We start from the raw sequence: 144179 nt of genomic DNA, 5'->3' as shown, positions 1-144179 counted from the left end.
AGGTGAGTATTATTCACCACTAGTCAAGACTGGCTGGGAGTGGAGTGAGAGGAGAAGAGGGAACAAGAGCTGAGTGGTGTATGTCATGACAAGGTCATTAGAGAGAATGGTGAACCACCTTGTGTGGCCCATGAGAGCCAAGGGAGAGTCCATGAAGACAGTTTATTAGTTTCTCAGAATCATGAGGACCATGAATAATGTGTAGAGAATTTGGAGATTCTTGGTCATGTGGTAGCTTTAAAGGGCGTTAAGTGAAGGAAATGGCTCATTCTGATCTGTTTTCAGTACCTTTATTTTTTAAAATATTTATTTATTTATTTGGTTGCACTGGGTCTTACTTGCAGCAGGTGGGCTCCTTAGTTGTGGCATGCAAACTCTTGGTTGCGGCATGCATGTGAGATCTAGTTCCCCGACCAGGGGAACCAGTTCAACCAGGGATCGAACCCGGGCCCCCTGCATTGGGAGCACAAAGTCCCATCCACTGCGCCACCAGGGAAGTCCCTTCAGTAACTTTATAAAGGGCCTTTAACTATTGCTCATCAGGGGAAAGTTAGATGATTTGAAGATGTAAAATAATCTCAAGAAAGACTCTAGCAACCCAATACAAGGCACTGCCCAGGAGGTTATGTGTTCAGAAGCTCAGGATAGAACCAGATTTCACTTAGAGACTCTGACAGAAAGGGTGACTTTACCAGTGAAAGTAAATTGTAAAGATCTGACTGTAGCACATATATGAAACTCTTCTAGTTGTTTTAGATTTTGTCTATTTTGACTCATTAATAAAGAAATCTTGAGTGACGTAGATTTTTTTTTGCTGTGATTAAATCCTTTAAATAAAAATTTAGAATTAAAGTGCCAGTTTCTATGTGCCTGTTTATGTGTACAAGCCTGTGCTTATGAAAATATTAATTTTTATCCAATAACTTTGGACCAAAACAGTGAACGAAAAATAGAATTTGTCTATATATTTTTCTGAAGAAAATGAAAACCCTTCCCATTTATACTAGCCACTTTATTCCTAACATAGATGAACAAAGAAATTGTAGTCTCCTTTTTATGTGACTACTGTGTTGTGGGTTTCTTGAATTGTAGAAGACTGAAGGCAAAAGATCCCAGTTTGGGCCTCTAACAACCTCTGTGACCTTAAGTAACTCACTTAGCTTGTCTAGATCCCAGTTTCCTTAGGTGCAAAATGGGGTTGATGACATATGTTTGATATAATCACTTACTTTCTAGTAGTTACTCCATCCGTAGTAAGGGAAGTAGTATTAGTAGGGGTCAACAGCATAATGGATTCATATTCTGGGTCTAAGACTACTTGTTATGTGACCTTGGCAAACTCTGAGAAGAGACTTTTTTTTTTAATTTATTTAATGTATTTATTTTTGGCTGTGTTGGGTCTCTATTGCTGCGCGTGGGCTTTCTCTAGTTGCAGTGAGCGGGGCCTACTCTTGGATGTGGTGCGCAGGCTTCTCATTGCAGTGGCTTCTCTTGTTGCCGAGCGTGGGCTCTAAGTGTGTGGGCTTCAGTAGTTGTGGCTCACAGGCTCTAGAGCGCAGGCTTAGTAGCTGTGGTGCACGGGCTTAGTTGCTCCACGGCATGTGGGATCTTCCCGGACCAGGGCTTGAACCCATGTCCCCTGCATTGGCAGGCGGATTCTTAACCATTGAGGCACCAGTTAAGTCCCGAGACTTTACTTTTATTTACATTAGTTTCTCCGTTTACAAAATGGAGATATGGATGTCTACCTTTATAAGGCTGTTGTGAGAATTAAATCAGGTATACCTATAAAGAGCTTAGGACAGTGCCTGCTACATGCACTTGTGTGTATATGAGATATATATATTTATGACATGTATATATGACATATATATGGACATACATACATGAGGGGTTATAAAATATGAGACTGGGAAAAAAGAACCTAAAATATGAGTTATAACATGTATGGATTCGACAGATTGTTTCAGGTTCCACATTGAAACCATTCTTCAAGATGAGTCAAGTTTTGATGTAGTAGCAAAGAATAATACCATCAATTGTCTGAAAAGGCTATTAAATACCTCTTTCTATGTCAATTACTCCTCTGTGTATGACTGGACTTTCTACATTTATTTCAGCCAAAACAGTATAGAGAAGCAGATTGAATGCAAGTACAGATATGAGAATCCAGTTGTCTATTAAGCTAAACATTAAAGAGATTTGCAAAACTGTAAAACAGTTCACTCTTTGAACTGTCTTATTTTTTGTTTGTTTTGGAAAGGATAGTTATTTTTCAAAATTGTACATTATGATAACAGGTAATGGGCTTATTTTTGTTGTTCTAATCGAATTAATAACTAAATATATGTAAATATTTTAAATTTTTCTCAGTTTTCTAATATGATGGATATTAGAAATATAGTATATATCAGTCTTGATTTCAATTAGAGTGGCTAATTGGGAAATTTTCATATTCTTTAGAAAAGCCCACTTTTTGAAAGTGACTTTGGGAAAATTATTTAAACTCTGGGGGAAGGGAAAAATTAGGAGTTTAGGATTAGCAGATACAAACTACTATATATATAAAATAGATAAACAATAAGGTCCTATTTTATAGCACAGGGAACTATATTCAATATCTTGTAATGAACTATAATGGAAAAGAATCTGAAAAATTGTGTGTGTGTGTGTATTTATAAAACTGAATCACTTTTCTGTATACCAGAAACTAACACAACATTGTAAATCAACTATGTATACTCCAATAATAAATAAATAAATAAATAAACTCTAAGTGCTCCATCAATAGATAAACACATAAAAAAGTAAAACAAGAATGATGCCACATTATGCACAAGAGTCAGGGAATTAGAAAGATGGTATTATGAGCTTTCCTACAGCTTGAAGTTTTCATGATTCTAAAATTCTTTTCTATTGATAACTCTGGTTGAACCTATTGCAGGCTTAGCTATCAGTAAAAAGCCCAAATTAAGCCCAATATATTGTTTCATGTCTTTCTCATAGAGGACTGAAACCCATACCCCATCCACCTTACCCTCCGCAAAGCTTCCAAAGAAAGCAGGATTGTGACAGCCAGTGTGAACTGGCTTGCGGTGAGCAGGGGCTACTCTTCGTTGCGGTGCGTGGGCTTCTCATTGCGGTGGCTTCTCTTGTTGCGGAGCACGGGTTCTAGGCGTGTGAGCTTCAGTAGCTGTGGCTCACCGGCTCTGGAGCGCAGGCTCAGCAGCTGTGGCGCAGGGGCTTAGTTGCATCGTGGCATGTGGGATCTTCCCGGACCAGGGATCGAACCCATGTCCCCTGCATTAGCAGGCAGATTCTTAACCACTGCACCCCCAGGGAAGCCTTGTAATTGTTAATGAAACTTGCCTTACCTTTCCCAGAGGAAAATAATGCTTTTAATTTGATTAAATCCAATTCAATAAGTTGTTTGTGTTTGTTAAACTCCTGAATGGGTTGAGTATGTTTGTGTTCATTTTAACATTTATTATAGAAATCATTCTGTCATCTCCATAGCCATAATTTTCCCTCAGAATCCCATATTGAAAATGTTCTGGAAATATATTATCCCTTTGGGGTTTGTATTACTTTTCTATTGCTGTTGTAACAAATAATCACCAACTACATGATTTAAACACAAATTTATTATCTTACAGTTCTGGGGGTCAGAAATCTGAAATGAATCTCACTGAGGTACATTTAAAATGTCATCAGTGCTGCACTGCTTCTGGAGGTCTGTGTGCAAGAATCTGTTTCCTTGTTTTTTCCAGCTTCTAGAGGCCATGTACGTTCCTTGATTCCTGGCCCTTTTCTCCATCTTTTTTTTTTTTTTGCGGTAAGCGGGCCTCTCACTGTTGTGGCCTCTCCGGTTTCGGAGCACAGGCTCCGGACGCGCAGGCTCAGCGGCCATGGCTCACGGGCCCAGCCGCTCCGCGGCATGTGGGATCTTCCCGGACCGGGGCACGAACCCGTGTCCCCTGAATCGGCAGGCAGACTCTCAACCACTGCGCCACCAGGGAAGCGCCCTTTTCTCTATCTTTGAAGTCAGCAGCATAGCATCTTCAAATCTCTTTATGACTTCGGCCTTCTGTCTCCCTCTTCCACATTTAAAAGGCCCTTATGATTACACTGGATAATCCAGGATAATCTATCTTCAAGTCAGCGGATTAGCAACTTTAATTCCCTCTGCAACCGTAGTTCCCCTTTGCCGTGTAACAGCATGCTCACAGGTATAGGAGATTATGGCATGGACACATTTGGAGGGCCATTATTTGCCCCACAGGGCCTCAGCAATGTACGGGGTGATCTAACTAGACTCCCAGTCTTGGAGGTCCCTGAGCTTTATCATTTATCACCAGAATTGGCCAGACATGAAAACCGAAACTCAAAGCCACCAGGGTTTCTGGAGACGCCTTCAGACAAATGCTGGTTTTGGTTCTTGCTTTCCTCTTAGGTTTCCCACTTTTACTTTGATGTTGGTGTTTATGGATACTTTAGTTTCCTTGCCATCTCAGAGAAACATGAAATATATCTTATACTTTTTTTCATAAAGCTTAAATTTTTTGTTTTAATTGAAGTATAGTTGATTTACAATATTGTGTTAGTTTTGGGTGTACAGCAAAGTGATTCAGTTATATGCATGTAGTTTTTTTCAGATTATTTTCCATTATAGGTTATTATAAGATATTGAATATAGTTCCTTGTGCTATACAGTAGATCCTTGTTGCTTATCTATATTATGTATAGTAGTTTGTACCTGTTAATCACACACTCCTAATTTATCCCTCCCCCATCCTTTTCCCCTCTGGTAACCATAAGTTGGTTTTCTATGTCTGTGAGTCTGTTTCTGTTTTGTAAATAGTTTCATTTGTATTATTTTTTAGATTCTACATATAAGTAATATAATATCATATCTTTGTCTGTCTGATTTACTTCACTTAGTATGATAATCTCTAGGTCCATCCATGTTGCAGCAAATGGCAATATTTCATTCCTTTTCATGTCTAAGTAATAATCCATTGTGTGTGTGTGTGTGTGTGTGTGTGTGTGTGTGTGTGTATATACATATATATATACCACATCTCCTTAAACCAGTTGTCTGTTTATGGGCTCTTCGGTTGTCTCCATGTCTCGGGTTTATTGTAAATAGTGCTCTTATGAACATCAGGGTGCATGTATCTTTTCAAATTAGTTTTATCTTTTCCGAATACATGCCTAGGAGTGGTATTGCTGGATCATATGGCAACTCTATTGTTTAGTTTTTTAAGGAATCTCAATACTGTTTTCCATAGCAGCTGCACCAATTTACATTCCTGCCAACAGTGTAGGAAGGTTCCCTTTTCTCCACACCCTCTCCAGCATTTATTATTCATAGACTTTTTGATGATGGCATTCTGACAGGTGTGAGGTGATACTTCATTGTAGTTCTGATTTGCATTTCTCTAAGTAATTAGCGATGTTGAGCATATTTTCATGTGCCTGTTGGCTATCTGACTGTCTTCTTTGTTAGCTTAAATTGTTTTCATTGATTGGGACATTTAGGATAGCAAATGTCCTGTTGTGCCAGGGATCCTACAGCTGCTCTTAGAAAATAAAAGTTTCATCTGGTCTTATAATAATTTGCCTTCTTTCCCTGCAAGTGTAATATCAAAACTACGTACTCTTATCTAAGTAGTTACTCCTTGCCTCCACTCAGTCTGTTTCAGACTTACAAACTTGTAATGAAAGAAGGGGGCATTTTTGGCTTTATTTCTCTTTCTTCCCTCTCTTTCCTCTTGTATTTGCAGATCTTGTTTTGGACTCATCCATTGTCAGTCATAAGGGGTAGAAAGAGAGCTATTTTCTTTAGATTATTTCCTAAATAGAAAATATTCAAATGCCCACAAATTATTACAATTAATGAGTCATTTTCACTTTGATAGTCAGTTGGAAAAACTTTTTTTAATCTAACTTATATTAATAATAAAAATACAGAGTACTTATGAATAAATCTTAAAAAGATGTACAAAATATTTATGTGGGAAATTACATAAAAATTTATTAGAAGAGACCAAAGAACACTTCAATAATAGAGAGATGTTTGTAGATAGGAAAAATCAATATCAAAAATAAGTCAGTTCCTTTAATATTGTTAAAATGGTCATACTACCCAAAGCAATATACAGATTTAATGCAATCTCTATCAAATTACCCATGACATTTTTCACAGAACTAGAACAAATAATCCTAAAATTTATATGGAACCATGAAGACCCAGAATTGCCAAAGCAATCCTGAGGAAAAAGAACAAAGCAGGAGGCATAACCCTCCCAGATTTCAGACAATAACACAAAGCTACAGTAGTCAAAACAGTGTGGTATTGGCACAGTAACAGATATGTGGATCAATGGCACAGAATAGAGAGCCCAGAAATAAACCCATACATCTACGGTCAATTAATCTTTGACAAAGGAGGCAAGAATATACAATGGGAAAGACTGTCTCTTCAGCAAATGGTGCTGGGAAAGTTGGACAGCTGCATGTAAATCAATGAAGTTAGAACACACCCTCACACCATGGACAAAAATAAACTCACAAGTAAAGTCAAATATAAGACAAGACACCATAAAACTCCTAGAAGAGAACAAAGGCAAAACATTCTCTGACATAAATCATACCAATGTTTTCTTAGGTCAGTCTCCCAAGGCAATAGAAATAAAAACAAAAATAAACAAATGGGACCTAATCAGACTTACAAGCTTTTGTACAGTGAAGGAAACCATAAACAAAACGAAGAGACAACCTACAGAATAGGAGAAAATATTTGCAAGTGATGTGACTGACAAGGGCTTAACTTCCAAAATATACAAACAACACATACAACTCAACAACAAAAAAACAAATAACCCAATCAAAAAATGGGCAGAAGTCCAAAATAGACATTTCTCCAAAGAAAACATACTGATGGCCAATAGGCACGTTAAAAGATGCTCATCATCGCTAATTATTAGAGAAGTGCAAATCAAAGGTACAATGAGGTACCACCTCACACCAGTCAAAATGACCATCATTAAAGTCTACAAATAACAAATGCTAGAGAGGGTGTGTAGAAAAGGGGACCCTCCTACACTGCTGGTGGGAATGAAGTTGGTGCAGCCACTATGGAAAACAGTATGCGGTTCCTCGGAAAACTTAAAATAGAATTACCATATGATCCAGCAATCCCACTCCTGGGCATATATCCAGACAAAGCTATAATTCAAAAAGATACATGCACCCCTATGTGCATAGCAGCACTATTCACAATAGCCAAGACATGGAAACAACCTAAATGTCCATCGATGGATGAATGGATAAAGAAGATGTGGTACCATGGAATACTACTCAGCCATAAAAAAGAACAAAATAAGGACATTTGCAACAACATGGATGCAACTAGAGATTATCATACTAAGTGAAGTAAGTCAGAAAGAGAAAGACAAATACCATAAGATATCTCTTATATGTGGAATCTAAAATATGACACAAATGAACCTATCTACAAAGCAGAAAGAGACTCACAGACGTAGAGAACAGACTTGTGGTTGCCAAGGGGGTGGGTGGTGGGGGAGGAATGGACTTCAAGTTTGGGGTCAGTAGATGCAAACTACTACTTAGGGCATGGATGGACAAGGTCCTACTGTATAGCACAGGGAACTATATTCAATGTCCTGGGATAAGCCATAATGGAAAAGAATATAAAAAAGAATGTATATATGTGTATAACTGATTGCTTTGCTGTACAGCAGAAATTAATACAACATTGTTAATCAACTGTACTTCAATTTTTAAAAAATGCCAATTCTTCCAAGTTTATTCCTGGATTTAATAAGATTTCAATAAAAAAAATCCCAGCAGAGTGTTTTTTTCCTATTGTACTCGATAAACTCATCCAAAATTTACAGAATTGAACAGAAGGTTAAGAATAGCCAAGGCTCTCCTGAAGAAGAAAAGGAAGAAGAAAAAGGTGTGTTGTGGGAGACTTGCCTCATCAGATATCAAGCTACATTGAATAACATAGTGTCGAACTGGTGTAGACACAGATAAATAGACTACTGGAACAGACTGCAATGCCCAAAACAGACCCACCGATTTATGCACAATTGATCTATGGCAGAGAGAGAATTGAAGACCAGAGGAGAAAGGACAGGACATCGATAAATGGCTCTGTGACATTTAGGTGTCTGTGTCACTTACCTACTGCTGCGTGACAACCTCCCCTACCTCCAATTGATGTCCTTAAAATAACAACCATCTGTTTATTTCACAATTCTTAGGTCAGCAATTTGGGCTGGGATCAATTGGGTGCTCTTCTCAACTAGCTCATTTAACTTCCTCGAGTGTCTCTGAGCAGCTAAAAAACTGCTTCTGTGTTGGTCAGCTGTTGGCTGGAGCGACAATGGTGACTGGGCCACATACCTGTCATCATGCAGCAGGTAGCCCATGTATGTTCACATGGTTGACATGATCAGAGAGAGTGAAGGTGCTCTAGCCCTTGAATTGGTACAACATCAATTCTGTTGCACACTAATGGTGATATAAGTCACAAGACCAGTCTAGATTCAAAGGGTGGAGAAATAAACATCTCTTGGTGGAAGAAGCTACAATGTATTATAGCCATTTTTGCAATCTAGCAGTCTGTCCTTTGAACAAAATAATTTTATCATTCCTTCCATACGTAAGACCCTCAAGATCTCCTTTAACTATGGCATCAGGCTAGTGTGGAATCTTGTGATCTAAATCAGATCAGATGAGGATCCTCAGAGGGGCTCCTCTTGTCTGGCAACCTATGAACCAAAAAAGACTGATTATCTGCCCTCAACACACCCAGTAATATACATGACTGGGCAGGGACAGGATCATTACAGGAGACCCTGCCATCAGAAAGGGGAAGGATCTGAAACACATAGCAGCTGCTGGTCTATAACAATTCTGAAATCCAGGACATGGGTTGCTAGTCTCCCCATCCTGGGGGCAGGAAATATTTTTTGATTAGGTCTAGTTTCATCTCCCTGCTTTATTGTTCTCCAGGGCTCTTAGCTCTACCTTCTGAGCTCTTGGCTGTCTTGTGAGACTTTTCTGTAAGGAAGGACTCATATTTTGTAATTTGAGCAATCTAATTTCTTCAGTCCTTTATGTGGTGCTTTCATCAGTACAACTCTTAAAACTGTGAGGATGGGAGGGAGACGCAAGAGGGAGGAGATATGAGGATATAGGTATACATATAGCTGATTCACTTTGTTATACAGCAGAAACTAACACACCATTGTAAAGCAATTATACTCCAATAAAGATGTTAACAAAAAAAAAAACCTTTTTGGTTTTCCTTTGAATCTGACTGGAGTCTACTTGGTCCAAGGAAAGCCACACCCACATTCTTTAGAAAGAGAATTATGTGGGTGTGTCAGTCTGTTGTGGGATAACAGCCTTAATATTCTTAGACAACCCCACCTTTTTACAGTTAAGAGGATCAACTAGATGCCACCTTAATTCTTTCAAATATCTTAATAAAGCTTTAATAGCCACACCTTGATATGATCTTTCACCTCAGGCTTCTTTCACTTGGAGGATTTTCTGGGTAAAGAGATCAGGGATGAGAAACTGCTATTTCCTGTATATTTCCTCTAAATTCTTTCTTCTTAGGCAGCTAAATGAAACCAATTGACACTTTCAGCATTTTGCCAGGAAATCATTTTGCAAGGTCCATAAGTTCATTAGCAATATGTATTTTTAAAAATCTGCAAAGTTCTGCAGGCAACCATTGTGCCAATTGTTTTTAAGTACATGATACATGTTGCCATTTTTCTGGCCTGTTATAGTAATTTCCTCACTGTTTTTCCAGCTACCACTAATAGTTTGCTCACCCTCTTTCTTGTTTTTGCTTCTGGGTTCTTAAAGTTCTTTCAGTGTCTGCCCAATTCAGAGACCCAAGGCCAAGGTTTTTGCAACCCATTTTACTATAGCAACTCATTTCTAGGTGCTAATTTCTCTATCAGTTAGTTTTTACTGTGTAGCCCACCATCCAAAACTAACTTGCCTGAAACAGCAATCATTTATTTACCAGCTCCTGATACTGTGGGTTAGCATTTTGGATTGGACTCAGCTGCAAAGGTCTGCTGCTAGTCTCAGGTGGTCTTGCTTATGCTTTCCTGGTCAGAGGGCCGTCAGTGGCTTCACTCACATATCTGGTAGTTAGCTGGCTCTCATATGGGTACTGGGCCACATGTCATCATCCAGGAGGCTAATTTAGGCTTATTTACATGCAGTGGTTCCAGGGTTCCCAAGAGCAGCAAGGGAGCAATCAAGTTGTACTTGAAAATGTACAACTACTTTTCAAGTCTCCGCTTGTGTAATTATTTCTACCATCCCATTGTCCACATGGTCAAGTGCAGATTCGAGGTTTAGAAGAATAGACTTTACCTCTTCATGGGAATCACTGCAAAGTGACCTTTGCAAAGGGACACGTGTGCAGGATGGATACCATTTGTGACCACTTTTTCAATCTATTGATACAATGAAATAAAAATGAAAGAGTTTAAAAATAGTAGTCTTGGGCTTCCCTGGTGGCGCAGTGGTTAAGAATCTGCCTGCCAATGCAGGGGACACAGGTTCGAGCCCTGGTCCAGGAAGATTCCACATGCCGTGGAGCAACTAAGCCCACGCGCCACAACTACTGAAGCCCATGCACCTAGAGCCCGTGCTCCACAACAAGAGAAGCCACCACAATGAGAAGCCCGCACACCACAACGAAGAGTAGCCCCTGCTCGCCACAACTAGAGAAAAGCCCGTGTGCAGCAATAAAGACCCAACACAGCCAAAAATAAAATAAAATAAATAAATTTATTTTAAAAATATATATAGTAGTCTTTGGGACTTACCTGGTAGTCCAGTGGTTAAGACTCCCTGCTTCCACCACAGTGGGCACGGGTTCCATCACTGGTGGCAGAACTAAGATCCCACATGCTGCATGGTGTGGCCAAAAAAAAAAAAAAAAAAAAAAGAGAAAAAAGAAAGGTAGTCTTTTTTTTAATTCTTTTGAATTTTATTTTATTTATTTTTTTATACAACAGGTTCTTATTGGTTATCTATTTTATACGTATTAGTGTATGTATGTTAGTCCCAATCTCGCAGTTCATCCCACCACCACCACCTCCCCTGCACTTTCCCCCATTGGTGTCCATACGTTTGTTCTCTACATCTGTGTCTCTATTTCGGCCCTGCAAACCAGTTCATCTGTACCATTTTTCTAGGTTCCACATATATGCATTAATATACGATATTTGTTTTCTCTCTCTGACTTACTTGACCCTGTATGACAGTCTCTAGATCCATCCACGTCTCTACAAGTGACCCAATTTCGTTCCTTTTTATGGCTGAGTAATATTCCATTGTATATATGTACTACAACTTCTTTATCCATTCATCTGTCAATGGGCATTTAGGTTGCTTCCATGATCTGGCTGTTGTAAATAGTGCTGCAATGAACATTGGGTTGCATGTGTCATTTTGAATTGTGGTTTTCTCTGGGTATATGCCTAGTAGTGGGATTGCTAGATCATATGGTAATTCTATTTTTAGTTTCTTAAGGAACCTCCATACTATTCTCCATAGTGGCTATATCAGTTTACATTCCCACCAACAGTGCAAGAGGGTTCCCTTTTTTCCACACCCGCTCTAGCATTTGTTGTTAGCAGATTTTCTGATGATGCCCATTCTAACTGGTTTGAGGATATACTTCATTGTAGTTTTGATTTGCATTTCTCTAATAATTAGTGATGTTGAGCAACTTTTCATGTGCCTCTTGGCTATCTGTAATAGAAATGTCTATTTAGGTCTTCTGCCCATTTTTTGATTGGGTTGTTTTTTAAATATTGAGCTGCATGAGCTGTTTATATATTTTGGAGATTAATCCTTTGTCCGTTGATTTGTTTGCAAATATTTTCTCCCATTCTGAGGGTTATCTTTTTGTCTTGTTTGTAGCTTCCTTTGCTTTGCAAAAGCTTTTAAGTTTCATTAGTTCCCATTTGTTTATTTTTGTTTTTATTTCCATTACTCTAGGAGGTGGATCAAAAAAGATCTTGCTGTGATTTATGTCAAACAGTGTTCTTTCTATGTTTTCCTCTAAGAGTTTTATAGTGTCCAGTCTTACATTTAGGTCTTAATCCATTTTGAGTTTATTTTTGTGTATGGTGCTAAGGAGTGTTCTAATTTCATTCTTTTATATATAGCTGTCCAGTTTTCCCAGCACCACTTATTGAAGAGACTGTCTTTTCTCCATTGTATATCCTTGCCTCCTTTGTCATAGATTAGCTGACCATAGGTGTGTGGGTTTATCTCTTGGCTATCTATCCTGTTCCATTGATCTATATTCCTGTTTTTGTGCCAATACCATATTGTCTTGATTACTGTAGTTTTGTAGTATAGTCTGAAGTCAGGGAGTCTGATTTACCCAGCTCCATTTTTTTCCCTCAAGACAGCTTTGGCTATTTGGGGTCTTTTGTGTCTCCATACAAATTTTAAGATTTTTTTGTTCTAGCTCCGTAAAAAATGTGACTGGTAATTTGATAGGGATTGCATTGAATCTCTAGATTGTTTTGGGTAGTATAGACATTTTCACAATATTGATTCTTCTAATCCAGGAACATGTTATATCTCTCCATCTGTTTGTGTCATCTTTGATTTCTTTCATGAGTGTCTTATAGTTTTCTGAGTACAGGTCTTTTACCCCCTTAGGTAGGTTTATTCCTAGGTATTTTATACTTTTTGTTGTGATGGTGAAAATGGGATTGTTTCTTAATTTTTCTATCTGATCTTTCGTTGTTAGTGTATAGGAATGCAAGAGATTTCTGTGCATTAATTTTGTATCCTGCAAATTTACCATCATTGATTAGCTCTAGTAGTCTTCTGGTGGCATCTTTAAGATTCTCTATGTATAGTATCATGTCATCTGTAAACAGTGACAGTTTTTACTTCTTCTTTTCCAATTTTTATTCCTTGTATTTCTTTTTCTTTGATTGCCATGGCTAGGACTTCCAAAACTATGTTGAATAATTGTGCTGAGAGTGGACATCCTTGTCTTGTTCCTGATCTTAGAGGAAATGCTTTCAATTTTTCACCCTTGAGAAGGATGTTTGCTGTGGGTTTGTCATATATGACCTTTATTATGTTGAGATAGGTTCCCTCTATGCCCACCTTCTGGAGAGTTTTTATCATAAATGGGTGTTGAATTTTGTCAAAAGCTTTTTCTGCATCTATTGAAATGATCATGTGGTTTTTATTCTTCAGTTTATGAATGTGGTGTATCACACTGATTGATTTGGGGATACCAAAGCATACTTGCATCCCTAGGGTAAATCCCACTTGATCATGGTGTATGATCCTTTTAAAATGTTGTTGGATTCTGTTTGCTAGTATTTTGTTGAGGATTTTTGCATCTATGTTCATTAGTGCTATTGGCCTGTAATTCTCTTTTTTTTTTTTTTAACACGATTTTAAAATACTTATTTATTTATTTGGCTGCATCAGGTCTTAGTTGCAGCATGTGGGAATCTTTCGTTGCAGTGCACGGGCTTCTCTTTAGCTGTGGCATGCAGGCTCCAGAGCACGTGAGCTTAGTTGCCCTGTGGCATGTGGGAACTTAGTTCCCCAACCAGGGGTCAAACCAGTGTCCCCTACATTGAAATGCAGATTCTTAACCACTGGACCACTAGGAAGTCCCTGAAATCCTCTTTCTTTGTGATATCTTTGTCTGGTTTTGGTATCAGGGTGATGCTGACCTTATAGAATGAGTCAAAAACATTCCTTACTCTGCAATTTTTTGGAATAGTTTGAGAAGGAAATGTATTGACTCTGCATGTTTGGTGAATCACCTGTGAAGCCATCTGGTCCTGGACTTTTTATCACTGGGAGTTTTTTTCTTTTTTTTAAATTACTGATTCAATTTCATTACTGGTAATTAGTTCATATTTCCTATTTCTTCCCAGTTCAGATTGGAAAATAGTACATTTCTAGGAATTTGTCCATTTTTTCTAGGTTGTTCATTTTATTGTCATATAGTTGTTCACAGTAATGTCTTAAGATCTTTTGTATTTCTGTGGTATTGTTTTTAAGTTTTCCCTTTTCACTTCTGATTTTATATATTTGGGCCCTCCTTTTTTCTTGACGAGTCTGGCTAAAGGTTCATCAATTTTGTTTATCTTTTCAAAAAAACAGCTTTTAGCTTCATTGATCTTTTCTCTTTTTTTTTTCTTTTCTTTCTTTTTTTGGTCTTGATTTCATTTGTTTCTGCTCTGATCATTATGATTTCTTTCCATCTACTAATTTTGTGTTTTGTTTGCTCTTCGTTTTCTAGTTCCTTTAGGTTAGGTTGCTTATTTGAGATTTTTCTTTTTTCCTGAGGTAGTCTTGAATTGCTATAAACTTTTCTTTTAGAATTGCTTTTGCTGTGTCCCATAGATTTTGGGTCATGTTTTCATTTTCATTTGTCTCTAGGTATTTTTTAATTTCTTCTTCGATTTCTTCAGTGATCGATTAGCTGTTTAGTTTACTTTTATGTTTGTATTTTTATTCTTATTTATGTTTATTGTTTAGCCTTCCTGTGAGATTTTGTTTGCACCCTTTAAGAGTGGCGTCTCTATTTCCTACACCCTCTGGCTCTCCTGAAAGTAAGCCCTTCTGGCCTTCCAAGCCAAATGTTCTGGGTGCACACCTTCCTGGTGCAGGAACCCTGGGCTGGGGAGCCCAATGTGGGGCTTGGACTCCTCATTCCTCGTGGAGAACCTCTCCAGTTTTAATTATCCTCCTGCTTCTCAGTTGCTCACCTGGGGGTAAGTGTCTTGTCTATACCATGTCTTTGCCTTTCCTACCTGTCTCATTGTGGTTGCTTCTTTATATCTGTAGGTGCAGAAAATCTTTTCTGTGGGTTTTCAAGTCTTTTTCATCAATAGTTGCTCTGTAAATAGTTGTAATTTTGGTTTGCCTGTGGAAGGAGGTAAGCTCAGTGTCTTCCTACTCCACCGTCTTGGCTACTCCTATCTCCTATCATTTATGGCACCAAGTAAAAGTCAACAATAATGATTAAACATGTGGAAAAAAATTTTAACAAAGTATTAGAGACATTAAAATATTAGTTTTAGAGTTCTTTATGATCTAGTTCTTATCACAGGAGAGCTCCTGCCTTGTTTTGTTTTGTTTATTTATTTATTTTTTGTGTGTGGTACGCGGGCCTCTCACCGCTGTGGCCTCTCCCGCTACGGAGCACAGGCTCCGGACGTGCAGGCCCAGTGGCCACGGCTCACGGGCCCAGCCGCTCCGTGGCATGCAGGATCCTCCCAGGCCGGAGCACGAACCCGCGTCCCCCGCATCGGCAGGCGGACTCCCAACCACTGCGCCACCAGGGAAGCCCTTGTTTTGTTTATTAATTTATTTATTTTATAAATTTTTATTGGAGTATAGTTGCTTTACAATGTTGTGTTAGTTTCTAGTGTACAGCAAAGTGAATCAGCTATACGTATACATATATCCCTTCTTTTTTGGATTTCCTTCCCATTTAGGTCACCACATAGCACTGAGTAGAGTTCCCTGTGCTATACAGTAGGGTCTCATTAGTTATCAATTTTATACATACTATCAATAGTGTATATATGTCAATCCCAAATCTCCCAATTCATCCCACTCCCCCCTTTCCCCCTTGGTATCCATATGTTTGTTCTCTACATCTGTGTCTGTATTTCTGCTTTGTAAATAAGATTGTCTATACCAGTTTTTTCAGATTCCACATATATGAGTTAATATACAATATTTGTTTTTCTCTTTCTGACTTACTTCACTCTGTATGACAGTCTTTCTCTAGGTCCATCCACGTCTCTACAAATGACCCAATTTCGTTCCTTTTTATGGCTGAGTAATATTCCATTGTATATATGTACCATATCTTCTTTATCCATTCATCTGTCGATGGGCATTTAGGTTGCTTCCATGTCCTGGCTATTGTAAATAGTGCTGCAATGAACATTGGGTTGCGTGTGTCTTTTTGAATTATGTTTTTCTCTGGGTATATGCCCAGCAGTGGGATCACTGGGTCATATGGTAGTTCTATTTTTCGTTTTTTAAGGAAGCTCCATACTGTTCTCCATAGTGGCAGTATCAATTTACAATCCCACCAGCAGTACAAGAGGGTTCCCTTTTCTCCACACCCTCTCCAGCATTTATTGTTTGTAGATTTTATGATGATGATCATTCTGACCGGTGTGAGGTGATATCTCATTGTAGTTTTGATGTGCATTTCTCTAAGAATTAGTGATGTTGAGCATCCTTTCATGTGTTTGTTGGCCATCTGTATGTCTTCTTTGGAGAAATGTCTAATTAGGTTTTCTGCCCATTTTTTGATTGGGTTACATGAGCTGTTTGTTTATTTTGGAGAGTAATCCTTTGTCAGTTGCTTCATTTGCAAATATTTTCTCCCATTCTGAAGATTGTCTTTTTGTCATGTTTATGGTTTCCTTTGCTGTGCAAAAGTTTTAAGTTTAATTAGGTTCCATTTGTTTATTTTATTCTCATTATTCTAGGAGGTGGGTCAAAAAAGATCTTGCTGCGATTTATGTCAAACAGTGTTCTTCCTATGTTTTCTGCTAAGAGTTTTAGTGTCTGGCCTTACATTTAGTTCTTTAATCCATTTTGAGTTTATTTTTGTGTATGGTGTTAGGAAATGTTCTTATTTCATTCTTTTACATGTAGCTGTCCAGTTTTCCCATCACCACTTATTGAAGAGACTGTCTTTTCTCCATTGTATATTCTGACCTCCTTTGTCATAGATTAGGTGACCATAGGTGTGTGGGTTTATCTCTTGGCTGTCTATCCTGTTCCATTGATCTATATTTCTATTTTTGTGCCAGTACCGTACTGTCTTGATTACTGTAGCTTTGCAGTATAGTCTGAAGTCAGGGAGCCTGATTCCTCCAACTCCATGTTTTTTTTTTCCTCAAGATTGCTTTTGCTATTCGAGGTCTTTTGTGTTTCCATACAAATTGTAAAATTTTTTGTTCTAATTCTGTGAAAAATGCCATTGGTAATTTCCTGCCTTGTTTTTTTATAAGCTATATAGTCATAGGATTTTTCCAAACATATTTCTCAAAACTTTATTATACAGATCAGAAAACTAAGACCCAGTGAAGTTAGGGGCTGGGGCAAAGACTGCACAACTGACAGAGCAGGAGCTAAAACCTGGGCCCAGACTCTGACTGTCAATCCAGAACTCTTTTATCCAAATATTGGGAAAAGTATAAAACTTCACAGCAGACACTTTTCCCATTTAGTTTTTTTTTTGGGGAAAATATTCCTTATTAAGTGAGTGGTGATACAGATGTCAAGCATTTATGGTGACAACAGTAAAATTTTGGTGCCAAACACATTTTGTTTAATTTGATGCTTTTCAAAAAAGTATTATGTGATTTTCTCTTTATACTTTAGTAAAATTTTATATGTAATAAATTTGCAAGTATAATGTCATAGAATTAATGATTTAAGTTTTAGTTTGGAAAATATGAATATGGTATTAGAGTTAGGTCTTTGCATTTGTCTTCACATTAAGTTATTTTGAGCCCTATTAAGCCTGCTTAATTCACAGGATTATAGAAAATAGTGACAATATAGAGGACATCAAACAAGGGACAGATATTCTGTTCATTTATTTTATAATATGTGAAGATGGGACACCACACCCCAAGAAGACAAATCAGGCCAAAGTGAAGCTCAAAAGGACAGGACATACCTCATTAAAGAGGTCTAATACATGATCTGGGGGAAAAATCACTTAAACCCTGAAAATCTTAGTTTTCTCCTCTGTTAAATAGGGACAATTTAATACCAATTTCTATATTTAGTTTTCAATTTTAAAAACTAAATGAGATACTTCTTACAAAACACTTAGCAGAAGGCCTGACATGTGTAACATTAATTGGTCTATGTAGATGCCACTCTTCCAATTGTTATTCATTTTTAAAATAAATTTATTTATTTATTTATGTATCTATCTATTTATTTATTTATTTTTGTCCATGTTGGGTCTTCGTTGCTGCGCGCGGGCTTTTCTCTAGTTGCGGCAAGTGGGGGCTACTCTTTGTTGCAGTGCACGGGCTTCTCATTGCAGTGACTTCTCTTGTTGTGGATCAGGGGCTCTAGGTGCGTGCGCTTCAGTAGTTGTGGCTTGCGGACTCTAGAGTGCAGGCTCAGTAGTTGTTGTACAGGGGCTTAGTTGCTCGGCAGCATGTGGGATCTTCCCAGACCAGGGCTCGAACCCATGTCCCCTACATTGGCAGGCAGATTCTTAACACTGTGCCACCAGGGAAGTCCCCTCCAATTGTTATTCATTTTATTGTTTTCTTTTCTCCTATTAATCATTATAATTAGCTCTAACTTTTTTCTCTCCTTTCCGTTCCTGTCCTCTTTTCCCTCTTCTAGTCTTCTTTTGCTCATCATTTTTCTCTCCAAATATTTTTTCATTATTTTTTACCCAGATTATAACCTTAGCCAGTGAGGGGCAGCACTCACAGCTAAAGAGTTGTTGACTTCAAATCTCTTATAGTCCTCTGCCTAATAGTCATTATAAGTCTTTTTTTCCTGTTTCAGTTATACCTCATTTTAAAAAAGGAAGCAAGTGGAAATTCCCTGGTGGTCCAGTGGTTAGGACTCTGGGCTTCCACTCCAGGGGAACTGGGTTCAGTCCCTGGTGGGGAAAGTAAGATCCCGTGAGCAGCACAATGTGGCAAAATAAAATAAAATTAAATTAAATTAAAAAAATTAAAAAGGAGGCAAGCACTTTTAGTAGATTACTTGGTTCCTTTGTAGATCTGTACACTCTTTTAAGACCCATGCCTTTAAATATAGATATTTTAAAGTTGCATTTCATGAAAAAGTTAAATTTAATTTCCTGTGCTGTATCCATAATAGTTAACATTTATTGAGAGCAAGCTATTTGCTTGTTCTATGCATTTCATGTTTATTTACTGACTTACGTACCTAGAAGAGCACAACATCTGACAAAACAGTTTTTTTTTTAAGTTTTTTGAAAAAAATATTACATGTCCAATAAATAAAATGATGACAACACAAATAAGTGCATAGAAATTAGCTTGTACCCATAATTCCATGATCCATAATTGGTTAACACTTTACTATATATCCTCATACATGCATACATGTTTTATAGACACACATATTGTATAACTGAGATCATACTGCACACATAGTTTTTTAACTGCATACACAATTTTGTGATACAGTATTTCTTGATGTTGAATGGGGCCTATACGTTAAGCTCTAGCAGGAGACCAGAGCCGTGTATGTTCCCTTTCCTGAAGAAAGGTCCTCTTCCCTTTGGAAAAGTCATCATTTCCCATTGGCCACACGTATTCAGATTGCTGTGGCAAGGATGACCCATGGTGGTGACAATGACAGATTGGGAGGAAGTAGAGAAAGGTTGTTATCCTAAAACCTTTGTAGTAAACTTGTTATTTTGGAGGAAGCTAATGAAACATTTCTCAATTTCCATGAACTGTATGATTAAGCATGCATCTCTTACCATTCTCCAAAGGGTGACATTTTTCTAAATAGAGGCATCTAAGTGCCCTGAGAAGGTAGCAAATATAAGAGAAGACCTTTATTTAATGGTCCTAATGAGCTCCTTACACTGATTCTTCCTGTTTTTTATATTACATAAAAATATAGAAAAGATACAATGGTAAATTTCTATAAGGAGGTTTCATTAAGAGCTAAAATCTTTGGCCTAATTTGGAAGAGGCTAAAAATTACAGGGTTCATATAGGTCAGTAATGTTTTGGAACAGCAGCAGATGAGGAGATTCTGAAATTCTTAGAGTATGTCACAAGAAGTTGAATTACAGACTGTAGGTTAGACCAGAGATAGACTTTAGCTGGGAAAAGGAAGAAGAGATAATGATTAGTGTGAGTTGAGTTTTTGCAGCAGTCAGAATTAAACACATAGTGATCTTTGAAAGGAAAAATTAATGAAAAGTAGTGTTTATATAACATTTTAAAGATGTAAACAGTTCTTAGAATGTTGGCCTTAAGCTGACAGAATATTTCCTTTAGCTAGATATTCTCTTATTTTAGACTATATATAAAAGAGAACAAACAAATTGCCAAGTGGCCTCCTGTCAGATCAACAATTATTTTACTCCACTCACATTCCATGCAAGTTTAAATGAATGCTATAAAATCTTAAATCTATAGACTGGGTGTACTTTCACCCAAGTTCTCCTACTGAGAACTCTTAATTAACAACTTATTGGCAGTTTAACCTTAATCTGCTTGTTAAATTATGTGTTGGTGTGAGACACCAAGAATGTCTCATGATGATCACATTTACCATTTATGCCATTTGCAACCATATGCTATTAACAAAATGGTCATTTTGCATATAGTTCACTCCTACCTAGTTTAGGCCATGATATTATACTTGTGAGAGCATATCCAGATGCTGTGTTCTCTATTTAAAACAGTATTTTCCAATCAGAAATGTGTGGCCCTTGAGTTATGGATATTGAGTATATGTACTGCAGTGCTAACCCAATATTTTCAATAAAGGAATTTATGCATTCAGAAAAAAAATAAAGGCACTTGTGAACCCTCTGCTTCAGAGATGATATAATTGGTATATTGTGTGCCCTTCTCTTATGGCCCCACCCGTGATTAGTGGTTTCCTGAGGATGGGACTTTCCAATGGGTGAGTAATACTAACAGTGACTAATCTGAGGAAATCAAGGGCAAGTTGACTTTGAAAATATCAACTGAACTTATCTGAGGAGTCAACATAGAGGTGAGGGGTGATTTATATCTAACAAGTGAGAACCTGGCTTCTTGGTGTCCCACTAGTTTTACTCTGCAGCTGATGTCAACTAGTTTTTTAGCTATATTTGGGTGTCAGTTGTGCCTGTGGTTAACATTATATGTTACTATTATAAGATCTTTAAAAGATAGCAGTGCCTTTTTTTTTTTTTTTCTTTTCTAGTAATGTGGAGTGGTTGGTTGCAGACTAAACCTTCCCCTGAGAATCAGAAATGCTGGACAATACATAAAACCACTGCTTAAAGACATTTGGAAACTATGAAGCTACTAAGGGCTTTGATAGGTCAAGATTCCCAGGAGAAGGTGCATTGGACACATTGAGGAACCTCCTTAAATCTTCTAGGCCCTATCTGTTCTCCAGGTCCTCAAACTTACTGTGGACACAAGGTCACAACCATTTCTTCAACAAGCTTTGCAGGCTGCTTCAGCCTCCCCCAAGGTGAGTGCTAGTCTCCACATAGACTCCATTGCTCCTGATGTGGTATGAGTTGCTGCAGCTATGGCACCAGGCCCCGCCATACCCATCAAGGATCTGATTACTCTCACTAGTTCTGGAGTTAGAAGAATCAACATGTTGTAGGGTATGGGATTCAGTTTCCTTGGTGGGTCTGAAGAGACCAGTTGAAACATCAGGAATGCATAGAAGTTAATGTCTTGTGGGTAAATTTTGACCAATGAAAGTTAAGCCAATCAATAGAGGGAGCCATTGAATAAATTCCTCTCTCTTTCTCCCTCTATCAGACTACTCCAAGACAAAGTGGTTCTATACAGTGAGCCTCTCTTCATGAAGCTGTGGTCATCTGCAGTAATACACTAGCTTATATTTCCTTTTCCTCCTTTTCTACCCACTTTATTTTCCCTTTACTTTTACTATCTCAGAGTTATACCTCCCTGTTAAAAATTAGCACTTAACCTTTACCTCAGGATCTATTTTCTAGGGAACCTAGGCTAAGACAGAATGCAAGAATAGAGAAGTGAGCCCAATTTGGCCCTAAGTTCTCCTTTTAGATGTTTGTCTGTTTGTAAGTAGAAGCCAGGAGGCTGAGAAGCTGAGCAAAATTTCTAGCAGTCTTACAGTGCTGGTGGTCAAAAATTGGACTTCAGGCCAACCAAGGAGAGGCTCAGGCAAACTCCAATTTTAACTTACAACTCTATAAGGGCTAGACATTAAATCAACTTAATCCTTGATTTAATTAAAATTAATCTTCCTTTTATCTAACTACCAAACAAAAATGAATGCTCTCTAGAAGATATTATCTAGAGTCTTAAAATATCACTACGATTTATCAAATGTATTTTCTAGCTGCTAATGAAAAATTACTAGGAGGCAAAACCACATGACTGAAAAATAAAAGAAAAACAGATTATAGAAATATACTTACTGGAGATCCAAATATTGGAATTATTATATGTGATCTTTAAAATAACATATTAATATGTTCCAGAAATAAGATCACAAAATGGAAAATCTCAGCATAAAACTCAAAAATATAAAAATTCTTCAAATGAAATTATAGACCTGAAAAAATATAATAACTAAAATTAAAAAGTTAAGAGCAGTAGATTAGAAGCAATTTAGGAGAGCATTAGTAAATTGGAACATACATTGGGAGAAAATCTTCTGTACAAAGCACAGAGAGAAAAACAGAATGGAAAATACAAAAAAAAAAAAAGAGGAAGCATAAGAGATATATGGGAAATAGTGAAAATATTTAACATATATGTAATTTAAATCCTACCAAAAACAAACCAAAACAAATTCAGAAGAGACAGATGAAGAAGAGATAAAATTTGAAGATCAAAATGATGTTCATAATAAACATGAAGCCACAAATTCAGGAAACCATAAACATCATTTAAATTAAATACAGAGAAAGCATACATATAGGTGTATCATAGTAACATTTTTCAAAACCAAAGACAAAGAGAAAATATTAATACAAGCTAGAGGAAAAAGATGTATGATTTTTAAAATAGCAGCAATAAAACTGATGCTTGAATTCTCAACAAAAGAAAGTAGGCCACAAACATCAAAGTGACAACTAATGTCAGAGCTAGAAGAAAATAACTGTACTAGAATTTTGCACCCACTGAAAAATAACTTTCTAAAATGAAAGTGAAATAGAGATGTTTTCACATGAAAAAAACTGAAAAAATTATTCACTAGTAGACTTACACTAAAGAAATACTAATGGGAATTCTTTAGTCAGAAGGTAAATGGTTCCAGATAGAAAGCAAAATGAAATAGGAAGACATAATGAACAACAGAAAGGATAAATACATGGGTAAATCTAAATGAATATGAAATGTCTTAATAATAATACTGGAAGGGAACCCTCTTGCACTGTTGCTGGGAATGTATATTGATACAGCCACTATGGAGAACAGTATGGCGGTTCCTTAAAAAATGAAAAATAGAATTACCATATGATCCAGCAATCCCACTACTGGACATATACTCAGAGAAAACCATAATTCAAAAAGACACACGCAACCCAATGTTCATTGCAGCACTATTTACAATAGCCAGGTCATGGAAGCAACCTAAATGCCCATCGACAGACAAATGGATAAAGAAGTTGTGGTACATATATACAATGGAATATTACTCAGCCATAAAAAGAAACGAAATTGGATCATTTGCTGAGACGTGGATGGATCTAGAGACTGTCATAAAGAGTGAAGTAAGTCAGAAAGAGAAAAACAAGTATCGTATATTAACGCATGTATGTGGAACCTAGAAAAATGGTACAGATGAACTGGTTTGCAGGGCAGAAATTGAGACACAGATGTAGAGGACAAATGTATGGACACCAAGGTGGGAAAGCGGAGGTGTGGGTGGTTGTGTGATGAATTAGGATATTGGGATTGACATGTATACACTGATGTATATAAAATTGATGATAATAAAAACCTGCGGTATAAAAAAATAAATAAAATTCAAAACTTCAAAAAAAAAGGATAAATAGAAGTTGTCTGAATAGTTATTGAATTTTTTTTGGTTTTTTTTCGGTTTGTTTGTTTTTACGTCTTTATTGGAGGATAATTGCTTTACAATGGTGTCTTAGTTTCTGCTTTATAACAAAGTGAATCAGTTATACATATACATATGTTCCCATATCTCTTCCCTCTTGCATCTGCCTCCCTCCCACCCTCCCTATCCCACCCCTCTAGGTGGTCACAAAGCACCGAGCTGATCTCCCTGTGCTATGCGGCCGCTTCCCACTAACTATCTATTTTACGTTTGGTAGTGTATATATGTCCATGCCACTCTCTCACTTTGTCACAGCTTACCGTTACCCCTCCCCATATCCTCAAGTCCATTCTTTAGTAGGTCTGTATCTTTATTCCCGTCTTACCCCTAGGTTCTTCATGACATTTTTTTTCATAGATGCCATATATATGTGTTAGCGTATGGTATTTGTCTTTCTCTTTCTGACTTACTTCACTCTGTATGACACACTCTAGGTCCATCCACCTCACTACAAATAACTCAAATTTGTTTCTTTTTATGGCTGAGTAATATTCCATTGTATATATGTGCCACATCTTCTTTATCCATTCATCCGATGATGGACACTTAGGTTGCTTCCATCTCCTGGCTATGGTAAACAGAGCTGCAATGAACATTTTGGTACATGATTCTTTTTGAATTATGGTTTTCTCAGGGTATATGCCCAGTAGTGGGATTGCTGGGTCATATGGTAGTTCTATTTTTAGTTCTTTAAGGAAACTCCATACTGTTCTTCATAGTGGCTGTACCAATTCACATTACCACCAGCAGTGCAAGAGTGTTCCCTTTTCTCCACACTCTCTCCAGCATTTACTGTTTCTAGATTTTTTGATGACGGCCATTCTGACCAGTGTGAGATGATATCTCATTGTACTTTTGATTTGCATTTCTCTAATGATTAATGATGTTGAGCATTCTTTCATGTGTTTGTCAGCAATCTGCATATATCCTTTGGAGAAATGTCTATTTAGGTCTTCTGCCCATTTTTGGATTGGGTTGTTTGTTTTTTTGTTATTGAGTTGCATGAGCTGCTTGTAAATCTTGGAGATTAATCCTTTGTCAGTTGCTTCATTTGCAAATGTTTCCTCCCAATCTTAGGGTTGTCTTTTGGTCTTGTTTATGGTTTCCTTTGCTGTGCAAAAGCTTTGAAATTTCATTAGGTCCCATTTGTTTATTTTTGTTTTTATTTCCATTTCTCTAGGAGGTGGGTCAAAAAGGATCTTGCTGTGATTTATGTCATAGAGTGTTCTGCCTATGTTTTCCTCTAATAGTTTGATAGTTTCTGGCTTTACATTTAGGTCTTTAATCCATTTTGAGTTTATTTTTGTGTATGGTGTTAGGGAGTGTTCTAAACTCATACTTTTACATGTACCTGTCCAGTTTTCCCAGCACCAATTATTGAAGAGGCTGTCCTTTCTCCACTGTATATTCCTGCCTCCTTTATCAAAGATAAGGTGACCATATGTGCGTGGGTTTATCTCTGGGCTTTCTATCCTGTTCCATTGATCTATCTTTCTGTTTTTGTGCCAGTACCATACTGTCTTGATTACTGTAGGTTTGTAGTATAGTCTGAAGTCAGAGAGCCTGATTCCTCCAGCTCTGTTTTTCTTTCTCAAGATTGCTTTGGCTATTCGGGTTCTTTTGTGTTTCCATACAAATTGTGAAATTTCTTGTTCTAGTTCTCTGAAAAATGCCAGTGGTAGTTTGATAGGGATTGCATTGAATCTGTAGATTGCTTTGGGTAGTAGAGTCATTTTCACAATGTTGATTCTTCCAATCCAAGAACATGGTATATCTCTCCATCTATTTGTATCATCTTTAATTTCTTTCATCAGTGTCTTATAATTTTCTGCATACAAGCCTTTTGTCTCATTAGGTAGCTTTATTCCTACATATCTTATTCTTTTTGTTGCAGTGGTAAATGCGAGTGTTTTCTTAATTTCACTTTCATATTTTTTATCATTAGTGTATAGGAATGCCAGAGATTTCTGTGCATTAATTTTGAAACCTGCTACTTTTCCAAATTCATTGATTAGCTCTAGTAGTTTTCTGGTATCATCTTTAGGATTCTCTATGTATAGTATCATGTCATCTGCAAACAGTGACAGCTTTAATTCTTCTTTTCCGATTTGGATTCCTTTTATTTCCTTTTCTTCTCTGATTGCTGTGGCTAAAACTTCCAAAACTATGTTGAATAAGAGTGGTGAGAGTGGGCAACCTTGTCTTGTTCCTGATCTTAGTGGAAATGGTTTCAGTTTTTCACCATTGAGGATGATGTTGGCTGTGGGTTTGTCATATATGGCCTTTATTATGTTGAGGAAAGTTCCCTCTATGCCTACTTTCTGGAGAGTTTTTATCATAAATGGGTGTTGAATTGTGTCGAAAGCTTTCTCTGTGTCTATTGAGATGATCATATGGATTTTCTCCTTCAATTTGTTAATATGGTTTATCACGTTGATTGATTTGCGTATATTGAAAAATCCTTGCATTCCTTTAATAAACCCCACTTGATCATGGTGTATGATTCTTTTAATGTGCTGTTGGATTCTGTTTGCTAGTATTTTGTTGAGGATTTTTGCATCTATGTTCATCAGTGATATTGGCCTGTAGTTTTCTTTCTTTGTGACATCTTTGTCTGGTTTTGGTATCAGGGTGATGGTGGCTTTGTAGAATGAGTTTGGGAGTGTTCCTCCCTCTGCTATAGTTCAGAAGAGTTTGAGAAGGATAGGTGTTAGCTCTTCTCTAAATGTTTGATAGAATTCGCCTGTGAAGCCATCTGGTCCTGGGCTTTTGTTTGTTGGAAGATTTTTAATCACAGTTTCAATTTCAGTGCTTGTGACTGGTCTGTTCATATTTTCTATTTCTTCCTGATTCAGTCTTGGAAGGTTGTGCATTTCTAAGAATTTATCCATTTCTTCCAGGTTGTCCATTTTATTGGCATAGAGTTGCTTGTAGTAATCTCTCATGATCTTTTGTATTTCTGCAGTGTCAGTTGTTACTTCTCCTTTTTCATTTCTAATTCTATTGATTTGAGTCTTTTCCCTTTTTTTCTTGATGAGTCTGGCTAATGGTTTATCAATTTTGTTTATCTTCTCAAAGAACCAGCTTTTAGTTTTATTCATCTTTGCTACCGTTTCCTTCATTTCTTTTTCATTTATTTCTGATCTGATTTTTATGATTTCTTTCCTGCTGCTAACTAGGTTTTTTTGTTCTTCTTTCTCTAATTGCTTTAGGTGCAAGGTTAGGTTGTTTATTCGAGATGTTTCCTGTTTCTTAAGGTAGGATTGTATTCCTATAAACTTCCCTCTTAGAACTGCTTTTGCTGCATCCCATGGATTTTGGGTTGTCGTGTCTCCATTGTCATTTGTTTCTAGGTATTTTTTTATTTCCTCTTTGATTTCTTCAGTGATCACTACGTTATTAAGTAGCGTATTGCTTAGCCTCCATGTGTTTGTATTTTTTACAGATCTTTTCCTGTAATTGATATCTAGTCTCATAGCATTGTGGTCAGAAAAGATACTTGATACGATTTCAATTTTCTTAAATTTACCAAGGCTTGATTTGTGACCCAAGATATGATCTATCCTGGATAATGTTCCATGAGCACTTGAGAATAATGTGTATTCTGTTGTTTTTGGATGGAATGTCCTATAAATATCAATTAAGTCCATCTTGTTTAATGTATCATTTAAAGCTTGTGTTTCCTTATTTATTTTCATTTTGGATGATCTGTCCATTGTTGAAAGTGGGGTGTTAAAGTCCCCTACTATGAATGTGTTACTGTCGATTTCCCCTTTTATGGCTGTTAGTATTTGCCTTATGTATTGAGGTGCTCCTATGTTGGGTGCATAAATATTTACAATTGTTTTATCTTCTTATTGGATCGATCCCTTGATCATTATGTAGTGTCATTCTTTGTCTCTTCTAATAGTCTTTATTTTAAAGTCTATTTTGTCTGATATGAGAATTGCTACTCCAGCTTTCTTTTCATTTCCATTTGCATGAAATATCTTTTTCCATCCCCTTACTTTCAGTCTGTATGTGTCTCTAGGTCTGAAGTGGGTCTCTTGTAGACAGCAAATATATGGGTGTTGTTTTTGTATCCGTTCAGCCGACCTGTGTCTTTTGGTGGGAGCATTTAGTCCATTTACATTTAAGGTAATTCTCGATATGTATGTTCCTATTCCCATTTTCTTAATTGTTTTGGGTTCATTATTTTAGGTCTTTTCCTTCTCTTGTGTTTCTTGCCTAGAGGAGTTCCTTTAGCATTTGTTGTAAAGCTGGTTTGGTGGTGCTGAACTCTCTCAGCTTTTGCTTGTCTGTAAAGGTTTTAATTTCTCCATCAAATCTGAATGAGATCCTTGCTGGGTAGAGTAATCTTGGGTGCAGGTTTTTCTCCTTCATCGCTTTAAATATGTCCTGCCAGTCCCTTCTGGCTTGCAGAGTTTCTGCTGAAAGATCAGCTGTTAATCTTATGGGGATTCCCTTGTGTGTTATTTGTTGTTTTTCCCTTGCTGCTTTTAATATGTTTTGTTTGTATTTAATTTTTGAGAGTTTGATTAATATGTGTCTTGGCATATTTCTCCTTGGATTTATCCTGTATGGGACTCTCTGTGCTTTCTGGACTTGATTAACTATTTCCTTTCCCATATTAGGGAAGTTTTCAACTATAATCTCTTCAAGTATTTTCTCAGTCCCTTTCTTTTTCTCTTCTTCTTCTGGAACTCCTATAATTCGAATGTTGGTGCATTTAATGTTGTCCCAGAGGTCTCCTAGACTGTCCTCAGTTCTTTTCATTCTTTTTTCTTTATTCTGCTCTGCAGTAGTTATTTCCACTATTTTATCTTCCAGGTCACTTATCCGTTCTTCTGCCTCAGTTATTCTGCTATTGATTCCATCTAGAGTGTTTTTAATTTCATTTATTGTGTTTTTCATTGTTGTTTGTTTCATCTTTAGTTCTTCTAGGTCCTTGTGAAATGTTTCTTGCATTTTGTCTATTCTATTTCCAAGATTTTGTATCATCTTTAGTATCATTATTCTGAATTCTTTTTCGGGTAGACTGCCTATTTCCTCTTCATTTGTTAGGTCTAGTGGGTTTTTATCTTGCTCCTTCATCTGCTGTGTGTTTTTCTGTCTTCTCATTTTGCTTATCTTACTGTGTTTGGGATCTCCTTTTTGCAGGCTGCATGTTCGTAGTTCCCGTTGTTTTTGGTTTCTGTTCCCAGTGGCTAAGGTTGGTTCAGTGTGTTGTGTAGGCTTCCTGGTTGAGGGGACTAGTGCCTGTGTTCTGGTGGATGAGGCTGAATCTTGTCTTTCTGGTGGGCAGGTCCACGTCTGGTGGTGTGTTTTGGGGTGTCTGTGGACTTATTATGATTTTAGGCAGCCTCTCTGCTAATGGGTGGGGTTGTGTTCCTGTCTTGCTGGTTGTTTGGCATAGAGTGTCCAGCACTGTAGCTTGCTGGTCATTGAGTGAAGCTGGGTGTTGGTGTTGAGATGGAGGTCTCTGGGAGATTTTTGCCAATTGATATTACGTGGAGCTGGGAGGTCTCTTGTGGACCAGTGTCCTGAAGTTGGCTCTCCCACCTCAGAGGCATAGCACTGACTCCTGGCTGTAGCACCAAGAGCCTTTCATCCACATGGCTCAGAATAAAAGGGAGAAAATGTAGAAAGAAAGAGGATAAAATAAAATAAAGTAAGATAGAGTAAAATAAAGTTATTAAAATAAAAAACAAATATTAAGAAAAAAAATTTTTTAAGCTAAAAAGAAAAAAAAGAAGGAAAAATGGACGGGCAGAACCCTAGGACAAATTGTGAAAGCAAAGCTATACAGACAAAATCTCACACAGAAGCATACACATACACACTCACAAAAAGAGGACAAGGGGAAAAATAATATATCTTGCTCTCAAAGTCCACCTCCTCAATTTGGGATGATTCAATGAATCCACAGATTCATTCAACTGTGGAAACTGTGGTATTCCACAGTTGCAGGGTACATCAAGTTGATTGTGGAGATTTAATCCGCTGCTCCAGAGGTTGCTGGGAGAAATTTCCCTTTCTCTTCTTTGTTCGTACAGCTCCCAGGTTCAGCTTTGGATTTGGCCACCGCCTCTGCGTGTAGGTCGCCTGAGGGCGTCTGTTCTTCGCTCAGACAGGACGGGGTTAAAGGAGCAGCTGCTTCGGGGGCTCTGGCTCACTCAGGCCGGAGGGAGGGAGGGGCACGGAGTGCGGGGCGAGCGTGCGGCTGCAGCGGCGGGACATTGCACCAGCCTGAGGCGCGCCGTGCGTTCTCCCGGGGGAGTTGTCCCTGGATCCCGGGACCCTGGCAGTGGCGAGCTGCACAGGCTCCCTGGAAGGGGGGTGTGGATAGTGACCTGTGCTTGCACACAGGCTTCTTGGTGGCGGCAGCAGCAGCCTTAGTGTCTCATGCCCGTCTCTGTGGTCCACGCTGTTAGCCGCGGCTCGCACCCATCTCTGGAGCTCCTTTAAGCAGCTCTCTTAATCCCCTCTCCATGCGCACCATGAAACAAAGAGGGAAGAAAAAGTCTCTTGCCTCTTCGGCAGGTCCAGACTTTTACCCGGTGTCCCTCCCGGCTAGCCGTGGTGCACTTGCCCCCTTCAGGCTGTGTTTACGCCGCCACTCCTCTCCCTGCACTCAGACCAAAGCCCGAGCCTCAGCTCCCAGCCCCGCCCGCCCCGGCGGGTGAGCAGACAAGCCTCTCGGGCTGGTGAGTGTTGGTCGGCACCGATCCTCTGAGCGGGAATCTCTCCGCTTTGCCCTCCGCACCCTGTGGCTGAGCTCTCCTCTGCCACCTGCAGTCTCCGCCCACGAAGGGGCTTCTAGTGTGTGGGAACATTTCCTCCTTCACAGCTCCCTCCCACTGGTGCAGGTCCCGTCCGTATTCTTCTGTCTCTGTTTATTCTTTTTTCTTTTGCCCTACCCAGGAACGTGGGGAGTTTCTTGACTTTTGGGAGGTCTGAGGTCTTCTCCCAGGGTTCAGTGGGTGTTCTGTAGGAGTTGTTCCACGTGTAGATGTATTTCTGATGTATCTGTGGGGAGGAAGGTGACCTCCGCGTCTTACTCTTCCGCCATCTTCCTAAATGAGTTATTATTTGTGAAATGCTTAGAACAGTGCCTGTCACATAGTATTTGATAAAAGAGGAACAAATCAATTTAGAGGTGATAAATAGGGGTGCCAGTGTCTTAGTTGCAAAGAGGCTTTATGGATGCTGTGGTGGGTTGGATAGTGTCCCCCCAAATTCATGTCTACCCAGAACCTCAAAATATGATCTTATTTGCAATACGGGTCTTTGTAGATATAATTAGGATAAGGATCAAAATGAAATAATGCTGGGTTAGAGTGGTCCCTAAATCCAATGCAGATGTCCTTACAGGAGACAGAAGGGGAGAAACACAGGGAGAAGGCAATGTGAAGATGGGGGCAGAGATTGCAGTGATGCTTCCACAAGCCAAGGAATGCCAAGAATTGCCAGCAACACCAGAAGTTAGGAGAGAGGCATGAAAGAGTTTCTCCCTTAGAGTCTCCAGGAGGAACCACCCTGCTTGATAACTCAACTCCTTCTTCTTTTGTATTTATCATTGTTGTTTGAGTTGGAGATTTCTGGATCATCCATTTGTAAGAATTTCCTGTAGGTGAGAAAGGACCAGAATAGCAATCTAGGCTGAGTGATTTTGATATTTTTTTCTAAAGCAGTATCTCTCTTTTCTTTTTTTAAAAAATAAATTTATTTATTTTAATTTTTATTTATTTTTGGTTGCATTGGGTCTTTGCTGCTGCGCGCGGGCTTTCTCTAGTTGTGGCGAGCGGGGGCTACTCTTTGTTGTGGTGCTCGGGCTTCTCATTGCAGTGGCTTCTCTTTTTGCAGAGCACGGGATCTAGGCGCGTGGGCTTCAGTAGTTGTCGCACACGGGCTCAGTAGTTGTGGCTCATGGTCTTAGTTGCTCCGCAGCATGCGGGATCTTCCCAGACCAGGGCTCGAACCCATGTCCCCTGCATTCAGGCGAATTCTTTACCGCTGCACCACCAGGGAAGCCCAGTATCTCTCTTTTCAGTAGTCACAAAATCCAATCCAACCTTCATCCACTTCAGGTTGTCTTCGTGAGTCTTTTTGCACTTATGTACCTAATGTTTCCCGAAGGACCTTCTGTCAGCATAGCCCGATTCCTGAACCCTCTTTAGCAGACAAATGATATGATTTTTGCACTCAAGGGGTATTCCTCACGTTTAGGAAGTAAACATTTTAGTGTGTTCCATATGACATCTATTATTACTGGATTTTTTCTCCTCTACTCTCTTCCTTTAAGTATCCCGGAAAATAAGGTTTTGGGCATCTGAATTCATAAGTTTTAGTTCAGGAAGCCACAACAGTGCTGCAGGTGTTTGTGAGAACAGGATGTGCAGAAGGGTCCTAGAAGTGGCAGATGTGAGAAATCAACAGTAAATATTCACTCCCAAAAGGATGAGGTCAGATCACCAGTGAGAACTGTGATCAAAGTGGGAAGGTGCAATGAGAGGGTTGGCGATAAAAGGCTTAGAATATGTTTGGGTGAGGAGTCACACAGAGGTGGCAGATTTGAGAAAATAGCACTTTTTTTTTGCTAACATCTTTATTGCAGTGTAATTGCTTTACAATGGTGTGTTAGTTTCTGCTTTATAACAAAGTGAATCAGTTATATATATACATATGTTCCCATATCTCTTCCCTCTTGCGTCTCCCTCCCTCCCACCCTCCCTATCCCACCCCTCTAGGTGGTCACAAAGCACCGAGCTGATCTCCCTGTGCTACGCGGCTGCTTCCCACTAGCTATCTACCTTACGTTTGGTAGTGTATATATGTCCATGCCTCTCTCTCGCTTTGTCACAGCTTACCCTTCCCCCTCCCCATATCCTCAAGTCCATTCTCTAGAAGGTCTGTGTCTTTATTCCCATCTTACCCCTAGGTTCTTCATGACATTTTTTTTTCGTAGATGCCATATATATGTGTTAGCGTACGGTATTTGTCTTCTCTTTCTGACTTACTTCACTCTGTATGACACACTCTAGGTCCATCCACCTCACTACAAATAACTCAATTTCATTTCTTTTTATGGCTGAGTAATATTCCATTGTATATATGTGCCACATCTTCTTTATCCATTCATCTGATGATGGACACTTAGGTTGCTTCCATCTCCTGGCTATGGTAAATAGAGCTGCAATGAACATTTTGGTACATAATTCTTTTTGAATTATGGTTTTTTCAGGGTATATGCCCAGTAGTGGGATTGCTGGGTCATATGGTAGTTCTATTTTTAGTTCTTTAAGGAACCTCCATACTGTTCTCCACAGTGGCTGTGCCAATTCACATTACCACCAGCAGGGCAAGAGTGTTCCCTTTTCTCCACACCCTCTCCAGCATTTATTGTTTCTAGATTTTTTGATGATGGCCATTCTGACCAGTGTGAGATGATATCTCATTGTACTTTTGATTTGCATTTCTCTAATGATTAATGATGTTGAGCATTCTTTCATGTGTTTGTCAGCAATCTGCATATATCCTTTGGAGAAATGTCTATTTAGGTCTTCTGCCCATTTTTGGATTGGGTTGTTTGTTTTTTTGTTATTGAGCTGCATGAGCTGCTTGTAAAATCTTGGAGATTAATCCTTTGTCAGTTGCTTTGTTTGCAAATGTTTTCTCCCATTCTTAGGGTTGTCTTTTGGTCTTGTTTATGGTTTCCTTTGCTGTGCAAAAGCTTTGAAATTTCATTAGGTCCCATTTGTTTATTTTTGTTTTTATTTCCATTTCTCTAGGAGGTGGGTCAAAAAGGATCTTGCTGTGATTTATGTCATAGAGTGTTCTGCCTATGTTTTCCTCTAATAGTTTGATAGTTTCTGGCCTTATATTTAGGTCTTTAATCCATTTTGAGTTTATTTTTGTGTATGGTGTTAGGGAGTGTTCTAATTTCATACTTTTACATGTACCTGTCCAATTTTCCCAGCACCACTTATTGAAGATGCTGTCTGGGAAAATAGCACTTTTAAAACAGAAGGGAGCTTTCAGCTTTCAGCTTGAAGCAGCCAAGGTGCAACTTTCTTGGGTCACCCCAAATATGGGTTCATATGACACCAGCCACCTCCACCTTGCCACCTAAGTTCAACCCCAAGGAGATAAAAGCTGTATATCTGAGGTGCACTGATGGGAAAGTCGGTGCCACATTTGCCCTGGCCAGCAATATCGGCTCCCTCTCTCTGTCTCCAAAAGAGGTTGGTGATGACATCACCAGGCAACTAGTAATTGGAAGAGTCTGAGAATTACAGTGAAAATGACCATTCAGAACACACAGGCCCAGATTGAGGTAGTACCTTCTGCCTCTGTCCTGATCATCAAAGCTGTCAAAGAACTGCCAAGAGACAGAAAGAAGCAGAAAAACATTAAGCACAGTGGAAACATCACTTTTGATGAGATTGTCAACATTGTGCAACAGATGAGGCACTGATCTTTAGCTAGAGAACTCTCTGGAACCATTAAAGAGATCCTGGGGATTTTCCAGCCCGTGGGTTGCAATGCTGATGGCTGCCACCCTCACGACATCAGAGATGACATCAACAGTGGTGCAGTGGAATGCCTAGCTAGTTAAGAACTACAAAGGAAAATAATTAAATAAAGGGTTATTTGATGACCAATAAATAAATAAATAAGAGGGGAGTCAGAAAGTGGAAATTAGGACAAGATTCCTTGGTGAAAGTGCTTCTTCACCAGAGGTGGTAAAGATACTATAGAAGTTTGGAACTGATGGTGGAAGCCTTTGTGAACCAAGTTAAGATCTGAAATTTAGGTAAGACTTAGTACCAGAAGTGCAATTTATAATAGCAATAGAAGAGGGAGCTCTTGAACTGAGAAACTGGGAAAGCTACCCCTTCCCGCACTTCAAAAGATCCTCCTTCAAACTGAGAAAAATCTGACTTATTTAAATATAATTGACAAAGTATTGTGCAACTAAAACATCCAAAGGAAGCTGCTCTAGGGAAACAAGGGCAAAAAGAAAGACCTGAAAATAGATACAAAACTTCCCTACAGATTAACAACACTCCCTACAAAAATATCAGGCCAAAGCAGAAGAAAAGTGCAATATAACATTCCAACATGAATAAAGAGGCATAAAATCTTGATGCAATTGCAGACAGGAAAGAAAACAATAAAAAATAAATACATGACAACATACAAGGGAACTCCCATAAGGCTATCAGCTAATTTTTCAGCAGAAACTCTGCAGGCCAGAAGGGAATGGCACAATATATTTAAAGTGATGAAAGGGAAAAACCTACAACCAAGAATACTTTACCCAGCAAGGCTTTTGTTCAGTTTTGATGGAGAAATCAGAAGCTTTACAGACAAGCAAAAATTAAAAGAGTTCAGCACCACCAAACCAGCTTTACAACAAATGTTAAAGGATCTTCTCTAGGCAAAAAAGAAAAGGCCACAACTAGAAACAAGAAAATCGTGAAGTGAAAAACTCAGCAGTAAAGGCAAACACACAGTAAAGGTAGGAAATCATCCACAAACAAAACTCGTAGGGAGGATAAAAGACAAGAGTAGTAAAATCATCTATATTTACAATAAGCAGTTAAGGGATACATGAAACAATTAGATATTAAATATTATATCAAAAACAGTAATCATGAAGGGAGGAGAATACAAATGCAGGGTTTTAAAAATGCATTTTAAATGAAGGGATCAGCAATTAAAACAATTATGTATATAGACAGCTATAAAAAAAAACCTCAGGGTAACTGCAAACCAAAAACTTATAATAGATATACACATAAAAAAAGAAAAAGGAATCCAAACATAACACTAAAGGTAGTCATCAAATCACAGGAGAAGAGAACAAAAGAAGAATGGCAAAAAAAGACATACAAAAACAAATCCCAAACAATTAGCAAAATGGAAATAAGAACATACACAGTGATAATTACCTTAAATATAAACAGACTAAATGCTTCAACCAAGAACCACAGAGTGGTTGAATGGATACAAAAACAAGACTTGTATATATGCTGCCTACAAGAGACTCACTTCAGATCTAGGTACACATACAGACTGAAAGTGAAGGGATGGAGAAAGGTATTCCATGCACATGGAAATCATAGTCAATGGTGAAAAGTTGAGAGCATTTCCTCTAAGATCAGGAACATGACAAGGATGCCCACTCTCACCAATTTTATTCAACATAGTTTTGGAAGTCCTAGCCATAGCAATCAGAGGAGAAAAATAAATGAAAAGAATCCAGATTGGAAAGGAAGAAGTAAAACTGTCACTGTTTGCAGATGACATGATACTATACACAGAAAATCTGAAAAATGCCACTAGAAAACTACTAGAGCTCATCAATGAATTTGGTAAAGTTGCAGGATGCAAAATTAATATACAGAAATCTGTTACATTTCTATACACTAGCAATGAACTATCAGAAAGAGGAATTAAGGAAACATCCCATTTACCATCACATCAAAAAGAATAAAATACCTAGGAATAAACCTAGGTATAAAATAAAATAAAATGCCTCAGGAGGCAAAACACCTGTACTTGGAAAACTATAAGACACCGATGAAAGAAATTGAAGATGACACTTACAGATGGAAAGATATACTGTGTTCTTGGGTTGGAAGCATCAATATTGTTAAAATGACCATACTACCCAAGGCAATCTACAGATTCAATGCAATCCGTATAAAAATACCAATGGCATTTTTCACAGAACTAGAACAAATAATTTTAAAATTTGTATGGGAACATAAAAGACTCCAAATAGTCAAAACAATCTAGAGAAAGAACAGAGCTGGAAGAATCACACTCCCTGACTTCGGACTATACTACAAAACTACAGTAATTAAAACAGTATGGTACTGGCACAAAAACAGACACATAGAATGGAACAGGAAAGACAGCCCAGAAATAAACCCATGCACTATGGTCAATTAATCTATGACAAAGGAGGCAAGAGTATACAATGGAGAAAAGACAGTCTCTTCGATAAGTGGTGCTGGGAAAACGGGACAGCTACATGTAAAGGAATGAAATTAGAACACTCTCTAACACCATATACAAAATAAACTCAAAATGGATTAAAGACCTAAATGTAAGACCAGATACTATAAAACTCCTTGAGGAAAACATAGGGAGAACACTCTTTGACATAAATTGCAGCAATATTTTTTTTGGATCCCTCTCCTAAAGTAAAGGAAACAAAAGCTAAAATAAACAAATGGGACCTAAATAAAACTAAAGGTTTTTCACAGCAAAGGAAACCATCAACAAAACAAAAAGACAACCTACTTAATGGGAGGGGATATGGGAGAAAATATTTGCAAATGATATGACCTATAAGGGGTTAATATTCAACATATATAAACAGCTCATACAATTCAACATCAAAAAAATAAAAATAAAAAAATGGGCAGAAGGACTGAATATATATTTTTCCAAAGAAGAAATGCAGATGGCCAACAGGCACATGAAAAGATGCTCTACATCACTAATAATCAGGGAAATGCAAATCAAAACCACAATGAGATATCACCTCATACTGGTCAGAATGGCTATCATCAAAAAGAACACAAATAACAAATGTTGGTGAGGATGTGGAGAAAAGGGAACCCTCCTACAGTGTTGGTAGGAATGTAAATTGGTGCAGCCACTGTGGAAAACAGTACGGAGGTTTCTCAAAAAACTAAAAATAGAACTACAATATGAACCAGCAATTCCACTCCTGGGTAAACATTGAAAAAAAACAAAAAAACTAATTCTAAAAGGTATTGATACATGGACCCCAACGTTCATAGCAGCATTAGTTACAATTACTGAGGTATGGATGCAACCTAAGTATCCATCAACAGATGACTCGATAAGGAAAATGTGGTATATATACATACATATATATATATATATATATATATATATATATATATATATACACACACACACACATAGACACAATGGGGTACTACTCGGCCATAAAAAAAAATGAAATTTTGCCATTTGCAGCAACATGTATGGACTTGGAGGGCATAATGCTAGGTGAAATACATCAGACAGAGAAAAACTAATACTGTGTGATATCACTTATACATGAAATCTAAAAAAATACAATAAACCAGTGAACATAACAAAAAAGAAGCAGACTCACAGATACAGAGAACAAACTAGTGGTTACCAGTGTGGGGAAGGGTGAAGGGGTGAGGGAGTGGGAGGTACAAACTATTGGGTGTAAGTTAAGCTACAAAGATGTATTGTACAACTTGGGGAATATAGCCAGTATCTTGTAATAATTGTAAATGGAGTGTAACCTTTAAAAAATAAATAGATATATTAACACAGGGAAGACTTGGCCACCAAAGGAAGCTGATGGTCAGTCAATAGAAAGATTTGAAATGGTACCTAGTAAAATTTAGGAAAGAAATGGAAGAAACAGAATTATTTCATAAATAAAGACTAAATTACAAATAGTATAAGAAGAAATAGACCCTATAGAAAGCACAGCAGGACACAGTGTATACATATGGAAAAAATGAAGTATAAGGGAAATAAGCAAAAAGATTTTTTTAAAGTAAATGTTATAAATGGTAGGCAAAAATGATTCAAAATATGAATAATTGGAGTTCTTCCAGTTGGAGGAAATATAAAAGAATGGAGTAAAGCAAACATTAGAAAATGCTGTGAAATAGGACTTGAATTTGTATATTAAAAAGCATACCCAAGATATGGAAAAAAACTGTCTCAGAATGATCAATACCAAGACATATCCTACTAACACATACCCTGCCAACACAAGATGTAGCCTACTAACACTAGTAGCACACTTTGAGAATCTGGGCAAAAGCATTGTGTCATTTATAAGGGAAAGAAAGACAAGTTGGCATAGCTAGAGTCAATGCTAACAGAAACAGAACAATATTTATCAGATACTTGAGGAAAGTTTGAGCCAAGGATTTTAAATCCATCCAAGATATTCTTCAAGTGTCAAAGGTACAGGCAAAAATTTCTGCAAATTCATGGACTGTGGGAATACTATCTGCATTAGGCCTTGCTGAAGCACCTCCGAAAGAACAAAATTGACCCAAGCAGAAAAATGATCAAGGAAACGTCAGCAAAAGTCCTGGGAGTGAACACTGAATGTATTTAACAATGAAACTATGGCTAAAACAAGGACTAACATAAGGGTTACAAAATAAAATGTAGTATGATGATTGTATTTATATAAGCTTTCACTATGGAGGCTGTTATATTAAAAATTATAGTCCTTATGATATTTTTATTCTAGTGACTGTCTTTATAGTTAGACTTTTACATAAAACTCTTAGAACCCTCTTTCTTCAGGCAGTATCTGTTGACTCGTACTGTGAACATCAAGTGAATTAGCTTGTAACTCCTTCCTTTCTTTTCTTTGTAGCTTTCTCTACTCAATTTTAGTTAACAATATTATTATTTATTATGTGCTGAAGTGTGTCCTCCCAAAAGGCATGAGGTACGTATATGCTTATTTTATAAGATAAAATGACATGTCTTTTTCCAAAGTGATTGTACCACTTTACGTTCTCACCAACAATGTGTGAGAGATTCAGTTATTTCACCACCTTGCCAGCATATGGTGTTGATAGTCATTTTAATTTTAGCCATTCTGATGAGTATAGTGACTCATTGTGATTTCGGGGTATTTCCCAGTGACTAATGATGTTAAGGAAGTTTTATGTGTGTTCCCATGTTTTTCCCCATGACCGGAGCTTACTCTTTGGTACTAAACTGTCTAAACCCTCAAAATCCTGTTAGGATCATGAACAAAATTGCTTTAGACCTTTGATCTGGAAGGTGTCACAATTTTCAAATTTAATCTTCCTCTTCTCTTTTCATTATTCAAAGCTTCTTTCTTTCAGGAAACATTTTAGTTTTATTTTATAAAGTTTCCAAGCTACTTCTGTTAAAATTATTCCTAGATATTTTATGTATTGATATTTGTGGCTAAACAAGATATCTTTTAAAAAATATTCTATTTGTTGATACTATATATGAAAAGTTGATTTGTAGATATTCATCCTGCATCCAGCCAGGATGCAGGATAACTTATAACTTACAAGAAAGTTTATAACTTCTTGTAAGTTATAATAGTTTTTCAGTTCTAGTTATAATCATATCACATTAAATAAGTTTTTTTCAAACAGATCTTTTCCTTTAGCTTTTCTATTGCATTGCCTATAAAGGTGGTGCTCAAACAGGGTGATTTTTGCCTCTCAAGAGATATTTGGCAATGTCTGGAAACAGTTTTCCCACAACTGGAGAAGGTTCCATCTAGTAGGTAGAGGCCAGGGATGCTGCTAGACACCTTACAATGCAAAGGATTACTCCACATAACAAGGGTCATTTGCCTCAAAATGTCAGTAGTACTGAGGTTGAGAAACGCTGCTTGAGAACATTCAGAAAAAATAAGTAGTGCTGAGCATAATGCAGTCTTGTCTTATTCCCAATTCAATGTGAATTTCTATCATTCATTAACAAGTATAAAATTGGATATAAATTAGTAATTATAAAAGTGAGAATTTATTCAAGAATGCTTTGTAAACTAGTATTTCTCCAGTGGTGACAAGCTCGCCGTTGCAGTGATTTCCAAGATGTGTGACTTGTAGAAAAGGTGTGAAGAGGTAGGAAAAGAAGTCCACTATGTGGTTGACTATTCCCCTTAGAACAAGATACTTTTTTTTTTAATGTGCAATCTTTATTAATACAAATGTAACATAACAAGTGGGCATTGAACATTTTAAAGCATACATGGCATATGGATTTTTGCACAGTGATTGCAGTAGTAATGACCTGCTAGAAACATTCATGCAACATAGGAATGAATAGAAGAACAGAGTAAACATGGACATACATTCAAAAGAAAGGGGACGTGGGGGGCTGTTCAATTCATATAAAGTTTGTTATGCAAGATGAATAAGTTCTAAAGATCTGTTGTACAACATAGGACCTATAGTTATCAAGACTGTATTTTTAAAAATTTTATTTATTTGTTTGTTTATGGCAGTGTTGGGTCTTGGTTGCATCAGGCGGGATCTTCGTTGAGGCACGTGGGATATTTCCTTGCGGCGCGGGGGCTCTTCGTTTTGGCACGTGGGTTTTTTTTTTCTCTCTCTGTCTCTCTCTCTCTCTAGTTGAGGCGCGAGCTCAGTTGTTGTGGTGTGTGGGCTTAGTTGCCCCGTGGTCTATGGGATCTTTGTTCCCTGACCAGGGATGGAACCTGAGTCCCCTGCATTGGAAGGCAGATTCTTTATCACTGAACCACCAAGGAAGTACCAACAATACTGTATTGTGCACTTAAAAATGTAAGTGGGTAGAGTTCAAGTTAAGTATTCTTACCACAATTTAAAAAAGTAAAATGAAAGAAGCATGGTTCAAAAATAAGTAGTTAGCAAAACATAAACATAAAAGTTGAAATCAATTAAGCTTTTTAAGCAATTCAACATCACTTTTCATGAACACCATAATAGAGAATATTTATCAGACAGTTGATTAATCCTTCCTCAGCTCCACCACTAAGTAGCAGTATGACTTTGGGTAAGTTACTGCTTTGTCTCAGTGTCATCTGTAAAACGGAGATAAAAAAGAACCTATCTCATAGGCTTGTGGTGATGATTAAATATGTAGAACGAGATACTTCTAATATTAAATGTTTTAAGATTCTGTCTCAATTTCAGTGACATGTTTTCTTATTCTAAGTGCTTCCATTATGTAGTACTGGCTTTCCAAGTTTAAGAAATGGCACTGTTTATTATACAAATAACAGAATACATAATTTGAGCAGGTGCTGTTTTTAGATACTTCACATACTTAATCCTCTTATTAACTTTATGAACTAAGTAATATTAATCCTACTTTACAGATGACTAAACTGTATCAATGGGTGAGGTAAATAAAAACGTATTCAAGGCCATGGAGCTGGTCAGTTTTAAAGCCAGGACACAATCCTATAGCGCCCCCTTTCTTCCCAGGTGGTACTAGCCACCTGAGGTCCTTGGGTCTGATCCAAGCTTGCATGCTCATTGTTTGCTCCTGAAAGCAATTACCCCAGCAGCTGCTAGGTAGCCCACAGTGGAGTGGGTCGGGGCATCCCAACACTTGTCGGTAGTGTCTTTTTTTTTTTTTTTTGCGGTACGCGGGCCTCTCACTGCCGTGGCCTCTCCCGTTGCGGAGCACAGGCTCCGGACGCGCTGGCCCAGCGGCCATGGCTCACAGGCCCAGCCGCTCCGTGGCATGTGGGATCCTCCCAGACCGGGACACGAACCCGCGTCCCCTGCATCGGCAGGCGGACTCCCAATCACTGCGCCACCAGGGAAGCCCTGTATTGTCTTAATTGCCTAGGTACCCTCCTGTTCCCTATGCCTACCTCCAGCTGTGGAAATGCACCTGGGTTGCAGCTGCCTATTCACTGTATATCTTTCAAGTGAGAGTCACCTTTTCTAGACCAAGAGTTCTTGTTTAAGTTTTAGCTTTGCATTTAAGTTAGAAAACCCTACCATTTTGTAAACTTAAGATGTGTATACAAGCTGGGGGAGGAGGACATTAGGGAGATCTAAAGTTTCACTACTTAATTTCTGCTATATCCACTTGGACTAGCTGAATTTACCAAATCCTGTATCTGGGTGTTGAGGAAAGCCTTTTTTTTTTTTTTTTTTAAAAGCACCCACTGTACCTCAGGAAGCTTTCACCAAACTCACATTAATGAACCTAACCCTTCTTGTGCTCCAATATCAATCTCTTTACACATAATTATAATGCAAAACAGATTTATTTGTGAGGTGAAAAGGAAAGCACATTTCTGTCAAATGGAGAAGATCAAGATTCTTAAGTAGCTGACGTTGGGACCTGCTGGGTGGGAAGATTTGCTGTGTTGCCATCAGATGTTGTCTCTTTACCTGATGTTTCAGATGCTTCAGCAGCCTTTTCAGGCTGTCCTTCACTCTGGGCCACCTTTTCTAAGTCCTTCTGGTAGTTAAGCTGGTATTCCAGATAGCTTATGTTCCTGGTCTGTTCATCCAGGAACTTCTTCATGAAGCGTGAGAGCTACAGAAATAAAACAAGGAGGAATTCATCGAGGCCCTTGTCTGCAGTGGGAGGCAATCTAAGATCTTGCTGCCCAAATTACAGCTCAGTCCTAGTCCAGCAGTTCTAGGAGCTTGTCAGAAATGCAGAATCCTGAATCCCTTCCAGGCCTACTAAATCAGAATCTATATTTTAAGAAGCAACTAGGCAATTCATATGCATATTGAAGTTCAAAGAGCAGTGATCTATGACCTTCAGGACCTCCAGATGAATACAAACAACCACTTTCAATGAGTATGAGTGTTAAGGCAACTCATCAAAAGTACAGATTAATTTAAGTAATAAGCTACCACTGCGATGTTTTTCCACCCTATCTCAATGACATGTAAGTTTCGAGTAGGCTCCCAGACCCCATTTAGGCATTTAAATTTTAGTGTTCTGGCATAAGGCTCAGGCATTTGATCATTTTCAGGGCTCTTCAGTGAGTCCAGTATGCATCTAGGTTGATAACTTTTCTACTAGGTCATTTTCTTCACTTCGACTTCCAGAAAAGTTAAAGGGTTGGTGAGAAATAAGTTACCACTGCGAGGTAGAGTGCTCACTATGAACCGAGAATACTTCAGAGAAGTCTATAGAATAGGTCACCACTGACATTCACTTTTGTAGGGGCAGTCTAGGACAGTGGTTCTCAAGATGTGTTTATTTATATCCAGAGTGCGTTATTCCTGAAAAGTCGTCTTCCCGTCTTGTACTGAGTTGCATTTCTCCTTGCCAGGACACCTACTCCTCCCACGTCCAAGAAATAAGTTCATATATTTCCTTCCGGGGAAATAGACACATTAGCTAATCCATTGCCTTGGGCTCTTTCCCAAAAGCAAGCCATAATCCAGAATTGAAAGATGACACTTCTTTCAGAACCAGTTTACTACTTACATTGGTTTCTTTATTCTTAGAAGCCAAGGTCTTCAGTTCTTGCAGCAGTGTGTTTAACGCTTTCTCCAACTGCAGAGCAGACTCTATAGCTTGTTTGCCAGTTCCCCAGTTATCTATATCAGGCCTCTGTTGGAGAGAAACAAGGGAGTCACTATCCTACCTGAGGCACAGCTTGGTTACATCCTACTTCCTGGGTAGAATTATGACTAGGTTTGCAGAGGTCAATGATTTCCACACTTCCTGGCACAATGGAATCAGTGGAGCACCTTAAATACTGATGTCTGGCTTTCAACTGCAGACATTCTGACTTAATTGGTACAGAGGAGCAGGGTTTTTCAAAGCTCCCCAGGTGACTTTAATGTTCTGCAAAGCATGGGTACCACTAGCACAGTTATATGCACTATTCCATTAGCTTTGGGATTTCATTAGCTTTGGATGGTGGTTCAGTTCAGTCACCAGACATTTAGTTTTCTTTATAGACCTGGATTTAAAAGAACCCCCTCAGATAAGTAGGAATGTTGCTAAATGTAATACCTTCGACTAAGGCTCAGATTGTTTCTTTAGTGTCTGTTCCAGTGAAAAAAATGTTTGTTTTACTACATCGAAGAGACGGCTGTATTAAATACCTGAGCGTACATCTGAATTAAAGATCTAATATAGGATACTAACAGCTCTAGGAAGAGACCAGTAGTTCTTCTCAAACTATACAGAGGATTAGAATCATCTGGAGAGCTTGGTAAGACACAGCTCCTTGGGCCCCATCCTTAGAGAGTCTGATTCAGTTTATCAGAGTGAGGTCAATGAATCTGCATCTCCAGTGAGCTTCCCAGGTGATGCTGGTGCTGTGGTCCAGAGATGACACTTTGTATGGCTCCTTGAGAAAAGCCAAACATACATTTAGCGGCTAAAGTTTACTGAAAATGATATGAAGAGGCTACAAAGAAGACACATGCTTGCCCTCACGTCCCGTGTAGGAACATGAGTAAGCTAACAAGTCAGGTAGCAACTAATAATTTAGTTCTCTAGACCCAGCAAAGGCCCCATGGAGATCATCATAACAAAGTTACATAGTCACCTTAATCACCGGAAGGCAGACTTTACACTTATATTTTCTTAGATATTTTATGAACTGCTTTGCATGCTCTCTCTTCACCTCAGCTTGATCCTGGAAAAATGTATGAAAAGAAGGCACTTCTGTATCTTCAGTGTAATAACAGGCCTGGGACAGGGATAAGAATAGGGAGAGACTCGAGGTGAGAGAAGTCTATGTTTAAGACTGGAATCTCACACAAACTCACTTTGTTGTCTCTGTGGCTGTCCAAAGAGGCCTTCTTTGTTCAGTCCAGGGTCCTCAGTTTGTCCTTTGACTTCCAGAAGGCCCCAGCTGCCTTCCTGAACCCAGGCTACTTCAAAGAGAAGCCACTCAGATTCTAATATGCTGGTGCCTAGCATTTTGCTATTAGGCCTCTTTAAGGGTCAGATTTATGAACCCTATATGCTAGCACTATAACCAGTAATTATGTCGACAAGTGGCAGAAGTCCAGCATAAATTAAGTGCCGTTGTAAAGTCAATCTATTTCATTAACCCTACCACATCTACATTAGCTCTAAAATAGCAGACGGGTGAAAAATTATTTATAACAGTGTCTGATGTCCATACAAGTTTTGGGAATCCTCTGGAAAAGAACTGTGATTCTCCCAATAATAGGCCACAATTTGCAATCACAGCTCTAAATCATTGGGCCACAGAGAAGCAAAATCCCAGCCACTAAATTGTTGTTACATCTAGTATCAAACAACAAACATGGCCATAACCACAATTAGAAAGGATATATAAGATATATTATCCAGATCAGAACTGAAACCTCCCTTACAGTGGCTCAAGGACCCATACTAACCATAGATAAATAAGCATCACTGACATGCAGCTCATAAGATGCTATTTGATTAATAGCAACCCTACACTCTTCAGAAAGAAGGCCCTCTGCCTGGGACGCCATCTCAACTTTAGGAAAAACCAGGCATAAAAAGTGTTACTCCCCAAGATAAGGGACTTCTTAAATACTAACAAGCATATAGCCAGCCTACTTCTATCCAGCTGAAAACAAGATGAAATTCCATCCAGCTGAGATTAAGAGCTACCAGCCTACCAATAAGGACGTTGTTTCTACACAAAAGAACAAATCTGACTTGAGAAAAAGGTGGAAAAAAGTTAATCCTCCTAACTATCCCAGCCAGTGTTTAGTATTCTCTCTCATGTTCTGACTATGATTTGAGAGGGCTGATTTACTTCCTGAATAGGGAAGTGTTAACAGAGTAGATTAATTACCTTTAATTGTTTCCTTTTTTCAGAAAGTATTTATGGCATATCATGCTAGGTCCTATGGAGAATCTAAGAAAACTGACTAAAGTACATTTTTTGCCTATAAGGGACATATCCCCCATCCCATAAGGCCTCAACATACACAGTTGATCTTAAGGCAGGATATGATGGGACTTCTGAATTGTCAAAGGCATATTTAGATGACAGGATTAGGGCAGATTTCTTTGGTAAATTAGCATTTGAAATTGGCCTTGGAAGGTGAATAAGAATGTAGAGAGGTGGAAATGGAAGAAGGGCATTTCACCTGGAGAACAGGTACACACGGGTTGTAGGGACAAAATATGACTGGTTTCTCCAAACTGCAGTAAGACTGTTCCATTTGGGAACCTTTTGGCTCTTTCTTCATTAGTAAGTAATAGATGCTGAATCAATATTTGTTAAGTAAAAATATATTTTACACATGCAGTGGTATAAGATTTCCCATAGTCTGGTGAATTCTTAGTTTGAGCCTAATCCATGTCTGGTTGAACTGAAATAGAAGTGAAAAATATTTCCATATTTTTAGAAAATAGAAAAAAGAAAAAAATTATGTATAAAGCTACCACACTAACTCATCTGTTGTTGATGACGTGTTTCTTTCCTCTTTTTTTCTGTATATTGGTGAGGTCATTTTTAAGTGATTAGATAGCAGTATTTTTTTTTAATTTTAATTTGTTTTATTGAAGCACGATTGATTTACAATATTGTGTTAGTTTCTGCAAACTAAATCTCAAATATTAATAGAGAAATATGAGTCATAGGGAAGTAGGAAGTTGAGGGAAGTCCAAATAGAGTAGCACGGAATAAGGGTACCTAGATCATTTAAATCAGGGAATGTGTCCAGATCTAGTAGAACTTTATTCTTTGGTTGGAATGACTTCTGTAAGCGACTTATGAAGTACTATTGGTGACGTTTAAAGAATATTGGAGAGAAATGCCAAAATACAACTAAAGACTTTTATATCCTGGCAGAAAAAAATGCAGAAATTTGCACTAGATGAAAATACGTATAGTTACACCAACTGGCATCTGAAAATCAAGGGTGGCCATTTATTGGATTGGGAACAACTTAGCACAAGGTTTGGGTGACGTGTTACAAGGCATTACACTCCACATTATCTTCTTTTTTATTTATCTTTCTTAAGTCAACAATTTGGATGAATAGAGTTTTATACTGTAATCAAAGTCACAAACGTCACAAATGTGGAAGGAATAATTAGCATGCATCATGACTAAGAGCCAACAGAACTCAACAGGTTCAATCAAATTGGTTGAAGCTAATAGGATGAAATGTAACTAAAGATGAATGTAAAATCCTATATTTTGGTTCAGTAAATCAATAGCCCATAAACAGAGAGAGGGAGATCTCAGTGAACAGTAGTTCATGTGAAAAAGACTCAGATTTTTAATTGGTTGACTGTTCAACATATCCAAAAGCTGACAGAAAAATAAATGCAATTCACTTTTTCCACCTCAGACAGATAAAGCCTTGTTTTATCGAACGATGGATCTATACATTTGCAGAGGCCACTATGTACAGACAAGAGATGGAGAGCTTTAGTTGTTGGTCTCATTCCTCGTGATCTCTTCCTGCTTGGCTTGGAGTTGCTCTCAGAGTGCTTCCTTGATCTTAGACCTCAGTCTGGTCAGCAAGCTGCATCTTGCTGGGCTTGTCTGTTTTCAGCTTGTGGAAGCGTTCCGTGAGAATCCACTTGTTTTTAAACATGTTCCCCTTCACCTTCGGGTGCTGGCTGTGATACATGTGGTGATCAGTCTTCTTAGGTTCATGGTATCTTCTGAGCAGCCAATGCAGAATTCTCATCCAGGTTACCTTCTCAGGCATTTGAACAATGAGAGTACATTTTGCATGCCCATGTCCCCATCCCTGCCCTTGAGACAGGCCAAGGTGTTTTTCCAGCATTGAGCGCAGGACTGGACAGTTAAAGGTTTCCAGATGAGCAGCCCGTCTTAGATCAGCTTCCCAATCCATTGTTGGGAACTGACATTGGTGATTTTGTTGGTCTCATTTGGGTCTGACCAGACCTTCTTTTTGCTGCAGTGAAGGATCGTGGAGGTGAGCCTCTTTTGAAGCCTCATGGCTGCAATTCAGTTTTCAATTAGCCATTTTAGTGACCAGATCACAGGAGGTAACTAGTCCTGTTGTAACTTGGCAGTGACTCTTGTTTGAAGGGTCCACCCATCCAACACACACTTACCTAGCACTTCCCAAAGTAGCTGATCAGTGCTACATAGTAATAAAGGTAAACAAAGACTTGAAGAGCTTTTTGTTTAACATTTTATCGTATTTGTATTTAATTCTGGTGCCACATTTTTGAGATATTGATGAACTGTAACATAACTGAATGAAGGGGAGTTTTATTTATTTCAATATTTGTGTCATACAGGGTTAATGCCTGACCCAGCAAGGACCCTCCTGGACCCTGTTTCTAGGCTACAACCAGCACTGGTTGGACTAGTCACTGCCTGGGTCATAGCAGTTGTTAAATATTTTGAATATAACCCTGAACCTATTGAAATGTTAGGGCTGCAAGATATAGAAACTAACGAGTGTCTGCTCTACTCACAAACTCTTTCAGTTTCTGGGAAGACTCAGATATGTTGGGGCAGGTTCAAGCCACATGAGCTGGCCATTCTGGCCATGGGTGATTGGACCAGGGACAGACACTGTACCCAAGCTGAGCCAATGAGTTTCTCTCTTCAGAAACTTGACCTGAAAGACACAGCGGTTGGGACTTGGTGGGGCTGAGTCACCATAATGACATCATTGCCCAAAGGGGAAGGTCCATGAATTCCTGGTCCTACCCTATCCAGGGTTTGGATGTTTAACTCTACCAGTAGTAGCTTTCCAATAAATTCCCATTTTTGCTTACATTTGCTAGAGTAGCTGTTTCTTGTAACCAGAACTCTTAACTAATATCCTATATTAGCATGTGGAATGACTACTACTCGTTGTCTTGTTCACAGCCTCCAGCACCAAGCATAGTGCCCAGCATGGATTAGACACTCAAGAAATATTTGCTGCCTCAATAAACAGCTCTCTGTAGGAAGGAGAAGAGCACCTTGAATCCATCCATCTATCTATCTATCTATCTATCTATCTATCTATCTATCTGATTTGGATAAATATATAGGGTTGAAAATGGGGACATTTCATCCACATTGCTGGAGTATGTATGGTCTCTGGAGGAGAAACAAATTTACGTGCCTCTTGCTTTTGCTCGTAATTTTTTCTTCATTAAAGTTTCCTCCCAACTAAAAAAAAAAAAAAATTTGTGTTATAAAGTAGTAGCACTTAGAAATGCTTATATGTTGATGAAATGGATAGATAAAAATCCTTTACAACAACCCTGCAAAGCAGATGTTATTCCTTCTTAGGGAGGTAAAAAGCAAGGTCTAAGAGAGGTCAAGTCACCCACCTACAATCACACAGCTAATTAGTAGCAAAGTCTGAATTTTGAACTCATCTCTGTTTGACTCCGAAAATCAAGGCTTTTTCTAATGTGCCAATCATCTCATTGTATTCAAATAAATACTTTCCTTTTGTGATTTATTTATGTAAGAATATGAAAAGACCTATAAGGATACAAACATTTAAAACACATTTAACTAGGGCTTCCCTGGTTGCGCAGTGGTTGAGAGTCCGCCTGCCGATGCAGGGGACGTGGGTTCGAGCCCCGGTCCGGGAAGATCCCACATGCCGCGGAGCAGCTGGGCCCGTGAGCCATGGCGGGCGTACCCAAAAAAACAAACAAACAAAAAATTTAACTATACTATGGACTCTTTTTTATGGAAAAAAATGAAAAAATATTAAACAAAATATAAAATTTGATAAATAGCAAATAATCCTGTGTACAATATAAGATATTTGAAATTTGTTCTTTGTTTCTTCAGGTATGCCTATTTGTTTTCTACTTCAGGTATGCCTATTTATTTTCTAACTTGTTCTCTACAGGCTGGGACTTTATTATATATAATTCTAGTATAAGTATGTGAAATTATAGCTTTCAAAATAAATATGGTTTTTATGAGTGAACAAAAAAACACTGTATATGAACTTCTAGGGAAAACATAAATCATTTACTTTAATAGGCTCAAGGAAATAACAACAAGCAGGCATTGTGATTGATATGATAATGGATATGCACATAAATATATTTCATAGAAAATTAAATACACAAGAGTAGGAATACATTAGTGTTTTAGACTGCATAATTTCTCTGAAGACATTATCACAAGCACCAAAACCTTGGGAGTTTGGGATTGACATGTACACACTGCTATATTTAAAACAGATAACCAACAAGGACCTACTGTATAGCACAGGGAACTCTGCCCAACATTCTATAATAACCTAAATGGGAAACGAACTCAAAAAAGAATAGATACATGTATATGTATAACTGAATCACTTTGCAGTACACCTGAAACAAACACAACATTGTTAATCAACTATACTCCAATGTAAAATTTTTTAAAATTAAAAAAAATAAATAAAGTCACTGTAGTAGCCAGTTCCATAGCTTCAACTGACATGTTGATTTGTGGTTCATTTAAATGCGTGTTTCATTTAAATGCATGTTTCATTGAAAAAGCATGAATACTACTTTTGAATATTCCCCTTGCCCACCCAAAACAACCTGGCCATCATCCAACAGAAGGGAAATTGTAATCTCTCAGAAGAGACTTTATTATACAAATTATACTGTAATCATTTTTCTTAAAATGAAAGCAGACTATTGCATGAACTTTTCTACATTGGTTTTGAAAACACACACACACAGCATCACCACCACCATCAACAGCAGCAGCAGCAACAAAAACTTCTAAGCAGTGACCTGTAGTCTGGACAATACTTGGTCAACATCTTAAAGTGCTAGAACTCCTGGACTGCTGGGGAGAAATGCTTGGTATTTAGCATGGAAGCCTTGGCTGTTTCTTAGAGGAATATGTGTTTGGTTTTGATTTCAGCTTAATATGATTCAGTGGCTGGAATGCGACTGCTAAAGTAACAGCCAACACGAACAAGTCTTTCAGCTGGGAGAGGGTCGTGCAGGGATTAGGCTCAGGTGTTGGGAGAAGGGTTATGAAGGGTGGGTTTCTGTGATCTGTGAAGTTCATTGGCAAGGGCTAAAATGCTGGCTGGCAATGATGGGAATATGATCTTAAACACATTTTGTGGGGAAGAAAAGTATTTTAAAACATTCTTTAGGCCTTTGGTTTTGAGGCAGGAGATAGATAGGCTCCAAGGCTAGGCATTTACAACTAGCCTCCTGTTAACTTTTCCTGAGGAATGAGGCAGGTGGGCTCTAGGCTAAATATTTACAACCAGCCTCCCATTTGCACTTCGAGATAGGAAAAAAACAACAGGGACAGGGTAAATAGCTGGACTATGGACACTTTAAGATAACAGTCACTGCGGGGACAGAGAGAGGCTAAACCCTGTTTGAGGAAAGATCAATAGGTCACATATTTCCCGTCCTTGGGGCAAGGGAGACACTGCACATGTGCAGAAAGGCTCCTTGGGGGTCAAAAAGGAGGGGCACCACCCCATAATAAGTGATGCCAAGCCCCCCCATAGACCTCTGGACTGGAATCCATCTTGGAAAAAAGTTGTGCACGCATGTTGGGGAGGTGCCTAGGGAAGGTCAGGTGTGGGAAAAGAAACCAGATAATTGGCCAAAGTTAAAAAAAAGACCTGGAGGAACTGCCCTATATAAGTGAGTTAGACACCTCTTTACTGTCCTCCTCTTCATTAGGGAGGATGCCCACACCCCTTTCTCTCTGGGTGTGTATCTCTGCCTCACTTCTTTCTTAACTAAACAGTTTCTCTGTGTGCTCTCCCACTTGTGCTGCGCCTCTAATAATGTACCTGTTTTTACATGTTTGCCTCCTTGAGAAATGCATTTTTCAATGGGGGCAAGGGCCAGGGGAATTTTGCTTTTAGCTTCTAGACCCTGGTGGACTGGTGGCTAGGATTCCTGGTTTTCATCCAGGCTACCCAGGTTCAGTTCTTGGGCAGGGAGCTAAGATCTCGCTTCAAGGCACCACTCACTGCTCACTCTCCGAGATCAGTTTTTCCCATCCCGCTTTCCTCTAAGAAATCTAGACTAATGGATAACATTTTAAAATTTACTTTTTAAAATAGAAACCTATCTCCCCAAGAAGTATAAGGTTTGTTATATGCTTTTTAGAACTACTTTTGATCAGATTTGGAAGTTCTCATCTATTACTAGGTTGTTAGGAGTGGTTTTTTAAATTACACCTTTTATTTTGAGATAATTTGTAGATTAACATGCAGTTGTAAGACATAATACAGAGAGAGTCTGTACCATTTACCCAGGTTCTTCCAGTGGTGCCATCTTGCAGAGATACAGTGTAATGTTACAATCAAGACCTTGACATTACAATCCAACAATCTTATTCAGACTTCTCTGGTTTTACTTACACTCATGTGTATTTAGTTCTATACAATTTTATCTCATGTGTAAGTTGACCATAGTCAAGATACAGAACGTTTCCATCACCATACGGATTCCTCATGTTGCCCTTTTATAAGCACATTTCTTTCCTCTCCCTGCCTACTATTCCTAACTCCTGGTAGGCACTAATCTGTTCCTTATTTCTAAAAAAAAAAAATTTTAAACATTTTATATAAATCAAAGAGATTATGTACTATGCAATCTTTAGGAATTGATTTTTTCTACTCAGCATAATTCCCTGGAGATTCGTCCAAGTTTTTTGACATATAAAGAGTCCATTCCTTTTTACTGCTGAATAGTTTTCCATAGTAAGGATATAGCCCACTTTGTTTAAACATTCACCTATTGAAGGACATCTGGGTTGTTTCAGTTTTTGGCTATTATGAATAAAACTCCTATGAAAATTTATGTATAGATTTTTGTGTGAACGTAAGTTTCACTTCTCTGGGATAAATGTCCATGAGTTCAAAGTGCTGGGTCATATGGTGTTTTCATGTTTAGTTTTATAAGGAAGTGCTGAATTATTTCCCATTGTGGCTATACCAAAGAGTTTCTTTTCTTGAATTAATTTTGGAGTATAGCTGCTTTACAATGTTGTGTTAGTTTCTGCTAAAGAGTTTTTTTTAAACCATGAATAAATGTTGAAGTTGGTCAAATATCTTTATCATCACCTGTTTAGTTGATCTTATGACTTTTCTCCTTTATTCTGTTACAGTGGTGAATTCTGTGGTAATCTTTGGATTTAAAGGAAACATATTCTCAACTGAGTTTTGTTTGTCCTTCTTTTTTAGTTCCTTTAGGTGTATGTTTAGGTTGTTTATCTGAGATTTTTCTTATTTCTTAGATAGGCTTGTATTGCTATCAGCTTCCCGCGTGGAACTTCTTTTGCCGTTCTTTCTTATTATTCACTTTTCTGTTATTCAGGTTGAATAATTTCTATTGATTTGTCTTCAAGTTCAATAACCCTTTCTTCTGAAATATTCAATCTGTTGTTAAGCCTATACATTGAATTTTTCATTTCAGCTATTGAACTTTTCAGTTCTAGAATTTCCACTTGAATAGTGTGGGTTAATTTCAGCTGGTCTGGATTGACCACATGCTTATTTCCAGAGATACTTACCTTGTCCAACACTATAGAATGTATTAACTAAAAACAGATGTTCTAAAAAAAAAAAAAACAGATGTTCTCTAACCATTTAGAGATGAAAGAGGCATGGGAAACAAACACCTCTGCTGTCTAAGGGAATGCAATTCTAAAAAGTTTGTAACTAAAGGCAAACTACAGTATTGAATAGGGTATCTAATTTATTCTCTGCTTTGATTCCTATCATCAGTTAACCTCTACACTAATGAAAGTTGATCATTATTATTCCAGAATAAAAAGAAAGAAAGGGGAAAAGAGAAAAAATAAAAAATAACAGAGCCCAGAAATTAGAGTGGATTCTAAGTGAAAAGATACCTAAAGAGAAATTTAACCTCTTTCTAATTTTTATTAATTTGACCTTGGTTTTTCAGATATTCATGCTGAAACTAACAGTTTTAATATAATTGCTATGTGCCAGGCACTGTGCTAAATGGCTAATGTATTTTATTTCCGTTTATTCATATAAGCCCAGTAAGAAATCTTTCTTATTATCTCTACTTTACAGGTGAGGAACAGAGGTTCAGCAAGGTAAGTTAAAAACGGAAGTGCTGAGCACAGTAATGAACCAAGTCAGGTGGGTAGACATTTCCTGGACCAGGCAAGTTTTGAGTTTGATTTTGAATGCAGAAACAAAGGCAAGAAAGGTTGGAACTGAGTAGTTTTTCTCCTACGAATCTTCAGGAAATTACCATGTTGTTGTCTGTCTAAACTGTTGATCTGCACAAACCATGTCGAGTGGAAAAAGGACCTCTGGGTTAAACTTGTAAAGACCTGTAATGGATATTTGATAATGCCAAGGATGATGATGACTAATGGCTGATAGGGCTGAAGGTCTCCACCACAATGCAGGACTTTAATTAAAAGCTGGCTTTGATTCTCTGTAGACAGGTATGCAGCTTTGCCACATTGAACAAATTCTGGGCCAGAGATTTCAACGTTCCAAAGTTTGCATCTCTTTCTATTGAAATCCTTCTCTAGATCTAAATTAAACCTTCTTCTTGCCCCTCACACATTGCAATTTATCATGTTTTTCTTGACTCATTGATCCAACTCTGAAGAAACCATTAAGAAAATCCTTTCCAAACTCTATTCTCTATCATGCATTTGAACAATAACCTTTGATTTTATTTCTTTGCATCCCCCTGTTGATTTTACACTCTACTCAAATAATTACTAACTCTCTGGGACTCATATTTGTCCTCTGTAAAATGGAAGAAATTGTTTAATCATGACTTTGCTCCAAATCAGACTTTGCTCCTCTAAGTCCCGGGTGTTCAAAGAATTAATTCACACAGTAGGGTGTTGGAGGTGTGACAAACACAGAGAGAGGCATTGCCCAGATAGAAATAGAAGTAGCTCTGCTTTCTGTTCACATATTAATGTTCAATTAATTGAACATATTAATTGAACTTGACAGGATTTCATTTGAAGGGATCTGATACTAAAACAAATTTGAAAACCATTGGATTAGGTGCTTTCTAGCTCTAAGCAGTCTAAGATAATAACCTATGATTCTGCAATCTGAACAACAGAGGGAAGAGCTGTTTTATCTATTTACATTTTGCATGTTTTCAGAGACTTAGAAACAGATATGTTTCTAAGGAATTTAGTGACAAGGTATGTGGGTGATATATAAGGCTTGGCTGAGTGCACAAGTAGGAACTGATCCTGTCAGAGAGGGCTCCAGGGATGGATTCTTTTCTCATAAAATCGTTTATAGCCCCTCCTCAGGAACTAGAGAAAAGACTCATGTAGCTATTTTCCCTAGCACTGTTGACTCTGCTAATTTGACGGTAGCAGAACAGTGTTGGTGAATTTTAGGTAAAGCCAATAAGGAGAGTGTGACTTCAGCCTTCCCCTCCTCCTACACTCCTCCCACCCCACTGGCAGCTCCTCCCATTCTGGCTGGGGAAGTGATAGAGCAGAACTGAAGTTTATTTTAAACCTTTTGCGTCAGACACTTTAAAGCTGCCACGGCTACTGGAAATCTACCCCAACCTCTACAGTATCACGAGTCAGGATGCAGAATGTGCCCCTTTTACAGCCTCTGGTGTTGTGAGGCAGTTGGTGACTGCCTCAAAACCTAGGGAAGGGCTTCCCTGGTGACTCAGTGGTTGAGAATCTGCCTGCCAATGCAGGGGACATGGGTTCGAGCCCTGGTCTGGGAAGATCCCACATGCTGCAGAGCAACTGGGCCCGTGAGCCACAACTACTGAGCCTGCGTGTGCAATGAAGAGTGGCCCCTGCTTGCCACAACTAGAGAAAGCCCTTGCACAGAAATGAAGACCCAACACAGCCATAAATTAATTAATTAATTAATTAAAAAAAAAAAAACCCAGGAAGGATGCCTGCCAGGTACTGTATATTCTATAGTGTGTATAAATCATAGGGTAGGGTTGGGGCAGAGTGCTTCATTACAAACTCCACTCTATTTTGAACTAAGAAGAAAGCATTTATAAGCTTCAAATTATTAATACTGGAATCACTAATGTAAATAATTGTAATGCTTTCTGGAGACCATTCCGTAGGATGGAAAAGTAGCAGCTCTGCATCTACCTGAGCTCCCCTATCTATCTGCCTCAGCATCACCACTCACTCTCCATCCCCCACTCCACTTGCAGAGTGATCTATCTCAAATATCAATCTGATTATGCCATCTTCTGCCTCAATGTCTTAGATGAATTTCCACTGACTTCTGAATAAAATACAAACTCTCTGGAAAAACATACGAAGACCAGCTTCATCCTGCTCCGTTCTCCACCCTGTACCTTTGGTTCCTGCCATTCCGTTTTCACTCTAGCAGAGGTTAAAGCCTGAAATCTCAGCCCAGCTGGGTAGAATGTTGAAAATATCTTCTTTTTTCTTTTAAAAAGAGTCCTGTGTTTCTCAAGCATGGTTCTCAAGTCTCTTTGAAACAAAATCAATGAGCATCTTTATTAAACACTTCTAAGGCCCTAGCCCCAAGAACTGCTGTTTCATATAGCAACAATTTAAACAGAGGTGCTACCAGCAAGTGGATCTCGTTGCCTTTGGGGGCTGCGGTCATGCCTCTCAAAGTGAATTTGGAGGGTCTACATCCGTGGTAGCCAGTGCCTGCTGGGACCAGATGCTGTGACCACCGGGTCCCCAAGTGCCCACCTCCCCCCCACGTGATGGGAGGTTTGGGAGGATGTACAATTCACCCTGTCCCCTCCTGAGCCCTGCAGACCACGACGTGGGCGCCCGGCCCCGCACCTGGGCCCACTCGATCCAGATCATGAAGGTGGAGGAGATCACAGCCAGCAGATGTCCCCCACCATCAGTCAAGCAATTCCATGACTCCAAGATCAACTTCCGGCTGCCCCACCAGGTCCTGCATTGTCAGCACAAGCCATGCTTCACCACCAAGAGACCCAACACCTTCTTTTATGTGCAGGCCCTCCCAGTCCCCAGGTCTGCCCAAATAAAACTCTTTGTTTAAACCAAAACAACCAACCAAATGAAACAAAACAAACCAAAAACAAACCCCCAAAAAACTTCTAATAATAGAGTGAATATTTATTGCCAGACATTAGGCTGTATGTTCTAGGTTAACTCTTTTAATCATTACAACAACCATAAGAGGTAGGTGCTGTTTCTAACTTCATCTGATGGATGAGGAAACCGAGGCACAGAGAGGTTAAATAATTGTCCGAGTTCGTAAGCAGCAAAGCCAGGTTTCAAACGCTGGCGGTCAGGCTTCACGAGCCATCCTCTTAACCATGCTCCCTTATAGCCTCTTACTAAAATGCAGATTCACAGGCTCCTTCACAACCTAAGGGTATACTTTTCAAATAAGATTCCCAAGGTGAAAAAAAAAAAAAAAAGATTCCCAAGGTGATTCTTCTATACACTTGTTTGAAAGCCATTATGGTAAATGTTGCTCAAATAGAAAATAGTAGAAGGTGAGTGCCCTCTAGTGTATATACACGAGTATTACACGTTTGTTGGTGTTGATGAATCAGATCTTTTATCAGTTCCTTACCAAAGAGCCATATTTCATGATGTACAAATTTTTTTTAATTTATTAATTTATTTTTTTGGCTGTTTTGGGTCTTCGTTTCTGTGCGAGGGCTTTCTCTAGTTGCGGCGAGTGGGGGCCACTCTTCATCGCAGTGCGCGGGCCTCTCACTGTCGTGGCCTCTCTTGTTGCGGAGCACAAGCTCCAGACGCTCAGGCTCAGTAGTTGTGGCTCACGGGCCTAGTTGCTCCGCGGCACGTGGGATCTTCCCAGACCAGGGCTCGAACCCATGTCCCCTGCATTGGCAGGCAGATCCTCAACCACTGCGCCACCAGGGAAGCCCCCATGATGTACAAATTTTAAGAACTGTATCAGGGTAAATTATTTCCATGTCAATGACTTAACTGATTGACACTACATTAAATTTATTTTGTCACAAAAGTTATGTAAATATTGCCAGTAACTGTCTCTCATCAGACCTCAGCAGTTCCTGGGAATTCGATTTAATTATTGGAAGCCTCCGTACCAGCACGTCTGGTTACTAGGAATAGAGGCTCATAGCCTTAGTGCACAGTAACTGATAAATGTGGAACATCAAATCCACGTTGTGGAGTGGCAGATTTTACTCATCCTATCTGTGGTGGCTTCATTATATCATTAATTGTCTTCAGTAGGTTCTGCTCAATTTATTCTCTCAGAAGGAGATTATACTTAGAGCCTTCTGTTTTTTTTTTCTTATCCTCTTTCAGTTAGGAATGGAAGGGAGGAGAATCAATTAACTATTTAGTGTGATATATATAAATCCCCTGTATTACTATGTTAGGCTATAGCTTATTCTCAAACAGGAAACCATCCATGGATTTTTTTTAGGTTAGAGTTAAATGTCTGTAACAAAAAGACCCCAAAATGTAGTGGCTAAAACAAGATTGAAGTTTATTCTCTTCGATATAACTGTCCAGAGGTAGTAGCCCTGACATCTACTCTCAACACAGATTCCATTTTGGGTTCAAAATAACTGCTCCACTTCCTGCTCTTACATCTGTATCCCAGCCAATGGAGAAAAGACCAGGGAAGAACACAGTCCTTCCTTTTAAGGACAAACCCAGAAATGGCATACAACAGTTTTGCTCACATCCTATAGACCAGAATTTGGCCATAAGCTTCAAGAGAGGGTGGGAATGTAGTCTTCAGTGAGGCAGCTATATGCCCCACTAAAACCTGGAGTACCATAATTAAAGGAAGAAGAGGAGAATGGATTTTCAGTGGACAAATAGTTGTCTTTGCCACAAACCACTTTCAATATTTGAACATTTTTATGTGATTCTATAAGCAGCCAGTTATTCACAGAAAATAGGCAAGAAAAAAAAGTATCAGGTATTTCAAGAATGACAGTTAATGAAATGGTAGAATTTTTACAGAGATGCTGCTGATTCAGCTGAGAACCTGTTTTCTTTGCTTTATTGCCCTTCATGGTAGAGATTTATTAATTATGGACCTAGACAATCAATTCAAAAGTAAATACAGGCAGTCCTTGAATTACATGACCTCAATATGCACAAATTTCAGTTAGTTACCATGGTTTAGTTAAATATCACCAGCTCCCCAAAAACATAGTTCAAATTCAGTTACCACACACACACACACACACACACACACACACACACACGGTAGATAGAGATAAAGATGGATATGTAAAGTGCAAGCCGCATAGTCCAGGGAGATCAGCTCGGTGCATTGTGACCACCTGGAAGGGTGGGATAGGCAGGGTGGGAGGGAGATGCAAGAGGGAGGAGATATGGGGATATATGTATATGTATAGCTGATTCACTTTGTTATACAGCAGAAACTAACACACCACTGTAAAGCAATTATACTCCAATAAAGATGTTAAAAAAATAAAAAATAAAGCACAAACTTTGTGCTAGCTCTTCAGTCCACAAATCGCTACATAAATAACAGGTGCACATGATATTCACTGACCAATCACATTACTTTTTTTGAAAGACTGTTTGTAGCAACCTAAATGTCCATCGACAGAGGAATGGATAAAGAAGATGTGGTACATATATACAGTGGAATATTACTCAGCTGTAAAAAAGAATGAAATAATGCCATTTGCAGCAACATGGATGGACCTAGGGGTTATCATACTAAGTGAATTAAGTCACACAGAGAAAGACAAATACCAATTATATCACTTATATGTGGAATTTAAAGAAAATGATACAAATGAACTTACTTAAAAATGGAAACAGACTCACAGCCTTTGAAAACAAACTTATGGTTACCAAAGGGGAAAAATGTGGCAGTGGGGAGGATAAATTAGGAGGTTGGAATTAACATATACACACTACATACCGAGAGCAAAGTGGGTAACTTTGTGCTTCTTTGTCTAACAGTAATAAATTCATGTGACATTTTACAAAAATGATACTGAAAGAGGTAATTGGACAATAGAGACGAAAGTGTAGTAAAGCGACAAAAAGTGAAATTCTAATTGAATATAAATAGATTTAGAAAAAGCTGACCATGGAAATGTCATCACCACCACTGAGAGAGATATTTAGCCAGAGGAACTGTGTTAGCATTCTCCAGAGAAACAGAACCAATAGGATATGTTTATATATAATAGTGAGAGACTTATTTTAAGGAATTGGCTCCCATGACTATGGAGGTTGGCAAGTCCAAAATCTGCATAGTGAACCAGTACACTGGAGACCGAGGTGAAAGCTGATATTGCAGTTCAAAATTTGACCAAATATCTGGACACGATGGCCCAACCAAGTTGAAACATAAAATTAAGCATCACAGGAACTTAGTACTTATTGACATAACTGAGGAAAGTGGTTATGACAAGCCAGCTAAAGATGTGCCAGAGGAAGTTATGCTGGTAAACAAATAAACAAACAAAAAACCTTCACATTAAAGGAATTCTTGGAATATTTCACAACACTGAAAGCACACTGAAAGCACAAAGGATAAAATATTGGAAGCTAATCCAAACTTAGAAAGGAGGCTGACAATTCACCAAGGCATAGAAAAAATGCTCGTTCCATATCATAAAGATATACAACAAAAAATGCAAGCACTGTTGAAACTATTCTTGATAAGTGCAAAGAAATAAAACACTTTATTCTGAATGTTTCTAATGCTTTAAATTGCATTGTACTAAATAACTACTAGTTTTGATATTTTTTCATTTATAACTTACAGTAACTAAATCTTTAATGTTTTGACAAAACATTTTTAAAGATCACAAAACAATCAGTTTTTTCACATTGATTATTCAGATTGATTTTTCTGGCTTCTGTGTGCATGATCATTTTTATGATCCCAAAGTACCATGCAGAATGGGGACTGCCTGTGTGGTATTTCATTTAAAGAGGTTATCTGGTGGCTCAAATGGAATCTCTTTCTAGGAGGGTGGGAGGAGGGTATTAGCTCCCTTGCATACTCTGAAGTTCCTAATAAGGTGCAGGTATTTAGAAAATATTGGTTTCATTGTTTTAGTGGACAGTGACTCTGGGTCAGATGAAGAACAGTGCAGTAATGTTAAGACAGCCTTAGAAACAAGGTCTACACTTGGTCCCTGTCTAAACCTAAACTTCAGTTTCCTGATTCATCATGTGAGGGTAATAAGAGTGGTTACATCTGGGCTTCCCTGGTGGCGCAGTGGTTGAGAGTCCGCCTGCCGATGCAGGGGACGCGGGTTTGTGCCCCGGTCCGGGAGGATCCCACGTGCCGCGGAGCGGCTGGGCCCGTGAGTCATAGCCGCTGAGCCTGCGCGTCCGGAGCCTGTGCTCCACAACGGGAGAAAAAAAAATTATGGGGTTGTTTTGAACATAGCACATAGAAAGTGATAAATAAGTGTCTATAGGAAGAATGAATGACCAGGATTCAGTTTGACCAAGAATAGTTACCCCACAAAGTTCTCATAACCCTTCGGTTACAGTTGAGGCTAGGACATTAAGGCTGCCTGGGAACTGGTTAGAATGAGGGTGAGGGTAGGACCAACTATTTGGAGCAAGAAAGCCTGGTCCCTTGAAGGTACATATATCAGGACCAAAAGTGTTTAATCCTTTCACCCAATCCTCATTCCCATTCTCCTTGACCTTTGTGCTCTCTGAATGGAGGCTGAATGGTTCAATTTGGGAAAAGGAGCAAAGGAATTAAAACTTGGGTCTGGTCACGGGGTCTCCTAGCGGTGCAAGTTCTTGCATTTTTAGTTCTCTCTGTTGCCTCACTCCTCTCAGCAAAAAACACACAAACAAAAAACAAAAACATGCTCAAGTCTTCCAACTCAGACAAAAGATTCATCTTATAACTGCCCACCCTGAGCTACTATTGTTCTATATATTCTTTTAAATTACCTGCCACCTCATCTGGTTCTCTGAAGCTTTTGTCTCAAAGACATCCAGTGACTTCATAATTTCTAGTATCTGGTACTCAGCACTTAAGTTCTCTGATCAGAAAGTGCAGCTTTCTGTCCACTGGCCACACTCTCCTCCTTGATGCCCCCCACCCCATGCCTCTGGAACATAGCACCAAAGGTCCCAAGACTTCTTGTTTCTTTTGTCATTAAATGTGTCTTGTGCTCTGTCTTCGGACTTTGAACCCTTTTGTTCTAAAAGTTCTTCTGTGAACTTTTCATCATTCCAGCTGTGGGTATCTCACAAATCTACCCTTCCAGTTCTTACCCCTTTCTGGACCCACATTTTGATTTACACAGCCCACCAGCATCTTAAATTCAATGTGTCTGCAATAAGAGACAGTATTTTAAATGTGCTTCCCTTCCTTCTGCATTCATTCAACACCATCATTTCTAGAAGCAAGTTCTGGTCCTAGCTAAACAGTTAGACATCGGAGAAAATGTCACTCTAGTTAGATACAGAGAACAAAGGAAACAAATTCTTGACTCCTAAGCTTAGTAAGATGTTGATATGGGTTTAAGTTAAAAGGTTTTCAATGTGTATTTTCCAGGAGAGTATTCTAGTCCACCAAATCAGATGAATTCTCCATGACTTGAATGGGAGCAGCTTTGCATCTCTTCTGCAAATACCATTGGTTGCTAGTGTCACGAAATCATCATGGAGGCAGGTACCCAGGAGCAATGTTAAATGTCATTCTTATTTCTGTCTGGTGAGGATTACTCAACAGCAGCCCAATGCCCATTGTTCCTTGATTGCCTAACAGAAGGGACACCTGCATATATCCCAACACTTTGTCCCTAACATTTTCCCAAATGATTCCCCCCACACACCTTTCAGTTGACCCATGATATTCTTAAGCCTCCTAGAATGGATGTTGAGAGCATTGTATAGTGAAGGGGTAGGTGGCCAGGAAACTGCTGTGTCCAGGCAAATGGACTTCTGGAGAGCTTTGGCTAAACTGGTGGAAACAACTCTTTTAACAACTGTCTGGATCAAAGTGACTACCTCCTGTCCCCCCTATACTTGCTAGTTCTTCTTGCTGAATTTCATATTTTTGTTAATCTTAGATCCACAGGCTCAATACTGGGATAATCTTCGAAAATTTCTCTCTAAATCGGGCATTTATGCTATTGTTTGCTTACCATATTTCCCTTTTTCTAGAAATGACATCCCACACTCACCACTCATTCTCTCCAACACTAATTATAGGGGGAGGTACCCTGTGTTCTAACATGATCCTATCTCCTACCCCAGCCATTGTGGATTTGTTCCAGGGTGGGCGTCTGAATGAACAAGGAAGAATTAGAGTATTAGAAAGACTTAAGCTGCAAGTAAAAGAAAACCTGACAACCAGTACCTTAATTTATTTTTTCTCATATAATAACAGCTCCAAAGGTAGGCAGCCCAGGGCTAGTGCATCTGCTCAAGGATGTAACCAGGACCCAGGCTCCTTCAATCTTCCTGCTGTGCAAACTTTTTCATGGGACTTTCTTAATCTTGGTTGCAAAATGGTGTTGTAACTCCAGATATCACATACATATTACTATAGGAAAGAATTACAGGGGGGCTAAAGGCAGAACATAAAAGACATAAGGGGCAGGCACCATGGCTTTCTCTATTTAATAAAATTTTTCTGGAATATTTGGGTGGTATCTACACCTCTACAAAAAACTAATTTTTTTTTTTTTTTCTTTTTGCTGTACGCAGGCCTCTCACTCTTGTGGCCTCTCTCATTGCGGAGCACAGGCTCCAGACATGCAGGCTCAGCGGCCATGGCTCACGGGCCCAGCCACTCCACGGCATATGGGATCTTCCCAGACTGGGCACGAACCCGTGTCCCCTGCATCGGCAGGCGGACTCTCAACCACTGCGCCACCAGGGAAGCCCGAAAAACTAATTTTAAAATGACTTTAGTTACATAAATCACAGCAAGATCTTTTTTTGACCCACTCCTAGAGTAATGAAAATAAAAACAAAAATAAACAAATGGGACCAAATTAAACTTAAAAGCTTTTGCACAGCAAAGGAAACCATAAACAAGATGAAAAGACAACCCTCAGAATGGGAGAAGATATTTGCAAATGAAGCAACTGACAAGAGATTAATCTCCAAAATACACAAACAGCTCATGCAGCTCAACATCAAAAAAAAACAAAGTCAGAAAGAGAAAAACAAATATCATATATTAATGCATGTATATGGAACCTAGAAAAATGGTACAGATGAACTAGTTTGCAGGGCAGAAGTTGAGACACAGATGTAGAGAACAAATGTATGGACACCAAGGGGGAAAACCGCAGTGGGGTGGGGATGGTGGTGTGCTGAATTGGGCGATTGGGATTGACATGTATACACTGATGTGTATAAAATTGATGATTAATAAGAACCTGCAGTATAAACAAACAAACAAACAAAACAACTAATACTAAACTTTCTTTGGGTTATTTGTATGGAAATATGTTAATATAGTGTTTCAGACATTACATGAAATTTCTAAAAATCTTATATGTTCTGGTATAATGTTATAAGTCATAATTCTAGTTATTACTTTAAAATGTATATCTCAGAAATAACTAAATTTCCTTGTCAATTGCATTATTATAAACTTTCATCAAATCTTCAACCGTGGTCATTTTAAAGTCTTTTGTTATGTACAGACAGTTCTGGGTGTACTTTGATGCTTTTGCAAAAATGTTCCTATAAATGGGTTTCATCTTCAAGAAATTCATGGAAAACTCTCTGACAAGGACAGGTTTCTGGTAACTGACTATGCTGCTGAACTGAATGAATAAGCATTTTCAGAACTCTAATGGAAAACTGATGAATTCATAAAAGTGCTAACAAAAGATCAAGATAAAAAAAATTAATTACATGGGACTGAGTGAACTGATGAGGATGATTATAATTTTTGTGACTTTCTGTTTGAATAAAACAAACAAACAAACAACCTAACCAAAAAATGGGCAGAACACCTAATAGACATTTCTCCAAAGAAGACATACAGATGGCCAACAAACACATGAAAAGATGCTCAACATCACTAATTATTAGAGAAAAGCAAATCAAAGCTACAATGAGGTATCACCTCATACTGGTCGGAATGGCCATCATCAAAAAAATCTACAAACAATAAATGCTGGAGAGGGTATGGAGAAAAGGGAACCCTCTTACACTGTTGGTGGGAATGTAAATTGATACAGCCACTATGGAGAACAGTATGGAGGGTCCTTAAAAAACTAAAAATAGAACTACCATATGACCCAGCAATCCCACTCCTGGGCATATATCTGGAGAAAACCATAATTCCAAAAGACACATGCACCCCAATGTTCATTGCAGCACTATTTACAATAGCCAGGACATGGAAGCAACTTCAATGTCCATCAACAGAGGAATGGATAAAGAGGATGTGGTACATATATACAATGGAATATTACTCAGCCATAAGAAGGAACAAAATTGTGCCATTTGCAGAGACGTGGATGGACCTAGAGACTGTCATACAGAGTGAAATAAGTCAGAAAGAGAAAAACAAATATCATATATTAATACATATATGTAGAATCTAGAAAAATGGTACATATGAACCTACTTGCAAAGCAGAAATAGAGACACAGACGTAGATAACCGATGTATGGACACCAAGGGGGATGGGGGGTGGGGTGGGATGAACTGGGAGATTGGGATTGACATATATACACTACTATGTATAAAATAGATAACTAACAAGAACCTAATGTATAGCACAGGGAACTCTACTCAGTGCTCTGTGGTGACTTAAATGGGAAGGAAATCCAAAAAGGAGGGAATTTTATATATATATAGTTATATATATATAGTTATAGTTATATATATAGTTATATATGTGTATAACTGATTCACTTTGCTATACAGCAGAAACTAACACAACACTGTAAAGCAACTATGCTCCTATAAAAAAAAGTCCTTCAGTTAAAGAAAAAACAAATTAGCAACACCAAATTGAATTAGATATTTAGCCTACTTTAGCTTTAAAAAACAATTATTTTAATGATTTGTGTAAATATTTGCCTCCAAAATCCTAAAAGTTTAAAATGCAAATTCTAGGACAAAAATTGAGTAAAAATCTCCAAAATTCCACTTCTTTGCTAATGTCACTACTATCACTCCATGACCACCCTCATTAGAATTTCGGATAAGTTGGCAGAAGTTTGCCAAGGCAAACATATCTGTTTGGCAACACAGTTTATAATTATCCTGAGTTTCTGTATCTAGCAGAAAATAACAGAGCTGAGTCACTTGAATAATATTGGGTTGGCCAAAAAGTTCGTTCAGGTTTTTCGTACCATCTTATGAAAAACCCGAATGAACCTTTTGGCCAACCCAATACATTTCTTAAGTTTGGCTCTCAAAATTTGGGAATTGGTGAAAGCAGTACAATTTAGTTAAGGTACTGGGAATTATGACTGTGTGTGTGTTTTTAGAAGGCAGAAAATCTGCCAGAGGGATGTCAGAGTCTTTTCTAATTCTCTCCAGAAAAGGGCAGACTCATATACCATCAGCAGGCCTAAAGTCAGTTATGTTCAACAGGGCTTTGGGGCAGAGAGGAGGGGTAAATTTCATAAGGATTCTGGGAAGCATGTGGAGTTTGAAAAATGATACTAATATACCTATACCTCATGAGTTTGTATAAGTCTAGTCAGAATCATTTTGGCTGGTAGGGTCACACAGAACACACAGCAGTGCAGGAAACTGGGTTCAAAAAGGATGAGAATATCTACCTTACACGTTATGTCTTACAACTTACTCTAAACGTATGATCTGTCCCTGTCAGCTTTCTGATGCTTGAAATTGCTTGACAAGGGGATGCCTTTTACTCCACCCCAACAAATAACACTTACATACAAGTATCCTCCTTGGAGACAATTTGAACCCCTAGGAAGTGTGGTTTAAACTCACACTAATCAGACTGTTAAGGTCTTTCTTAAGTGTACCATAACAAGGTGAAGGTAGGGAAGGCGCTGGAAACCAGAGGAGGAAATGAGAGAGGCCCTGCACATAGAAAGGCTAAGGGTGGGGAGGGGTGGAAACTTGGAAACTAGCACACAATTGGGCTCAAGTCCAGCCTATCTGACCAGGCAAATGTTCAAAACAGCCTGTGCCTGCTTATCTTTTACTAACTTTATGGGTATTCTCAGAATTACAGCAATAATGAAGGGGGTTCTTAAAGGAAAATGGGCCAGAGAGGTTCCTTTTCATTAATGAGGTTCACTTATCACCACCAGGCTCAGTCAAAACCCATCACAGGGCTTCCCTGGTGGCGCAGTGGTTGAGAGTCTGCCTGCCGATGCAGGGGACACAGGTTCGTGCCCCAGTCCGGGAAGATCCCACATGCCGCGGAGCGGCTGGGCCCGTGAGCCATGGCCGCTGAGCCTGCGCGTCCGGAGCCTGTGCTCTACAACGGGAGAGGCCACAACAGTGAGAGGCCCGCATACCGCAAAAAAACAAAAACAAACCCAAAAAACCCATCACAGGCATCTAGAAAAGGCAAACAAAGCCTTCCTTGAGGATAGTTCTTCTGTTTTTTAAAAAATTAAGGTATAATTGACATATAATATTAAATTAGTTTTAGGTGTACAATGTAATGATTTTATATATGTACCTATTGCAAAATGATCACTGCAATTAACTAGTTAACATCCATCACCTCACATAGTTACAAATTTTTTTTCTTGTGATAAGAACTTTTAAGATCTACTCTTTTAGCAACTTTCAAATATACAGTATAGTATTGTTAACTATAGTCATCATGCTGTATCTTACATCCCCAGGACTTACTTTATAACTGAAAGTTTGTACCTTTTAACCCCCTTCATCAATTTTGCCCCCTCTCCCTCTCCCCTCACATCTCACTGTCTCACAACACTCTTTCTTCTTGATTCCTTCGGAGCATCTGGCAGTGTCTCCTGCTCAGTCTGCCCTCTGTTCATTCATTCTATAAACATTCAGAGCCAACCACACGCTAGGCATTGTGGTAGGTGCTGGGGATACAAAGACCCTGCTCTCACGAAGCTCACAGTCTGGTGGGGTAGACAGATGTGTTGTCTGTAGGACAAGTGTTAGGTAGGGGTGAGCACAGGAGACTAGAGGAGGAGAAGATGCTATCCAAGTCAGCCTGGGAGGGTCAGGGATGGCATCAGTGGGAGGTGAAGCCAGATCCCAGTTCTGAAAGGCACAAAAGAGTTGCCCAGGTAGACAGAGGTGAGGCAGGAATGGGATTAGGAGTGACAAGGTGATTGTGGGCAGGTGCATAAGCCCAGGACCCAGGATGCCGCAAGGATATCCCTGATAGGGCTGAGGCCCCAAACTGCCCTGTGGATCTTTCTTCTCTGAACACAGACACCATCTGTCCTTCACCTCCTCCCTTACACCTTGAGATATTCTTTTCAATGGTCTAGACCAGTCAAGGAGGGTTAATACCCAGCTAATGTTTCTTAATCCCTCGCCCACAGAGCTTCCAGACCCTCCCTCACCCTGTTGAGGGCTAAACCTCCTTAAGGTTCTTCAGCTCTGGTGTCTCCCCTGCCAAAAGACCTGCCAGGCTTCCAGGTTGGGTTTGGTCCCCTCTTGGTGCTCACTCAGCCCCCATGTTCCCTGCAGTGGGCTGCATTATACACTGATAGTTCTTATCTTTTCTTTCCTTTGCCAACTCAGCCTCCCAGCAAGTTACACTACAGCTAAAAGCTTCCCCCAACGTAGTTCATTCACTTCTTAATCCAGGCCTTTAACACTAGAGAATCTGCTAGAGAGTCAAGCATGCCCACCCAGCTAACAATATGCTCTGTGTAAGAGCTGCTGGATGCTGTTGTGGATGATAAAATATACTGCCTTGAAAAACTGGTTTGACCCGCAGCCATGGAATGTCCATCACTGCATCTAGCCACCAAGAAAAAACGTAGAAACCACCACCAGTGGCTTACGTAATTATCTACTACTAGAAATTAAAATCATCCTGGAGACTTAAGGGACGAATTAGCCCATGACAGTCCTTCTTACACTCTTATGTCCAGACCACATGGAACTGTGGCATGGTTACAGGAACAAAAAAAATCTACCAAACCTATGTTAGCTTCTTTCCTCATTTCTCTTAACGTGTGTGTGTGTGTGTGTGTGTGTGCATGTGCGCGCGCTGGGGGTGAGAAGAGGAAGGAGTGTGAATGTCTGTCCTGCCTAGCTTACCGGAGTTGCTGGAAGTACTAAACGTGAGAAATACTTGCCAGCACTCTACAACTGTAGGATCCGTATGTTTAAATCTCTTCTTCCTTGAGCAGCCAGACACACCAGTTCCTAAGTTTTATGCCGGTTTAGTAATAAAACACTTTGCTTTTCCTAGTTCCAAAATAATTAAGTGGGCACTGTGGAAGCAAGGCCTGGGAAGATTTTTTTTTTTTTTCCTGGTTAGATTTTTATGATAGAACTGTGATATGGAGTTGATCCCAGAAAGTCTTTTCCTAGGATTTTCTTAGGAGTCCTTTAACTAGCTTTTCCGACTCCTTTTAAAAACTAGCCCATAGGTAAGGAGTTTCCCAGGCTCCGCCCCCACCAATCCTACAAGCTCTAGAAGCTCTAGAGGACTAGAACCGGGGACGAAGGGGCCTTCTATACATGCAGGAGTCAGGGTTTGCAAGGCTGTTTAGAAATGTAAGTTGGGGCAGGGGTCTCTGGCCACATTTCTCCCCGGTTAGCCCTCAGCGCGTCCAGCCCTACTTTGTCTTCTCCCTGTGATTGGGTGAACCGCAGACCAGAGGTTGTACGTGACAAGACGGCCTCTTTTATCTCCGCCTTCGCTTCCACTGCCCTCTCCTACCCAGCACCCCAGTTCTCTACCCGTGGGCCCCGCCCTTCTGGGGACGGTGGATTCTTTTATCTCCCGGGCGCGCCCCTGCAGGCGGCGATAGGAGCCGGGACTACAGCTCCCGGCATCCTATGCCGGGGAGCCGACCCGGTAGTAGCTTTTTTCTGGTGAAGTTTCCCTGTGCCTGCGCCGCTCGCTGCTCGCCGCTCGGAACTCCAGGGGGCTCAGGGGCCTGTGTGCGGGAGGTGGGCACTGCCCAGGGTGACAGTGCGGGAGCATGGCCATGCACCTGGGCAAGCTGAGCGCGGGCTCCTGCTGGCTCGCGGCGCGGGGCGGCTGCGGGGAGCTGCGCTCTTGGTCCCTGAGCTGCGCGGCCGGACGCTTCTGCCGTCCCCCTGGCACCGCTTGCCCCGAGCAGAGCCGCGGGCTGGGGTACGGCCCTACTGCGGGAGGCGGCCCCCGGCTGAGGACCGGGCTGGCGGCGGGGCTGGCCGCGGGGCTGGCGGGGCTGGCCGGGCTGGCCGCCGCCGCCTTCGGGCACGTGGAGCGGGCGGAGATGGTGAGCAAGAGCTCGGGGGCGCCGAGCCCCTCGCCGGGGAGACCGGAGGAGGAGGACGACGAGCTGGCCCGCCGCTGCAGCTGCTTCATGGCCTCGCCTGTGACCGACCTGCACGAGCTGCGGAGGAGACCGGGCGACATGAAGACCAAAATGGAGCTGCTGATCCTGGAGACCCAGGCCCAGGTGTGCCAGGCGCTGGCACAGGTGGACGGGGGCGCCCGCTTCTCTGTGGACCGGTGGGAGAGGAAGGAAGGTGAGGAGGTCGGCCCCTAGCGGGAGGTGGAGATGGGGAAGAGAGGTCGGGCTTTAGTTTGCAAGCAGAAAATGACTCAGAATAGGGGATGGGAGTAAGGAGAGGGGTACCCACACAGCGGCTGCTAGGTTAAAAGGGATACCTTTAAAACGATTGACACTGACAGGGTCATCAGCCCTCAGCTTGCAGGTGTGGACCCAGATCTGCTGTCACTCTAGTACTGGACATTTAAAAAATCTTTGCAATTTTATATGGCATTTTTCATACAAGTCTAAAGGTCAGTTTTAGCCAACAGGCTTGGATGTCCAAGGTTGTAACTGAGCATAGATTTTCTCCACATTTCCTCTGCTTCTCTGGGTGCGTTTACCCTTTCTTTTCCTTTGGAGATGGAAAAAGAAAGTCATCTCCTCTTTACTAAGGGTCAACCAGTCTCCTCCAGCTGAGGGAGTTATTGTGTCATTGTGTCTTTTCCCCAGGTTGCGCAAGAAATATTTGACCTGGCTTGTCAGTAGTTCTGCCAAATGCACCCATCAGATTTCGTGCCAGGAAAATCTTTATTTCCACTGGTAAAATACTTAAGTATTATAATCTAGTTCTTATAGTGTCCTACATTCATGACCATGTTATTGCCTATACAGTGAAACCTTACATCTTGGTCATAAACTTAAAGGATTTCTGATTCTTCTTACCTGGGACTACTGCAGCAACTTCTCATCAGCTGAAGTTAAATCTGGTTTTCATAGTGTTTTCCATCTTGTAATTTTTTTTAAATTAATTTATTTTTGGCTGTGTTGGGTCTTGGTTGCTGCGCGCAGGTTTTCTCTAGTTGTGGTGAGCGGGAGCTACTCTTTGTTGCGGCATGTGGGCTTCTCATTGGGGTGGCTTGTTGCGGAGCACAGGCTCTAGGCGCGTGGGCTTCGGTAGTTGTGGCACGTGGGCTCAGTAGTTGTGGCTCACAGGTTCTAGAGCGCAGGCTCAGTAGTTGTGGTGCACGGGCTTAGTTGTTAGTTGCTCCGCAGCATGTGGGATCTTCCAGGACCAGGGCTCGAACCCGTGTCCCCTGCATTGGCAGGCAGATTCTTAACCACTGCCACCAGGGAAGTCCTCAATCTTCTAAATTTTTAAGTGAAGACTGTTGAATCAGGACACAACCTGGATTAGCTGTGTGACCTTTAGCAGTTACTTTTTGTGCCTCTGTTTCCTCCTCTATGAAATGAAATTATAAATAACATATGAATGTATTATAAGGATAAAATAAGGTGTATATATATGAAGTGCTGCAAATATTGTTTGATGCTTAGAAAGCACTGAGACAAATTGTTTGGGCCACTTACTAGTTGTGTGTTTTTGGAGAAAGTATTTTGCTTTTCTGGGCCTCAGTTTTCTCATTTGAAATATACAAGGGTCGTACTGGATCATCTCATGTCCCATCCAGCTCTAAAAATTTTTAGAAATAAAACAAGCCAAACATGAAGCTTCATGAAACAATTAACTCTTGTGGTACCTCTAGTGTCTTCAAAAAACAAACCAGCTACTAGTAGTAAAGCTCATATACCTAAATGTTAATGTGTCTCACTCAGTTCAAGCTTCCGAATTCCTTAAGCATTTCAGTATCTGTTTTTTAACTACCTGTAAACAAAATTAAAAGGCAAACAGCACACTGAGAAAAAACAATTGAAACAATATGGAGCTCTTAAATTTGGCAATACTGGAACACTCTTTGAATGTACTTATTCCTGTTTTTAATCTTAGCTTTCTCTCATGTATCACAACCAACAGCTCCCATTCTGAACAGTCTTATTTGAAGGGAAACTATTCCAGTGATTCATTTTAGATGATGACGTAAGGATGTAGAAGAGTATTCGGTTGGGTGGTGTGGGGAGATAAAATATTCACCCATGATCAGTAGCAAATGTCATAAAGCTAAGCTGGTTATCTAATTTTATTGTACTTAAAAATTATAAATATGCTGATATTATGGAAGATTTGGAAAATAGAGGAGGAAAATAACTCCTAGTCCCACCACCTTCGTGCAGCAGTTGTTTTTAACTTCGCGTATACCCTTACATTCTGTCCTCATTTTACATTTCCATAAACAGGAGGTGGTGGCATCAGCTGTGTACTTCAAGATGGGCATGTTTTTGAAAAGGCCGGGGTGAGCATTTCTGTCGTTCATGGAAATCTTTCTGAGGAAGCAGCAAAACAGATGAGAAGCAGAGGAAAAAAGCTAAAGACGAAAGATGGTAAATCAGACAATCTCCTTTAATAGTCCCTGTAAACCTTTTCTCCCGGCAAGTTTTATTTATAAAGTACATATTGCTTCTGTAAAACTCCATCTGGGTGCCTGTGCCAGCTGAGCATGTTCACAATTACTTTTTTTTTAACATCTTTATTGGAGTATCATTGCTTTACAGTGGTGTGTTCATTTCTGCTTTATAACAAAGGGAACCAGCTATACATATACATATATCTCCATATCTCCTCCCTCTTGCGTCTCCCTCCCACCCTCCCTATCCCACCCCTCTAGGTGGTCACAAAGCACCGAGCTGATCTCCCTGGGCTATGCGGCTGCTCCCCACTAGCTATCGATTTTACACTTGGTAGTGTATACATGTCCATAGTTATGAAGAACCTAGGGGCAGGACAGGAATAAAGACGCAGACATAGAGAACGGACTTGAAGACACAGTTACTTTTTGTTTTTTGTGGTGTGCGGGCCTCTCACTGTTGTGGCCTCTCCCGTTGCGGAGCACAGGCTCCGGACGCACAGGCTCAACGGCCATGGCTCTCGGACCTAGCCGCTCCACAGCATGTGGGATCTTCCCGGACCGGGGCACGAACCTGTGTCCCCTGCATCGGCAGGCGGACTCTCAACCACTGCGCCACCAGGGAAGCCTGACACAGTTACTTTTTAAAAATTATATTTTAAGAGACAAATTGAAAATCAGCCTTTGAAAATTGATTCAGAAACCATGTTGGAGTTAATTTGTATCAAGCCAGGTGATCGAGTGCAGCTCACTGCATGTTTTACTTTCCAGGTAAATTGCCGTTTTCTGCTATGGGCGTGAGCTCTGTTATCCACCCCAAGAATCCTCATGCTCCCACTATCCATTTCAACTACAGATACTTTGAAGTAGAAGAAGCTGACGGTAAGGGCTCTGGAGGTGTGGAAAGTATTATTGTGCAAAATGTGTATTTTAAAACACATTAGGGGGCATAACATCTAAAATCAAGAAAAAATAAATACCATCTTAACTAGGTTTTTTGGGAAACATGTGAAAGCTTATTCCTTGGCAGGTGCAATGGATTATTTATTAGATATGAAAAGTGAAAGTGGTATCGGCTGGTCTCTGGCATCCCCATTTTCCTCCAACACACAAGGAATGATTTAATGAACCCGAACTTAAAGTGCACACAGGGTTCTTTGCAAATATAAATTTATTACATCAAAAGGAAAACCTCACGTGCAGTGTTAAGTTGCCATTGAGAACTTGCTTTTGGAAATTATTTTCCACATGTGTAGCTTTGCCAGTCACTAGTGCGTTGTCAGTGGGTTTAAGATGGGGTGCAATTGATCACGCTTCATTATGTAAATATAGTTCCAGTCTATGTTTGCCATTAGCTAGGCCAGCTGTTACCCTGTCAGAGCACCTGTGCAGTGCATGCCACGCCTTTTGGTGTCTCTGCAGGTGATGGCATTTAAAGCAATGTATTTAACTTTTCCTTTTGAGTAGTGTGCTACATCTCAAAGTCCACATCAGAATCACATGTCTCGATTTGGTAGGTAACAAGCAGTGGTGGTTTGGTGGTGGATGTGACCTTACCCCAACATACTTGAACCAAGAGGATGCAGTGCATTTTCACAGGACTCTAAAGAAGGCTTGTGACCAGCATGGTCCAGATCTCTACCCCAAATTTAAAAAATGGTAGGTAAAGTTATTGAACTTTTCATGACCGCTAAGTATTTTCCATTCCTTCTGTAGATCCTGAAGGCACTACTGTGTCACTAAGTATCTTTTTCAGCTTATGAAGGTTGAACTGTTTCCTTCCTCCCTCCCTTCCTTCCTTTCACCAGAAGTGAGATACGAGTTTTAAGTGGTTTTAATACATTATTTTCTTAGGAATATTTGAATGTCTGTGATAAAAATTGGGCAGCAATATCATTTTTGATACCAGATGTTTTAGGATATAAACTTGAAGGTGATATATGCCTGAGAATCAGAGGCTTTTTAATCCTAAAGTGGGATATTAAATTCTCATCCCACACGAGGATTATCTCGTTGCCGTGGAAATGTGTTAGGGCATGGGAAGGGTTGGAGAACTATTAGGAGAGGTGCAAATGTACCGGAGATTTTGGACAAGGAGAAAGTAGGATTGGAAACTTTGTGAAAGGAACTCTAATGGTAAAGAAAAAAGTTGTGAGGAGACCCAGGATATTTGGTAGATGTGGAATGGAGTCTGTGCATAAGTTGTTTGGAATAATAATGTACTCAACACTGCTTAGAGCTAATTGCCATTCTAGAAAAAGGAGGAACAGAAAGGGTTTTTGGGTTTTTTTTTTTTTTGCTTTGCTTTTAGTGCTAATATTTGTGGAATCTTGATGTTATTTATCTAAGAATATGGAGTTCAGCTTTAAAATCCTCAGAAATTATAAAACATTTAAATAACCTCTCTTTGATTTGACATTACCACGAAACACTGGACAGCTATGGACACACAGATGCAGGATGAAGGGTTGTTTTTCTCTTACAAATCAGCTTCCTTTCAGGAGGAGGATTGGTGGGGTAGATGTTCTGTCTCTTTTTTTTTGGTTTCCTTTTATCGCTGTTACTGAAGAACTTTATCTGAGTAGTATTAATAAAATATCTAGGATGCGGGCTAGCCAAAAAGTTTTAGTATACATATTTAGTAAATCTCTTCATTTCATAATATCATGAAAAGAGATTTGGAAATAACATGATTTAGTTAAAGCTGGCTTTACAGCCTTGCTCAGGATATACTTTAATTCTGTTAATAAAATGTACCTGTGAAGAAAAGCCAGGAAGTAACACTCAAGGTGAATTATACCAGCACATCAGTTCTAGGGATTTGCATCTGCTGCCTTTTTTTTTTTTAACTTTAAGCTATTAAGGCTATTTTTAAGATAACCTTTTCAATAGTTTTTAGTTTTTGTTTGTACAGGTCTTCTATTTAGGAACCCTCATTATACAGAGATAATGAAAACTATTTCCAGGATGTAAACTATACTGCAAATTTAGCAATTAGGAAAGACTTAGGAAATCTGCTCTAGTAGGCACAGGTGGGGAAAGACTCAAAAACAAATTGATAGTTTCATGTGCTGGTTCACAAGGGCAACCTTTAATGTTCTGAAGACTCTTATTCTCTGAACATTTCCTTCCACCAACCCTCCCCCTGAGTTATGCATGCTATAGAGTCATCACATTTTATTGCCGAAAGAGACCTTAGAGATAATTTACTCTGCCTTCCTTTGGTGAATAAGAACTGATTCAGACAGCTTAGGGGTTAGCACTCCATCAAGGACCTGGTTTGTGTCATTGTTGGTAGAGGATTCCTGCCTGCTGCAAAAGTAGCAGTGCTTCTGAGGGCAGCAGCACCACTTGTTTTAAGAAATACAGTGCTTTAAAAAAAAGAAGGAAATACAGTATTAATAGTGGACTCTGTTTCTTTTCAGTAAAGGTCTTAGAGTGCCACATCTTCAGATAGACATGTATTAGCTTGCCTGTTGCTTTGTAGGTAAAAGTGTAAGCATTTTCTTCGTTGTTGATAACTGCAGGAAATCTGTCTAAAACTCTAGTTTCATTTTCAGACATGGACAAAAAGTAAGGGTGCTGTGCTGGCATTAGTCAGGGATGGTGCCCTAAGCTGAAATGCTCACACTGATTTTCATGTCTGTTTTTTCCTCTTTGGTCCCTGATTTGGCCTTACTGTATTTTCCAGGTGTGACGATTACTTTTTTATAGCCCATCGTGGGGAGCGGAGGGGCATCGGGGGTATCTTTTTTGATGACCTTGACTCTCCATCCAAGGAGGAGGTCTTTTGCTTTGTGCAGAGCTGTGCCCAGGCTGTCATTCCTTCTTATATCCCCCTTGTGAAAAAGCACTGTGATGACTCCTTCACCCCCCGGGAGAAGTTGTGGCAGCAGCTCCGGAGAGGACGGTGAGTGAGTGACCGGAGAATGAACCGTCTCATTGTGTAACTCTGGGGTGGGTAGGAGGTCGGGAAGTGCGGCAGCCGTAATAAGAGTGGATGATATGTTGTCTTGGGCAGATACTTTGTCAGAGTTTTGTTAATACTTACCCTAATTTCTTTTCATAACTAGATAAATATCAAGTGAATTAAGAAACATTGTATAAAATAGTATTATAAAAAGAGCAAGGTTTGTTTAACTTGTGTATACATTAGAGAACCATATTAGGCCTATAGTAAGAACTTGTTGAATTTATTTCTGCTGATTTCTTATAGTTTCTTCTAGCAATACCTTCCAGCCTTATGCCAAGATAGGGGAATCATTTAATGTTTTTGCTGCTTTGTAAATTTGGAATCACACATTTTTTGCATTTATCTTTAGGTTTTCATGGAAGGTGTTATGATGAAAATAATCACTTCAGAAATTATTTACACTTAATGATAGTATTTATTAATTATGGAGATGTTAATATGTGCTGGCTAATATGTTAGGCAGTTTGCATCTAAATTTCTTCACAAAGCTGTGAGATTGGTGTAATTATCATCATTTTACAGATGACAAAACTTAGCAAAGTAAGTCCCTTGCCCAAGTTTACACAGTTAGTAAATAAAAGATCCCAGGTGTGGAACCAGGTCATCGTGCCTTCAAAACTTGCAGACTTTCTTAGATGTGAATGAAGTTAAGTAGGTCTTATTTCTGACTGTGATGCTCACCTTAGCCACCCTGCATTGTGCACGCAGCTTGGTGAGCTCAGTTGGGTGACCAGCGTGAGGTCATCTTCAGCGGGGGTGTGATTGTGAATCAGCTCCAAATTATTCAGTCTTCCCTCTCACAGCGGTTTCTCATTACCATCTTCATTGCACGTGTACTACTGGTCCATGGCTATAAAATGGATTTTCTCATTTACGTTAATTTTGTCTCAGGCATATGAAACTTTGGGTACTTAAGGAGGTAAAGCTAAAAGGTCAACTTAGATAATGTTCAAAGTCTCAAGGTAAATGTTTGTTGTTTATTCTTTCTTAGGACTACCTCTGCTTGCTTGCTCCCTGTTTATAAACTTGGGAAAATGAGAATTGATTAAGTGTTCTTGTTAGACAGTTCTTTAACAGTGCATCTGTTTTGGGACGTTATGCATCTGTTTTGGGACATTTTTTTTTTTTTTGGTCCCATGATTTCCCAGATACACCTTTACTACTCCTTCCCTTCACTTGAGTTGATTAGGTGCCTCCTATGGCTAGGGACCATGCTGGGAAAAGCTCACAGTTTAGTGGGGAAGACCATCCTAAGAGGATAATTTAAAACTCTGTGGAAACAACAATAACAAACTCCAATAAAAAACAAACAAGAAACTAAAATAAGAAAAACTCTGTGGAAAGTGCAATGTTCTAGTTTTGCGTAAGATTTCTTACGCAAAGCTGGCAGGTTTCATGAATACTAATGAGGTGTGAAGCCTTGAAAACTTCTTGGACATAGGAATGATGTTTTAATTTGTTTGTTTTGTTTTTTATTATTAATTGACAACATATTTTGAAAGTTCCATTTGTGTGTATCATTTCATGTCCGTGTTTTTTGAATTAGGCAGAAGTGTGGGGTATTAGGTTGATTTTCTGTGATGTGGTGGGTGACTGTACTTTCAAAGAGAGGCTCCTTCTACCACCCATATCTCTGGGCCTTAAAATGGCAGAAATCTCTGGGGCTTAAGATAACCCCAGCTCTTTGCTGCGGTTACGAGCCCTGTCTTCACTTTCTTACGCGGCATTCATAACCCATTATCTGTATTACTCTTCCCCACTTCCTCGCATCCCCTTCTGTATGACTTTCCCCTGCAGTGGTTAGGCTGCTTCTCTTTTGACTTTGCAGCCTCTTACTTGGCTATCTCATTGAGTCTCTTGTCCTCAGTTACTACTTTTCTCTCCGCAGACCTTGAACCTCCAGTCTTAGTCTCCTTTTTTGTTTTGCTGTATTTTGGGAAAGGGAGACAGGATACAGTGTAGGTATCAGTTAAATTGAAGGGAGTGGTTAAGGTTCATAGTTTGTAGGTACCTCGGAGAGGATGAATGTATGGAAAGGATCAGAAAGATCAGATCTAAGCAAAACCTGGTGAGAGTCAGGCTGATATACAGAAAGGAGCATTGTTCGCTCAGAACAGAAAAGCAGCACAGGGATCCTATAGAGGCTCATTTGCGAGCTCCTTACAAGGGTCTTTGAACAGACATCTGTACAAATAGAGAGTCACAGCCATCCCTTAAATATCATGTTTCAGGAGGGTAACATCAGGGGTGAAAAAGGGAGCTGAGAGACTGGAGTTCTTTTCCATGGTCTTAGGAAGAAGTTAAGAAGATCCATTTAAATTATCTTTTGAAACAGACATAAGAAGGTATTAAATAGTTATTAGTGCACAGAACTCAGTCATAAATAAATGGTGAGGACTAGAAAGGGATCCATGAATGTAATTTATTTAAATTTTCTCAGAGCCTTTGGCAAGTTTCCACAGTGAAGGTTGCTTTCTAAAAATTGAAGGACTGTGGGAATCTAGAGAATATTTTTCTCTGGTTGTGATTAAATACAGTAACCCATGCATAAACGGTAATACCTGAGGGAAGTTTAGACCAAGAGAGTAGTTTTTGAGTGAGTTGAGAAATGATATGAAGGGGGACTATTGAAATTTTCAGATTTATGGATCATTCTCAATTCTTTTGGGTAGTAGAAATTATCTTTTGAGATTGGAGAGGAGAGACCCTTTTACAAAGGATCTCATGATGTTAAAGGCAATCACAGATTTTTAAGCTAGACAGAGTTTAGATATGACTCTGTGGCAGTTCATGGAAAACTAATATCCTAAACCAGGTTTTAGTTGATGCTAAGGACTGAGCACTGCAACTCAATCACTACCTTCTATTATGACTTTGTCATTAATTTGCAGGAAGACTGCTTATTAATGCTGTTAACTATTTTAAGAAAAGGAAATATCTAGAATATATTAGTAATTATTAATAGATTTCTGTAATCTTTTCTTGGCTTTTTAATTACAAGAGCCTTACACTGTCTTAGTTCGTGTGAGTTATTAGCAGTGAAATGAAGTCTTTGACTGTAAAGCATCTCAGACTCTAGGCGAGGGCCAGAAAGAGCTGTTTTATCCTGATAAACGGTGCCATTTGCTTTTCTTAATTGTTTTTGTGCCTTCAAGTTCTAAGCTTTGTGTTTCTGTTTATTTATTGGAAAACATAACCTTATTGTTTTGTAACTGCTCTATGTTGGGGCTGAATCTATATCCTATTGTTTGTTGGATAGAATAGCCTTTTCTTTATGCCTTTCCAGATGGCGAAAACTCAACTGATGAGACTGGTGTTTTCTCTGCCAGTTCCAGCTGATGGGGTGGGAGGTGGTGGAAAGGTGCCCCCCACTTTAAGTATTTGTTATGGACTAATCTTAAGAAAGGGTTTACTCAGCCAACCCTTAATCTTATTTGATGTCTTTATGTCAGGTATGTAGAATTTAACCTGCTGTATGATCGGGGTACAAAGTTTGGCCTCTTCACTCCAGGATCCAGGATCGAAAGCATCTTGATGTCTTTACCTCTCACCGCCCGGTAAGAATAACTCATAAGAATAATAGTTATTCCCTAACCCCACAATCCTCTAATCCCCACAAAACATGGACATTGACACCACAAATGTCTTTCCTAAAGACTTCATTGGTTTTGACCTTGTTGCCTGTATAAGAAAATCACAGGCAAATCACAGGAAAATCAAAATTTTTTTTTTAAGGGGTGGCAGGATAAATGATATAGCTTTATATGTGAGAGCAGGGAAAGGATAGAGGGAGTGAGAAGATAGGGTGGATGATGGTGTCTAGGGAGCTAGATTGACGTTCCTACTTGGTAATTTTCTAGGAAGAGCTATGAGCAAAGCAGATTTATATGAACATAACAGCTCTTTAATTTTATTGGAAATGATTGCACTTGTGGGGAAAGGTCTTATTCTCCACTATGAAGTATTAAGCTTGTATGAAAGTATGCAGGATTATTTCAGATGCTTTATGTGCTGCCATGGTGTGCTTCCATAAAGGTTAATTGAATCTCTGTGGGGAATTTTAAAATCTATTTATGTTGGTGCTGTTAGGTTAATAAAGATCTACAGTTGACTTTTTTTGGCTTTGAGGAAGTGAGAATGGTGTGTATCCAGACTGAAACAGAAAAGATCAGAAAAAATATGACCATTGCTTATTTTAGAAGAGCTAGAATCTTCTTTTCTCCATGAGTTTAAATATCCAAATAAGAATGGACTGGCTGGCATTGAAGGTCTGCCTTGCGTCATTCTGCTGTGCAGATCTAGCCTTGTGAGATCAGTACCCTCTACCATTGTCACTACATTCAGAATGGCATTGGCTCTGTCCTTGTTTAGCTGTTGCTCGTGGGATCTCACGTCCTTGGCTGGATTCTCATGCACATCACTGTTAGGTGTTCTTGCCACCCTAGAGGCAAGATGTGATTAAAAAGTAGACATGAGATCTTAAGGCCTCGGGTAGTCTACCTGATCTCTGCTGGCCTCTAATTATACTGCACATTCCAAACTGCAGGTAAGGGCGGATTATAAATCAATCCCCTGCTCAACTGAATAACATTAATGCAACAGGTTATTTTTAGCTTCTTAAAGTCTGCACCAGGGGTCTGCAAACTTAAGGCTTCAGGACAAATCTAGGTCCACTTGTGTTTATGTACAGCCCTTAAGCTAAGAATGGAATTTACATTTTTAAAGGATTATTAAAAACAAACAAAAAAGGAATAGGCAAGAGACTGCAAAAGGTATGTGGCCCCAAGAGCCTAAGGTATTTATTATGTGGCCCTTTACAGGAAGAGTTTGCAGCCTCTGATCTAAACCAGTGTTTGCCAGATTTCATGCTACAGTTTGACCATTTTGACCATATTTGTAGATTTATATATAATCTGAGGTATTATTTACTTAAATTTTATACTCTTAGTTTTTTCAGAGAGAAAATTAAAGGCAAACCAACATTTCTGTCCTAAATAGAAAGTAACACATGAAAAAAAATGCCAAAGTACTAAGCTAAGAAAAGTTTGCCGATGGATCGCCTGAGGTTCTATACTTTATGAAACCCTGGTTTATAGTAAAAGTATGTTTTGGCTCTGGAATATTAATATTAGCTAGAGTATGCTCAGGAATTATTAAGAAACTTTATTTCTTTAGCAGCAAATATTTTTTAAAAGCCTAGTGGAGACAAAGAGGTATAAGTCTTTTTATTACTCTTAGAATTTTATTTTTCATTTATTTTAGATAAAGAGCTATGTATGTTGTTTATTTATTTTTTATTGTTATTACGTTTTTTGCTTCTGTTTTGAACCTGCATAGATGGGAGTACATGCATTCACCCTCAGAGAACTCCAAAGAAGCTGAAATTCTGGACGTTTTGCGCCATCCGAGGGACTGGGTGCATTGATGCAGGCAGAGCAGTCTTCGTAGGGTCTGGGGGACACACAATGGGCCCCCTGCTCCACTGGCTGACACCACCGCCACTGTGTGGCACTTAGTTACCTGTGTCTCAGAGCTCCACTCTTCTCCGCCCTGGAGTCTGCCTCCTTTCCTGGTGAAATGTGTTTTAAGCACCACAGGCTTCCGCTGGATGCTGTCAGTGGTGGGTGGTGAGGTGGCAGCTTGTCAGAGTCAACTGGTTGATGTAAAACTCGTTTATACTTTTAGAATCATTTTATATGACTAGTTTACAAACAGTGACAATTTCCAAGAATTGGTTTAGGGGATCTAAATATTAGAATTTGTATCAGGAAACTTCTCATGTTATTTTTTTGTTTCATATATTTTTTAAAGGTTTAGTTTCAGCCACAAAAATCTGTTGTGGGACAAATTTTATTTTCATTAATTCAATGAGATTGAGACTAGTAATTTTAGAAAGCAACTGGAAATGAAAGTAAAAATTTTACTTTGTCATTACTGAAGTTGCTTTGATCATAATCTTTATATATCTTTCTCTAGAGATCATAATATTGTAAAATATTCACTTTTGTAATGATAGATATTTAGGAATACTTGAAATTTTCTTAGTCTCTGCATGTGTTACAATTCAGTGATTACCTGTAGTTAACTCTAAAGTGACATCACTGTTATTTAAACAAGGGATATCTAAGTTGTAATTTTGATTTTTGTGGAACTATAATTTGTTGATGCTGAGATTCTTTGCACTTTTGAATGTGAAAGCTTATACCCTTGGATTCTGATACTTAAAAAATTCTATTCCAGACATTTCTGTATGGAGGTTTAGACTAAGAACAATCCTGGGGATGTTGTGAATTTAGGAAATGAGAAACATTTTCCTTCTCTAATTAAAGCAGACATAACTAGTGTAAGAAGCATGTAGGCATTTTATAAATATATTTCGAAAATGGACTAATTGAACTAGTCCTCTTTTTAAATTAGAGATTCTGCAACTTTTACCTTTGCTCTTAAGAGAAAATCACAACAGAGTTCTCAAGACTTCTGTGTTCATATAATAATGTGAATATTTTATTCATAATATATTGAAGTTTGTAAGGAATGTTATCTTCCTACATATTATTAAGCATTATCTTGGAATATGTTGAATGTATGATCATGTGTGACTCTGTAGAGCTGGAAAATGTATGAATTCTTCAACTCTTACAACAGGTGTGCTGATAAATTTTATTATGAAATATGACTAAGAAATGTTTGTATTTTTCATTTTTTCCAGGGTAATTGACATAGGGAAGATAAATATTTCTTAGTACTAAAACCATAGTTCCTCATTCCTAGGTATTTTACCCAAGAAAAATATAAATTTTGCAGTTGAATTTTCATAGCAGCTTTATTCTCAGTAGCCAAAATTTAGAAATAACACAACGGCCCATCAGCAGGTGAATGGATAAACAAGTTATAATATATCCATATGTTAAAATACTACTCAACAATGAAAAGGAACATCTATTGATAAAGGCAAGAACATGGGTGAATATCAGAAAGTCATTATGCCAAGTGAAAAAAGCCAGACACAGAAGAGCACTAGCCCCAGAGGTTATGTAGTGTCATGTCCTTCACATTCCGTTGGTTACAAGTGAGTCGCTAAGAACAGCTCCCGATTCACCGGGGAGGGAATGAGACCCCAGCTCTCAATGGGAGGAGTGTCAGAGATTTGTGATCATCTTCAAAACCACCACATATCCTTTCACACCCAAAACCCAAAATAGATTTGGCATTCCTTCCCTTATTGCCATAATCAAATCCTGTTGAGTCCACCTTTGAAATGTTTCTTATTTCCTGCCTCTGTCCCCTGCTATGACTCTACTTTGGTCCCACATTCCCTCTCACCTGAATATTTGCCATACCCTACCTGCCTCTGGTCACTCTGACCTCCATTCTCTCCCTTCAGAATTACTTCACCGAATAGGAAGCAACCTAAGTGTCCATCGACAGATGAATGGATAAAGAAGATGTGGCACATATATACAATGGAATATTACTCAGCCATAAAAAGAAACGAAATTGAGTTATTTGTAGTGAGGCGGATGGACCTAGAGTCTCATACAGAGTGAAGTAAGTCAGAAAGAGAAAAACAAATACCATATGAGAGCACATATATATGGAATCTAAAAAAAAAAAAAGGTTCTGAAGAACCTAGGGGCAGGACAGGAATAAAGACGCAGACTTAGAGAATGGACTTGAGGACACGGGGAGGGGGAAGGGTAAGCTGGGATGAAGTGAGAGAGCGGCATGGACTTATAAATACTACCAAATGTAAAATAGATAGCTAGTGGGAAGCAGCCACATAGCACAGGGAGATCAGCTTGGTGCTTTGTGACCACCTAGAGGGGTGGGAAGAGGGAGGGTGGGAGGGAGATGCAAGAGGGAGGAGATATGGGGATATATGTATATATATAACTGATTCACTTTGTTATAAAGCAGAAACTAACACACCACTGTAAAGCAATTATACTCCAATAAAGATGTTAAAAAAAATTACTTCACTAAATATCATTCTTAACTGCCCTCCTCAAACATTTTAAGCATCCTCCCTTCTCCTGCAGAAAAGTTTCTGAACTCAATCTGACATTGAAAGCAATCCTCCATTTGACACAGACCTCTCTTTTCAGCCTTATCTTCTCCTCCATGCCTCCCCTGCGCTTCAGCCTCAGACTGCGTATCACCACTCCGCATTTTTCTGAACATTCCCCAAGTCTCTTCCATCTGACCTGTGCTCAGGCTGCTGCTATCTCTGCTTGGAATCTCTTTTTGTCCCCTTCAGCACATTTTTACCTTTAGTATTGCTGTCATCACAGTCTGTATTCATATAGTCACTCAGAGTACACTGTACTTCAAAATATTTAAAGTGGGTCTTTCCTCATTTATAAAGTCTGCTGCCTTATGAATGACCTGTTAACCTTTGTCTTCCAACATTGTTTTGCAATAGTATATTGTGGTATCAAGCTTAATGTTTTACTTTACAACTGTCTCATTCCTAGTCTGTGAAGATAGAAGTTCCCAGTAAACATCTTTTAAGAGCCCATTTAGAAATTGTTTTCAAGGATGTTTGTATTATCCCTGCCACAAATATTAACTATGTATTTGAAATCCCACATTTAAAGAAAGTTGGTCCTTCTTTCCAAAGAAACACACATGTAAATTCCAGTTTCATAATAAACCTAAATTAGCACATTCAAGATAGTGAAGCTTGGACATCTGCAATATGGCTTGACTAAGAAGTATCATTACATTGTAACCTGAAACTGAGTCATGGGTCATGCAATGTAAAACCTCTCAGGCTTGTTTCTACAGGTGGTTTTATGCCAGATACACACCAGCATATACCAGCAGAGCAAGGTAATTGCATTCCCATCTTCCAATCTCTGCACTTGGTTTTGATTCCACAAGTTAAACTCATCAGTATTTTAAAGTATCCTTCACCTATTAATTCCTGTTCACATTTCAAAACATGTTTGAATGTTAAAACTGGGCATAGTCTAATCCACCATGGTTTCAATGAGTTGACACAAATTCAGTTACTTAGGAAAGCAAATTGGCTTTGTGGTCATTTAGAGTTGCCACATTGACTCTTGTCATGGATGTATTAAGAGATGGTTAGGAATGTACAAAACTGAAGTTTCACAATTAAGTTGTACTAGTTGAATGTCTCTATTATTTACCAGCAAGTGAATAATGCTTTTTTTTTTTTTTTTTTTTTTTTTTTGCGGTACGCGGGCCTCCCGCTGTTGTGGCCTCTCCCGTTGCGGAGCACAGGCTCCGGACGCGCAGGCTCAGCGGCCATGGCTCACGGGCCCAGCCGCTCCGCGGCATGTGGGATCCTCCAGGACCGGGCCACGAACCCGTGTCCCCTGCATCGGCAGGCGGACTCTCAACCACTGCGCCATCAGGGAAGCCCAGTAATACATTTTTTAAGTAAAAGTCTTCATAGAGATTTATCTATGCTTAGGGCTGGTCAAACTTCCAGTTTCTGCCTTGATGAGGCAGCCTGAGGCTTTTAGAATACTCCATGCGTGCTGCTTGACATCGTTCTAACCATGAGTGTAATATGCAAAATTTCAACCCAATTTATCAATTTCTTGTAGTTCAAGTTGTTGTTTAACTATGAAAAATAACTAATTCTGTAGATATTCTCAAAGGACATTTAAAATAATATCGATATTGTCAACTGAAAAAATGCACAACCTAAAAGTTTTTTGTTTTTTTTTGCGGTACGCGGGCCTCTCAGTGTTGTGGCCTCTCCAGTTGCAGAGCACAGGCTCTGGACGCAGGATCAGCGGCCATGGCTCACGGGCCCAGCCGCTCCATGGCATGAGGGGTCCTCCCAGACCGGGGCACGAACCCGCGTCCCCTGCATCGGCAGGCGGACCCCCCAACCACTGCGCCACCGGGGAAGCCCCAAGAATAATGTTTTATTCGGTGACCTTACTGAGCACTATAGCCCAGGATGGCAGCCTCTCAGGTAGCTCTGAGGAACAGTTCCAAAGAGAAAAGGGAGCAGCCAGGATATAGAGGAGTTTTTGCTGGAAAGAAAAGCAAAACTAGTCGAACATCAAAAGATTACTGCTAATCACAAAAAATCCCAGACATCTCTAGGTAATGGTTTTACTGCCTTTCTATGTATGAGAAGATGCAAGAGCCTGGGCTCATTGAAATGATTCCTTTGACATGCATCTTAACTATCTAAGGCCAGGTATCCTGTTTTTCTCCATCCTGAATTCCCCTCAGGGTGTACTGTTGGGGGCAGCTGCAGTGGCTGATAGCTTTATGGCCAAAACATCCTTTGTTTACAGAAATGGCAGGTGACATTGTCCACTATATCAATACAAATTAACTTACTTCTGCTCAGAGTAATTTTTAATTCTTTAATGTGTACTTGATCTTATGTGCTATTCAACAAGAGAGTGGTACTTAAATATAATGTACACCTATCAATGAAAGAAAGAATAACCACCTCCTTTTCATCTTTACCTCCATCCCTGTTTTAGTAATGTGAGGGAGATATGGTATCTGTCTTGTAATAGCAAAAGATGGTCCGCTCAGCTCTACCTAGCTGTCCCTGCTGTGCTCTCTCAGACAGAATTCCTGACTCCCAGAACCTGTGAGCATAATAGAATGGTTGCTGTTTTATGTCACTACATTTGAAGTGGCTTGTAAAACAGCAATGTATAACTAGAACAGGTTGGATGCCATTCAAAAAAATGAGGAGAGTGAATTTGATCAGCCTGGCATGCCTGCAAGGTACCTCTACCAGTATTTGGAGATGTGAGTCTAAAGCTCAGGAGAAAGAAATGTAGTCTAGAAACATATATTTACCAGTTGTTTGTGTGAAGACGATAATTGAAAAAGTAGGTGAGCCATCTGAGGAAGTACATGCAGTGTAATAAGAAAGGAGAGTCAAAGACTGAACTGGGGGCAGAGAAGTAAGCAGGGAAAAAGGTGTCAAGAAAGGGTCCTGAGAGCAGCTCACTGAGCAAATGGAATAGGGAAGAAGGGAATCAAAAGGGACAAGTTGGGTGTGATTTTAATAAGGGTTAAAACATTACCATGTTTCTACATATAAGAGAATATATTAAAATAATAAATGCTCCAAGTTACATGTTTGATAAATTAGGAATGAAGTTCAGATTTTTAGAAATCCTAATCTATAAATTACCAAGGTCTTCTCAGGTACTAAAATTACTTCCATTGACATATCAGAGAGTGTCTCCAGTTTCTCAAGTTCTGCTTAAATATGAAATTCCTTAAAGAACCAGTAGGTGGAGCCCATTTGCTCAAGAAAATCTAATCCCGAGTGTTGGGTTTTGTTTTTGCCGGTGGGTGGGGAGGAGAAATTGAAGAGGAAGGGGAGAGGGGTGATGAGAGAGAGGCACAGAATAGGACAGCAAAGAGGAGAGGAAGGAAAGGAGAGAAGATGAGAGAGAACGAAGATCTCTCCATTGAACTATGGTATTGTTGGAGAGGTTATCTGAAGGAGTTATCACGTATTTAACCAAGCACAGTTAAGTCGACTATGATGTTTCTATCTTGTCAAATGGCTCCACTATGTTTCATTTCTCTCTTTAGTACAAAGAGATTCTGAAATTGGCAATGTCTATAATCCCAATAATTTTCAATATGTAAAGCAGGGTCTTCATCTTGAGTTCCTAGGGAACTCCTGAATTGTGAGGTGCCTGAAATCATGAGAAAATGTGTGCATTTTTCTTAGAGTTCGTAATGTTAATTTGACTCTCAGAAGGATACGTGCTCCTGAAAAGATTGAGGACTACTCATCTAAATCAAGAGGGTGTCTATACCCCCCCCCACCGTGGGGGCAATGTGATAATTCAGTGAGGAAAGGTAAGAAAATATTTTTATCCTTTCAGAAGTTCTATTTTTGTGTGTAATGTAATTATTTGTCCATATTCGTACATTAATGCATATATTTAATTCACAAATACAAGATATTTGGGGGAGTATAAAATTAGTGACATATCAAAAAATTTCAAAATTTGCTTGTAAAAATAGTGTACATTTTTATACTTTTAAGGACTAAAAATGAAGTTGGAGAAATCAGAAAGCAGAATATCTTGATAAATCAAAGGAACAAAACAATAACAATAAAGTTTGTCTTCTTACCCCTACTGGAGTCACCAGGGAGGAAATGTAAATGTGCTAATTTCTTATCAGTTTTAGAGGGAACTAATGGATACTGTCTAAAGAAATGGAGAACAAAGATGTTAAATAAAGATGTAATAATAGAGGTGTTCATTGGGATAAAAATATAAACTAGAATTATTCACAAAACTCACAAACATAATATGGGGTGAAAAAAAGCAACTTGTAGAATAATACATACAGTTTGATTCCATTTGTATAAAGTTCAAAAGATGCAAAGCTAGGCCATAGACTGTGTTTAGGTGATAAGACTCTAATGAAAAACCAAGGGCAAATACAATTCTGGTGAGTGGGGAAAAGGACTGAGGCAAAGCTTCCAGAGAGCTTCAAAGTTAGCAGTGATCTATTTCTTGAGCTGGATTCTGGTACACAAGAGGCCATTTCAGTATTTGAATCTATCAAGGAGATATTTCTTAATATCCTCATATTTCCTAAATATTAATAGTAAATAATTATACCCTTTCAGCTAGGGCAGAAAAACTCTTTTACTTGGATACCAACATGTACCTACTTCTGTGGGTTTTCCTTTTGGCATCCTGATATGTGTCTTTAAAAATCGAGTATTTTCCCCTAATATTTAAATTAATGCCTATACTTTGTGGAAATTTTGGAAAATAACAGTATCAAAAAGGAAATAATCATCGCATTTTGTGCCACTGTTTAGAAATAACCATAACCACTCAATATTTTGGTGTATTTCTTTCTAGCTACTTCATGTATATTTGAATTTAGTTAAATTGTATATACAATTTTGTATCCTGATTTCCCCCCCCCTTATCTTTATATCTTAAACACTTCCCTCTCTTATTTAAAATCGTCAAAGACAGAGGACAGGCTGGCAGTGAAAATAGGGGTTTTCTTGAAAAGTGACCTATTAACTAAGGGCTCTAAACTATTGTCCGCCCTTTTCGCTCAAGGGATTTGGCCTTCAGCTGGGCAGGAAATTCAAGAGCTCTTTTCTAGAAAACAATTTTGTAGAATAGTTCTAGACAAAACAAAACAAAACACAAAAAGCCCCCCAAACTCCACCACAGGAGGGAGCTTTGGCATTCTCACCACACACAGCTCTTTCCTTACGCACGCTCCACCCACCTCCCACCACCTCCCAAATCTAGAGTTTTCAGTCCAATTTTTAGTGCCTCTTTAAGGGCAGAGATAATCAGATATTGGAGGAAAACCTCCAAATATATAAGAGAGAGAGAAAGCAGAGATAACAGACAGACCTCTAGTTAATATTCTCAGAAAAGAGATTAAACTTATCATTTAGTAATATAGAGGTAAACAGAAGATAAAGCTAAAGGATTTAAATCTGGTTGCTTTTGGAGATCAGGACTGGGGGTGGATGCCCATGGGCCAGAGAACTGCTATTTTTCAGTATAAGCCTTTACTACTATTTGATTTTTTTAACTGCTGACATTTATTAGATTAATAAGAGTTAAAAAGTAAAGGCCGTGCATTTTTTTAAGATCTCATTTTTTTAAAGATCTCAAAACATTGTTTTCATTATGCATACTTTTCCATCATATAGATGTTTCTTATCAGAAGAACTTTCCATTCTCTTACATTGATTTTTTTTTTTATCACGAGTTGCCATTACCCTATCAGTGTTTTAAAGACCTCTTCCTGTTTTTAACCTCATGTTAAGATTCTTTAAATGCATGGTATCTTCTAACTAGTTTAAGAGATCAGATGTGCTCAGAGGAAAGAATTATTTAACAGGTTGTAATCTTCAAGATCCATAAAACTTTCACTGTGGAACTAAAGTATCTTTTCTGTCTATGCTAATAAGTGAAACTATTGCTCATAAAATAAACTGTCACAGATTTCACACACATAAAGGTATACAGGGAAGGCATTTCAGAGGGTGAGTGCTGGACAATGTTCCAGATATGTGACCTCTTTAAAGTTTCTGCTTGGGAGATTAGAAGTTATATTGAAATCAATGACCATCTAACGACCACTGTTTCTGGGGTTATATTTTCTAAATATAGCGGCCTCTGGCTTAACCACAAAAGCATCTCATGAGTTATAGAGGAACTTGAGCAGAGTTGTGTTTGTAAAGAAAGAAACCTAAAAAAATAAACGTTCCTGTTTTTATAGCTCTACTTTGTTTTCTTCAAGTTTGTTTTAATGACAACTTGAAGGGCTTGCTACCAGTGGCTGAAAACCTCAACATGGTTTCCTTGGCAATCACTAGAATATGAAATGGAAATGAAAGTTACCCAGTGAAAAGCCCACAACTCCTCACTGCTCCCCCTCGATCCCCTCCAGATTAGAAGAAATTCAGTGGAAGGAGTGCGCCAGCCTGGGACTTGGGAAAAATATCTGGCCTCCTTCCTGGACTATCATACAATCTATGAGCTGTCACTACAGTGTCATTAATTCATGGTTGGATTGGTGTGATACAATGCAGGAGAGCAGGGAAATCAGATTGAAGGAGATTTTCTGTTTAAGAAAAATGAGTTACTAGATGAAGAATGCTTCTTGCTGAAGTCTATGGGCTTTCTCTCAATGTTGTTACGTGGTTTGGTTTCACCCTGGCCAGGTTCTTGTGTGGCCAGGTGGGTGGATTCCTCTCATTCCTACTCTCCTTTTGTGGTGTGACATTCTGAGTTCACTGTTATTTGTTCCTCATGATTTTTTAGTGTCTTGCTGTAATCATAGAGTCAGAAGTGCCCTAAAATCCTCTTATTGACGTAGCATGAAATTTTACCTGCATTTTTTTAATTTAGAAAAATATTTTAGAGTTAGAAGCATACACATTTTGAAAAGTATATGTACAAAGACAACATAGCATCATGTTTTCATTACTTATATGTCATATCCTTGAACCCTTTAATTTTCTCACACCAGAAAATATTTTTAAATATATAATTTTCATAAAAATTTGGGTAGGCATACTAACAAATAACTCATTTCCCTCTTTCATAACTCATCCTTTTTTTTTTTTAATATAGAGTTTATGGTTCTTGCTTGTATCTCTGTGGTTTGATGTTTTGTCCTCTGGATTAATTTCAACACTTTCTGTTCTATTACTAGAATACTTTCCTTTTTCCTCAACATTTTCTTCTTAGGTTTGGATAATTCATATGTTTCTTCCTTATATGTAGAAATCTAAATCTAGTCATAAATAATTCCTTCAAATTATGAGGGTCTATTTATTTATTCTTCTGACTTATCCTAAAAAGGAATTAAGGTGATTTATAACACATAATATATAATAGGATGTATTCAATTAAAAGTAAGAAAAGTTAGCAAGAAGAAATTAATGTTGGAAAATTAAGAAGCCAAGAGTGAGATCAATACCCAAATACTTGCCAGATAGTCACAGTTTGGCTTGGTGCTCAATCCCTGGTTTTTGTTCACCAACTTCAAGTCCTGTCCTTGTAGGCTGAGGACTGCAGCCCACCTGTATTAGGGTTCTCCAGAGAAACTGAACCTATAGGAGATACATATCTCTCTATCTCTATCTCTATCTCAAAAGATTTATTTTAATGAATTGGCTCATGCAACTATGGAGGCTAGCAAATCTTATTCTAAGCAGTTCAAGTTCTAAGGCCATCAGCCTGCAGACCTAGGGAAGAGCCAGTGCTGTAGTTCAAGTCAAATGAAGGCCATCTGCTGGCAGAATCTCCTCTTGCTCGGGAAGGTCAGTCTTTTGTTCTATTCAGGCCTTCAGCTGATTAGAAGTGGCCCACCCACATTATGGAGGGAAATCTGCTTTACTCAAAATCTTCTCATTTAAATGTTAGTCTCATTGAAAAACACCCTTACGAAAACATCCAGAATAATGTTTGACTACACATCTGGGCACCATGGCCCAGCCAAGTTGACACATAAAAGTAACCATAACACCACTGAAGCCTGCTCCTTCCTTGCCTTTACAATCCACTTGCCTTTTTTGGAGGTACATTCCCCCTTCCATTTTCCCTAATCCATGAAGTTTCTCTTAATCCTTTTTTCTCACTCCTTACACTTGCGAGACTCAATTCCATAGGGGCCATCAGGCCATGAGTTCCTATTTCCAGTATTGGGTGAACCTCCTCTCTTTTCTGGTGGCCAAGAATTGCTTATGAATAGGCTTCTAGGTTATCCTGGGCTTCCAGCTAACCTCTGCTCCAACAGCCCTGAGCCCCAGGTCTTTGTAAAAATTCCTTACATTGTTGCAAGCCTGTTATGAGTCAGCACTTCTGCTAAAGGGTTTTACAGTAGGAAGTAGCTCTGCTGACCTAGGCCACATTTTCTGGGGCCAATGAAGCCAGTACCCAGGCCATAGCTTTAACAATTTACTTTAATCCCTAATGAGGATAAACAATAGGACAGTTCCTGGGAAAATTTCCCAGGACCTAGCCATCCTGTGTGTCTCTGCTTTACTCCCTCTCTTCCTGCCCTGAAGAATAAAGCCCAGACCATAGTCAGGGGTTGTGGGAATTAGTTACTGACTCTGGCAGGCTTTGGAAGCTTGTGAGGAAAAATAACTCTCTAGCTTTCAACAGGGAAAGCAAAAATAAAAATGAAATAAGATAAGACAAATAAATGGCAACACTAAAAAATTTATAGGCAGAGACTCAAATATAAGTCTGTAATGTCCCCCCATTTTCTTTTTTTTTTTTTGCAGTACGCGAGCCTCTCCCTGTCATGGCCTCTCCCGTTGCGGAGCACAGGCTCCGGACGCGCTGGTTCAGCGGCCATAGCTCACGGGCCCAGCCGCTCCGCGGCATGTGGGATCTTCCCGGATCGGGTCACGAACCCGTGTCCCCTGCATCGGCAGGCGGACCCTCAACCACTGCGCCACCAGGGAAGCCCAACCCCCCCTTTTCTTTTTTTAACCAGCCAACCGAGGACCCTTAAATGTATAACAGTCATTTCTGAAACCTTTGCTAATATTCCCATACCACCTGAGCCCAGATCTCAGACCACTCACAGCTGTGGGATCTAGGGAAAGTCACACAGACTCTACTCTTAAGTTACCACATCTGTAAAATAGAATGAGTAACGTGTTCCTCTCAAAATTACTGTGAGAGGTAACTGAGATAATGCATGGAAACGAGTTCTGTAAACTGTTGAGTGCATCCAGACATTACATATTTAGTAAGTCAGTTAAAGCTGTACTGAAGACATTAAAACAAGTGATCAGATATTTAATAAAAAGAAGATGAGGTAAATAATTTTTATCATTTTACAAGTAGGAAGAAGAGTAGATGAGATTAGTCAGGAAGAAGAGTTTAGTCATTTGCAGGTTACACTTGCTCCCCTCCCGGTGGAAAATATACATATAATGTGTATGTTTATGTTATATAGATAGATGCCTCTGTCAATTGCTTATCACTTTCTCTGGTCAACATCAAAAGTAATAATTATTTTTAAAGCTAAGAAATTTGGGTAATCTGATGAAGGAATTTAGCTGGAAAAGTGAAAAACAATTCAGTGACAGGTATTTATATCAGAATATTAAGCACATATTTTTATACATATGTGTGTTTTATTTGGGAAGTAAATAACAAGTCACTTCTCTGTGTATTTTAATTCTTTTATGTATTATTGTTTTCCACCTATTGTTTAACTTTTTGATTCTCTTCTTTGTTTTTTTTTTTTTCCTTTGTGGTCAAGTGTATATCATAGACCACCTTAGATTAGCTGAGAACATTTTACTCGTGACAGCATTTCAAAGTATGCCACATCAAAGGTGGGCAAAAGAATTTGTTTCTTGGCCTTGTACCTCTCTTCGCCTTGAGAGTCTGTCCCAGTGGCCCCTGCCACTCCCACCTGTAACCACCTCACCCTGCTTTGAACCCAGGCACATTTAGTATCTGTAACTCTCATCTGATTCTCACATACCACTCAGTAACATCATATGTCTCTTTGCAAATTTAGATTTACACTTAAATGTCCCATTTCCCCTCACACCAGCTAATATTAATAGTTAACACTAATTGAGGATTATCTATGTGCCAGGCACTGTTCTAAAATAACATGAGTTAATGTATTCAATATTTGAAAGGATCCTATGAGAGAGGTGCTATTCTTTCCATTGCATATGTGAGAAAAATTGAAGGGTGGATAGATGAAGCATTTGCTCAACACCCCAAAGCCACTTGTCCAGACACCAGTGGTCTGGCTGTGAGGCTGCAACTGCACCATTGAGTTACAGAAGCACACAGGTGCCGAGACCTTGCCTCTCACCATGGTACCGCCAGCACCTCACCATGAATTGCATCCAGTAAGGGATGGTAAATGTCTTCTGGTTGTTGCTCTGAGAAAAAAAGTCCTATAGTTATAGAAAAAATAAAGAAACAAAGGCTAGGGAACTTATGTTCTACTAATGCTATTTCAATTGTTTTCTCCTTATCTTTCTTTTCCCATACTAAATTAAAATTTTTAGATTAAGCTGACTTGTACTGAGTTCAGAATCAAGGAATGTTAATGATATCGAGGCTTTTCTGGCACTGATTTTTTTCTTAGTATCAGTCTGTGGTTTGGCGACATAACTATAGAAACATGGATAGAAACTCCCTATTATGCAACAAACCACTTCCTTTGTCTGTTTATTCATTTATCTGCAGTGTCTTAGCTAAACTCTTCTCCACTTGTAGGGTTCTATAATTGCAGCTGTCTCACTACGTGGAGCATAAACATTGCAGAGTGCTGAAGAGCGTGGATTTGGTTCCCAGATTTTGAGGTTAGGATCTTATGTAAATCCTGTGTACATAATATGTACCTCACTAGGGTGGTAGAAAGGATTACCTGTGTTCATCTATGTAAAGCACTTTAAACAGTGCCACACACATAATAAGCACTTTTTAAGTGTTTACTGTCATTTTTAAAACCCCACAATCTCAGGAAATATACTTAATCCAGCCTTGTGCAATTAGAAGCTTCAGTTCAGTTCAACCCAAAGCATAACAAAGTGAAGCCTCTATTCTCACAGGAACATCAGAACTTAGATTTGAAATGGAACCCAACGATATGCTGCTCACATTTCTCTATATTACACCTAACAGGTGGTAATTGTGATTCTGCTTGAACATTCCCAGTGATGGGGAGCTTACTACCTCTCAGGAAAGTACACATCACGATTGAATAGTTTGATTATGAATAAGCTTATACTTTATACTGAACAGAAATCTCCCCTTCTGTAAATGCCACTCATTGATTCCAGTGATAGGTTAGCAAGCAGTTGTCTTCCATTTCCTTGGGCAGAAGTGCTTCATGAATTCTTAAAATGTTCGATTCCATGTTTGTTTTTTTAAAGTACATTTCTGAATTATTTGCCAAACTGAAACTCAAAAAAAGGGTGTGTAATATCCTTGGGAAGTTTGCTTACCTTCTCCAATTCTCAGCTTTTTAACCTGTAAACTGAGTATAACTAGTAAGTGAATAATAAGCACTTAATAAATGTTAGATACACCTTTATAATTATTATCATTGTATTATTGGCATTTGATATAGGCTATTAGGAGGCTTCCGTAAAGCTCTGTGACTCTATTTTGCTCATGTTGCTATAGACAATTCTCAGCTATTTTCTTCCTCAACCCGAGGAAGAAACCCCCAGCTCTGAGCTTCAAACCCCAAACTTGGCCTTATAATAAACTGAGCATGGGCTTTCCTGGGTCTCCAACCTATTCAAGGTAATCCATCAGGAGTGATCACTCAACTTCCAGCAGCTATAGTCCCTGAAGATCTTCCAGGACATGTGTTCACATGCTCCAGCTTTCCTGGTAGCGGATGCTTTGGAAGTCCACTGGAGCCAAGTTTCACTAACGTCAAGGTGTCGAGAGGCTTTCCGTGGATGTGTGACCCCATGTAACTGCTGCCTACTGCAAACCTTATCATTCCCGCACATCTCGGCTGCCAGATACTCCAAAGGACCCTGTGGCCTCAGAATAGGGAGAAATCCACCACAGCAGATTTCTATTTGGGGGATAATTCCCATCCCATGTTAATCCAGCTTTGCAGAGGCTGGAGACCTGGAGACTAGGGAGATTGGCAGCACTCAGTCCTCAACTCAGAAAACCATCTTATGGTTCCCCTGCTTTTCTACTCAGCTCCTCCGAGCAGGAACTTGAGTCTGGAGGAAGTCTGCCTGAGCTTGGCTAAAATGATATCCCCCTTTGGCTGTCTGTCCTGTAATATCTGTGGAGCATATTGTTAACTAGTTTTAAAAATTATAAATGTGATATATGTGCATAGTAACATTTTTCAAACATTTCTATAAGTTCAGAGCATACAATAAAAAGCTATATATCCCTAACCACTATCATCCCCAATTCCACGGCCCACTTATAGATCTCCTTATAAATTGTTGCAGAAATTTCATGCGCTTATGTGTGTAATTGTGCACACATGCCTATTTTTATAAGAATATTGAGGGAATCTTATTATAAACATATAGATATGTGTTTCACACACTTTATATTTGGCGCATTTTCTCATAGCAGCATAGATAGTTTCCTTCTTTCCAATGGTTCTATAACATTTTATTAAGTTAAAAAATTTAAAATTTTACTTTATTAATGAATATTGAGATTCCTTTTTTTTCCTTGTTAGTCCAAACTGTGGTAACTAGCCTCAGAAGATGGCCTCCAATGATCCTTAGCTCCTGCTACTCATTCCCTTGTGTATTCACTTCCCTCACTGAATTGGGCTGACCTCTGTAACACGGATATTGCGGAAATGGTGATGTGTGACTTCCAGGACTAGGTCATACAAAGCATTGTGGCTTCTGCTTGCTCTTTCTTGGATTGCTCACTCTGATGGAAGCCAGTTGTCATGTCATGTGGACACTCCAACAGTCCTACTGAGAGGTCCGTGGGGCGAAGGACTGAGGCCCCCTGCAACTTGTCGGCCAAGAGAGTGAGTCACACAGGAACTGGATCTTCCAGCCACAGTCAGACCTTCAGATGACTATACCCACACCGGACTACAACCTCGTGAGATACCCACCCAGCTAAGCTGGTCTCCAACTCCTGACACACAGACACTGCATGAGATAATAATGTTTGGTATGGGGACTTCCCTGGTGGCGCAGTGGTTGAGAGTCCGCCTGCTGATGCAGGGGACACAGGTTCGTGCCCTGGTCCGGGAGGATCCCACATGCCGCGGAGCGGCTGGGCCCGTGAGCCATGGCCGCTGGGCCTGCGTGTCCGGAGCCTGTGCTCCGCAATGGGAGAGGCCACAACAGTGAGAGGCCCGCATACCGCAAAAAAAAAAAAAAACGCTTATATTATCTTCTGGTTCATATCTTACATGTTTTTTTTTTCCCCTACCAGAAGTGGTGACTGGAAAATTGAATCTCAAAAAATAAAAACAAAAGCCCTGATTTGTAGTATTTGCCAATTTCTGAAGTGTAAACACTCTCACCATGCCCAATTACAAGCTATCAATGTAACTTCACTGAACACAGAGTTAGTTAGAAAAAGGTGTTCACAATTGCTTCTTGCCAGCTGGTATATGCCAGGTCCAGCACATCCCTGCACCAGAAATGTATTTTGACATAAGAAATGAGGGAAATCCAGTTTTTTTCCCCCATATGGCTTTTTTTTCCAAGTGACAAATTCATTTTTTTCTATCCTGAAGTGCTCAACTTGATCATATTCATATCTCCTATATGTATTTGGGTCTATTTCTGTACCCTGTAGCCTGTTTCATTGATTATCTGTTCCACCACACAAACAGTTTAATTACTAGAGTTTTATAATATCTTTTCATACCTCACAAGGCTAGTCCTTTTAAATAATCTTCCAGAGTTTTCCCTGGCTCTGTTCATATATTGCTCTTACAGATGTGCCCTTGGTTTAGAAAGGTTTATGGCTTTGCACTGGTCATTTAAAAATTTTAAGCCTATAAATATGCACAACTAAGACTACACAATAATAATGCTTACATGATCATGTTCCTGGCAAGACTCAGGAACGCTTTTTGGTGAATTCTTTCCTCATGCGCCAATACAATACAATACAGTACAATCGGATAAAAGCAATTGAACACATAACTTGGTCATATTTTGATAATATTTTGACATAGATGGTGTTAATACGGACTGTACATTTTAGGTGTGTGTCAGCCTTTTATGTTTATACTGCAGAATGCAAGCAAGTTGTTAGTGCTCTTCAAAACTTCAGATTCAATTTAATGGAAGTAGTCCTAAACTGCAGTGTGAATTCCTTTAAAGAACCATTTGCAAATATTTGTTATTATGAATTGGATTTTAATCTCAATGCAATTAAAGTAAATCAAAATTTTTAAAATAGACTGGATGCTGCCAGCTGAGATATGCTGGGATGCACATAAGACTCTTTCATTTAAATAGCTAAACGTTCATGCTAACATATATTTATATCGATTACATTCTTACTATATTCTGTATAAAAATGTAAGCTTTTATTTCAATGTAGGTTTTCACTGTTAAAAATGTTTCAAATCCACTGAGCTGAGTCTTCAGCAAGATGCGAGGATGAGTGGGGCAGAGAAAGTTGTGTCTAACTTACTTATAAAATTGTTTTAGTTTCTCTTTAGGTCTTCAATTTCTCCACCCACATCACCCCTAATACCTTAGGACTAAATGCTCTCATCTTCTGCGTTTTTTGATTGTTTGTTTGTTTGTTTGTTTTAATCTTCTTTCCCCACCCCCCATCAAAAACTAATTTCACAGTATAAAGATCAGTGGTTGCCAGGTGTTAGGGTGAAGGGAGCGGGGAATAGGCAGAGAACAGAGGATTTTTAGGGCAGTGAAACTACATTGGATGGTACCATAATGGTGGATATATGTCATTATACGTTAGTCCAAACCTATAAAATATACAACAACAAGAGTGAACTCTAATGTAAACTGTGGCTTTGGGTGATAACGATGCTTTAATAATGTACATTCATCAGTTGTAACAAATGTGGCACCCTGGTGGGTGATGTTGATAACGGGTTGGGGAGTGAGCGGAGGCTCTGCATGGGTGGAGGCAGGGGGGACATGGGGGAATCTCTGTACCTTCCATTCAATCTTTCTGTGAACCTGAAACCACCCTAAAAAATAAGTCTATAAAAAAACAAGGAACCTCCGTACTGTTCTCCATAGTGGCTGTACCAATTCACATTCCCACCAGCAGTGCAAGAGGGTTCCCTTTTCTCCACACCCTCTCCAGCATTTATTGTTTCTAGATTTTTTGATGATGGCCATTCTGACTGGTGTGAGATGATATCTCATTGTAGTTTTGATTTGCATTTCCCTAATGATTAATGATGTTGAGCATTCTTTCATGTGTTTGTTGGCAATCTGTATATCTTCTTTGGAGAAATGTCTGTTTAGGTCTTCTGCCCATTTTTGGATTGGGTTGTTTGTTTTTTTAATATTGAGCTGCATGAGCTGCTTATGACCCAGCAATCCCACTACTGGGCATATACCCTGAGAAAACCATAATTCAAAAAGAGTCATGTACCAAAATGTTCATTGCAGCTCTATTTACAATAGCCCAGAGATGGAAACAACCTAAGTGTCCATCATCGGATGAGTGGATAAAGAAGATGTGGCACATATATACAATGGGATATTACTCAGCCATAAAAAGAAACGAAATTGAGCTATTTGTAATGAGGTGGATGGACCTAGAGTCTGTCATACAGAGTGAAGTAAGTCAGAAAGAGAAAGACAAATACCGTATGCTAACACATATATATGGAATTTAAGGAAAAAGAAAATGTCATGAAGAAACTAGGGGTAAGACAGGAATAAAGACACAGACCTACTACAGAATGAACTTGAGAATATGGGGAGGGGGAAGGGTAAGCTGTGACAAACTGAGAGTGGCATGGACATATGTACACTACCAAATGTAAAATAGCTAGTGAGAAGCAGCCGCGTAGCACAGGGAGATCAGCTCGGTGCTCTGGGACCACTTAGAGGGGTGGGATAGGGAGGGTGGGAGGGAGGGAGACACTTTGTTATAAAGCAGAAACTAACACAACATTGTAAAGCAATTATACTCCAATAAAGATGTAAAAAAAACAAGCAACTGATCTCAGACCCTTTGTCATACTAAAGTGCGAATGATGGATGGAAGATTCAAGTACTGTCTCTCTTAAGGACTTTTGTCTTTCAACGGGGAAAGAAGCTGTAAAGCTGATGGGCTAAAGCTTCAGTTCTGGCTTGCAGGTGGATGTGAGAGTTTATGAACATCACAGCCTTCTCCTGAATCCTAAGGAGAGGAGGGGAGCAGAGTTGAAAGGCAAAAGGAAAAACTGAATGAGCAGAGCTGAGGGCACAAGATTTATGTTCCGATCTTGGCCCTGTCATTTCCAGGATGAGTGATCTCGAGAACTCCCCATGACGCGTTTTTCTCACCTGAGTGACAAGCTAAATAATAAGAGCATCCTATTAGTGCTTTAATGAAGATGAATTCAGTTAATATAGGAGAACATGCTTCTTCATTAATTGAAGTAATAAAAAATGTTGGTTATTAGTCACAAAGAAGGCAGATGTGCTTTTGAAACATTTAGACTCCAGATTGGCAATGGGATCAGTCTGCCTGTTTTACTCTCCTTTTCCGTTAACTCGGTGTCTGAACTTTCCCATGTCTAAAATTAGGATAAAAAAGATATGTTTGTAAAGTGTTTAGAGAAGTGGCTGTCTGTCCCCACTTCCATCTCAGGAAGTATCCAACAAAGGTTTTTGTTGTTTCTATTTCCTTCCCCAATCCACGCAAAAAGACATTACTGTCTGTCTCTGAAGTTCAGCTCAATCAGAAGCTAAGCCCTACTGGCCCAGAAAAGAAGAATCTGACTTTTCCCATAACTTGTTTTAGGGCATTTATTGCTTTCTGTCTCCCTCTGCACTGTCCACATTGCTCACGCCTCAAAATTTTGGGTGGGTTTGTGGCTTTTGCCCCCATCATTCTATTAAAATTTCACTTGTTTTAGAGGAAGTAAACTATAAAGGGTTCTTTGGACAGCTAAAAGTGAAGTGCTGCATTTAGAAAGGGAGAGAATTTTTAAAACACAGAGCAACAATCAATTCTATTTTAACTTGAAATAAACAGTTAAGAGCATCAGATAGAGGTAAGAAGTAGAATAATTCTGACTGTTACTGTTGATATATTTCTGAAAAGGATATTTATTCTTTTCTTCAGGTTTGTATTTTCGGTTACCACCTGTCTTCTTGGATAGAAATAACTTCCTTTGTACAAAGCTGCTGGGTTTCTCTGGGAGTGGGGGATGTGTGTGTTTCTGAACCTTGCGTGTGATTGCTTCCCTCAGTTCAGTAAAGAGATCAGTCACCAAGTCACCCCTTGCCCTCCAGTGATACCTGCCACCTCTCGTTTTCACAAGATATGATAAAGCAAATGAGTCAGCCCCAAGGACCCTTCAAAAATGGCACGCGATGCTCAGGCTAACCTTAACTTTAGCTGGAGCTAAAGAAGTTTCAAAAAAAACCCTTCAGAAACCATTCTTCCAGAAATACAGGCATGCATCTGGCTTCTATCTCTCTCTCTCTATTTGCCTTGTATTTGGCTTTCAGGATTTCATTTAACTTTTTAAAAACACAAAGGTATGATTTTTAGTTTGAATAAAAAAGCAGTGATATAGTAGCCTGTGATCTTCCTCTTTAAGGTAAGATTCTGCATAATTATGTGTAAAGAGAAGGTATTTTGAATAGTAGAAGAGGGTGGGTGTGTTTATTCTTTTAATTATCAGTCACTTACTAGTCAACAAGTATAATGCTAGAAAGGCCTTTTTGCTTATGCTGCACTGTTGGTTTCCTTTTCTTGAGATAAATTTTGTTTCAATGACTGTTTTCCTAACTGGTGCCATGTTTTCTTCTCTGTTGGTTTTCTAACTCCATTTTAAAAAATCATAACAATTGTTTGTTTTAAGTACTAGGAATGATATGTACATTAAAATAATTGTTAAATAATAGGAGAAAAACAAAATATGCCACTGAGAAATTCTAAATGAAACCCAAATCTAAACTACTTTTTTGAACAGCTTTGTACTTAATCACTTACATGTAAAGGAGGTGTTAATTTATGTGGTGAAAGGGATAAGGATTTTAGTTCCTTTGAACTTTTATTATTGTTCCTATATGTATGCTCTAGAAAGAAAGCAAGTCAATAGCATTTTGAAATTATTTAGTCACTTGTCATCGTATCCCACAAGCGTTCCTTCTTGTTTGCAAGCGTTCAGTGTATTGTCATCAGACTGGGTAGAGTGAAGCTGTGGGGATGAGAACTTTGGGCAACAGGAGAGTGTATAAAGTTGGTGTAAAAGGAGACTTTGATATTAGACAAACTGGTTTAGCCCAGTACAGAGGATAGAAAAAGTCAACTCAGTATTTTTCCAAAGCATCCATCTTAAAAAAAAAAAATAGAATTTTAATCAGGTGAACAGGTGGGACTTCAGGTGGAGTGTTTATTTTTGTCTATTTATACATCCTTTATAATCACTCAGATCAAAGGGTTTGTATTAGGTGTATTATGCTTATGTGTTTGAGCAAATCAATATCCGCAATAAAAATGTTATTAGATTATAGGAAATGCCACACTGGGTCAGATCTATGATCCATCCACCCTAATGCCACCTGTTTCAGACTGATCCAGGGTTAATGTATGCAATGACCTGCTGATTGCCCTCCAGACAACTTCCTAAGTTTAGGAAGAGCCTATAAACAATGCCAATAACAGTGCCTGGCAAGTGTTTGGCTTAGGAGTGATTAACAGTTGCTGAACAAATGAATGAGCCATGAAGTCAACCAACATGCAATTATCTACGTTCCCTTGAAGCTAATCTTAGTTTATGTTACCAACTGTACGTGACAGGTTCTTTGTTTTAATTGTCTTATCTTAAAAATTACCTATCTTGAACATCAAGAAAGTTCCCCCCGCCCCCCCCACCCCCGCCCCCAGCTTTGGTATTCCAAGGTTTGGTTTGCTTGGTTTTAAAGCATAAGGCACAGAAGGAATGCTATACCCTCAAGCTGATGTTCTCCCTGCCGCAGCTGACCCTGTTTCGCTCAGAAGTGGAAGAATGCTGGCTTTGGTTATAAACAACATTCCCATAAGAAAACACAATGATTACTAGAGTATTTACAGCATGACCTACCTGAAGGATAAATGTTAATTAGTTGTGACAACTCCTTAACACCACGGATGTTACAAGATTAAGAGGCTCAGATAAGAAAGAGAAGCATGAATTATAAGTAAGCTGGCAGAAGGGTAATTTCAGGGAGTAAGCTATTATTATGTTGTAATAGTTTATTGCAGTAGACCCTAACAAGGCTTTTATAGCACATATTCATACCATTTTTTAAAACATCTTTATTGGAGTATAATTGCTTTACAGTGGTGTGTTAGTTTCTGCTTTATAACAAAGTGAATCAGCTATACATATACGTACACACATACCATTTTGAAAAACCTCAGAGGACTAAAAGAAGAAAGAAACAGAAGCTCATTCCTTTGGCCAACAGAAAATTTGTTGACAGAGACACTCACTACCATATTTTGCAATTTCCAGGAACTAGAAATGGTGGATTAGTCACATCTGTTGTGAGTGTACTGGAGTGAAGAGTGGAAACACTCTGCTATATATTGGCTACCCCAGGTTAGACGCTGAATAATTTGACTTATTCTTTTGGGTAGAAACACAATTAAGAGAATAGATCCAACTGGGGTTTTAAAATAAAGAAACATACCAGATAAAGCAGGACACAGTGTAAGATTCTCAGACCGAAGTAGCTCTATGGTAAGACTGTAGAAGTTTGACCCTAATGGCCTTCTGAAGCAATGCTGGGCATTCAAGAGAGAGCTCTAGAGTGACTTCCCCCATTTTAAATCTAGACGTTTGGTCATGGGTTAAGTATATTCACAGAGTGTTTCTGAAGAAAAACCAGTCTTTCATGTATTTAATTACAAAGAATAACAAGTAGCAAACTTTTAGAACTTTTTCTGGCCAACCTTTTCATCTCTGGTAGAGGAGTACATTCTGGAGGTAAGGAATCATGTTAGATTTGTATACTTACACCTATTCCGCACCAAAAACTTTGCATTGTTTTGAGAGTGCATTGGTAGATACAAATTTTCTACCTCTGCCTCTCCTCAGTAGGGATACACTTTCAGCAGATTGGAGATATTAAGAGAATTACTTCAGGAAGTGCTTCAACTAGCAAGGATTGAGATGTTTTCAAAATGCCGTGTATTGGCTTCAAGAGTATTTATTCCCCGGGCTCCCCTCCCTGTGCGGTTGCTTCAAGCTGGCAGCCCTCTCTAGAGATGGTTAGAGAGGGCTGCACAACGCTCCTCTTTCAGGGGCTGGCAACTGCCCCCTCTCCTCTTCCTTTTGGACATAGATATAAGCTCTGTTGTTACAATCCCAGGCTAGTGCACTAACCCTTGTGATCTCCCTTTATTAAGTCCCCCTTAAATTATACAAATTTTGGGATGCCACCTTTTTCCTCCTGGGATCCTGATACAACACCTAAGATCGTGAAAGAATATGACTCATTCTCAGCGCAAAGTGAGAGTTTTGTAAGTAAGAGCAACCTGGGAAAGAGAGAGAGAGACAGAGAAAAAGAGAGAGATTCCACTAATGGATCACCCAACTTGTGATAGAGACACCACCTACTGGCCCAGTGGGACCCACTGCCTGGGAATGGCTTGGTCGGCTGCACTTGGAAGTCTTCTCTATTTCCAAGTAGGATCATTAAATACTGTTAACGCTTGGGAATCTACCACAAAACCCCTCTTCTTTGATAACATCACCATCTTTTCAGTCAGGGTTCTTCTCTTTATTCTTCTTAAAATTAACCTAAGGTGTGAGATCATTGTAGCATCCATGCCCTGCTCCCTTGGGAGTTTAGAATCAAAGTTATAGGATATTTGTCTGACTTACTAGTTATCTATTTTATATACAGTAGTGTGTATATGTCAATCCCAATCTCCCAATTTATCCCTCCCCGCCCTTTTCCCCCCAGTAACCGTAAGTTTATTTTTTACATCTGTGACTCTATTTCTGTTTTGTAAATATGTTCATTTGTACCATTTTTTTTAGATTCCACATATAAGCAATATCATATGATATTTGTTGTATAGCACAGGGAACTCTATTCAGTACTCTGTAATGACCTATATGGGAAAAGAATCTAAAAACGAGTGGATATATGTATATGTATAACTGATCCACTTTGCTGTACAGCAGAAAGCAACACAACACTCTAAATCAACTACGCTCCAATAAAAATTAAAAAACAACAAAACAAAAGAATCAAATTCGTAGGATTTTCAACTTGTAAGGGTCATTTGAAGCCATGTAGTACAACTTCCTCCTTTCACACATAAGAGTCTGAGGTTTCTGTAGCCGATGTTGAAGGGCCTCGTGCAAAGACCCACAGCTCGTGGTTCTTGCGAGTGTTAGAGCCCATGAAACCCACAGCCCTGTTTTCCCTGGTCTTATCTTTCTGTCCAGAGACTTCGGACTTAACATGTGATACTATTCAGATTAGAGGCCTGAGGGGCAAAGGCCACTGTGGGGAGTTCTGCAGAATGAATAGGGAGGAGTACAGAAAAGGGAAACTGTTTTTAACTCCTGTGGGAATTTTCTGAGGTATGCTTTGAAGACTGTGCTTTACCAGGAGTCCTACAACAATCCAGCCACCAAAAATTCCTGCCATTTTTTTTTCAATAGGGTGGACGTTTTCAGCAAATAGTCAGGGTGATGCATGAGGCAGGTAGTGAGAAAGCAGTTCACTTCGTCCCCTGCCTTGCTTAAGTCATGCCCAGCAAGTGAGGGCTCCAGTGGGACTCAGAGGCTAGTGTGTGCAGGAATGAGCTGGGCTTAAGCTTTGACCTGTTAGTTACTGGAAATAATCCTCTGAGTGGGGCCAATAAATGTTGTAGGTTTGCTATCATTCCTTGGATCTGAGGGTTATTCATTATAATTAAAATTTATTCTTAGTGTAACATGGATGGTCTCCGACACTAATATTTTACTTTTAAATGTGGCACTCTCAGAGGCAGAATAGGCTTGTGACCCCCTTCAGTAAAGAGATGCTTCCTTAACCATTTGGAATAAAAATTGGGAATACGGAAATGGCATTCTTGTCATTTTATCTCCTTTGTTTCTTCATTTTGTGGGGTTCTTCTGTACATAAATTTCTACTAACTTCAAAGGGCAGATCCTGAGATTTGATGAGCTATTAGAAGTTAGCAGAAAAAAGTACAGGACAACTGCTTTTAGTAATTTGCATGTTTGGAGGGACATACTTTCATACACTGTATTGGTTTCCTAGGGCTACCATAACAAAGTACTACAAACTGGGTGGCTTAGAACAACAGAAATTTATTGTCTCATAGATCTGGAGGCCAGAAGCCTGAAAGCAAGTTGTGAGCAGGGCCATGCTCCTTCTGATGTCTCTAGGGAAGGATCTGTTTTGGGGCCTCTCTTCTAGTTTTTGGTAGCTTCTGGCATTCCTTGGCTTGTAGATGACCATCTTCTCCCTGTGTCTCTTCACATCATATTCCCTCTGTGTTTGTGTCCAAATATCCACCTTTTATAATGACATCAGTCGTACTAGAACAAAGCCCACCCTAATGACCCTATTTTAATCTGATTATCTCTGTAAAGACCCTGTGTTCAAATAAGGTCACATTCTAAGGTACTAGGGGTTAAGAAGTCAACGTATCTTTTTGGAGGGCACAATTCAACTCATAACAATACAGTCTGTTGAAATTGAATGGAATTGATACTCAACGTTGCTGAGCTACTCAGACCCAAACATTCTGACCGGGACTTTTCACCAGCTCATCTAAGGCCCACCTTTGCTCGGTGTGCCGCTTACCACAAGTTAGGATCCAACTGTGTGTTCAAAATTAGTGGTCTTGAGATATGTGCTGGTGGGGCTTGCTGTTTTTCTTTCTGAGTTTCATGTGCAAGTGAGACTGCTCAAAAATTAATGACAATGGTGTGCTTGTGTTGTACTCTAAGTCATAAGATCGTGGCTTCAGGCAGAGCTGCAAAAGTTGAAAAATCACAAAACAAAAATGATTGCATGTTTTTGGAAATTTCGTTGTAAAATAGACAACTTTGTGTTTTGTAATTACTATATTCTTATCCAAAGTTGCTAATAATGTTTTTTCTTTTAGATTAAGCATCCTCCTTTCTTTAAAAATAAGAGCTAAAGATAATTCCTAATTATTTATCTTCTAATTATGTGAAAATGTCTACATTTCAAAAAAGGTTTTATATGGCTAAAATGCAAGAGGATACAAAAATTATAGTATTATTTAAGGACTCTGGAGGCATTTTGATCCACTTAGCCATATTCAAATGTATGGAAACATTTGCTTTTTTAGACCTGCAAAATCAGAAACATATGAATTTGCAAAATGACGCATCTCAATGTAGTTAAAACTCTGTTCACCATTTTATAATTATCACCCAAGCAGCCTCAGTACTACTACTTATACTGCTACTAATGTTGATACTACTACTAGTGATGATAACAGTTGATGTTTATTGAGCGTATATTGTGTGTCAGGCACTGTTCCAAGTGCTTTGCCATGTTTTGATTAATTTCACTTCCACAACAACTCAGTGAGGTAAATACCATTATCTATAATTAAAGAAACTGCAGCCCAGAGCTTAACATTACACAGTAATGGCAAAGCCAGAATTCAAATCTGGACTCAGAGCTCTTCCTCTTACTCATTAAAAAAATCTTCTTTGGCAGAACATTCCAAAGTCTATGCCACAGAACACCAATTTTATTAAAAGTTCCTGAAAAAAAGAAAAAAGGAAAACATTTACGTAGTTAAATACATGTGGGAATTGCTCCTATCTATGTAGACTCATAATGTAGTCTATATTAAAAATTGTGAGAGGGCTTCCCTGGTGGCGCAGTGGTTGAGAGTCCGCCTGCCGATGCAGGGGACACGGGTTCGTGCCCCGGTCCGGGAAGATCTCACATGCCGCGGAGCGGCTGGGCCCGTGAGCCATGGCCGCTGAGCCTGCGCGTCCGGAGCCTGTCCGCAACGGGAGAGGCCACAACAGTGAGAGGCCCGCATACCGCATAAAAAAAAAAAAAAATTGTGAGAATTTTCCCAGGAAAGAAACCTGTATAACAGAATGTAAGATTGAGGTTTCAGCTAAGCACAAGATAATGTGAAACTCCCAAGGGAGTTGCTAAGTCATCATACACAGACTGTACAAGCATAGTATCTGGGAGCCTAGTCCATAACTTGGATTTTTTTCAGAGAATAGAGAGGTTTTGTAAGATTTTCTTGGGAGAGACTAGTAGCTGTGCTATGGGGCCCCAAACTTTTCCACTTGGGAAAGTTGCTACCTCCTATACCAGCCTAGTGAGCAAGGGCTTAATGGGACTACTTGAAGAGTTTAATGTATGTCCCCATATGTTGGGGACACTGCAGGCTAGAATTGCTTCTCTCCTGGGAAATGTGGATGCAAAAGTTGGCACATCATCACTTTGATGCCCAATCTGTATGGACCCACAGATGTATGGGGACAAAGGTTTCATTGCTTCCCCTGGATCAAGGGTGGGCTGGTGTGGAGTCTCCCAGTTGATGGGCTAGGGGATAAGGGGGGTAGACATCCTGAGGGAATGAGGAGTATCCCTCAAATCTTGAGAGTTGATGCTGGAGAGGTCCCCTATGATGGAATGTTCAAAGAACCCCTAACATTGGCCCATATGAGTCACCTTCACCATCTCCCATACCCAAAGAACATGAAGTCATTCAGCAAAGTAAAGACAAAAATCCCCTTACCTCTTCTCTCTGCTTTCACCTACGATTGCTAGATAAAATACAAGGTCTTCAGTTAAATTTGAATTTCAGGTGTACAATGAAAGCTTTTTATTATACATATATCCCATGCAATATTTGGGACATGTTTATATTAAAAAATATTCGCTATTCATCAGAATTTCAAATTTAACTAGGCCTCCCATATTTTTATCTGTTAAATCTGGCAAGCTTATCCCACCCCACCTTTCCCCAAAAAGCTGGGGAGTAGGTGAATGGTGAGAAGAAAGAAAGAAGTTATTATGTTTTCTGAATTAATGCTCTGATTCAAGATTTAAAGCACTTCCCCCCAAATAAGTAGAAAAGTCAAGAGACCTGCCAAGGTCTTCAGGCAGGGGCAGGGGACAATTACCGTAATGAATAAATTTGAAAAGATTAGAGAAGAATAAAAAATAAAAATTATATTTTGAGTACACCACAAATATTCTTTGTTAGAGGATCCAGGTCTATTTTACTGACTTTATTGAGCTGTTCCTCTCCAGGACCACAATAACTATTAGCTTTTCCTGGAATTTGTGCTCTTTGGAACACATTTTGGGAAATTCTACTTTGTTTTATAACTTTGTGGTGTAATTAACTAAAGTGGCATACTGGAGAATTCTGGCAAAACCTCTGGGGCAACTTTGAGGTCTTTTAAGCTTTCAAAGAAAACCCAAATCAAATGGGCTTAAAACAACAAGAGAAGACAACAAACGGGCTTAGGATCAGGTGACTGGAAAGTCCAGATGTAGGGAGGAGTTAGGGTTCATTGATCTAGCAGCTTGGCCATGCCAGTAAGAACTCAGTTTTTAAACTGGCTGCAAGTTTCAATAGTGCCCGGATGGGAGAGAGCAATGCTGAGCCGGCGTTCTGAATAGCCTGGTTGGCTGGTCACATGCTCACCCTGTGGTGACTGTGGCCAGGGGGTGGAAGGTACTGAGGACCTGAAGTCTGTGAAGGCTGAGAGTGGGGTCAACTTTTACCAAAACACATGAGCTGTGCTTTGGGAAGAAGCAGATAGATGACTGCCTGGGGGTGGGAGTAAAGCTCGTGAATGGATGCTGGCTCAATCAACAAATGTCCAGTACAGCTGAGAATTTAAGTTTCTGTCGTTGACTGTAGGCAGGGGTGATGCTCAAAACTATTTAACAACCTATACCCTCGTGGGCACCACTTCTGTCTATGCAGGAGCCTGTCTCCCAAAGCCCTCCTGCTTACAAAGTGTTAACCCTTGAGTTGGTTGATGTTGAAGGGTCCAGGAGCTCCTAGAGAAGGTGGCAGAAGGCCATGATAGGTGAGCACTCAGAGTACTCAGGGCAGTGGCTACTTACCACCTGGAACTGAAATATATCACTATCTTAACAGCGTTTATAATTGTACCCATGTGTACAGGCTCAATGAGATTTTAAAAAGCACAAAGGATTTTTGCTTCTGAATAAGACCCTTCACTTAATTTCCTCATCTGAAAAATGAGTGGGTTGAAGTAGATGATTTACAATTCCTTTGAAAGAAATGTTTGTGTTGTATTCTATAAAAAATTATATAAATAAGCCTTTAATTCGATCTATCATGCACATTGTGATATGTCTGTGTTAAACAGAATATTATAAATTTTATAATTATAAACAGAATGTTATAAATTTTAAAATGCAGAGAACCAAATTTCCATTTGAAATTTGGCACATGAAATTTAACTGACTTTGAGTCTGAATTTAACTAGATTTTTACATTGAAAATTTCAAATACATTATTTCTAAAGGTCATGCTTTCATTGTTTCTCACTTCTGTGTTTTGCAGTAAAGCAAGGGAAAAAACCAATCATTTAACATGTTAAAAAAACTCATGTTTTTAACATGTTAAAACTCCTAGAGGAAAACATAGGCAGACAAAAATAGCAGCAATATTTTTTTTGAAGTCTCCTAAAGGAAAAGGTACAAAAGCAAAAATAAACAAATGAGACCTAATTAAACTTAAAAGCTTTTGCACATCAAAGGAAACCATTGACAAAACAAAAAGACAGCCTACTGAATGGGAGAAAATATTTGCAAATGATATGACTGATAAGAGGTTAATATGCAACATATATGAACAGTTCATACAACTCAACATCAAAAAGAAAAAAAACCCGACTAAAAAATGGGCAGAAGAACTGAATAAACATTTTTCCAAAGAGGAAACGCAGATGGCCAACAGGCACATGAAAGATGCTCAGCATCACTAATCATCAGGGAAGTGCAAATCAAAACCACAAGGAGATATCGCCTCACATCTGTCAGAATGGCTATCATCAAAACGAAGACAAATAACAAATGTTGTCAAAGATGTGGAGAAAAGGGAACCCTTGTATACTCTTGGGAATGTAAATTGGCTCAGCCACTGTGGAAAACAGTATGGAGGTTTCTTAAAAAACTAAAAATAGAGCTACCATATGACCCAGCAATTCCACTCCTGGGTATATATCTGAAAAAAACAAAAACATTAATTTGAAAAGATCATGCAGCCCAATGTTCTTTGCAGCATTATTTATAATTGCCAAGGTATGGACACAACCTAAGTGTCTATCAACAGATGAATGGATTAAAGTGAAATAAGTCAGACAGAGAAAGACAAATATATATCACTTATATGTGGATCTAAAAAATATAACAAACTGGTGAATAAAACAACAAAGAAGCAAACTCACCGATATAGAGAACAAACTAGTGGTTACTAGTGAGGAGAGGGAAGGTGGGAGGGGCAAGATAGGGGTAGGAGGAACAAAAAGGGTTATTATGGGATTATATGAAATCATGTGTGTGAAACTTTTGAAAATTGTAAAGCACTATAGAATTTAAAGCATCTTTCATTCAGTTAAAAAAATTAGAGCTGTTTTGAATTTAATGGAAAGCAGAGAGGCACAAAAACAGAAATGACTGAAGAAAAATTAGAGTTAAAATGGAAGCCACGCATTCATGTGAAGATGGTTCAGTGGCTGAAGTAATCCAATCACGGCAGCTGCTGTTGGCAGGGTTTGCCAATGGTGGAGGATAGGGAGGGAGTGGTGGCCACGAGGTCATTCCCCTCTCCCACTGGGTCAGTGTACTCACAGTGCAGAGCTGAAGTGCAGTTGGAGAACGTGAATTTTTCTCCCAGGCTTCACGTGCCTGTTCTAACTCTCCCTGAGAAGCCTTCCCAACAGCTTAGGTTCTCAGCAGGCTAGTCATTTTAGATATAAAAAAACCACAAGGGAGGAACTTTTTTCCTAAAATAAATGGAAAATCAGCAACAATGATGACGCTATCTCTCATTCCCTTACATGTCCCTCTGCCAACCCAACCCCTGCCCCAAAACAGAGTTGATTTTTCCAGAGGGCAGTGTTGTAGGCACCACAATTATAGACAAGTGGGAAAAATATTATATCTATTTCTTATTTTTTCTACATAGAGAAATAAATAAAATGTTTGTGATATTTTGATCTTTGATGGAGCATTTTAAACGTTTGCAGATCTGTATTTGTAGATTTTTCTGCACTTTAAGTTATCAAAAATGTCAAAGTCAAGCTTTGACTTTCAAAGAGAGAATTTCTTGCCTATAGCTAGTGCTTTCTCCTATCTTCAGAGCAAAACCGTAGCTTGGTAGATCCTTAAGTCCGTCCCTCCCTCTTTATATATAATTTCTGATAGAGTTACAGGTATACACACACAGCTGTGTTAATTAACCCAGCTGAAAAACTTTACCTACAGAGACTTCTAAGGAAAGACATAGAGTCACATGGATAAGGACTGATTGTCTTATCTCTTTAAAGGTATTTTCTGTTATAGCACTAGCTAGAACTAAATAATAAATGTCTTATAATGCTTTGAATAAAAATAGTTCTCAAACATAATTGATAAAACTTGCTGTCCAAGAGCTAAAATAAATTTATTATTTAATAAATTTAAATAATTTATTTAAAGAGTAAATGAGGATGCTGCTTTTTTGGGTCTGCATGTTTAGGTATGTATATATTATGCCTAATTTATAGAGCTATATATAGTTTATATAACATATATATACTTCAACAACAACTAGATAAATTTTAAGTCCTCACAATTAAATTGCTTTAAATTAGTTAAAATATATATTTGTGTTTATGCATATAGGATTAATAAAGAATATAAAACCAAAACAGACATTACTGTGTGACCTACCTCAACAACTCCACGGAAAACAGTGTTATTTAACAGGTTAGAAACTGAGGCAGAGAAGGTCAGTAACTTGTGCTTTGTTGTTATGGTTTCCAACTCAAATTTTTCTGATTCTAAAGCCTTTATGTTTCCCACTACATCACATTATAGTTTTGTAGTTATGCCATTATTTTAAGACCACTCTTCCTTTAAATTTTCCAGGGAAGTGGGAGAAAGGTGCAAATAAACTCTAATAATAGCTACAATATTACTCATCATTATAGTGCTAAGAACTATTACCTATTACCTAAGGTGTCATTCAGGACTTTTCTTAAGCCAGCTAATCAAGATACTTCTCAGAGGCACGCTTTTACAATTCTCTGCTTTATATATGACTTTAGCAGTATGAAAACGTATAAAATGCTTGTTATCCCACTGTGTAGAATGCTGCATTTTGACATGTCTGAAGGAAAGCATTTCCCAAAAGAATTCTTGAACCCTCAGAAAGTTTATATTCTCTCAGAGAAAAAAAAATTTTTTCTTCACGTGTTAGTTCCAGTTTGCAGAGAAGCAGCCCTCATGACAAGAGTAGGCAAGAGATTTACTGGGAGATGGAGGTAGAGAAGGTGGGGAGAGACCCTAGGACTGAGATGGAGGTCTGACCCCTATGGGAGAAGAGATGGAAGGAAGGTGGACTGGATTAAATTAAATGTGATAATACATGTTAACCACTTAAAAGTTCCTTGGTACCAAATGAATACTCAGTAAACAGATTTCATTCTTAATCTCCATTTTTAAAAAGTCATTACAATGAGAATTATAGATATTTATTACAAGTCATCTTCCCTGTGCATTTTTCTTGCTAATAGAGCTGTACCGTTACAGTGGAAAACTGACATCAGGCCAGTGGTTCTCCTTCCTTGAGAGCTTCGTAAGCAATCTTTTGACGTCTTTGATACTAGAAAACTTTCTAGGTAAATCCGAGTGAAAGAGAAAAATGTTAAAAGTCAACATTCATCCTCGTAAGACTGCTCAAATAAAAAGTTCATTACTTTAGAAGATTTTCACTTGGAAATATTTGCACTTTTCCGGAAATATCATATTATTTTCAAATGTTTTAGAAGACAGCATTTGGAATAAGTTGGTAAGTCCCAATTTATTCCAAATGCTATCATTCTATTGAACCAATTCTAATTTGCACTTAATTGAAAAGTTTAAATATTTAAAAATAACATAAAAACTGCATCTACGTACTCAAAGTAGGCTGACATTTGACTTAATGGGCAAGTCAATTTAGTAAAAGTAAATCGGAATCTTTGAACTAAACAATGACTTGCTGCATTTGATATGAGAACAAATATGATTTGGTTGAGATTTAATTTGATAAGGCTTTGTCCAAAATTAAATCATCCCAAAGTTACGGATATGAAATTTAAAATTGAATATGGCATTTAAAAAATCCCTATTTTGCCTTTAGAGGAAGAGGCAAAGTTTTACTGAAATATTAATATGTGTTGTATGCCACATGTGACATTTATTCCAGCACACTTTATTTTAAAGTTTAAAAAAGAAATACATATTCATTATAGGAAATGTAAAGTATTCATAAAAATGTAAAGAAAAATAAATTAAAATGAAAAAGTGAATTTGTTCTTGTTTCTACTGTCTAAAAAAACTATTATTAACATTTTAATATACTCCCTAAATAAAGTGAGCTGAGGTAATTATTCTTTGCTGTTAAAAAATAAATGTTTTAATACTCGAGTACCATGCTCTCTTATTCTTAAATATTATGTTTTCTTTTCTCCTTGATTGTGGGCCAGTAATTTTTAACCTTATTATCATTTTACTTCCTAACATTCTTGACTCTGCCTCCTAAAAATGCTGGATGGTAAATATTATTTCTTATTTAATGTAAACTTCAGTCAAGTTTTTACGTTATGTTTGGGGCAGTTCATACTGTTCCTAATCTGAGAAACTCCTGTGCTTCTCAAAACTACATTTGGGAGTCCCTACTAAAATTAGGAAGTCATTTATACAAACATGCGCCCTGAAAAGTGTAAACAAAGTCCCTGAAAGACAGGAGAACTGGCTACTGAATGTTTTCTGCACACAGACCAGTGCAACTTCTTGGCATAACAAATAGCACTTAATAAGAAAGATGGTGAAACTTTAAACCTCTGGACCGGTTTAGGCTGCATTGCCCACAGACACACAGCCTATAGTGTGAGTTTTGGCATTAGATTTACTTTTTCTTCTTGCTGTGGGTATATTCTAAGAAATCAGGGACTAGAAAAATTTTCAGGGATAGAGAAAATGAGACTCTGATTCTTACTTAGTACATATATGCTCTTGAAAAAAAGATATTTTCCTGTGAGAGCCACTGTCATAAGTGCTACTATCCTTTAATGAGGGGTTGGGTGTGAGGGGGAGTAAAATAAATAACTGTCCATTTCTTACATGAGCACATATTTGTTTTTCTAGATAAGGATTTTAGTGACTATTGGATGGAATATGCCATTTCGGATAGGTCAAAATTAAGAGATCATGGTAAACATGTTACAAGAAAACGTTTTTCTTTTAAAAAGAAAAGTATTTTTGGGGCTTCCCTGGTGGTGCAGTGGTTGAGAGTCCGCCTGCTGATGCAGGGGACACGGGTTCATGCCCCGGTCCGGGAGGGTCCCACATGCTGCGGAGCGGCTGGGCCCATGAGCCATGGTTGCTGAGCCTGCGCGTCCAGAGCCTGTGCTCCGCAACGGGAGAGGCCACAACAATGAGAGGCCCGCGTACCGCAAAAAAAAAAAAAAAGTATTTTTAATAAAATGGGCTTCCTCCCCCCTCAAGCAATGTTAGTCATGAATAGGCAAAGGGTTTGGTGATTTGAGATATTTGCATTGGAAAAAATAAGAAATATAGTTTGAATTTGAGAAATTATTATATAGAGAGAATAAACTAAACCAAGAGAAAGTTGTGATGTTGAGTCTATTAAAGAGCCTGGGAATCAGAGAAAAAAAATATGGTGATGTGGAAAAAGCATGAGCTTTGGAATTGCATAGACAATTTTAAATGCTTTTAATTGAAATCAGGTTTCATTTTTGGTTCAGTCCATTAACAATTATGTGAAATTTGATTTCTTTGAATTCTATTTTCTCCATCTCTAAAATGGAGTTATTTCTCAATTATCACTTATCAAGCTCTTAATATGTATCAGTCACTTTTGCAAACAATGCTGCAGTAAAAATGCATGTATGTATATCTTTGCACTTGGCCAAAATACATTCCAGGGTAAAATCCTAGAAGTGGATTTCTTTTCAAAGATGTTTCTAAATATCCTCTAGAAAGCTTAATCAAATTATTCTCAATCAATAGTCCAAGAAGTCTTGCCCACACTCCACACCTCTTATCCTGCTCAGCTTCAGTATTTAATGTTTAAATCTTTGCCAATTTAATAGGTAAAATTATATATATACATATATATATATTTTTTTTTTTTTCCGCGGCATGTGGGATCTTCCCGGACTGGGACACGAACTCGTGTCCCCTGCCTTGGCGGGCAGACTCTCAACCACTGTGCCACCAGGGAAGCCCAATATTTTGAAATTTTAATTTGGCCATCTTTGATTATTTATTTTGCTAAATATTTTCATAAATTTACTGTCAGTATTTTTTCTCTGTTTGAATTATATAAGTGAAGTTACTGTAATTTGAAATCCTAAAGATTGTGTAAATTATGCAGGTTTGCATTGACTTTTTTCAATTCTTTACTAATTTTAAACTATTTTTTATTAATGCATACAAGTCAAGTTTGCATTGCATTACTTTAAACTCCTCTGAATCTGTTTTTTTTTTTTTTTTTTTTGCTTTAAACATGAAACCACGGGCAAGTTTCGTTTCTCGTTTACCACCTCTCCACCTGAGTTGTCAGTTTTGCTTTTGGTCTAAACTGAGGGTAAGCAAGAGGGCATCTCATTAAATCACAGTCTTTGGGCAAGGTTAGAGTAATCTACTTTGCATATCCTTTTTAGTTGTTTGAAAATAAATTTAAAGCTGATACTGTTCAGTTGTGTTCTTATGTTTAAAACACACTTTTACACCTAACAATCTTTAAGGGCAATAAAAGTATTTTCATTTGGGGATGCCAGTGTTGGGGGCACACATTGTACATTCCTTTAAGAAAATGCAACGATATTTAGGAAATAACCCTATCAAAATGGTAGCTACCTGAAGTGACTTGTGTATGGACAAATATGGGCTTTTCCCTGAACATTGGAAAAGATCAAAGAAAGTGATTTGGCTTGTTCTTGGGGGCAGTACTTCATTCTTTGATTCAAAAAATAACTCGGGGCTTGTAAACTCCATGAGGAAACAAATTCCACTTCTACCTCTTTAAATCATCCAGAGCCTAATAGTGCCGTATATATAGTAGTTGATTGTAGGAATGGGCTACTTGTTCAATTTTAATAGGATATTTTCATCCATTTATGTTTTTATTGTAATTGTTGATATTTTTATATATGCCATTTTATTTTGTATTTTCTATTTACTATATATATTTTTTTTTAAAAAATAAATAAATTTATTTATTTATTTGGCTGTGTTGGGTCTTCGTTTCTGTGCAAAGGCTTTCTCTAGTTGTGGTGAGCGGGGGCCACTCTTCATCGCGGTGCGCGGGCCTCTCACTGTCGCGGCCTCTCTTGCTGCGAGCACAGGCTCCAGACGCGCAGGCTCAGTAGTTGTGGCTCACGGGCCCAGCTGCTCCGCGGCATGTGGGATCTTCCCGGACCAGGGCTCGAACCCGTGTCCGCTGCATTGGCAGGCAGACTCTCAACCACCGCACCACCAGGGAAGCCCTACTATATTTTTTCTTTGCTTTATTTTCTCCTTTATTGCATTCTATCAAGTACTTTAAACTGAATATTAGCAACAAGAGTCAATAGATGCTTATCAGCTGTGTTTGTACATTGTGTCTGTGTGTGTGAGACAGAGAAAGGGACAGACAGAGATGGAGATGTGGGGTCGAGGGGAGGGGAGAGAGAGAGAGAGAGAGAAGTTTTGTGAGTGAGTGACTGCAATATGCCTGCTTCAGAATCCAGTTATAATAAGGAACCCATCAGTCATAATAACAAATTTGTGGCTGACATAGTGCATTGTGTACAACAGACACTTTGCATTCACAGTTTGATGTTTGAGATATTGAATATTTTCAAGGAACTCCACTGGTCTAGGCATAAGAGTCACAAAATTAAACCATTAATCTACGATGGGATGAGTAATGACTGACTTAACTAGCAGGTCAGGCCAAACACCTAGGGTTGACATCTCAATTCTGTTTTATTTTCTACACATCATGCAGTGTCTCTGAGGAGGTTAAACTTTACGAAATTCATGTGGAGTAAATTATATGCTACACTGGAATTTGCAGATTTAAGAATTTGTGAAAGTTTTACAGTAGACAGTTTTTACATATGTCTATAAGGAAAAGAGCAGGGCTGCTGGCTGAAATTTTCTACCACAGAAAAGTTTTTAAAAATTAAAAATAGTCTTTAGCCACACATAATTTTTGATGCATAAAATTTTATTTGATTTAAGAACATCACACGAATACCTATATCTTCTGCAAATATAAAGTATTCTCGCAAGAACTTTTTATATTTCATTTTGAACTAATAGTAGTAAGGAAATGAAATCTTGCTAATCAGAATTGATAGAGGCTAGCAGATAAAAATTCTAAATTTCCCATCAGTGTTGACAAACATAAAGTACTCATAGATGAAGCCTAACTCTTGTTAATATGGGAGTGATAGTAAACTAACTAATTATTAAATCTTCTTAATTAGAAAATGAGAAAATCACTGAATAATGTCAGATTGATGATACCCTTTACTCAGTCTGCAGAGCATTATAAAAATGATATGAACATTGTATCATATATCCTTTACATGGGCCACTTGCCTAAATTAGCCACAGTTCAACTTAACCACATGTGGCCAACCCAGAAACAGTTCCACTGTAATTTTAAAGTGCCTTTGGATCTTAGAAATTTGGTACTCATATACATAAGCCAAGAATTTTTTAGTTTAGTAATGTCTGCCAACTAACAGAGTACCTCCTTCCACTTTTAGATTAATAAATGGACATTTCGTGTGAGTTTATATTTGATTTAACTTATCATAAGAACTTTCACTTTATTAACAGTTTGGCACATTGGATATTTAAAGTGTTTTTTTTTCGGTTTGTTTGTTTATTTGTTTTAATGCTGTAGGTTAATCAATCTTAGGATGAAATTCCCACTTATCAAATACATTTAGGAAATGTAGCTTTATTAAGAAAATGATAAAGATAACAAGAGACAAGAGGAACTAATCCTAAGGTGGATTTTTGCATCTGAAATTCAAAGTCAAGTTGCTGGAACTATTTTTCCCTGTACACTGATATGTAAAGTCTTGTCATAACTGCTTATTCATAGAGTTGATAAAAGCAAAGAATGTTGACTGAGAGAAAAGAACTTAAAATAAGAAAAGACATTTGCAAGGGATAAATCCAACCCACAAGCTCTGTGGGAAGCAAAACCCACTACCCATTTCTGGTAGTTAGCATTATGTTCCTGCTTTTTCTCTGGACAGCACTGCTCTCATGGGGCTGGAGGCATCATCTTGCTAGCAGGCCACACCAGGGGCTCTTTTAGAAATAAATTTGTAATTCTTTTATTATTGTTTGACTTTTGTGAATGAGCCCTGCAGGAAAACTGAGGCTCGCCGTTCTCTGTGGCATGCACATTTGACAAGTCATTTCTCACTTCTGAGATCTCTCGGGGGAATAGAGAATGATTTGAGGAGTCAAGATGAATCAGAGGAAGATTTCTTTTACTCAGCTTCCCATCATACTGTGCATTTCTGTGTCTATTTAAAAATTAACTTATGACCCCTAGTAACCGTCCCCTCTCAGTCACGCACATGGCTTCCTTTAAGACTGTTCTTACTTAGTGTTGTTCTCACTCAGAGGTGATTTTGACTCGTTAGAGTGGATGAATTGTGGGGCTCCCAGGAATATCAGGTCAGTTTTCTTCTTTCCATATGGCCCAAATGGACTAAATGTGTGTTTGTGACTGTGTGCCTTAATTTTAAAATTAATTATAAGTTATCAGACAACTTCTCACCCAGGCTTTAATGAAGAGCTTTTCTGTGGTAAGTTCTCATAGTAACATAACACTAATCACATTTTGAATTTTTTTCTGTCAGCGTTATGCTATCTGTAAAATTATGCCTATTTTTCCTTTCCTCACTGGTACCTTATGAATATAAAATATGCTAAGATCTTCATAAGGCACACAAGTAGCATATCTACTTAAAGTATTAAAAAGTATAACAGTATGTTTTTCTTCCATGTTAAAACGAAAAAATGAAAGGGGTGAAACAGAAGTAGGATAGATTCTAATATTTGTTAAATGAGAATGATTAAGTGTCATTTGATAATCTAGTTTGGAAACTTTTATGTAACATTCAATAATTAATGATAGAAACAGAATTGTTTCATATAACTTTTTATTCAATACTTAAAAAAACCTTTTACTTATATTTATTACTCTTACAATATCCTTGAGGATTCTATAGACATAGATATTACCAATGACATCTAGGTATGAAAGATTAAAATGACTTGTTCAATGTCCCAACATTGAAGGTGAAGCTAAACCAAATAACCTAGGTTTTCTCATTTTCTCACAAATACCTTAGCTGATTGACTGGGCTATTTTTTAAAGGTAGCATTTCTCAAAGGCTCTGATTTTGTGATTAATTACAGTGCTTTTGTTGATTTGTTTTAAAAAAGTGAATGTCTTCTACTTTCTGTATTTCTGCTTTTATTTAACCTTTGGAGATCTATTTAATTATATTGAATTCATTTTTGAAGTTTTCCCAGAAACTTTATTTCTTATGATTTACACAGTCTTTTTTTTCTATATCTATGATAATTTATTAAAAGTCTGTTAGAATATCAGTATTAATTGATATGTTAATAGAAATTAATACAACATAGAAGAATACTTTTATAACAAAATTATATTTTTATTTAATAAAAGTTTAAGAGAAAGTAATAAATTTACCAATTTATAAAACCAAAAACTTCTGAATAGACTATAAGAAGATGCACAATATTTGAGATTTCTCTTAATATGAAAGACACATAGGATGAACTTGAATTACCTAGTCTCTGAAAAGATTCTAAGCTTTCTCTGATTTTCAAATCTAATATTTAAAAATAAAGCAATAATTCATTTGTGTAAATAGTGGGGGTAAAAACATAACCTACTTTATCTTGAACCAAAAGATATATTACAATAGTATGTTTGCTGCTGCGAAGCCTTTTGTGGTTGCTGCTAGTTACATTTTCCACTTCAAATTCTTTAAAAGGAATATAGGTACAAATTGACTCAGTAAATATTTATCAGGTAAGGAAGTCCAGAAGGCCTCTGAGTTTCAAAAAATGTATGTAAAATACCAGTAACATCTTTGTTATGGATTTTTCCCTTCAGCTGAATACAGAGCATCCTGTCTTCCTATGTTATTGGATCAAATCATGAAATTACATACACCAAGCAAATGATGCTACAGGGAATGTGTAGCACTAACACTTTAATTAAAATACAAAATGATAATCTGCACGAGGGTGTTGCTAAGCATTTGATGACCTCTAATTACAGTAGTAGTAGCACTTTTATTTTATAACTAGATAACTAGGTAATTAAAAACATGTAATTAGAGCCATATCCTAATTTGTAAAGGCAGTGAAAACAAAGAGTACAGTAAAACCCCATTGAAAAGTAGTTACTACATCATTATAATAAGATACATTTTAACCGACATATTGTATAAGGAAAATAAAAGTCAAACCTTGTCCTATGCTTTCTTGTTAAAATACTCTTTAAGACCAAATGGTAAAGTCCCAAATCATACACACGATACAAAATGATTTTATACCAGTGAGCTTTCGCCAGTCCAAAGTTATTGTGAATGGTATAGGGTGAAAGACAATGTTGGAAGATGGTATAGAATTACCATATAAAGTTTTAAAGATTAAGGCCAGAACCTCACTTCATTACTCAGGAATAATTAATTACTGAGCACAGGTATATTACATTTTTTACTACCTGCATTGTCACCACATTTCTCACCAGATACAAGTGGGCAGAATCCTTTAAATGTTGTCCACTTTGGAGCTCGGTATGAAGGGTCGTGTGGATCTAGGTTCCTGAGAGAGGAAAAGGCTTGAATGTTCATTAACAACCATGAAGGAAGGAACTGGCCCAAGCAGGAGCCTTTATCTTAGAGTTCACAGACGTAAGAGTTGTATTTTGCCTGGTGAACTTGATTGGCAAGGGTCAAATAAGGCCACTCAGCTAAGAAAAAAACCAAAACAAAACAGCATATGGCCTAATTACATCCGTGAACACAGAGACTTTCTAGATGCCTCTTTAAAAATGAACACTTCCTTGTGTTCATGAAGCAATATTACCACTAGCAATACTTTTCTTCTTTCCTTGTCTCAGACACAAATGAACCCTCCGATCCACCAACAGAGCTTGAAATGTTACTGTCCCTTTCAGAGTGACACAGACCTCTTCCTCCTTCTGGCAAAATCCTCTGCCTGAATGAAGTTGGAGAGAGCCTTAGTGAGGTCTGAGGTCTCAGTGCTGCTCCCAAAGTCATACTTCTTCAGGCAAGGGCACAAGCAGTGCACGATGGCTCGGCGGATGTAGCTGTCAAAGATATAGTAAATGAAAGGGCTGATGCCGCTGTTGGCAAAGGCCAAGGGCCCACTCACCTCCATGCCCCACTGGAGAAAAGCTGAAGGAAAGTAGAGGTCTTGCTGCAGCCCAGAGACAATAGCCAGGAGCTTGAAAGTATTAAAGGGCAGCCAGGAGAAGACAAAGGCTGCCACGACGATAAAGATGACCTTTATGGATTTCCGCAGCTTTCTGTTGTGCTTTCCCGACTGCTGGTAACGGACACACAGCTTCCTTGTGATACAACAGTAGCAGGTCACAATGCTCACCAAAGGGGCAAAAAATGTAAAAATTAAGGCCACCAGGCCCCAAGCCAGTTTAACTGGAGTGGCCCTCTTCTCTGCACAGTATGGCTTACCATCAATCAGGGTGAGCTCCCGGGACAGAAGAGTAGGCAACCCCAGGAGGCAGGAGATACACCAGACACTGGCACAGACTCCATACGCGCAGTCTCTATTTCTGATTTTCCTGGATACGGCTGGACACATGATGGCCAGGTAGCGGTCAACACTCATGCAGGTGAGCAAGAAGACATTGCAGTGCATGTTGACTGAGATCATGTAGGAGCTGCCTTTGCACAGGAAAGAGCCTGTCCTCCACAGTCCTAAAGATGCTTCTTTATCCACCCAGAGAGGCAACGTGATGATGAAGATGAAGTCAGAGGCAGCCAGGTTGATGATAAAAATGTCAATCAGTCTTCGGCTGCCCCTTTTGAAATGCAATGCACTCATGAGGATGACGTTCCCCAACGCTCCAGTCAGGAACACCACTGTGTAAAAGACTGGAAGGAAGACTGATGTATAAGGAACGTGGGAGTGGGTCTCGTCAATATCAGGATTTTGGCTTGTAACATAGAAATATTCCAAGTAAACCGTGGTTGCTTCTGGGTCCATCACTGGGTCCAGCAGGTGCCAAATCTGGTAAATTTTCTTACTTAAGAAGTTTTTGTATGAATTTTAGAATTCTCAAGGCAGCTTCTTTTATACAGTGCCTGCCTCTTCTCCCTGTCCCACCCCTTTCCTTAGAAGATCTTGGGACACGCATTAAAAACAGAGATTAAAAAATACAGTTTCTACCAATCCTCAGAAAGGCCCACAAGGAACACCACCCTGATTGGTATTGGGTAGTTGTGGTTATGGTTTTCTTTATTTGCATTTGCCCAGGAAACTGAGGTGCTTTTTGACTTTTTTCTTCAAGACATTCAATTTGTTTCTTTAAATCTCCAGAGATTAGGAAATGAATTAACTTTTTCTCCTTACCTACCTTAAAGATATCTTTGCTTTTCTGACACTGAGAATCTTTTCGATCTAGCCTCCTGTTTCACATACAGTATACTGTTTTACTTTTAGAATTTTAAGGTGGTGATGTTGAAGATACTGTTTTCATTTACATCATTGGTGAAATGTGAAGAGAATAGTCTTCCATTGCATAAAGAGTAAATTTCCCCAAATCATACCAGTCCACATCTAGGGCAAACATAATGATTCCAATTAGGGTACTAGTTTCTTCTCATTTATTTCGCTCTTTCAGTTCATGCATAATTGATCCTGTCTTGTTCAGTAAGTTTTAAAAAATACCCAGGGCTTCCCTGGTGGCACAGTGGTTGAGAGTCCTCCTGCCAATGCAGGGGACACGGGTTCGTTCCCCGGTCTGGGAAGATCCCACATGCTGCGGAGCGGCTGGGCCCGTGAGCCATGGCCGCTGGGCCTGCGTGCCCGGAGCCTGTGCTCCGCAAACGGAGGGGCCACAGCAGTGAGAGGCCCGTGTACAGCAAAAAAAAAACAAAAACAAAAAAACCCCAAATGCTGGGACCATGTCTTGTGCTTTTATCATTATTAAAAAAAAAGTTTTCACTACAATTAGCTCAGAACCTTGCATGTAGTAAGTGCTTTGGAAATGTTACTCATGATCCAGTATAATTTAGCAAGGATGAATTCATTGGGGTTTAACTGTGGGCATTGCTGTTATTTATGCAGCTTACAAACACAGGTTTAAAAGTCACAAACTGCTATTTTTCCGCTATTACCTGTTATTATAATTCAACCAATTAAGTTCCCTTTTGTTAGTGTTAATATCCTTGAGCAGGAGATTTTCTCCCTACTAACCCTCAAATAACTATCCTTCATCAGTCTCTAGATCCCCTCTGATCTTTTCTTCTTTACGCCTCACCTTGATAGCAGTGATTTTTTAGCTTTTTTTTTTTTTTTTTGCGGTACACGGGCATCCACTATTGTGGCCTCTCCCGTTGCGGAGCACAGGCTCCGGACGCGCAGGCTCAGCGGCCATGGCTCACGGGCCCAGCCGCTCTGCGGCATGGGGGACCTTCTTGGACCGGGGCAAGAACCCGCGTCCCCTGCATCGGCAGGCAGACTTTCAACCACCGCGCCACCAGGGAAGCCCCGATTTTTAGCTTTTGAGCTCTGACTTTTCAGTAAGTGCCTGCACACATCAGTGAACTTCACTTTTGGAACTACTGACTTGGCAACAGGCAGAACTATACTAGGTGACATTACAAAGGAGTGGCCAGTATAGGCACTATAAAAGGAAGATTTTTGGTTCATTCAAAACACTTGAGAAACAGGCTAATATCAAAAAGATTCTATCATATTTTTCTCTCATCTGTTCCCTTTTATTTATTTATATTTTACCATAGTAAAATACAACAAATTCTGAAACTGACTCCTTTTATTTCAATTCTTTACTGGCCAAAGTGGCTCAAGCCTCCTTCATACCCTTCTGCCCTTACTTTCCGTCCATCTCGTTTCTTCGTCAAAATTACAGTTTCAGGTTGATACTACTATTGCATAGATGAAAATATAATTGTTAAACATTTGAAGTCCTTTCTACTGAATTATTTCTCCCGTAATTAATATACTGAAAAGAATGATCCTGCCTGCTGTGCTCCTTCCTTCTGTCTTCTTCCTGATGTGTTCTACTGCCACCTCAATCTCAGGCATTTAGTCTGGGTCAGGGGAGGATGAGGGCTACCCTGATCTGGGGCAGCCCCAGAAAGTCACTTGGGAGTTGATTTACGGGCCTGCGTCTACCTTCTTTTGTGTCCTAGGCTGCTCTGTGTTGTTCCTGGAGAGGGAGTGGGAGGGTATATTCTTCACTAAGTATAGGCTGCAGAGGAGATAAACTAATTAACTTTTTGACATTTCTTGGATAGAAATCTTTCTCACTGGGTAAGCCTTAACTATTTAATAGAATATTTCATTTTGTCAAATAGTTTGAAGTAGGACAATGTTTACTTGAAAAGGACTGATGGGGTAAACATGGAAAATTTAAATATTTAAACACTATATGTATGTGTGTGTGTGTGCATTAAAGAAGCAATTATATGTATATATTTTAAAATTTCTTTGTAACTGTATTAATTGTATTATTACATTTAATTGTATTATTGTATAATACAATTGTATTATTTAATTGTATTATTAGAATTTTGCATTCTGCAGCCAGAAGTTCTTCTGGTATTTGAAAAGATAAGGTTGATTCTGGGGCTAAGATATTGAAAAAAAAATTTTTAGATATGTCTCAAGAATTCCACATAAAATAATTATAAAATGGAAAAGAGTTCATGCTCATACTCTAGAGGAAAACATCTGTCTGCACATTTATTCTGTAGGTCTTAAATTTTCTTTCAGCATTCCAAAGCTGTTAGCCTACTGATGTAAACGATCTCAAATCTGACTTCCTCAGTAAATTTTGAAGCGGCTGTAGACAAAATGATTTGCTTTATCATATATAGTCACTTTGGATTATGGTAATTAGTGGTAGAATGCTGCAGTATGAGAATATCCATCATGGATCAACAGTATCTTGGGACCCAAGTTAGAAAATAAATTAAGTGTTTTAAGCCAAAAAAGGGAACACACAGCATAGTACTGGTCTTTTAATAGCTCAAAGAGTAGAGAGCTATTATGAGACAGAACCCACAATAAAAGCTAACTAGATAGAGTAGGGGAGGTCATAGTTCTAAATAAATTAGGAACTACAATCATTTTTAATTTTGAATGCTCTTTGAAATAAACATGAGGAAACTAACAGTAAAATAACCAGCTACGCACAGACCAAAACTCAAAAACAACACTGGACACCATAAGCATATGAAATGGCAGTATGAACAAGGTGATGACCAAAAAAAAAGAGTAAACCGTAAATATCAGTAACTGAATTACAGGACACATGTCACCTCTTAAGAATTGTTTTTTCAGAAAACAAACAAACAAACAAACACGCTCAGCTTTCCTCCTTCATTCCTGGCAGAGATCATTGTTTTCAGCTTTGTGTTCTCTAAGAACTTTTACAACACTGCTTCTAAAGTACTTATTATCTCATTTTACATGGTAAGTTGTTTTGGCGTCTGACTTCCTGAGCTGATCATGAGCAGCTTGAAGGCAGAGACCATCGATAACTTTCCACCGGCCTCTAGCTTATAGTATTTTTCTAACTAAAGTCTTTTTTGGCCTCTTAATGTCATTGTTTTGAACCTGTGGATGCCAGACCACATTACCCACGTTAGAGTCACCTGGGATGCCTACTAAACTGTAGCTTTCTGAAGCTGGTCCCAGATCTATTGAATCAGAGTTGTTAGGAGTAGAGTCTAGGACTTTATATTTAATAAGCCCTCAAAGTGATTCTTTTTTGTGTGTGTGTGTGTGGTACGCGGGCCTCTCACTGTTGTGGCCTCTCCCATTGCGGAGCACAGGCTCCGGACGTGCAGGCTCAGTGGCCATGGCTCACGGGCCTAGCCGCTCCGCGGCATGCAGGATCTTCCGCGGCATGTGGGCTCGGCTCTTTCCTTTTAGTAATTCCTGTCAAATGTTACACAGAGCAACAAACTATAGTTGTTCAGATGTCCATGCTTCCGAAAGACAGAGAATGGACCATACATAGATGAGAACTTTAAATTTAAATTGTCCTTTATTTTAAAATCATCAATGTGAATCTTTGGTAGATGACTTTTTTCTGGGCCCCAGTGTCCTCATTAGTAAAATGGTTGTACTAGATGATCACTAATGTCACTTAAATCTCTAAAATTTTATGACTTATACTTCTGCTGGAAGAAGAATAATGTAGCTCCGAAATATGGTTGTCATAGGTCCACAGCATTAAAGTTTTGTTGGGGAATTCATGTATCCTACACCTCCAGCCAAGGCAATATGCAAGAAGACAGAGATAGTGGGAAATGCAGATAGACAAAGAAAAAGGAGGAAGGCTATATGCATTCTGATTAGAAAAGATGCAGCAACTCAGACCTTTGCTGTTTCAAAAAAAACAGTAATCATGGAAAATAGAAGCTGTTGGAGAAGTTTGTGAAAAGTCCTTATTCATTGCAAATGGCTCAAAACTCAAGCATAATTCAGTCCAGATCTACAAACATTTATTGATCACCTATTGTATGACACTGTGCTGGGTACACTGACCACCTATTGTATGCCAGACACTGTGCTGGGTATGAGGGACACCAATATAAATAAATACAATTTTTGCTGTACACCACCTAAATCCAGATGAAATCAACTATTATGAAGAAGCCTGAAGTGTGCCTAAAATACTAATATCACTGCTGTTTACATAAATATGAGGTACCAAGGGAAATAATCCAACAAATAAAGTGGGGGAGAACACTGATAATAGCAAATAGGTTCCACTTAATTTGGCATGATATATTGCACTAAACTCTCCAAGTTACTGTCAGAATAAAAACAAAATCACTAACTCTTAGACTATAAACAGAGCTCTTAAACTGGACTATTTAAATGGTTGTACATGTTATGATACTCAAGTAAGAGTGTTTCTAACAAATGAATATATAATCACTCTGATTGATAAGATTTATGAAAAACATATAGTTTGCTTCATGATCTTTGCCTTTTATTCTGGGACATATCAGTAGACCATGTACGAACAGAGGTTTCTTTCTGCTGTGCTATCTGCTACCTAATCTAATGAATCCTTTCTAATATGGGGTGAGAGTGGTTGATAGAGAAAACAAAGAAGTAATATATCATAGTGCTAGTTGGGGTGGCTGTATTCACACAAAACCTTCAATCCACCTGTGCAGCAGGGGCTTGTAGTCACAGCTTTGGCTGAATGATGATAGTATATCCACTTGAGCAGATGCCTCAGTGGACAAAAACTTACTCTCTCCTCATTTTCAACATTTGAGCCAATTCTGAACGTATCTCAGGAATTGGGACACAGAATAAGAGAGGTTTCAGAAGTCTAAATTAATTCCTAAAAATTTCTGAGATCCAGGCCAGAAGACTTCTAAGAAGTTCAAATTTAGAGGTGATTTTTAAACTTTTTTAAAAGTTAGCCAAAATAATAACGAAGCATAATGTATAAAGTTGGTTAAGATGTATAAATTAGAACAGGGACTCTAAACTTTAGTGTGTTTAAGAATCACTTTGGGGCTTCCCTGGTGGCGCAGTGGTTGAGAGTCTGCCTGCCGATGCAGGGGTCACAGGTTCGTGGCCCGGTCCGGGAAGATCCCACATGCCGCAGAGCGGCTGGGACCGTGGGCCATGGCCGCTGGGCCTGCACGTCCGAAACCTGTGCTCCGCGGCGGGGGAGGCCACAGCAGTGAGAGGCCCGCATACCGCAAACAAAACAAAACAAAACAAAAACAAAGCTATATGAGAAAAATATAATGTAGATATATCTTGCTAAACATAATTTTTAATTTCTAAAAAAGTACAATTAAAATTAATATGTAAATATATTAGGGAATTTGGTATTGAAGGGAATTCTCGCATAAAGAGTTGTTTTGTAAGCACATAATATAAACAAGTTATAATACCTGCATATCTAGATTTTCAGTTATTTGGTTTATTTAAAGTATAGTGTAATTATAACACCTTCTTGCTGAAACTAGAACCATCCTTAACAAATTAAGCCAGAGGTCTAGTTCAACTTTGCCTTTAAATCTAAATTTTGTAATCTGTATTTGGTTGTACTAAATCATCTTTAATATTTGTGAAAATATGTCAGGCAGCTACTGTTTCCCAAACAGTGCAGTAAGAAATGGAAACAGACATTTAACTCCATTAATTCATTAAGGATTTATTTTGCCTATCCACACGACCAGCTGCACAAATAGAAGACAGAAACACCCAAGATGTAGAGATAAATCAGAAATACCGTTGTGTGCTTAGTGGTACTGGGTGTGACGAGATGGTTCACGTCCCCTGGGCTGAGTGGGCCGGATGGTCACAACCTCAGGCATGCAGACACTCCCAGGTCCATACCAAATTGCTGATTGAAATGTGTCTTGTGCGTTTCCTAGGCATTCTGCAGACTTAATGGATGGAAGTGTCATCGTTGTTTGCAGGTCTCCCCAGGAACATCCATCTTCTGAATCATGAGGACTTACATATGCTATGAGCCCAGCCTGGGAATCTCCTGAGCGGAGGTAAGTAAGGATGCCTGAAATCTGGTCCTGGAAAGTCTTTCCTAGTCATTTGGCGGTTAGTCCAGAGGTTCATAAACCTCCTGATGTGAGCAGGGACCAAGATAAATGGCTTACTTCCAGCCTCCAGGGGAATTAAGAGCTTTAAAAAGGTGTTTATACAGTACTGATCCTACTCAAAGATTACAGGTGTTGAACAAATATTTGCAAACACTAATAATTTAACAATTGCTTACTACGCTCCAGGCTCTGGGCTGGGTATTTTATGTGTATTTTCTCATTTAATCCTTACAATGATCACGCAGGATAGGTGCTACTCTCAACATCATAATTAAGAGAAAAGTAAACTGAGACTTAAAAGAGGCTAAGTAAATTGTCTAACGTCACAAAGCTAGTCAACTCGCCCCAGTATTCAAGCTGGAAGTCAGTTATTCCCTGGGCTCAGTTCCCTTGTTTGTGAACTGAGGTGTTGTCTTCCTCTTCCTTTTTTAAACTTCTCTTTAACCTGGTTTTATTTACCATGTGACTTCACTGGAGAGAGAGTTCCACTCCACTGGAGAGAGAAGGTAGGGGATTTCTAATGAAGCCAATGGATGAAAACATTTCCTGGTGAATACATGCATTGAGGAGTCTTACTGCATATTAACAATTTGCCTGGGCACCTCCTCCATTTTCTCTAGTCGGTGTCTCTGACAAACTTCTCCTATGACCAGATATTCTACATGAAAATTCAGTCATATTTGAATATTATATTCGGCTATTACTTTATTTTAATTAGGTACTGGATGTGAATATCAGTTCAGCCATTCAGGCAAAAGAACTATAGCTAAAAGTAGAAAAACAAATGATATGCCTTCAGTCTGTCAGGGGGGTAGAAATTTAGTATCCACTTGGGCCTCCCACCTTTCTCCTGTGCTGTGGCCAAATTCTAAGGCATTTGGGGGACGAGGAAGGGTTTGAGAGCCCCTCTGCTCCTTCAGTTGGCTGCCTCTGTAGGTATCTGCTGAGAAACCCATCATTTGCTGTTCTCAGAGCACATTCATGAGTCCACACACATCACTAAAAAGATGTCCCTGCTTCCTGTCTGTGGATTTCTATGCAGTACTTGAAGGCTTAGAATCATTTTGTTGCCTCTGTGCCATACAGTCATCTGCAATCTCTGAGGTTGTCCATGACCTTATCTGCTTAAGGCAATATTCTCCAAATTTCAGTCTTTTTCATACTACATGAATTTTTTATTCACTTTTTTGACATATCTGGGACCCTCAGTATTAACTTAATATTTTTCTTCAACAAATTGTAATTTATTTTAAAATTAATTTATTTTAATATTTTTATTCAACAAATTGTAATTTATTTTAAAAATAAATTATTATTTTGTAATTTATTTTATTTTTATTGACTGCAATAAAGAGAAAACTAATATCACTTGCCACAAAGAGAAAGCAGCCACAAACAAAAACTATCTGAAACCCGAAGAATGTCATTACATTCTAGCTGGATACCTTCTGTCAGGTTACATCCTTCTTAGTCTAAACGTAAACAGTAAAACCAGAAAGACTATCTGCTGCAATGGGAGTGAGGTTGTGGGAGAGAAAAATCAATGGGTTAATATTTTAAAAGTACAATCGCATTGCTGTTCATAAGCAGGGTGGTGGTAGGGATAGCACAGGACTGGAAAAATCTGAGTCATATTCGTCACAATTAATGACTAGTAGTGACCGGAAATAGGTCGCCTTACTCGGCGGACCTCCGTCCCTTCCTTAGTAAAATATTAAGAATCCATCTGCTCAGACTTCCCTTTTGCGCACCTAGGGAGCGGAACTACATCTCCCACAATGTGCCGCGCGGCACCGAGCATGCCGTCCACCGCCTCTCGCAGCTTTTCCTCTGTCCCTCCTACAACTCCCACAAGCCCCCTCGGCGCCGGGGCCAGGCCGGGCTCGGGGAGGAGGCGGAGGCGCAGGAGTTATGGAGGGGGCGGGCTCTGCAGGGAAGTGCGTCAGAGAAGGCGCGGGGAGAGTAGGGTGCTGTGGTTTGAGCTTGAGGGTGAAGCTGGCGGAGCAGGAGGATGGGCGGTGAGTGAGCGGGGCCGACGTCGCCGGGCGGGGGTCGCGTAGCCGTTCGGTGTTTCCATCCGTTTGAAGAGGGGCCCCCTCCCCGGGCGCGGCTGGGGCTGTGCGGGTTCTGCGCGGGGGCCTGGGGCGGGGCTTTTCTCTTGGCCGAGTGGTCCGGGGAGGGGCCTGCTCGGGTACCTGAGGCCCCTGGCCGGGGACCGCGGAGGGCTGCCCCGCTGCAGCTCCGGCTGGTCTCGACCACCCCCGGCCCCAGGGTGCGCCCCGCGAGGTGACAGCGCCAGGCGTCCGGCCTGGGCGAAGCGCCGCTCCCGGTGCTCGGGACCTTTTAAGGTCATTTGAGAGCCACCGGGAGGAAAAAGGATTAAAAAGAATAAAAATACAAACCCAACTTCTGGAGTTATCGTTAATTATTGTAATTGCTCTGATCTCTCCTGAGTCACTTGCCATTTCCCAAACTCAGCAACCCCAGTTTGCGAGCCCGTTTTCGTGCTCCTTTTTAAGGTGTTTGGCGCGGTCATGGTATATACTTGCAGTATTTGACTAAGCTTGATCCGCCTTGAGTCATTTTACTGCGGCCATTTACTACTGCCAGTGAGCCCTGTCCACGCCTTGGGAGTGTTAATATTTGCCTAATCCAGAGTTTTCTTTCTGGCTGAGGAGGGATCATTTAGTTTGCAGATGAGGAGGTTCAGAAGTATAAGGAATGGGTAGAGTAGATAGGAGTGAAGACTTTGGCAGCGTAAAAGAGCCTGGCTTAGCTTTAATGGATTAGGGGCAGATTAGAATCTAGCATTATTATATGTTGTTATTCTCTTTGCTATGCCGTGCGCCTGGAACAACCTTTCTTTCTGGGTTAACAAACATTTTCACCTGTCTTTTAAATAGCTCCTTACTCGTAACCTTGTTTTAGAAGGTTTCCCTATGCAGAGGAAACTGGGAGGAGCCGATTTCCTCTGCTTCCTTTTCCTATGCCTTTTTCACACTCAGACCCAGAACACTTAATGCTCTGCAGTCTGTCATTAAAAATGTATGCAAGGTACATTGCTGACTCTGGGCATGTCTACTGTTTGTATCTGTAATGTGTATGTCCATTTCAGTGTTGTCTGTTTTAGTGTGCAGGTGATAGACTAGAGAACAAGACCTCTGTCTCCGTAGCATCCTGGGTATGTGAGCATTCAATAAGTACTTTTGTGATAATGAGTTTTGTTTTGAACTTAATTAAAAAATGCTTGCTTCCTTTTTTTTTTTAAAATTCATTAATGATTATACATTACTTTAAAGAGCCTTGGGAGGGGGAATAGGGTAAAGGGTGATTTTGACATAATTCCTTTCAAAATCTGTGTTTGTCCTTGAAGTCTAACTTTTGTTCTTTCTTCAACTTTTAAACAGAGCAGTCTGAATGCCAGAATGGATAACCGTTTTGCTACAGCATTTGTAATTGCTTGTGTGCTTAGCCTCATTTCTACCATCTACATGGCGGCCTCAATTGGCACAGACTTCTGGTATGAGTATCGAAGTCCAGTTCAAGAAAATTCCAGCGATTTGAACAAAAGTATCTGGACTGACTTTGCTAGTGATGAGGCAGATGAAAAGACTTATAATGATGCACTTTTCCGATATAACGGCACAGTGGGATTGTGGAGACGGTGTATCACTATACCCCAAAACACATACTGGTATAGTCCACCAGAAAGGACAGGTATTTCTCTTATTTTAACTTTTGTCTCCTTTACCTACTCTATAATAGAGAAAGTGATGTGATGATGGCCCAGTTATGTATAAGGAGGTTTGTGGGTTCTTTCTCTCCCCAAAAAAAGAAATCTTATGTATTTCTTTTCTCCCCGTCACTTCCCTCCCCAGCTTCCATGAATTACCATCATACTCATTAATATTGGTTGGATGAGTAACTGTCCTTATCTTGGGAAAATCATTGTAAATCTTTGTACTTATTTACCCACTCATTAAAATATTTGTATTAAACTCACATGTCATGAGAAAATAATTGGAAAAGAACACTGGAAGATTTCAAATACTTAGTAACTGGTAAAAAGGACTAGTATCCAAAACGAAGTCAACACATATGAATTGATAGTCATTTTATATGTAGCTGTGTTTTAGTTGATATTATCATTTGCCCACTAAATCTTAGAGGGTATAATTCGACCAGTTCTGTGTTTAAGTCTGCATATTTGAGACTGTTTTACAGCAATCTTGGTGGAGTTTTTAGGTTAAAAATATCCATTACAGAAGTAAAAAAAAAAAAAAAATCTAAGAAACTGCCTCTCAGGTTTATTTTGTAAGCATTCTTAACATTTAAAATTTTTAATTTCCAGTTATTAAGATGGAAGCTTTAGAGTTCTTTGTAAGGAACAGCTTTATAAATTGTTTCTGTTTATGACTACTTCTGTTGGGCTCTTGGTGGGAAGCACTATATTCAAATCACAGCACAACGGGCTTGAGTTACCATACATCGGACGGCTGATAGTTGTGATTTTGTATGGAAAAAAGAAAGTAGTTTGGAAAGAGGTGAAAGTTGGTTAAATTTTATTTTAAATGTTCAATTCTATTTATGAGAGCATAGGAGCACTTGATATTTGAATCTTAGCAATCGTTTATTATTCAGGCAACAAATATTTAGTGCATTCTTTCATGTTCCAGGGCCTAGGATCTTGGAGTACATTAGGGGAAAAAACAAATAAAAATCCCTACTCCTGGGGAGCTAATATTCTTTTTTTAAAGCTCCAGTTAACACTATTGCTCTGCTGCTTTTTAAAAAAATTTTATTTATTAATTAATTAATTTATTTTTGGCTGTGTTGGGTCTTCGTTTCTGTGCGAGGGCTTTCTCTAGTTGCGGCGAGCGGGGGCCACTCTTCATCGCAGTGCGCGGGCCTCTCACTGTCGCGGGCTCTCTTGTTGCGGAGCACAGGCTTCAGACGCGCAGGCTCAGTAGGTGTGGCTCACGGGCCCAGTTGCTCCGCGGCATGTGGGATCTTCCCAGACCAGGGCTCGAACCCGTGTCCCCTGAATTGGCAGGCAGATTCTCAACCACTGCGCTACCAGGGAAGCCCCCGAGGGGAGCTAACATTCTAATAAGCACTGACAGGCAATAAACAATAAGTATAATAGTATAAACAGAATAAGTAATAAGATAGTAGAAGATGACATGTGCTATGAAAAATACAGCACAATAAAGGGGGTTTGGAAATACATAGGGAAGGGGATGTTGGTGGGCATAAGTTATGCTATGGAATAGTAAAGGCAAGATACGCTGCAACAAGAAAATACCACTTGAGGAAAGACTTGATAAAGGTGAAGGAGTTGACCATATGGGTAGTTGTGGAGGCAGGGAGAATCATTTAGGTTGGAAGGAACAACTGCAAGGGCCCTGTGGTGGGAGCATGCTTGAAGTATTCCAGAACCAGCAAGGAATCCCCTGGGCTGGAAGGAGGGGGCTGGGGGAAGAGTTGGGTATGTGTCAGAGACACATCCTGGGAGAGGGAGTAGGGCAAATCACGCAGGATTCTCTAGGTGTGATGAGGGCTTTGGTTTTTACTCTGAGTGTGATGGAGCCACTGGGGAGCTTTGTGCAGAGGAAAGATAATCTGGTCACCTAGGAAGATGTGCTGAAAACAGACAGGTGGCTGGCCAAGACAGAAGCCAGGAGACTTAGGAGGCTATTGCACCAATTCAGGTGAGAGACGATTATGACTCAAGACCAGGATGGTAGTACTGAGCAGTGCCTGATTCTGGATATATTTTGAAGGTAGAGCCTCTGGGATTTCCTGATGGAATGCATATGGGCAAGAATGACTATAAAGTTTCTGGTCTGAGGAACAAGAAGAATGGAATTGTCATTACCTGAAATGGGGAACATGGCTGATGGAGTAGGTTTGGGGGAGAAGATCAAAGTTCCTTTGTCCACTGCTTCTTCCTAGTCTTCTTACTACCTATTCTAATTCATTTTACTGCTCCTCCCTGAACCCATGTCTTAAGCCTGCTGCTGAGAACCTTTGGGCATTGGTGAAGCCTGTGTGTCACTCAGGACCAAAGAGGTTGCTGTCTCCCCTGAGAACATTTTTCCATATCACTTTTTATTTCAGAGAATAATTACTAAAAGAGATTTTTGTTAAATGTTTAAAATTAAAACAACAAGCAATCATTGTTATTCTCGTTCCAGAGTCATTTGATACGGTCACAAAATGTATCAGTTTCACGCTAAATGAGCAGTTTGAGGAGAAATTTGTTGATCCTGGAAACCACAATAGTGGGATCGATCTGCTTCGGACCTGTGAGTAGTTTGAACGCAGCAAGACAATTGGGAAAAAAAGAAAATAATTTTATTTCCCTTTTGTTGAACTCTTTTTGGAACAGGATGACATTGTACATTGTGTCAACTTGAAATAAGGTCTTTAACATTATCCCAACAAACTCTGTTCTGTTGATAACACATTTTAGAAGTTAGATACATACTTAGCAAATCACAGCTATGAAGTTGAGCAGCTAATACATTGGGTGACAGAATCCAGACCATCCAAAAGATGTTATTAATGGGCCCATTTAAAGAGGAAGTTTAACAGGGATAAATAATACATTTTTATATTTAAGTTAAACACTTCATTTATCTGAGTTCAGATCGGGATATGTGAAAAAAGTTGACTGCAGGCTTTATGTGAGTCAACAAGTATCAGGCCTGCTGAAGTATTGATCCAGTCTTAGGTGGTAGTAACCAAGGTGTAGATGTCAAAAACAAATGAAAGTAATTATTACGAGCATTCTATTCCTTGATGGTCAGGCGGCCTAGGAAATGCTGTCTTCATATTTGGACCTAGTTTCTAGGCTATATAGAGAGTTACTGGAGCTTGCCTGGAAGAATGACCACGTCATGAGAGGAACATCGAATAAATGACAAGTATTCAATTTTGCATTGTAAATGCATAGGAAGAAGTTTATTACTAACAGAGTTTGAAGGGAAGTTAGAGAAAAGACGTTTATATAGTTCCAGAAAGTAAAACTAGCAGTAAAAGGTAAAGTTTGGTTTAGAGTTGATGTTACTACATTGATAATAATTAAAATAATTTGAAAATGTAATGGGATGCTTTGTAAAGTCATCAGCTTTTTTTCCCATGTTGTTGAGGGAATTTATGGTAATTAAAACTGCGATTTATTGAGTGCCTGGTATATACCAGATCCTCTGCTTTGTGCTTTATGTATATTTGTTTAACAGGTCTTTTGTAATCTCTATTCATTTGCTTGTTATTCCTGTCTTAAGATCCTATGAGGACTTAAATTTGTTTGTATGTAGAACCAGAATGTTTTGCTTCAAATCTGGTTCTACCACTTATTGTGTTACCTTGTACAAGTTATTTATACCTCCTGTTTCAGTTTCCTCATTTATAAAATGGAGATTATAGTAATAGTACCTACTTCATAGAGATTTTGGGGGTTTAATACACAAAGCATGTATAGAACAGTGCCTGACACATAGGAAGCCCTCAGTAACAGTTAATTGTTAGTGTCCTTTTACTTTTATCAGGAGAAAGTTAGCATTGTTTTGAATAATGTGCTTTAGGAAAAAACCTCAATGTTAGCATGCTTCATTCTCACTTTTTGAGAAAAGTTCTAATTAGAATATGAAAGAAATTGCCATTGTGAGAAAACTGAAATCATGGTAACATTTCTTTTTTCTCTCTCTCTTTTTTAAAATCAGATCTTTGGCGTTGCCAGTTCCTTTTACCTTTTGTTAGTCTAGGTTTGATGTGCTTTGGGGCTTTGATTGGACTTTGTGCTTGTATCTGCCGAAGCTTGTACCCCACCATTGCCACAGGCATTCTCCATCTCCTTGCAGGTGGGTCTTGTCATCACACTTAGTTTTACCTACTTCTTGTCTCCTTAGGGATCCCATATTACTGCCCTGTTGTGTTGCCTGGAAAGCTCTTACCATGCTCTTATCTAGCTATGTTTTTTTGTTTTTGTTTTTTTCTAAATTTTCCTCCAAGGTCTGTGTACACTGGGCTCAGTGAGCTGTTACGTTGCTGGAATTGAACTACTCCACCAGAAACTAGAGCTGCCTGAGAATGTGTCTTGCGAATTTGGATGGTCCTTCTGCCTGGCTTGCGTCTCAGCTCCCTTACAGTTCATGGCTTCTGCTCTCTTCATCTGGGCCGCTCATACCAACCGGAAAGAGTACACCTTAATGAAGGCATATCGTGTGGCATGAGTGGGAAGCTGCCTGCTTTACAATTGCCATTTTTATGATTTTTTGATATTAATATTTTCCCTTATCTGCCCCCCAGTTGTTTTTAATTTAACTCTTTTTTAAATGGGTATACCATTTTATCCTGAAAATCCATTTTATTTATTCACACAGACAGTTGTTTCTTAATACCACTAAAATTTATATGGAACCTGAGTGATTCCATCTTTCAGTCAAACTAATCTAGGTTCAGAGTCCAGACAAAAAAATTGGGTAAACTCTTGGCACAAATTTGTGAAAGAAAATTGGTAGTAGGAGGTTGACCCAAAGCAAGTTCTGCTGAGGTCTGTTGGATAAAGTATCTGTTTAACTGGAAACTCTAGTTTGTTTGGGAAACAATCATTGTCAAAACTTACGTTCACTTTGCTGTTGTAGATAGCCAGTCAGCCAGGCTATTTTCAAGGACTTAGGCTATCTAAAATAAGGAAATTATCTAAGATCTTTTTCTCTAAATATTGGCATATAACTTCATCTGAGGTGAAATATCTTCAGTTGTTTATCTGTACTGTGTCTGTTTACAAGAAAGGAAGTGTTTACATGGAATTTTAACTTTGTAACTGCAAGAATTCCAGTTCAGCCAGAGAAGAGGATTAACCTTATTTTACTTTTTTAAAAAAACTCTACTTAATACGTCAATAGGATTTTTAGTATCGCCAGACCATTTTGGATTTTTGTTCCTTCCCTCACACACCAGACTTACTAAAAGAGTGCTTTTTTTAAACACTACGTTGGGGTCACAGAGTAAAATTCTCCAACTGCCATACGTTTATTTCAGCTAAGTACCATAAAGAAGGTTACACCATAATGACCCTCTGGAGCTAGGAAAACTACCACAAGATCTAAAGCTTTGGCTGGTCATTAACTTCCAACTATGGTCTTTATTTCTTGTGGTGAAATGATGTGCCTTTCCTTGCCTAATCCCTTCCTGGTGTGTATCAACATTATTTAATGTCTTCTAATTCAGTCATTTTTTTATAAATATGTCTATAAACATTGAACTTTAAAAAATCTTATTTATTTATTCCATTACTGTAGTACTTGACAGATTTAAAAAAAAATGTAACTTAGTAATAATTTCTTACAAAATCCTAGATCTGTCTTTTTTTAAAAAATAAAAAAATGAGAAGAGACTCAGAATTGTGTATAGTGTCTGAGTTGATTAAATCTCAGTACCTTAGGATAAAGAAGTACAGGATTCTGAATGAGGATTTTGTGATTTTCTGTGGGAAATGCATTGTTGCTCTATAGGCCTACTTTATGTCCAGTGTTTGGGTCTCTGTTTTATCATCCAGAAAATGTGGGAACCCCTTCCCCCCATTAGAAAATAAGAGACTATTTCTTATGCTTCAGCGTTTTAAAGCATGTTTTCAAAGTAGTTTTGTGATCATTGTGTATCATACTTAACATGGCTAGTTTTTCATAAAGTCATTTAATGGCTGTGGGTGTTTATGTTGTGTATTAATCAAGTGGGCTTCTGACTTACAACAAAGCCAGTATTACTCTGCAGCCGATTATTGCCTGTGAAATGGCTAGTTGCTCAGTTTTCTACCTCCTCCTAACTCTTGAAGTTTCATTGCCTTTCAGCACCTTTTGTGGAAGGTAGAAAAGCTAAGTGAACAAAACACAGCACACTTTGGGGAATGAGATTTTAAAATTATTGACCAACATGACATTTTTGGATTTGGAAGTTATTTATTTTATCCCTGCCTCTTATCACCCCAGAATTACATGTGACTTACTCTAACACCCGTGTTTAGTGTGCATTGAGGAAGCTTAGTCAGGATCTGACTTTTGAGCCTCACCAGTAGCACCCTTAAATATGGAAAGCTAGCACCATAAGCCCTGGTGCTGAGTATGTGTTGTTTAAGCACATTTCAGAGTAGCTGAGGTCATTCTCTCCTGCAAAGATTTTTTGGAATACAGAGGCTTGCATTGTTTCACTTGATGTGTAAATATTACGGTTTTTCATCTGTCTAATGATTCTAGTCAAGTAGAACCATATGAAATTACTGACATTTGACCATTTTTGATTAATACATAAAATCAGTGGCAAGGAAAGTGCTATTAATCTCTTTTCACGTAATCTTTGAAAGCAACCCCGAAGTGTAAAAAAATAATTTTCAGATTTTTCAGAATGTGAGTTTTATGGCAACTTAAGAAACATGTTTTAAGATCTTAATTTTTTGGTTCCTGATCTCATTTCATGATGTGAATAAATGTCTTCTATATCCTTTTTAGCAAAGACTCATTTTAGAAAATTTCTTAAGGATAGCCATAAACACAGTAAAAGTTAATACAATAAAAAAGGCAGAATTTATTTGTTCAATTAATATTGTGTGCCTGCTGTCTAGGTCATAATATACTAGGGTCTCGGGAATTTAATTGTAATGTGTTAAAAGTTTTACCTGGTCTAAGTATTGGGGTGTGTGTGTGTGTGTGTGTGTGTGTTGGGGGGGTGGAGGCAATGGATAGAGTTAAGTCACAGGTGAACTGATTGGTGACCCCAGTGAGAAGGAGTTGACCATACAACAAATCAATTTAGAGTTTGTTTTTCCATTCCAGAGACATCGCTAAATTGCAGACTAGCACTGTTAAAACTTATGTAATATATATCCAGTCATTTTCAATTATTGTAAAGCAGTGTGAGGGCATTTTACATTTAACCCTTATGTAAGCTTTCACCAGAAATGAAAACAACCTGTTGATTTAACCTGATTTTGCCAGTTGCAACACTTTGAAAAGTTTCCCAGCAGCTAAAGGAGCAGGTAATGTGTATAGTGTTGAAGATGCAAATTGTTACTTCACAAGCTCCACCCAGCTCTGTCCTGGCACAGATGGGTGAAGTCTCTTGTCCTCCTTTCAGCCCTCTTCTCTTAAGGGAGTAATGATTCAGACTTGAGAGAATAAAACAAGGAAACACATCTGTGTATAGGAATTCTTTTTCTTTTGCTCATCAGGTGTTCCAACACACTATTGTAATGAGATATATTTTTCCCTTGGATCAAATTATGATATATGCCAGTGTCCTGCAAATTCATTATGTGAAAAGAATAAATTAGAGTACTTATTTGCTCTCTAGAAGAAGAGATTTAAATCCTCTTCAGTGTTAAAATTTCTGTTAGCAAAATTAATACATTGACATACTAACACTTGCACACTTTCAGCAAACTTGTATAAAGCAAGATCCAATTTATATTACTTTTTACCTTTGTAGAGTTCTAAAAAGATGGAATAAGGGGAGAGAGAATTCTCTTTTGTCTTCACCTTTTAAAATATTTGAGTTATGGGGTCATGTGTCAACTTTCATCTTCAGACTGTCTCAGGATGTGAAATTTACCTCACGTCTCCTATAGCCTTCCAGCCCCTCCCAGTCTTCTAGCCTGTGTTCTTGTTTTTCTCTGCTCAGCTTGTATTGTCACTGGGACGTACACAAGCAGCTCTGAGTCTCTTGTTTGCATAATCTCCCATGGCACCTTCCTTCACAGTCCTTAGTCTTATCTTCACAGCAGAACTATGCCATCCAGTTTTCCTATTCTGTCTCAGGGTACCAAAGAGGGCTGCTCAAAACTATTCAGCTGATTCTGTTTAAAAAATTGCTGTTTGACTTTAGTTGCTTGACAATTAACCCCCACTGCCTGTTGATTTATTACCCTGTAACACACATGTTTTTCAAATCGCTACAAATGTTAGTTGTTGGAAACGTATTCTTTTTCTTCAACTTCCGCAGATGGGGTTTATGCCCTCTTTAAGGAGCACATATTGGAATGAACTCTTCCAGTTTCTCCAACACTTGTATGTTTCTCCCTACAAAAGAAGAAGAACGTATTAACTGATTGGAGAGATTGCTGGGAGCATGGCATCCACAAAAAGCAGCAAAGTGTATAGTGGTTCAGTATCCAGCTCAGGAGAGACAGCATACTAAATTTGTAATCCCAGGTCTGTTACTAAGCCTTTCCAAGTCCCACTTTTCCCATCTGTGAAATGCTATGGTTATCATACCTGCCTCACAGAGTTGTAATGAGGATATTGCTCAGCATAAAGTAGCCACTCAGAAGTGCTTGACTGGCTGCACTAAGAGTGGATGGGGTTACCCCTAGTGACCTGGCCACCCCGTGGGGTGGTTCTCAGTCTATGCTGCATATTGGAATTGCCTAGAGAACTTCAGAAAATACTTGTGCGCTAGAGATTCTGGTTCAGTCCGTCTGGGGTGTAGCTAGGTCACTGATATTTTTAAACCTTTCCAAGTGATTCCAGTGAGTAGCTATGTTTGAAAACTGTTTGAAAGCTACATTTAAAAGCAAGAAATAGTATTCTCTTTCTTCTTGGCAGATTGTTAGAAAGAGACAGTGGGCTCTGTAGAGT

General features: G+C 38.9%; 4 protein-coding genes, 2 long non-coding RNA genes, 1 other non-coding gene and 2 pseudogenes across 9 annotated transcripts in view; 6 read left to right on the top strand and 3 right to left on the bottom strand.

Annotated features, from left to right (window-relative positions):
* The first annotated feature begins 33831 nt into the window (after positions 1–33831).
* LOC114890510 lies at positions 33832–35484 on the top strand (annotated as a pseudogene).
* A 7302-nt stretch (positions 35485–42786) lies between these two features.
* Positions 42787–45917, bottom strand: LOC114890255 (soma ferritin-like). The gene is made up of 3 exons (XM_029213700.1): positions 45816–45917; positions 43918–44043; positions 42787–43005 (listed from the first exon to the last, which is right to left on the bottom strand). The coding sequence occupies exons 1-3, from the start codon at positions 45915–45917 to the stop codon at positions 42787–42789; spliced, it is 447 nt and encodes a 148-aa protein (XP_029069533.1).
* Positions 45918–47909: 1992 nt separating this feature from the next.
* On the bottom strand, positions 47910–48385 carry LOC114890254 (annotated as a pseudogene).
* A 1752-nt stretch (positions 48386–50137) lies between these two features.
* Positions 50138–64090, top strand: LOC114890511. The gene is made up of 4 exons (XR_003792305.1): positions 50138–50217; positions 54429–54451; positions 62883–62999; positions 64040–64090. It is a non-coding gene; the product is annotated as an uncharacterized LOC114890511 (long non-coding RNA).
* On the top strand, positions 56871–57002 carry LOC114891354. Its single transcript, XR_003792466.1, has one exon. It is a non-coding gene; the product is annotated as a small nucleolar RNA SNORA68 (small nucleolar RNA).
* A 6222-nt stretch (positions 64091–70312) lies between the features above and the next one.
* On the top strand, positions 70313–83891 carry CPOX (coproporphyrinogen oxidase). Its single transcript, XM_029214024.1, has 7 exons — positions 70313–70978; positions 73078–73221; positions 74016–74126; positions 74762–74903; positions 76936–77154; positions 80670–80774; positions 82555–83891. The coding sequence occupies exons 1-7, from the start codon at positions 70444–70446 to the stop codon at positions 82640–82642; spliced, it is 1344 nt and encodes a 447-aa protein (XP_029069857.1). The 5' UTR covers positions 70313–70443; the 3' UTR covers positions 82643–83891.
* A 39958-nt stretch (positions 83892–123849) lies between these two features.
* GPR15 (G protein-coupled receptor 15) lies at positions 123850–125092 on the bottom strand. The gene has a single exon (XM_029215088.1). The coding sequence runs from the start codon at positions 124958–124960 to the stop codon at positions 123884–123886; it is 1077 nt and encodes a 358-aa protein (XP_029070921.1). The 5' UTR covers positions 124961–125092; the 3' UTR covers positions 123850–123883.
* Positions 125093–131436: 6344 nt separating this feature from the next.
* Positions 131437–142153, top strand: CLDND1 (claudin domain containing 1). Of its 3 annotated transcripts, none has more exons than XM_029215379.1 (5): positions 131437–131487; positions 134952–135261; positions 137742–137852; positions 139272–139409; positions 139561–142153. In XM_029215379.1, the coding sequence occupies exons 2-5, from the start codon at positions 134970–134972 to the stop codon at positions 139779–139781; spliced, it is 762 nt and encodes a 253-aa protein (XP_029071212.1). In that variant the 5' UTR covers positions 131437–131487; positions 134952–134969; the 3' UTR covers positions 139782–142153. The 3 variants fall into 3 exon arrangements, with proteins under 3 accessions (XP_029071212.1, XP_029071211.1, XP_029071213.1); XM_029215378.1 differs by lacking the exon at positions 131437–131487 and adding an exon at positions 133469–133562 and having other exon boundaries at positions 139561–142152; XM_029215380.1 differs by lacking the exon at positions 131437–131487 and adding an exon at positions 134699–134725 and having other exon boundaries at positions 134957–135261.
* A 220-nt stretch (positions 142154–142373) lies between these two features.
* Positions 142374–144179, top strand: part of LOC114891099 — a 2702-nt gene continuing 896 nt past the window's right edge. Inside the window, exon 1 of the long non-coding RNA XR_003792415.1 lies at positions 142374–143753. This is a non-coding gene — a long non-coding RNA (uncharacterized LOC114891099). The remainder of the gene's footprint in view (positions 143754–144179) is intronic.

The sequence above is a fragment of the Monodon monoceros genome, unplaced genomic scaffold (assembly GCF_005190385.1).
Source record: "Monodon monoceros isolate NGI ecotype Baffin Bay Population unplaced genomic scaffold, NGI_Narwhal_1 Super_Scaffold_11, whole genome shotgun sequence".
Lineage (NCBI taxonomy): Eukaryota > Metazoa > Chordata > Mammalia > Artiodactyla > Monodontidae > Monodon > Monodon monoceros.
The sequence above is the reverse complement of the archived record's forward strand: the minus strand, read 5'-3'. Positions and strand labels throughout refer to the sequence as shown.

Excerpts from the sequence above, each read along its gene's own strand:
- LOC114890255 (XM_029213700.1), bottom strand. The coding sequence starts at position 45,917 with ATGGCGTCCCAGGCAGAGGGCCTTCTTTCTGAAGAGTGTAGGGTTGCT. Across the intron at positions 44,044-45,815 it reads GTGATGCTTATTTATCTATG|AGGCCTGATATAGATAACTG; the intron begins GTTAGTATGGGT and ends TCTCTCCAACAG. Across the intron at positions 43,006-43,917 it reads CTAAGAATAAAGAAACCAAT|CTCTCACGCTTCATGAAGAA; the intron begins GTAAGTAGTAAA and ends TTATTTCTGTAG.
- CPOX (XM_029214024.1), top strand. The coding sequence starts at position 70,444 with ATGGCCATGCACCTGGGCAAGCTGAGCGCGGGCTCCTGCTGGCTCGCG. Across the intron at positions 74,127-74,761 it reads TGAAGTAGAAGAAGCTGACG|GTAACAAGCAGTGGTGGTTT; the intron begins GTAAGGGCTCTG and ends TCGATTTGGTAG. Across the intron at positions 80,775-82,554 it reads TCTTTACCTCTCACCGCCCG|ATGGGAGTACATGCATTCAC; the intron begins GTAAGAATAACT and ends GAACCTGCATAG.
- GPR15 (XM_029215088.1), bottom strand. The coding sequence starts at position 124,960 with ATGGACCCAGAAGCAACCACGGTTTACTTGGAATATTTCTATGTTACA.
- CLDND1 (XM_029215379.1), top strand. The coding sequence starts at position 134,970 with ATGGATAACCGTTTTGCTACAGCATTTGTAATTGCTTGTGTGCTTAGC. Across the intron at positions 135,262-137,741 it reads TAGTCCACCAGAAAGGACAG|AGTCATTTGATACGGTCACA; the intron begins GTATTTCTCTTA and ends TTCTCGTTCCAG. Across the intron at positions 139,410-139,560 it reads CATTCTCCATCTCCTTGCAG|GTCTGTGTACACTGGGCTCA; the intron begins GTGGGTCTTGTC and ends TTTTCCTCCAAG.